General features: G+C 42.5%; 1 protein-coding gene across 5 annotated transcripts; it reads left to right on the forward strand.

The window, feature by feature from the left end:
• Positions 1-18207: 18207 nt before the first annotated feature.
• On the forward strand, positions 18208-111648 carry TRABD2A (TraB domain containing 2A). 5 transcript variants are annotated; one of them, XM_054003536.1, is made up of 7 exons: positions 18208-18406; positions 36127-36687; positions 84957-85103; positions 87276-87450; positions 100412-100502; positions 107388-107639; positions 110923-111648. In XM_054003536.1, the coding sequence occupies exons 1-7, from the start codon at positions 18278-18280 to the stop codon at positions 111101-111103; spliced, it is 1536 nt and encodes a 511-aa protein (XP_053859511.1). In that variant the 5' UTR covers positions 18208-18277; the 3' UTR covers positions 111104-111648. The 5 variants fall into 5 exon arrangements, with proteins under 5 accessions (XP_053859511.1, XP_053859512.1, XP_053859515.1 ...); XM_054003537.1 differs by having other exon boundaries at positions 100412-100460; XM_054003538.1 differs by lacking the exon at positions 18208-18406 and adding an exon at positions 19860-19929.
• The last annotated feature ends 32531 nt before the right edge of the window (positions 111649-144179 follow it).

A 144179-nucleotide genomic window follows, 5' to 3' on the forward strand; every position in this document is an offset into this window, starting at 1 on the left:
GTGCTGAAGCCCTGCCAGCATGGCTGGCAACATCACTTTTCAGCAGCAGCCTGGTTATCAGTGTGTGCTAACAAAGACCTTGTGCCCTGACTCCAGTGAGTGATTAACTCTGTGTCTCTGGTGGCCATGTGGACCATATGCCTTTGCAGGCTAGTGCTGCCTGCTCTGGGAGCACAGTATTCATTTCCCTTACCTCTCCTGACTCTGACTGAGATGTGACTTATGTGCTTTTGAGAAGGATTTTGCTAAAGGTGGCAACGTTGAAGAGTGAGGTTTGCTCCAACATGCATGGGAGTCACCAAGAGCCACTGAAGCATTCACTTTTGGTGACACAAGTGTTATCAAGTTGAGAGTTGTGAGTGCATGACCCTCTATTTCAACAATGTGCTTTGTCATGGCAAATGATGTCACAGGTTGCACACAGTCCCTCCTGCTTATGACTCTGAGTGGCACCTGTACCCCCTTGGACAGAAAAGGGTTCTCTGGAACAGCCTTACTGCTGGCAAAACTTTGGGGAACACGTGATGAAGAGATAGTACAACAACATCATCATGACTGCTATATTTGAGTCACACAGAAAAGGACATGCAGGACTTGGGGGATCAGAGGAGCAGTAATATGATACACACCTCGGAAATGTTCTGCCTTCCGTGGAAACGTATCTACTGGATATGGCAGAGCAGAGGGGAAGAGAGGCTGCTGACATATATCTGCTTTCCTTCCCCAAGTAGGCTTTCCTGTAACCACCAAACACAATTCAGCAAGCCTATGTGAAGCTGTATCAGACTAGCAACATTTCCATGCTGTACCTGAAAATTATGCTTTGACTTCTAGTACCTTTGCACAGTAAATATTTGCATAATGTAAAGGAAAGTGGGGAGATCACAGCCTGAAACCTTCCCTGCCCCTTCCTCTGCATGTGATACTTTTTGGTGTAGCTCAGAGTACCCTAGAGACCATGGAATGTGATTTTTGGTAGAACTCAATGAGTTAGCCACCTTGGAAACGGGAATGTTAGCCACCTTGAAAACTGGAAGGTCAGCAACATTATAGGACACATTTGTGAATATTGTGTTTAAGTGACAAACAAGCTGTGTTTCAAATGCAGTGGCTTATAATCTCCTTCAGATGTGAAGATGCCCAGTTATGAAACTCCCCCTTCATGTGAAGCCTCTCATCTTCCACTGGGTGCTTGGTCTTGGTAGCTCTCCCCATGCACCAATGTCTCTGCCACTTTCCCCATCTTCAGGCCAGGTCATGGTCCTCCATGCCCTCCAGTGTCACTGGGGGCTAGGGGAAGTAGACACAGCTGTAAGGATGAAGTAACTCCCTTTTGTAACTGCAAAATCGCTTCCAAGGATCTTTCCCATCCTCTTACTTTGGAAGTGAGAGTAGCCTGCCTGTCTCTGCCCACTCAGCTCTTGCCAATGTACACTGTGAAGGGCCCAGACCCTGACAAGTCCCATGCTTCCTTCCTGCAGATATTGCCACCTACCAGCAGCTCTATTTTCTGGGAAAGAGTTTCCCTGTGTGCAATGTGATTTAAACATGACAAAAGAGGTGCATGCCCTTGTTCCCTTGCTCTCCCTATGGGGTTTAGAAGCCTAGGTTGGTTGTAGGAGTCCTGAGCAACCCAGTAATGTGAGACTGCATTATCAGAGGGCCAGGTTCCCAGCTCTGCCTCAACAAAGCACTGGCACCCATGTATAGATTTTCTAGATGTCTAGATTTCTAGATTTTCAGAATGTGAAAACTCTTGTTGGCTACTCTGTATATTTAAGACTGCAGAGAATGAGGGCCAAGGCCAGGTCAAGCCAAAAGGGTTATCTGTACTTTTCAGTATGATGATAAAGAGTGTCTATTTCCCTTTCTGGGATGACAGTGCCATGCTTGCAGATGCATTCACACCATCAACTTTTTGCTACCAGGTACAAATTGGAAACAGGTCTATTTTAACACTTACTGGGGAGGTAACATTCATTAGACAGTAAAACCTACCACTTGACTTCTGTAGAGGTCTGCAGAAGTGGCATAAGATGGAAGGACCTGGAGGGGATAATCCTGCAGGGATGCACTCTCATGAGGTCTGTCAAGCTGAGAGCACCACACAGTACACACATGGCTTTGGTGTTCTTATCTCCTGCTCTGACATCTGTCCTGGTTTTCAGGCAAATCTGGGAGAAAACCTCCAGGAGAAGCCCCCAGAAAGCAAACCCCCACTGCCCCTCCCCCCACCTGGTTCAGGAAGAATTTCCTCAGAGAGTATTGGAAAAAAACTGTTTATTTAACAGGCAAAGCACTCCCCAGCACAAAAAATGAACAACACCAGATGACAAAAACTCTTTCACTGCTCTGAAGAGATGACGAATTCAGGAAGTCTCTCCTGGGAGCGGTCGCCCAGTTATCAGTCTCCAACGCTGGGAATGGCTGCTGCAGGTCACAACATGCAGGCTCTCAGTGTTTCTTGGTGTTTCCCAGGTCCCATTCCGGAGCAGGTTCGAATGGTATTCAGGAAAGGGAAAGAAAACAGTCCAGGGAAAAAGAATTGGACTGCCTAGCTAAACTAACTAATAAGCAAAAGCAAAAGCAAGGGCAAAAGCAGAAAGCAGGAGCAAAAGCAAAGCGAAGCAAGCAAGCCAGCAAGGCCTAGCCTTTCTCCTAGATGGTGGGAGGTGAGCTGGCTGATAACAAGACAAAACAAACCTTCACTTTTCGGAGCCAGTCCTGAAGGCATAAAACATAACATCAAGCATAAACAGAACACACGACTGGGGATACAAGCACCATAATGTCACCCTAGGACAGCATCTTAGGTGTGTATGGAAACCGCTGGAACTAAGAGATCTCTTATTTAAGTCCCTGTCTATTTCACTCTGGTCCCAGGTGCCTTCACTTCCTCATGTACTTTCTGTGATCTTTATCTCTGTGGGTACATTGTCACAGCCAGGACTTGGAGAGCAGGTCCAAGCGGCTTTGTAGTGAAGCTACAGCTTTGAAGGTGCAGCTATACTCAGGGCTCAGACATATCATCAGCCTGGCAGCTGGGGCAGCCCTAAACAGAAATCACTAAGCAGGAATTGCATGTAAGGGACCAAGTGTTGGAGGCCTGGCTGCACATCATGCATTGATTGTGTTTTCTAAGGAAGGAATTTAAGTACTTGAGCTTGTTGTCTGGAACACCTCTATGATGAACAGGTGATTTCTGATGATCAGAAAGTGTTCAAATTAAGTGTTCAAACTATTAAGAATTTCAGGAAAAAGACATCAGATGACTTGGTCCTTAATGGAAGTTCTCTGCAATGTTTAATTACATGGTAGCATGAATGTAGGTTGTACAGGGCCAGAGACTAGCATAACTTCTGTCAGTGGTGACCTTTAGCTATGCCTGGCTGTGTCAGGAAGGGCAGGTTTGTCTTAGATATCTGCCTAAAATCTATATACTGCATGTTTGAAGGAGAAAGCGCAAGACAAATCACTTCTCTGAGTAACTGGCCATCACAGAGAAGACCAATGCTGTCTGCTTTCAACCCATACGAGTCAGACAGGGCAAGAGTTGAATTAACATTGTTCTGCTGTGGGAGTGTTGTGGGTGAGGGGAAGGCCATCAGCCTAGCACTTGGATACTGCAAGTGCTGTGGGACACTTGCTCTTTGGAACTCCTGAGGCAGTCAGCTGTAGCTAGTACCATGGTTGCCTGCCACAGACAAATAGTTTTGATGAGGGTTTTTTCTGTCTTTAGAAGTTTTTTTTGGTGCAGGATTTGTCACCTCCCATGGAGGTAAAGAGGTAATAGGTTAAAAGCCCAGAATTCTTGGTGACAACCAGTTTTCATAGAGCAGGCTCTGATAAGAGTTGTGATCATGAAGAAAAATGTGAAAACTTGATTCATTAAGCACTCAAAAAACATAGAAAACAAATTCCACCTGTATTTATTTTCTATTTGATATTTTCAGGTCTTCTCCATGATTTCTCAGGAACCAGAACAATGGCACAGATATTTTTTGTGCTAAGCTAAAGACTTCCATGCTGCCAGGCCACAGCACACCCCAGCTACAGCCCTGACTGTAGCTCTGACTTGCCCACATAGCCCCACAGACATGCTCCTCAACAGGCTGGCTGAACTTCCCCACTGAAAGAATGAGACAGTTAAGCAGCTGTGACTTTGATTTCAAACACAGCTCTCTCCATTGGCTGATAGTCGAAAGTGCCTTTTGAACAGATAAAACAGTTTCACGTGCTTAAACTATGGCTTTAGGGATCTTCCTTTCATAGGAGCAGCACCTACAATGCTGCCAACTGCAAAATTCCACCATCCTAGCTGAGAGTCCCACTTTGGTTTTCACAAGAGACTGCAGCACTGGCTGACTGAAAGTAAAATGCATAAATTTTAGCACTTATTTACAGTGGATGAAGGAGTTTCGGACTTTTTTGCAACATCTGTGAATGATCAGGATTCTGTCTGATTTCTGGATAGCTAGCAAATCCAAGTTGAAACATCTGTGCATGAGATATGCATCATTGCTGATCCATCTGCAAAACACATCAGACATCAGTTGATTGATTTGAGCTTGATAGGGCTAGATAACCAAGCAGCAGGAAAACAGAAACTACATGGCACAGTGAGAGTTGTTCCCCCTGCCCCTCCTTCTTTTCAACTCTATATAGTTCCACTGTTTATGTTTTTGCAGTTGTTTTTCTTACTTGGTGCAGTTATTGGGTTGAATATGGATAAGGGAATGAAAGCCCACATCTCAAAAATGTGAGAACACATCTGTCCTTGGCAAAAATAACTTCATCTGTGACAGCCATCACCAAAACCATAAATGAATATAATGAAATCTTCCAGAAACTGCTTTGGGATCTCAGTGGAAATATGGAGGGTAGCATTCAGATTCTGTTACAGGGATTTTAACATTTTTGAGTGTCTTCACTTTTAGTTTTTAAATCAGGTTTATTCAAATGCAGTTGTGACACTGGAGATTGTTATTTGAAGTCTTATTTCCTGTCTTCCTAATCTCTGATTGCATTTACACTGGTCCCCACCATTCCTCATTGCTTCATACTGCCCACTTCCTATATAGCACATGCACATGCAGTTATTGCTCTTCTGTCTGCTTCTTTATTGACTTCTGGAAGTGCAGACATGCATGATGATGATTAAGAAGACTCTAATTTTTAGTTTTTTAATGTGATGTGCAAGGACATGGGGCCTGGTTTATGACTATGCATCTGTTGTAGCAAATACAGTATCCTCAGTGCCACAAAATCAGCCTAGACCTGGGGCTTGTATTCCCTTTCCAGAAATTAGTGAAGGATTCAGCAATTATCACTTGAGTAGCAGGTCTCCAAACAATGCCAACAATGCCTGAGAGGACAAAATGAAAATCTGTCTCACTTAGCCTTACATTGCATCATCATGGGAAGTGATAGCAGCATGTAGCTGTGAGGTTTTCAGGGAGATGTGACCCACCAGACATGATACAGGCAGCAGGTACAAATTTAGAAAGTGACACCTTTTTACAGACATCTTTCTGATTCTAACTGCTGTTCATGTGCCACATCTGGATAACCAGCAACCAAATCCTCTGCTCAGATCATGTCATGTTCTAGTTTTTTATGCTGGTCTGAGAGCAATGAGTGTAGAGTGTCTTGTGCAGACAGGACTGGTAAAAACCCTATTTCTGAGACAGGGAGAGATGACGGCTCGCTTTAGCAGCCTTGTGGGACTCTGTGACTATTATAGTTGACAGAGAGGATCTACCACACAGTTTAAAATCACAGCCATCAACCAGCCTGTTAAATGATCTTCCCTCTGCCATTCAAGTGTAGCTTGTTAGCACAGTAGTTCAAACTTCCCAGTACGACTGTGATGCCTGGGTAAGTGCTTTACAGACTGTATTTTATTCCTGGCAGGAGCAGAGCAGTCATTGAGCAGCTGGCTGGCCTAGCAGACAAATCCCCTCTTCTGTAGGCATCTCTATGTGAGATTACAGAGATCTACACGAGAAAAGAGATCTTCTCCTTGAAGGCTGTGGCTCAGGTATTATGCATGAGCTGTTTTATTTGTACCATGCCATCTGGAGGAAAGGTTTTTCTGCATCAAAAGAAAGCATCAAAAATCACAAAGAGGAGAAAAGCATAGATCTCATAACTGTGTATAAATACCTGAAAAAGTATGCAAATATGTTGCTACTCTCTTTTCAGTGATGCTGAGTAATGGGACCAGAGGCAATGGGCAGAAATTGAAACATAAGAGGTTTTCTCTGAACACCAGGAAACATTTTTTTTACTGTGAGGGTGACCAAGCAATGGTGCAGATTGGCCAGAGAGGTGGTAGATCTCTGTCCTTGGAGATTTTCAAAAGTCAGCTGGACTCAGTCCTGGGCAAATGGCTCTAAGTGGCTTTGCTGGACTCTGGGAGTGATTCTGTGACAGTGAGTGAGGGCATCTCTTCAGACCAGTCTAATGTGAGCATGGTCTTCACCCAGGTAATGGGAGTCCACCAGCTCAGTGGCACATGGCAGTGAAATGCCTTAGCCATGATCATCTGTTAGTAGCAGTCCTTCCTCTTGTGCAGCTTCTCTCATTAACACATTAACAAGGACCCACATTTCACAACCATGGGAAAATGAGGCCCTGGAAAGTTGATAGGGAGTCATTTAGGTGTAAGATAGTTCTGGAGGCCAATGCACTAGGCAATACCAGCTGGTATGTGAGGTGGTTATGCAATGTTATAATGTTAGGGAAAAAAAGAAGCAATGCATTCCAGCTTTTTCTCCTACAAAAACTCTGTGACATTCCCTTTTGCTTCTGTCCTTTATGCCTGGGGGCAATTTAACTGGTAACTGACAAAAGTGAGATTGCTGCAAGTTGCCCTGCTCAGATCAAATAAATCACATAAAAGTAGAAGAGAAACAGAACTGGAAGTGTCTCTGAATAATCAGCAGATGCAAAACCTTCTACGATCTACTAAACTTGAAACATAGGCAAAGATTTGGTCAGTTTTGTTTCAGAACTAAGTAATTCTGTGGTATAAATTAAATAAAAAGCCATTAAGAACATTTTTCTTCCACTGTGTGGGGGAAATATGCTCCAGATGCTTGCAGTCTGTTGGTAACAAGCAGCAGTGTGATAGACTGGATGGATTTTGAAATTCTGCCTCTAACTGATCTTAAGAAAAAATAATGATAATATGTTTATCAGCTGGCTAGGTGGAAATAACAAATGGAATGCTGTAACCCAGACCTCAGAGATGCCTCTTACTGTGCTTCAGCTGGGGCAATTTTCAGAGACAAGACCCAAAACCAGCCCTAATGTTGAGTGATCTATTCTCTCAAGGTACTGGTAGATATAGAGAAAATTTTCCAGTGACTGCCTAGTCTAAGACCTAAACCATGGCTCTGAGCATGCAGCATGGGAAATGCAGAAGAGCAACATTACTGCTGACATAGTTTGCTGTCTGTGGAAATCAGTCTTGACTCTGAGAGCCTTTGGGATGTTTGCCATAGCAATAATCTTCTCTTGAGGAAGAACACAGGCACTGGGAAAAACATTGCTAAGCATTTAAAACATGAAGTTTCTGAAGCTGATACAAAAGAGAATTTTGTCTCAGAGCACCAGCTATGTGAGGTATCAATGCCATTTTGCAGTGGGTTTTGCCCTTCTAATGTTACGGCAGAATGAGTTTGGAATTCTGGTGCCAGGATCAACCTAGCCTGTGCATAATCAGTGGCATAGTAAGAGCCTGGGACCTATGTTCTTACCAGTTCTTACTTACAGAGTAAGTATCTTTAAGATAACTGTGTCCAGAGTTAGCAGAGGTTTTATGGCTAGAAGACAAGCAAATGTGCCCATGGATCGGTGTGGTGACTTTGAAGAAAAGCCCTCTTACTGCTCAGGAGACTACTGCAGCATGGATGTCCCATTTCTCCAGCGGTTTCTGTGGCAATTGACGTCTGCTGAACTCATCTGTGCTGTTCACACTTGCAAAGGTGCAGCCACAGGTTTTTGTTAGATAAAAAACTTTTTCTTACTATATGTTATAGAGTTATAGTTATCTAATCAGCCATTTTTTTTACTGAAAATGTAACTTCTAAACTCTTGGTTTTGCTTACACCAGCAGTCAATGATTGTGACAGTGCTGGCTGCCACAGATGTATCAAGATGTTTGACTACAGTGCTTCACTTTGGGACACTTTTCATCCTCACTCAGGATGGCTCTAGGACCCTGTCCACCACAACAGGTGGTGGACACACCGCACAACTCGGCCCCTGCATATTACTGCCCTATGGACTTGCGCAACCCCATCAGCCTTTGAACTAGCTTTGTTATCTCAGCACAACACTATATGTTTATTTGACATTCATCCTGCTGTCTATCAAGGACCTTCGACCCCCGTATACTTCCAAACTTGAACACCTGGCTGTCGAACTGTATTCTTCAAAATTTATGAAAACACAAACTGTAAAAATATGAGCCTTTTTTTCACACAGTGTCTTCTATTGGTTCGAGAGAGGTGACCAATCCTAAAAGTTAGACTCTTCTGACACAGCAGGCAGTTTGCAAATATGAATTCTCGCAGCATTTCCATATATGCAACAAGATCTGCCTATGGAGGTGTGTGAGAACAGACAGGCAAGAAAAATTATTGTAAAAATGTTTCAGGAGGCCAGACCCTGTTCTGGGGTGACCAGTGCTGCCTTAAAATTAGATGACAAGGGGCAAGCTCATACTAGGTTTCCATCCCTCCACTGCAAATTTTCTTGAAGGGAATCAGAGAGAGCAATCCTGTAGAAATCCGCTAGAATCTGTCAATAAACTGACCTCTTAGTAGATGCAGGTGAGCAAAGGGTGCATTAAACTCAGAAGAATTTGAATCCCAGGCAAGGAGTGACAAGTTTTCATTGTGTCTCCAGGTGTGATGGGGAGAATCCCAGGAAGTGGGGTGTAAATTATCTGGTTTCCTCCACTGGGGTCTAGCCAAGAATTTAACACTCTTGTTTGCTTAGGAGAGGTCCTGCAGTGCTTTTAGTGCCTTTAAGGGCCCCCAAACTGCTGCTGTCTCATGAAAATGTGCTGAAAGAGCACTTCTGAGCAAGTGTCATGAATCAACACTGGCCCAGGCTCTCCAGGAAAAAAAATAGTCTGTCCTCCAGTCTTTACTGGGGGTCTCTCTGTAATTTATAGATGCCTGGAGGCATACTTTTTGAGGAAGTGCAATCTCCTCCTTTCATTTAGGGTTACAGCCTGAAGGCCATTTTTAGAACTGAGGGGGATGTGTCCTGTGCCAGCACAGGAAGAACGTGTCCTGGCACACTGCATCTCATCATGCAGTGCTATACCACTATAGGCATATTAGCTGGTTCTGATGAGCAACCGGAGGGAGTGTTCTTCCAGGATGACATTTTGCACAGCCACAGAATTGTTACCACAAAGGTCTATTCTTTAAGTGATGATGATTTTGTGAAGTGATCATCTTAGGTGGAAAGGCTGACTTAATGTAAGCTTGCTGTAAGGAAAATCCCTTTCATATGTAACTGATGCTCTGGTATACACTTCCATTTATTCAGCCTGTAGCTAAGCCCTATCAGTCCATAATCACTTCAGGGGGCCCCATGCCTGGGACTAGTGATTTTGCTGTGGGCAAGGCACTGAGCCCAAGATCACAAGCCAAGTCTGAAGTGTCATTTTGGCAGTAGTGCCAAGTGGAATGGAGGAGCAAGAGGTTGGGAAAAAGAAATCCCTACTAGCAGCGCACCATGAGGATGCTAAGTGCAAACAGGCAGAAAACTTCTCCTTTCCTAGACAGGGCCAGGAAAGCAATCTTGCAGATGATGCAAAAGATAAAAAGGCAATGCAAAGACTGGATGAGCAGCAGATGCAGCAAAGCTCCTGAGCTGGTGTGCAAAGTGTTCAGGGGGTAAAACAGGTGGTGAACAAAGCCAAGCTCTGGCACCACAGGTTTTGTGACATGCAGAAAAATTCTTGTGCCCTAGTCCCAAAATATAGAATGACTATGTTGGGCTCTTTCTTCTTTCCTCACTAGAGAAAACAAAGATTCTGCCAGAATGCATTTGCATCCAGGCAAAAGACATATACAGGCTGGAGTAGGGAACTATCCAAGCTGGTTTCCTATTCCAGTTGGTATATAGCTTTTAGAAGTAGTAGTAGCAGTACTAGCAGTAATGAAAATTTTGTTCCATTTTAACAATTAATTCACTGTCAAACATTTGGAGAAAAAAACACTACCTCTTCCTGCCTTAACTTCCACATCTATCTGTTCTTCTGGCTTGACAGTGACCAGGATATATCCTATAAGACTTGGTATTCATCTGACAAAGCTTTAATAAACTTTTAGACAGGAAATGCTGTTGTCTTTGAAACCACTTTTCCCCCAAATTTTCATATCTTTAGGACACAGTCTCTGTATTGTTGATGTTAAAACATTTTCTGTCCACTTCAGTTGTTTGACTGCCACTCCATCTCATTGCTGCATCTGTGTAGACAGACTAACACATCTAGATACTGATTACTCTTGACTTATTGTTCTATGGCTTGATAATAGAAGGAGGCACAATCATGAAGACAGCAGAGGAAAGAAACGTTCTTTAACTGGATTTAAAAATGTTAAATAGGACCAGGAAGTTAGATTCCAGAAAAAAAACAAGGCCTCTCTTATTTCTTGTAGTAGAATTAGTCGAAGTTGTTTCTTGTGCTGAACCTAGATGATTTTATTTGAGCATATGGTTCTCCTAACTTCTGTGCAGGGCTGTGAGAGCTGGCTTGTAATGGCACTGGATGCTTGGTACCAGTCTGTACTCTCTCTGTGAAGTCTAGACGTTGCCCTGCCATTGGGCTGTGATGTTGGCAGCTATTGAGCAAAGAGACCCAAAGGCAGATGGTTCAAAAAGTCTTACAGCTATTGAGGACTGAAGCCTTCCACAGTGGGGAGAATCTCATGAAGATGGGTAAGGGGAAAGAGATCATCCTAGGAAATGCACAGTGCTATGCTTTAGGATGAATTCATAGAAATCATTATGCCATCTTCTGGTCAGAATGTCTTTATGGATCAGAAGAAGAGGAGAAGCAAACAACAATACATCCCAAATCCCTTTATCTGCAGAGAAAGAAGACTAGAGTCAATGGTGAGTGCTGCTCAAAACCTCGTCTGCACAGTATCTTGTGAATGAGTGTGCACTTGGGCTGCAATCCTGTGCAGTCTGGGCTGGGAAAGTAGCCCTGGTCCTTTGGGTGCATATTCAAGAAAGCAGCTGAGATGAGCCTATGAGCTTCTGTTAGTGATAAAAGCTAATCCCACGGCCAGGGGAAAACAAAGGTATAGCAGCTGGCTTGACTGCTTCTCAGGTGTGGAGATGAAGTGACCTGAGAGATTCATAGAAGTCCTGCAGTGGATCTTGCATTTTCTAGTGATGGCTTAGGCATCCCTTTCTGTATGAAGAAAGGCTACAGGCCTCATTAAATGTCAAAGCTAATTCCAGCAAATGCCTCTGAAGCTCAAAAAATGAGGCTTTGGTTTAAAATAGTTGCAGATAGTCACAGTAATTAAGTAAGAGTGCTGTTCACTACCAGAAGGCAAATAAGCAGGGTGAAGTAGCTTGTGTGCATGTGCCTGAACCAGGGAAAAATATGTTGTCTTGCTAATGGTTTGGCACATATGGCTCAGAAGTAGGTCTTTAATCTTCACATGGTGAGGAGATATCCTTAGGAAAGAACTGTCTTCCTAGGAACCTCCATTGTAAATGTTTTTACATGTATTCAGTATTAAACACACAGACCAGCGGAGGGTTCAATTTCCTTTGATCGTTCTGGTTTGGGTTTGTTTTCAGCACAACAGAGCATTTGACCAGCTCTCAGCCTCAAGTGGAGATCTGGTTCAGCTGTGGTACTGTCCATCTGCTTCAAGTTAAGCATGCTTCCAAGAACCCTCCTGGTTTGGAGGAACATGGTCCTGCTGCTTTTATGTCCCTGGCAACTCACTCACTGGAAGCACACCACGATGATGAAAAAAAATTTGTTTTATGTCATCATAGTGGGTACAGAGGAGGTAATCTGGCCTATTTTTGTAGCAACAGGATTTAGGGAGTAATCCTGTGGTCACTGAAATCCTGGGCAGAGCTGTCCAGAGTCCAGAGCTGTCACAGAGAGAGTGCAAATCAGATCCAGACTGGCTAAGGAAGTTACATAGCATTTCCAGCAGAAATGTTCATGGTGCCTGATAAAGGTTTGGACAGTGTTTCAGCTCTTCAAGATCACCTGCTTGGCAAAGTGAGATGCAACAGCTGTGACTGAATGTAGTTATTAGTCCCCTCCCCACCCAAAAATGCTGTTTCAGCAAATAAATTCAGCATTTAGAATTGTCAAGCTAGAGTTGTGCCATTTCTTGGAATAAGTAGAAAGCACATTTAGTGGGTCTTTTCAGTTTACCTTCTTTAATCCTGATGAAGAAATGTAGGCATTTTCTTCAGTATTTAGTGAGGGGAAAGAAAATTCCCAGTTGACAGAAAGCAAAGCAAGTGTTGACTAAAAGAAAATTACTTATGAAAGTAGACCTAGAACAAAAACTTAATTTCAGCTCTGCTACACTTGATGGGCTGACAAGAAACAAGAATCTTTACACTCAAGTATAGGATAACCACTGACAGGCTCATATCCAGCTATGTCTTGTGAGAGAGCTCAAAGCTAATTCAGAATTGCATGAAACTTTCTCAGTATGCTGTTTCTTTAAGTTTCTTGGGACATTTTGCAGTCAGTGAAGCAAACTGTCCATGTAACACCTCACAAGACCTGAGCTTTAAATGCCTTGAGGCAGCGATGGCCATTAGCTGTGCAAGTCTGTATAGCAAATAACCCAGCAGGATAAGCAGTGGCTCAGTGCCAAGCAAGGACACATTCAAGTGCTTCTCAGAAGGCAGGTCTGAAAGGGTTGGAAAATACATGGCAATTCTGTGGTGCCACAAATGAGTAATTTGACCTTTATCACCCCAAGGAAAAATTCCACCCCACTGAAGTCAGTATCCTGAAAAACACCAAAAATGTTTTCCCTTTTGCTGGAGCTTCACTCCCATTATGCACTCTGTGGCTCTGTTGCTGCCTCAGTAAATGTAATCAGTGTTCACAATGTATTTATATGGTAAAAAAAAAAAAAAAAAAAAAGGCACCTTACATACTGTTAAGACAACATTTTGTAACAAGTGACTGTTGCTTACCTATTGTCCTGAACTCTGACATGCTTGCTCATATTTTTTAGAGCAAGTTACAAAGCCAGGAGAAAATAAGTCTTATCACTTGGAAAACTCCTCTCTGCTTTGTGGAATCCTTAATTACAGTTGCTAAAATAATCAGGATATATTTTCTCCCCCCAGCTCATCCTGAAAAAAAAAAAAAATTAATGGAAAAACTGAATTCAATGCATATCTAAGTTGTTTAAATTTCCTTCAGTTGTTCCAAAGCAAAGCAAAGCTTCTATTTCCTAGAAGACATCAGAAATATACCTATGTAAATGAAAGATTTTACAAATTTTGTAGCCTTCCTGAGGGGCCCAGTCTTTCCAGCTGCTTCCCAGATGGATGCTTATGTGCACAGGACTAGGATTCACTGGAGTTTTCAGGACTGATTTCTCCTGCATCTTTGCTCCAGCCCAGTGAAGGGCTTGAGAAGGGAGTGCAAAGAGAAGAGGGACTGCTGCATCCCTCCTTTCCAAGGCCTAAGCAGCTGTTTTTCTGTCAATAGCGCTGAGGGCCATATATAGGCTAGCAGTGGGGCTACAGTTCCCACAGAGAGAGAGGGACTGAATCCCTATTTACTGAATTCAATAAAATTATGCATTAATCACATTCATTTTTTCCAATCCTTTGGATTTTTTCTTCCAACATTATGAACTACTAACTGACTAACTCACTCTATTTTTTACTATTTTGTTAGCACTTTATTCTCACATTTTAAATAGTTTGGGTTTTGATTGCACTCTTATAAAAATACTTTCAGATTGGGGAAAGTGGTTTGTAAACTGTCATTTAATGCCTTCCAGCCTGGCTTCAAATGATCCTCTCCTTTATTTCAAAAGTGCTAGGGCCTAGCACAATTCAGAGCTCCCTGTTGTGGTCATGTACTTTCTCTTCACCTCCTTTCAATCTTGAGGAGATTTATTTTTGTTTAGCTTTCTATCTCCATTCAAATTGAGATTACTATTACTAAGATGCATTTGGAGAACAGAATTCTAGTCTTTCCTGTTTATTTTTGGCTTTTAGCCAACTATGCTTGCTAATTACATATAACCATGTCACTTTGTAATATATTCCCCATATTTCCCTTCCAGCTGACCTAACACTTTCATACGGTAACATGCTACAAAGTTCACTAACCCCTTTTTATCTGGAGGCATAACTGGGACTCTGTGTTCACGAATCTCTGAAGTCCATCCACATCAATCCTTCTAAGCAAACTTCCTTTCAAATGCAGATAGAATACTTTTTCATGATGAAAAAAGGTCCTTTGCTCCTTTATTATGTGCGTTATGATATGTTTCATAATTTTAAATGGTGAGAAATACTCATGCTTAAATTTCATGATCTTTAAAATCAGTTTTGAATTCATGCTCAACAGTGGGTGAATCAGAGCTGACCTACCTGTTAAAGGACTGTGAATATAATTCTGTCCTGAACTCTGTGCAAACCTCTTTTGTGGCAGCTTCTTTCACTCAAGGTTTACTGTGTCTGGCTGTATGGGGTGGCTTGCTTTCCCACTGCAGGTTAATGTTAGGTAACAAAGGCACATGCATGATCTGGTAGTCGCTCAGGCATGTGTGTCACATGTAAATATGGATGCATGCCATCCCAATTAGCACATGCAGGAGTTTTGGACTGTGATGCTCTGCAGATCTGTCACCAGTAACACCCACTTGAGGAGACTTGTGGCTCTGACAGCCCCTCAGCCATTTCCACATAAGTGCTCTTATGGCTCAGGAAACTAACTGAAGTTAAGCATCAGCTGATGAAAAAAAAAAAAAAAAAAAAGACACAGTCTGTTTTTGCACACACCCCAGGTGACCTCCTCCTGGCCCCACCTGCAGGCATAAGTAAAGCTTGGGATGTGAGTATGTGAGTGTGAGCAACTGCTTGTGCATGACAGCTGTTCCAGCTAGCTGCTCAAACTGTGCTGCTGTAGCAAACACAGCTCCTTCAATTACCTTGAATTAAGTACCAGCTAGTTACAACTCAGGGCACAGACTCTCTGTGGTCTAATGCCCTGATCCAGAAAAGCATTTAAGTGCATGCTTGTTTACCCTTTCTGTACAACGTTCATAAGCACATGCTTAGATGTAAGGACATTTTGAAGTCCTATTGAAATAATTTTGCAAGGGAGTGGGATAAACAAATCCTGGCCATGTACAGACAGAAATTTATTAAATAAAAATGTTGTGTTTATCTCTTAGATTTCCTCTAATAGAGCTAGGGTGTGGCTTTTTACTGAAATGTCACAGTGCAAATAAAAATTACTTTGGAAGTCTCTTTAAGACACTGCCTTTGTCTTTTCTCATTCCCTATTTTTCATTAGCAATTCACCACAAAGAATGCATTTCCCACAAATTCAAAAATAAGGCCAAGCAGCATGTTAATCTGCATTGCTTGTAAGCCTGTGCACTGTATTTCAGAAAGCACTGTTATGTATTTTGCTACTTTAAAACAAAAGGCAAACTAAATGGTCACACAGAAGATACCTATCAGTCTGCCAGCACATCTGTCTGCCATGAAAAATTTATTCTCTCTAGATTGATCAGGGTATTGTATGAATGCTATCTGGCTTTCATGCCCAGACATACATATGACCAAATGTGTGGCTGCTAAGAGTGATCAGCAAAGTTGCTTGACTATCTGTGACTGGTGGGAAAACTCACTATTTGAAGCTCCAGTGTTGAATCAGGGTTCTGTTTGGGGGGGCAGATGAAGAAAGAGGTACATCTGCAGTTCTTGCTTGATTGTTACAGGAATACCTGAATGACTGGCAAAATGACAGTAGTATTTTTCCCTGAAAAAAAAAGAAAAAAAGAAAAAAAAAAAGAATAATAATTAAAATATCCTTGGTCATATAATGCTCTTTGTTCTAAATGGTAGGCATGACCTAACATAGAAGATGCACTTCATGTATTACTCCAGAATAATTTGCCTTATCAAAATTGACAAGATTTAGACATATAGTAATGCACATAAAAGAAGGCAAAACAATTAAGGGTTTTGGCTCTGCCTACTTTCTTCTAGAGGCAGTTAATTTGCACCAAAAAAAAAAAAAAAACCAGAGTAAAGAATGGCACTTTGAACTGATGGGAAATTTGCCATCAACTCTATACCAGAATTTTACATTGGAACAGATATCTGGATCTCTTGGGTAAAAAAAGATGTGTTTAGAAGTAAGAATATAGGAAAACTAAAGAGACAGTGACTATCTGGCAAACAGCCAGAAATGCTTTCTTGTGTTGGTCTGTGCATTGTATTTTCACATACACAGCTTTGGAAGGAATGGTCCACATTAATAAAGAAATTATAGTGGTCTTTCAAGACCATCTTTTTTCATTCTGTGTACTAAGCCCAAAGGTAGGTCAGGACCACCAGCAATTAAAAAAAACAAAACAAAACAAAACAAAACAAATCCAAATCAGAAAAAACATCATTCAGCCTCTCAGGACAGTGAGCATAACAGTCACTACTAAGGTAGAAATTATAAAAATGCTATTACTAGATAGTATATATGACTAATATTTTAATATAAAATATATTGCTAATATAATATTATATATTACTAATATTTACTATATTATAATAATATATAATTAATATAATTATATATAATCATACTGAGAAAAGATGGAAAAATTCATCATAGAGAATGAGCTGCATAAAAGCAACACCTTATTCTTCTACTTAAACAAAAAGATACTGCTTTGTAGAGTGACATGCCTTTCACTTTTCATTTGACCTCTATTGTCTTTTTATTTAAGCCTTCAATAGATTTTGGCTTTGTTGTTGGAAAGTATTTAATTAAAACAAGTAGGAATGAGCAGGAAGGATTGTTCCAGACAATTAACACCACACACCTTAGTGAGCCACAGGTTGTTAGCATTTTAACTTTAAAGGTCTACACAGTTTAAGCCTTAAAAGTGCTAACAGTTTTGCTATATCGGAATTATTTACACAAGCCATAATAAAATTATCAGAAGGAGACTATTGAATATTTTGAGAGCTATGAAAGCTCATTCTTTTAATTTGCACTGTTTAAAAATCTGGTGCATTTCTGGCTTTTCTCAATATTTTTAAGACTGTACTTAGCAGTAAGGTGTACTTTCGTGAAGACTTAAATATTAGCCTTCTTGGCAGGGACAGCTGAATTTCACTGTTAAGAGACTGATCCATTCTTCAGTGTATTTTTGTTCATGTAAGGATCACACTTAGAGCACGGTACTAATAACGCCAAGATGGCAGATTTGATCCCCGCATAGGCCATTCACTGAAAAGTTGGGTTCAACAGTCCTTGCAGGCCCTTCCAACTCAGAATATTCTGGTGATGCTGTGAACACTGCTTATGCAAAGCACACTGGACTAACAACTTTGGAATGGCCGCCCATGAAACAAGAATGAGTCAAAATAATTCAAGCCAACGGACGATATAAAACCTTGTGAAGAATCACAATATTCCATTTTATATTCTCTTAAGGAGAGCAGTAGGAAGGGCAGAGACACAAGCGGGCTGGCCCAGGGCGGATAGAGCCGGGGTGCTGCGCTCCTGGCGGGCCCGGGCGCGGCGGGTTCGCCAAGGGCTGCGGGACGGGGGAACACAGCCGCCCCAGCCCCTTGGGGCCACGAGAGGTCCCAGCGTGGCACTGCCCGGCCGACTGCTGCGGGACCCCCCCGATGCCGTCCCACTGCCTGCCTCCGCTGCGACGGGCCCTGCGTCCTCCCCTTCCTCCCCCCGCCCCGCAGGGGACCTTTTAAGAGGAGGGGGCAGAAGCTGGAGGGCTTGGCTGGAGGACAGGGATGCTCCTGCGAGAGCTGTGGGATTGAATCGGATGGCCAAAACCAAAAACTAACAGGGAGGAGGAAGAAAAAAAAAAAAAGAGGCAAAAGACAAAAAAAAAAAAAAAAAAGAAAAGAGGAAGAAAGAAAGAAAAGAAATAAGTAAAACGGGAGGTGCGGAAGCACGGCAAGGTGAGGGGACAAAACAGAAACCGCAGGGCGACGCAGTCCGCAGGCTGCGCGCAGCGCGGGGATGGTGCGCCCCGGTGGGCTGTGCCGCCTTCTGCTGCTGCTGCTGTTGCTGCTACTGCTGCAGGGCTCCCTCCTCCTGCTGGCCACAGCCCGGCACGGCCGCGCCGCCGCCTGCCTGCTCCGCAGAAAGGTAAGCGCCGCCCGTGGTGCCCTCCTGCCTCGGGGTGTCCTCCTGCCCGGGGTGCGCTGCTGCCCGCCCCGCATCGGCAGCGCGGAGGACGCGGGTCTGGTCCCCTCGAGATGCGGTGACGGGAGGGGGTAGTGTGCGGGGCCGTCCCAGCCGCGGCTGAGTCCCCTCAGTCAGGCGGGCGCGTTGCACCGAGCTCGGGCGGCAAGCGCTCGGCTGCGTCACCGCGGCTTCCCGGGACTGCGAGGCAGGGTGCTGGGACCGTGCATGGGGGAGGAGGACCCTGGAGTGAACCCCAGCAGGATCTTTTGCCTGCGGTGAGCAGGACGAGCTGCGCTGCTCACCAGAAGACAGACTGGCCGGGAATGACTTGCTAACACCATCCCACGCAGGGTTACCTCCTAGTCCCACTTCAGAACGCCGAGTGTTCTGGAACAGGTTCGGACCAGCAAATGGCCATTTGGCGTGAAAACGCAGTTACACGTTATATTAGATTTTGCTCGTCTCCTAAACTTAGCAGCTTGACTGCAGTAGCTAGGAGCAGCATGCACTGATTTAGCCCCGGTGCATGGTTAGCACAGCAGGATCCCTGCTGCAAGTTAGGGGTGATGTTAAGGCCACTGTGAAGCTTGTGTAGACGGTGTCTGTAATTTCCATGAGAGATCAGAAAAGGTCGTTCTTGTTGAAGCTTGAAGCTTCTGAGATAAAAGTACCAAAAATCATGTAGGAAAAGCCTTCTTGAACTTTGTGTTAACAGGCCATCTGTGCTGTCTGTTGGCATCTACTTGGACGTGACATGCTTCTGGGATATGTGTACCAACACTTCACCTTCCCTCTCAGACAGGGTTAACTCCACCAGCGCAGCTCATAAGGAAACTGGAAGCCCTTAGAAGTGCAGACCTGCTGCACTGGGGAGGTGCCAAAGCCACAGCAGGCTCACTGCAGGGTAGGTGTCAGAAAGTTTTGCAAATGAAGACGGTCTGCTCTGTGACTTTACTCCGCTCTCTCACCTGCTTCTGCACCTCCATGTAGCCCTTGTTCTTGGGAGCCTTCCTGCCTCTGTGAGCATGCTGGTTCCCCAGAATATCTTCTCCTAGGATTTAGGGCATGATGGAATCAGCCATATGCCAAGCTACATGTGCTTCACTGGAGGTGTCTGCCTGAGCTTGAGTTAAAACAGAGCCTAACCCCACCTTGTGGCATGGTGTCTTTACAATTCGCTTGGAACCAGTTTGTCAACTGGATTTGTAGGTGGCCAGCTGTGACACTGCCATAAAGCCAGGTCAAGCCTTTGGAGTGGGTACCCCCTTCTCCTTGAGGGCATGAGGTGCAAAACATGTGGGCTGGTATGAAACTACTGCAAGGAGCTAGTGAGAGCAAGTACAAAGAGGACGGCTCCTGAGCAGACTTCATACTTGTGGAAGTGGATGACTTCACAGATTGGGTGGGACCTGCAGGAAGTTCTTTCTGAAAGAGTTGACTGTTCTGCCAGTTGCTAGCAAGACTGGAGGTGAAATGTGTTAATGGTAGGTAATTATCTGCTGATTACTCTGTCATTAAATGTGAGACCACCTGTAGTTCTGGAATAGGCAGGCCGTTTCCGAGGGTCATTAGGACAGTGGTAATAACCACACTGTCCTGGAATGGCAGTGTCTGCCTTATTTACAAAACCGTTGAGTTTATCCATATGAATATTTACATGAACTCCTTAGGGAATACTGTCTTGTTCCTTTATCACCACGGATGGCTTCTTAATTTACTTTAGTTCTTTATAGGATTCCTTTTCTTACCTCTCTTAGGTAACTTTCTTCTTTTCATCAGGTTGCCTCAGTCTCTGCCATGAAAGAAGTATGTGTGTTGTTGTCTGAAAAGCTGCTATTTTAAGGAATGTAACAGTACTTCAGAAGGCTTTCTCATCATGACTCCAAATTATAGCTAAAGCTACAACCAATAATGTGTCTTATCATTCTCAAAAAAAAAAAAAAAAAAAGAAAAAGAAAGACATTGAAAGCAATTAATTTAAAATAAAGTATGCTAGACTCTTTCTGGGTTGTATTCCAGATACTAAGTAGTGAGGTCTGGTACTGCTTTCTTTTTGTTTAACATTGGAGTGTATTGGAAAAAATCAAAGCCAGAAATCAGGGATTAATTGTGGAATGCTTGTAGTTGTAGTTGGTTATATTTTATGATGTGTTGTTCCTGATAGAGGGCCAATTAATTTATATGGCTGCTTCTCCCCATATATGCCCTTCAGCCAAACAAGTAATCTGTCTGTTCTTAACCTGTGGCTTTTTAGTTAAAAACTTTATTTTTCATTTCTAACGCTTTGGATATGTTCTGTTAGTAGCTGTAGCCAGTGCAGTGTTTATTCCCCAAGTGAGTTCTGCTTTCAGTCTTAAGCTGAGTTTGAGATTGTCAGTAATGCAGGTGGGCAAAAGCTCAAGATGAGTACTTTTAAAAATGTGGCTAACATTTTTGTGTGCATTACCGTAGTTGCATGGGCATGTAACGTGGTGAATAAAACCTTTGCCCCAATTAAGTATAAAGGAACACGGCAAGATAAGATGCTAGGATAGATAAGAGAGAGGGAGGAAGCCATAATAGGTAGGGTTATAGGGCTGCCTGCCTGGGTGAAATATTGCATGCCATGTGCTTTGTCTTCTGTAGCTAGCAAGAAAAATAAGGCAGGAGAATATTGTGGATTGCGAAACAGTGTAGTTCTGGGCTGAGGTTTGGAAGGTGTGGCTGTGAGGTCAGGTGTTAAGGGTCCTGAAAGACAGTGAAGCCACAGAGGGCGCCTGCCTACACAGTGCTTTGTGCTTTTAAATGCATAGTCTACATAGATGAGATAGAAGATGGAAGGAAGCAGAACTCAAATAGAAGAAAGTAGTCCATGTCTGGAGTTCTATCCAGTTCTTCAGTCTCTAGACAGCAGTTTTCCACCTCTGAGCCTTCATTCCCTACATTACCACAGCCTTCTGTCTATTATTTCTGTTTGGTTTTTTTATACTCTCATGCTGTTCTAGATGTTTGGAGTGTTGTCACTAGATGAATTCTTTGTTCCTCCTGGTGTTTTTCTGAATTGTTTTCTGGATGTTTGCCAATTTTACTCTTGTTAGTACGTCATTCAGCCCAATTTGAGCTGGCTTCTGTGAAAAAAAAAAAAAAGAAGACACTTCTCTGATTTTCTTTGGCTTTTCTCTTCCAGAAGAATCATTGCTCCTTCACTTGAAGTGATGTAAGATATTTGACAAATGCAGTATTTGTGTATTTGAAGACTACAGGTTGCATCCTATAATGGATCTCTAAATAGTGCTGGAAAAGCAAGGTATTGGTGCTAGTTAATCTGAGCAAAATCTGAGGCTTGGGGTTTTTTAATCAAAAAGAAGGAACTTCAGCTCCCAAGGAAGTACCCTTGATGTTGTTATAGGTAAAAATTGACCCAGCCGAATTAAAAAGAAAAAAAACAATAATTTTTATTATAAGGATCAATTTCTATCTGAGCTAGCCACAAAGAAAAGGACAGTGCCGAGCCCAGGATCGGCTCTGGGTGAGACGCAGGTTCAACCACTCTAGTAGAGGGTCTCTCCCATGCTTCACACCACCCGTCCTGCGTGAGCAGTTTTTATACAATTTATTTTGCTTGAGGCCGGGATTTCGGTGATCAGCCTTTTCTTTCCATTCAAAGTCCCACATATTCATAAAGAAGAACGGGGAACCTGGCATTGACATGTATCTCCCGGAGATTCCAGCAATTCCAATCTCAGCGGGTACTTGGTGGTACTTTGCTTGTGTGTTCCTAGATTATCTCAAGAAATGGCCTATCTCCGAGTGAGCCACTTGCATTAATTTGTAAATGAAGCCTTGTCTACAATGTTTTCGACATACATGAGACAGCCTCCCCCCTTTGCTCTGGCTCGCTTGCTTTGTGTCTATATTTAATCATATAAAAACTGCTATCTATATATCACTCTATAGGCACGAACTATGCCTACTACACATAACAATCCCTCCCCTTCTATATGAACACCTTAATTCATGCCTTTCTAAAAAATTCTACATTTAGTGGCTCCCCTGTTAATCCCTTTCGGTCACCTCCTAATATCTGAATTCTCTTAGTTCTCCCCATTCTTCCCTGGGAATTCCTTGGTAAAGTTTGTAAGTGTTTCCCCATCCCTTTATTTGTTCTTTAAACCTGGCCAAGGCCTCGGCTGCTCGGCTGTGTGGGTTTTCTTCTCTTAATTTCATGATTTTTGATACCTGATTGAATTTTCCTGTAGCACATTCTGGATCTGTGGGCCGGGCCACCATCTGCATCCTCTGTACCACCGAGTGGATTAGCCTGATAAAACAGGGTATTGGGCAGGGCAAGAATATGATTCCAGCCACGGAACATACAATAAAAAATATTAATCTCTTCCACCAAACTCCATCAAATAAATGATCCCACCAGGATGCTTGGAGTATTGAATTCCATTTTTGTACAGGAACATGTGCTACACGTTTGATCTCAGTTGCCAGGTCTCTAATAGTTTCCCCGTAATCATCAATTTCTATGCAACATTCCGATTCATTAAACTTCCCACAAACTCCTCCTTCCTCAGCCAGCAAATAGTCGAGCGCTATTCTATTTTGATATACAAAAGCTCTCATCTGGGAGTACTGCTTGGACAGCAGTTCAAGGGCATCCGAGGTGTGGTTGGATACAATTTCTACCATAGCCTGTAGTCTTATTAGGCGGTGTAATAAGTAGATCGGGGTCCTGTACCCCCAGGTTCCATCCTGGGCCCATGTAGCAGGACCATAGTATTCTATTATCCTTTCTGCGGGCCACTCTTCCTCACCCCAGGTCTGACCCCCACCAAAGATGACCCCCACCAAAGATAGGGAATTTATTTTTCAAACTCCTCTTTCTCCTGCTTAAGGTCTCGTATAAGGGAGCCCCTAGTGAACTGCGTTCAGAATGAGGGAGGGTAAAGAAAACAGGTCTTATTCATCCTAGCGTACATGATCCCTTCCATCGCTGAGGTAACTCACTATACGCCTTCTTTCCACAAATCCAATATAAACCATTCGGGGCTTTCCACTTAGTTTTTGTGCTTTCAGGCTCATTCCAGAATTTAGTCAATTCATTTAAGGACTGGTAGGGATTAGCTCTGGGGCTTTTGTTCCAACAGAGTCCGATCTTATAGTTCCATTCACACTGATCCCCTTTTTCTTGACTCCAGTATCCTGTTGGACTTTCTGGCTGCCAGATCCAGCTTTTATTAATAGAATTCACAGTTAAAGTGGATATCCATGGGGTGTACACACTTCAGTGTATTCTTTCCTCTCCTGGCTAAGGCAGAATATTCCAATTACTCTTTTGTCCAAGATCCATTCCTCAGGCTTCTGAATTATTCTTGGGTTTTGGTATCCTCCCATTTTAACAATTGGTCCAGTGCTAAACACTCACCTTTCCATGGCTACTTCTCTGCGGACTTGAGTCCTCCGCAGATCCAGCAATTAGTCAGGCCTAATTCCGTGGCAATTTCTTGCATCAGATCTACAAATAAATTTTGATCTGATGCGGGTAAGCCCCCGTTAGTGTATTGTTTCTCTAGCTGGTCATATTGTTCACTTAAGGTTTTTAACCTTTCCTGTTCCATTTTTCCCTTTCTCACCTCTGCCTCCTGTCTTTTTAACTCTTGTGTGCCCTGTTTTATTTTACTTTCCGGGTCCACCCCTTCCCTATTCTTTGAAAAACAAAGTATTCTGTCATACCGGAAGCAAGCTCGGTCATCCCGATCTCCTAAAAGATGAAGGATAACGGGTTCATTTCTGAGTGACTTCTTGCTCTCATAGTTCAAATTCTTCCCCACCCAGTATGTCTTACCCCCCATTACACATATTCCCAACTGGTTGTCTTCATAGCACAGGGGATTTGCCTGGAAAAAAGCTACAAACACGGATTCCATTTTTTGCCCAACCCATACAGTACAGTTGCACTTATCACAGGCTGAGAGAGATACAGGTTCGGCATTCCTCTTATATATTTTATGTATTGGCTGCCCATCCTTAGGGGTCGCTTCTTGAAAATAGAATTTGGTTCTTTTTATTTTGTTTTCCCCCTGTTGAGTGCCATCCTGGGAACAAAGTTCTTTTGCTCCATCCTTGCTGCAGTTTTTTGGGGCTGGGGATGTCGGACCCTCCAAATCCCCCTGTCCTTCTCAGACAGTCAGTACGCTTTGTCCGCACCTACTGTTGGGGCACCGCCCCTCCAGGTTGGAAGTATTACTTATTGGCATACTAATGTTGAGGCACGTTGCTAGACTCTGGTACGTCAGGATTATTTCCACCACTAACATTCCTCTGCCTATACCAACGCCCACTGGGTGGCAACCAGTGGCAGGGCAAACCATCTTCTTGGTTTCATGCCAGGACCGAGCCGCATACCTCCGTTTGAAAATGCCCCACCGGTGTAACTTAACAGCGTCTGCGCTGCAGGTTTAACCTTTGGCACTCAACAGTAATGATTCGGGCCTTTGACCGTAGTTTATCCCTCAGCCCGTCTTGAAATAAGTGAAACCAAATTGCAGAATCTTGCTCGATTATCCCCAGTCTCATAGCGAGCCCTAAGACACGGCTAGTCAAGTACTGTTCCTGTTCCTGACACTTATCATACAACCCTCCCGGCCAGTTTCCCTTTCTGCAGTGCTTCACCCAAACCTTACCACAATATTCACAAATAAAATGCGCAAATGGGTAACATACACAATCTGGTACAGAGCACCTTATCAGATCCCTATCAGTCATTTACTTGGCTGGCGCAGGGTTAATTTCAGGTCTTCCGGTGGGGAGGTGACTCTCCACTCTGGTGTCCCTTCCTGGAGTTCAATCTTCTTCACTCGCGACGCATGTGTCCACCCCTTCTCTGCTGTCCGTATTTCCGTATCTGTGGTCAGGAGGATGAGAAAGGGGCCTTCCCAGTGAAGTACTAGCGTAGCCTCCCTCCATGTTTTTATGAGTACCTTGTCCCCAGGTTGTATTTTGTGTATGGAGATGCCTAAGGGGGTGTTTTGCATTATTATTCCTTGTTTCTGTAATTCCTGAAGGCTCTTGCTTATGGCTATGAGGTAGGGCTGTAGCTGCCCATCTTCTATTTTTGGATGTCCCACTGGCTTGCCATGTTCATAAGGCATTCCATATAACATTTCAAAAGGGAAAAGGGGAGAGCCCTGTCTCAGAGTGTGGCATAGTCCAAATGTTTAACAGAGCTAAGGGGAGGCATTTTACCGAGGACATTTTGGTTTCCATAATTAATTTTGCCAATTGGGCTTTTAATGTTTGGTTCATTCTTTCAACTTGTCCAGAGCTCTGGGGGTGCCATGGGGTGTGATACTCCCAGCGGATTCCCAGAACCTCGACCAGTTGCTTAATCACTTTTGAGGCAGAGTGAGTCCCTTTATCTGAGTCTATACAATTTACTACCCCATATTGAGGTATGATTTCTTCCAGTAGGAACCTCGATACTGTTTGGGCTGTAGCCCGGGAGCATGGAATAGCTTCTACCCAATGGGTCAGCTTATACACTATAACCAATAAGAATTTATATCTCCCCGCTTTAGGTAAATCAGTAAAATCAACCTGAATCCTCTCAAAAGGCCGGTATGCTATAGGGCGGCTTCCCAATGCCACCTGCTGGGCTTTTGCCCAGTTAACTTTTTGGCAAATCAGACACCCTTGTACCTCTTGCTTTGCCAATTCATAGATTCCTTTACAACCAAAGAATCTTAAGAATTAATTGTTCTGTGAGTGCCTGGGCCCCCCAATGGGTCTGTTGGTACAACCTCCCCAGTATTTTCCTGGTATAATCCTTGGACAGCAATTCCCTCCCATCTGGTAATAGCCACTTACCTTCTCTCAGCTGAACCCCGATCTTCTGGTATCCTTCAGTCTCCTTTTGAGAAGGATGTGGGGGTATTCTTGGACTTCCCCTCCCCCGATCTCCGGAGTGCTTACTTTCAGTAAAGCTACGCTCTTTGCCTCCTTATCTGCTAGGTTGTTTCCTCGGGTTCTGAACTGCATCCCGGTCTGATGTCCTTTTACGTGGATTATGGCAATTGCCTCCAGCCCCCTGATGGCCTCCAAGATTTTTCTGATTATTTCCTCATGCACCAGCCCTCGCCCCCGGATATTAAGCAGTCCTGTTTCCTCCCAAATTTTCTCAAAGGTGTGTACTACTCCAAATGCATATTTCGAATTTGTGAAGATCGTTCCCCTTTTCCCTTTTAGTTTCTGTAAAGCCCTATATAATGCATAGAGCTCGCAAGCTTGGGCTGACCAGCTGGCACTCAGGGATCCTGATTCTACCACCTCCCCAGTTTTCCCATTTATTACAGCATACCCAGATTTCCTTTTCCCATAGACAACCCTTGCTGACCTGTCCACAAACCATTTTTCCCCATCTTCTAGTTCTTCCTCCTCTAAGTCAGGTCTGATTTTAGTTTGTAACTCCACTATCTCAGCACAATTATGAGAAGGAACTCCTGTGGCTTCCCCAAACATGAAGTGGGCAGGATTTTGTGCCGAAGTAGTCCGTAGCTCTAATTCATGAGAGTGAATTAGGATGGCTTCATATTTCAGGAGCCTAGCGTCTGTCAGCCACTTAACCACCTTCTGCTGTAAAATACTCCTTATATTTTGGGGGGTGTAGACTACTGATGAGGCCCTGAAGGTTACTTTCTTGGCCTCTTCTACTAAGATTGTCACTGCCACAGTGGCTTGCAGGCAAGTGGGTCACCCCCTGCTCACAGGGTGCAGGAGTTTTGATACAAACCCAACTGGCTTCTTGGCCCCCGTCCAGTCCTGAGTTAGGACTCCATGGGCAGTGTGATTGCTAACATCCACAAATATTTGGAAGGGCCTTTTTACATCTGGGAGGCTTAATACCGGGGCTGCCATGAGGGTTTCCTTGAAGCCCTTGAAGCCCTCCTCATCCTGTTTTGTCCACTTAAGCCTGTCTGTGGTAAGCTTCTCCTAAAGAAATCTTACCTTCTCGCTGTAACCTTCAATCCATTGCCTGCAGTAATGCAAGAGCCCCAGTAGTTGTCTGACTTCCCTCTTTGTTTTTGGTGGAGGCAAGGTGAGGATTCCTGCTACCCTGTCTGGGTCTAATTTCTTTTTACCTTTTGTCAGCCAATATCCTAGGTATTTCACCTCGGGCTCCATGAACTGTAGTTTAGATTTTGAGACCTTCAGCCCCTTCTCTCCTGGAAAATTTAGCAAAGCTATAGTGCCAGCCCTTACATCATCCTCTTTGGGACCAGCTACCAGCAGATCATCCACATATTGCAGTAATTTGGTCCCCTGTACTGGCACAAACTCACTTAATAGTTTTTCAAGGGCCTGTCCGAAGACATTTGGTGAATCAACAAATCCTTGTGGCAGAGTGGTCCAACTTAGTTGCTGCTTCCTTTTTGTCTCTGGATCCTCCCACTGGAAGGCAAAATAGTCCCGACTTTCGTTGGCTAAAGGACAAGTCCAGAAGGCATCCTTTAAATCTATGACACTATACCAAGTGTCCTCTGGAGGTATGTTATTTAACAAGGTGTAGGGGTTTGAGAACGTAGGGAACAAGGTTTTTGTTCTCTGATTTATGGCCCTCAGGTCCTGCACCAGCCGGTAACTCCCATCTGATTTTTGCACTGCCAGTATAGAGGTGTTATGCCTCGACATACAAGGCTCCAGCATACTCCTTTTTATTAAGTCCTCTATTATAGGTTTTAATCCCCGTCTGCCTTCCAGGGGGATGGGATATTGTTTGATCCGTATAGGATCCTCCGGCCTCTCGATTTCAATGTGTATGGGTTCCATATCCAACCGCCCTGCCTCCCCTTGAGTGTGCCAGACCTTGGGCTTTATTTCCTTTTCATCCTCAACAGTTAACTTATATAGACTCACTGTGAGCTGTGATTCCTGTGCAATTAGACTGATTCCTAGGACTATCATCAAGTCCTGCCCCAATAAATTATAGTCCACTTCTTCTACTAATAAGATATTCCCGAGGCAGATTTTATTTTCAGATTCTATTTTTCACATCTTTTAGTAGTGGTACCTTGAAAGGTTCCTCTTTTGCCCCAATAACCACCATTGAATCTTTACTTTTTGTACACCCGGGCGGCAGTTTTTGGACCGTGGTCCTTTCTGCCTCTGAATCAACCAAAAAAACCAGCTCCTGTTTCTGGGGTCCTACTTTTAATTTTATCAAGGGCTCTCCAGGTGTTCTGGACCCCAAATTATAGAGCCCCTGATACCTCTAATCATCCTGAAAAATGGTTTCATCCTTTATTTTTTTCTTGAACTCCCTCTTAAAGTGCCCCCTCTGTTTGCAGTAAAAGCACTTGGGGCCACTTACCTGACTGCTTGTGTCCTTCTTTGGCTTTCCTTGGGGCTGGTGGGCTTGTGCTGGCTTCCCCAGGTTTTTGACTTGCTCCTGCCTTTGGGCTTCCCTGACCGCCGCTACCAATACCCTGCCTGTGCCTTTTGCCTCTCATCTTGCCATCTCATATAAACCTTCTGGGCCTCCCTTAGCAATTCCTGCATGCTTTTCTCCTGCCAATTTTCTATTTTCTCCAATTTCTTCCGAATAACCACCCATGATTTGGCCATGAATTGAGATTTTAACAAAATTCCCCCAACGGGAGAGTCAGGGTCTATCCCCGAATACATTTGGAGGCTTCTTCTAAGCCTCTCTAGCCATTTGGTGGGCATCTCGTCCCTCCCTTGACACATCATGCTTTACTGATGTTCTGTCCTTTTGGCACAGCCCCCCAGATATGTTGTATTACCATGTTCCTCAGTCCAGTCATTTTGAGCCGGTCCTCCTCCGCCTGGGCGTTCCACTGTGGCCTCTGTTCAGGCCATTTTGTGGTGCCACTCCCGCCCTGGGGGTTCCTGAATTCCCAGTCCTTTATAGCAGCCTGTCTTATCATATCCCACTCCTCAGCATTAAACAAGTACCTTAGTATAGTGGTGATATCATCATATGAATAAATGCTGTTTCCCAAGAACTCATCCAACCTCTCCGCCCCTCCCAGAGGGTCATCCATTAATTTTCCCATTTCCCTCTTAAAAGCTCTCACATCTCCCGTGTTAATCGGTACGTTTATGTATCCGATAACTCCTGGAGCAGTGGGTACTTCCCTTAGAGGGTGGAGGTTGGGTCTATTATCCTCATCCTCATTGGTGTTATCACTCCTCGTTTTCCGCCGGGTTCTACTGGCGGGAGGAGATGTGGATCCCCCAGTGTGAAGTGTGTGGCTAAAGTCACCTGTGTGTTGTGTGGGGAGGGGGGATGGGAAAGTCCTGGTGCATCCGAAACTGCTGGCACCAAAGGCTGTGTATTAAATGGTGATGCCAATGCCCGTGTGGGTTATGATGGGGGGGCTGCTGAAGCGGGTATGGGGGCCTGTGCTTGAGGAGGAGGGACCTGATATGGTGGCGGGAGATCCTCTAGAGCTGAAATCCCATGCATTGCTAGGACTTACCTTGTTGCCAGAGGTCTTAACCGGGAATAGCCTTGTACTGGCATATTCCCATAACCTGGCATATTCCATTTCCTCACTGTCTGGCCCGTTTTCCCCGTACAGATAGTCAAATAGAGCTTGGCACATTCTTGTATCAAAAGTGCCGTGCATGGGCCAAAACATGCACTTCCCGATTTCCAGGCCCCCCATACTTCTACACAATAATAGATCATTTTCTCCTTTAATTTCCCCTGCCTTGCGGGACACTCCTCCAATGTTCCAACATCCATCCCAGGGGACTTTCCCTCGGGATTTCAGGCACCCCATCCCTCTTTCCCTTGTTCGACTCCCCTGATTTCTCTGGGGTTTTTCCCTGAATCTTACTTTTCTTTTGACCCATTTTTAGAATTTCCTTACCTTACCTCTGTGTCGATCCCCGAAAATGACTCCAAAACCAACCGGCCATCACTGCGCATGTGGCTTGGTCTTCTCCCGACCGAGTCTTATCAGCCTACTAGCCGCACAGTGAACTGATCTGTGAGTTTTTGGCTGATAAAAATGAGCTCTCTTACCTCTTTTTCTTCTGGACTCCCATGTCCTAGGTCGAAGGGGTTTTCCAGTCCTCGAGTATCCAAGAACGCTCCTTCCTCCTCTGATCCTCCCGTGACCAAACCCCTGAACCCCCTTTGAGTTGCAGGCGTTATTATGTGATGTGAGTTCACCCGATTTCAATCACTTCCCCCGCAACTGACCACTTTTCTCGCGGAAGAGTGGAACTGCGATTTTGGGGTCCGCTCTCGCCCCGTGATGATGTCACGTCTCACACACACATCCGATCACACCCCACTCAACCATGCGATGCTTACGGTCCTTTTCCCTGCATGGATTCTTGGTGCACGTAGATTTTTATGAGTGAAAAAATTAACCACAGCCTCAGAGATTCTGCTCTGAGTTCCCAAGAGCTCTGGGCCCGTTTTTATCCCTTTCTGATTGTGGCTTTCCCTTTGGCTTTTAGTTCGGGGTCTGATGGGTTCCGTGGGTTTCCCGATCCCGTCCAGCCGCTGAAATCAGTGGGGCACCGCCCAGACCAAGGACAGGAAGCCCTTGGATGGCCCAAATCAGATCACGTCAGGCTCACCAAGATTGTTCAGGCAAAAATTGATCCAGCCGAATTAAAAAGAAAAAACCCAATAATTTTTATTATAAGATCAAATTCTATCTGAGCCAGCTACAAAGAAAAGGACAGTGCCAAGCCCAGGATTGGCGCTGGATGAGACACAGGTTCAACCACTCTAGCAGAGGGTCTCTCCCATGCTTCACACCACCCGTCCTGTGTGAGCAGTTTTTATACAATTTATTTTGCTTGAGGCCGGGATTTCGGTGATCAGCCTTTTCTTTCCATTCAAAGTCCCACATATTCATAAAGTCTCTTTTCTCTGCACCAGAGATCTGGGAAGCGATGTGCATCAATGATGGAATTATGGGAACCCGGCATTGAGATGCATCTCTCAGAGATTCCAGCAATTCCAATCTCAGCGGGTACTTGGTGGTACTTCGCTTGTGTGTTCCTAGATTATCTCAAGAAATGGCCCATATCCAAGTGAGCCACTTGCATTAATTTGTAAATGAAGCCTTGTCTACAATGTTTTCGACATACATGAGACAGCCTCCCCCCTTTGCTCTGGCTCGCTTGCTTTGTGTCTATATTTAATCATATAAAAACTGCTATCTATATATCACTCTATAGGCATGAATTATGCCTATTACACATAACAGTGTGCACCATGCTTTCCCAGAATTTTTGCAGTGGACACCGTTGTTCTGTCTTGTTGGGGAAGTACTGTCTGTCCCTGTGCGTCCCCATTGCATCTCAGTGGACACTCAGTGGAGTTTGTCTCCTGTGCAGCCTTAGTTGAGAAGGAGGCTTTCCAAGTCTTGTGGTAGGGAGTGGATCCCACAAGTCCCAGTGTATTCTCTGTGACAGTGTCAGCTTTTTCACCTAGGGAGGTAAAACAGAGGAGGAGGCACCATGTTGTAGTGCTGAGCATTTAGAAATACCTTGATCTGATGGTTGCTTGGACCTTTGTGTGGCAGCAAGTTGGGAGACCTGTGTTGTCTTGTGAGACTGCCACTCTTTGCTCTTGCTTGGGATTTTTCCCGTGATGAGTAATGTTTTGGGTACTACCTGTAAATTGTAGAGTGGAGACAGAAATATATATCCATGCATCTTGATCTATTCATGAACCTTTTTGTTGTTACGCTGCTGGAACTGAAATTCCTCAAGCTGTACAGCCCAGCTGCCATAAGCCTGCAATAAAACACTTTTTGACTGTAATTTGTTAGTTTTAAAGCACCTTTTTTTTTTTTTTTTGCAACAGCTGTGTGAAAGTATCTTACTGCAAATGAAAATTGGGCTGTAGCACTTTTATCTACTGCCTGCTTTCAGGGAAGTGAGGTGCCACGGTGATGGTGTATGGTGTGATGCTGAAGAAGTCTCGGCGCTGCTCCTGTGCTATTTCATGCCTACCTAGAGCTCTGTTTAACAGCTTCCCTTTTATGGTATTGGGGTGAGATTATATCCTTGCTTTTTCCCCTCTCTGAAGCTGCATTGAGACATGCGAGAGCTCCAGGAGGTGGGCAGGGAGATGGGAGTGCCTAAAGGTACAGCAGGGGAAGACAGGCCTGCTCAGGCACACCAAGGGCAAAGCGGGGAGGCTGTCTCATGTATGTTGAAACCTTCCCCCACTTGCACAGGAGACTGTTTGCAGGGGTCTGGCACAGAGGCAGAGCAGTGCTGGGATTCCAGTCTCCACTTTGGAAGGAAAAGGAGTTGCCAAAGGAGTGTGAGGCACTAGCATGTCCGGAGCAGCTGTGGTGCTGTGGTCCCACTTTTAGAGGGAGAGTGAGGTTTGGGAGCTCCCCATATGCCATCCATCACTTGGTGATGATAACAACTGCTGATGCCTTGAAACTGATTCTGCAGGGTCCAGGGAGTTTCCCATTAGTGGTTGGACACTGAGGTTTTCTGCTCTCTCATGCTGGCTCCAAGCTTTCTGTGAAGGCCTGAGTGGTGCTTAGAGTGATTCTCAAGTTCATGACTACTCCTTTTGACATGCAAGTGTCAGCAAGAGTGCTCAGGTGCTTTGCTTTGTAATGTCAGGGTCTTGAGAACTGTGAAAATTTTTGTGATGTCTCAGCCTGCTTTCCTTCTGCCTGTGCTACAGGCTCTTTAAAGGAAGACTCCATGTACTCTGTGCCTGATGGCCTATTTTATTTCTTCAGAGGTACCACTGGTACCAGGCAGTATTACCCTGCTTTCAGTATCTGATTATGGAAGTTGTGGGGATAAGCAGAGAAAAAAAAAAAAAAAAAGAGTATAATGCCAAAAGCCTTTCTAGCTGGGCTGTGTGCAGTAGTCCAGAGCAGTGCTAATGATCATGTTAAAGTCTGGTACCAGTCATCTGGGCTTGAGCCTTCTTGCTGGATTTATTGAGGAGTGGAAAAGCTGGCAGGTGACCACTTGTTCTGCACGATTCCTTGCAGTTGTAGCTGGCTTTGTGCACTCCCACATAACATGATCAGACTTGGGCAAAGAGGAGAAGTATTGACCTCCTAACCTCATGCGTGTCCCAGGTGCCTCCTCTGTTTTTATACTTGCAGTAGATGGAAAGCAGCACTTCTGGTCCTTCCTCCTTGCCGCCTGACCACTACTTCCAGTTCATTTCTCACCACAGTGGCATGCCCCTTCCATTTTCCCCTTCTGACTAATGTTGGGGGAGAACTCTTTCTCATTTTCCCTCTTGTTTTACTTTGTATATTCATTCTTCTGTATTCTTCTCAGGTCTATGTTAGATTTTTATTCACCTGTTGCCCTGTATCTTTGGTACCCCCTGATGCTCTTCATGGTTCTTAACCCTTCTTCCTATGGTCTTTAGGAGAGTTTTTGTGCTCTGTAATTCAGATGTGCATTCCAGGACTGTCCTGTAGGATTTGGAGTTGTAGGATGGTGTTGCCAGGGTCTGAAGTATCCTTCAGACTCTTGATCTGCTGCAGAACAATCTGAAGAGCCCTTTGGAATATATTTGGTTTGTACACTGCTCTTGGGCACGTGGTGCAGTTCTTGGGGCTGTCCCATGCAGCTCCAGGAGTTGGACTTCAATGAGCTCAGGATATTCTATATTCTGTAGTCATGCAGGTGAAGTGGACTGGTGGTAGCACTTTGCTGAAGTGCTGCCTGATCTGTGGCCTGGTTTTGTTGTAAAGAGCTGCTGGAAAATGTTGTCTGGGATGAGTCATTGCAGAGCAGTCTTTAAGATTAGCCTTTCTGACCCCAAGTCTTTAGTGCCAGAAATTTATAGGCAATGTGCTTCCAGTAAATTCCTCCAAGCAGCCTGTTCTGCTTTTGGCAGGCTTCTTAGATCAGCACACATGCACAGTTAGCCCCAGTGCTGAGGTTAGAGTTATCTGCTGGCTCAAGACTGACCAGATGTTTGAGTGCATCTGGAAGCCTGTTCTCTAACTTAGGCATGTAAAGGCTACCTCTTCCTGTCTTGTGCAGACAGACACCGCTTGTATCCATTGTTCCAGTAAGTACTGTGGCACCAATGGGGTGCTGTGGGTGATGAAGGCTGTGCCTGCTGCTGGTGTAAAGTGAGTTGAAAGGATTCAAGCAGGATCCATGTTGTCCCATCCGCTCTTCTGTCCCGTGGGAACACCACAAACCTGTATTGAGGTATCTCAGGTAATGCTGTGAGGTGTATTTTCCAGCAGAACAAATTTAAATCTGATTCTGACTTTGTGATGGCTGTGGGTTTTGAGAGCTTTTAAAAGCTAATTTAAAAGGAGATGTTTTTTTTTTTTTATTCCTCTGTGTTAACAAGTAGATACCCTGAAACCACAGGCCAAGTTTGGCCTGCAGAGAAATTTTTTTTGCACTCTCTTCTCTGCTACTCAAAAAAAGAGTACTGGGCCGTGAGGGGTCTTTACTGAGTGTCTGTCTGCCATGTGCAAAACTTTATTTCTGCCTGTTCCAGCAAGTCTGCCTGCCAGCTATGTTTTGTATTACTCTTTTTTTTTTTTTTTTTTTTTTTGGTGTCTTGCTGTTGTGTTATAATCCCAGCTGTCAACTGCACTCATTAAATTCCTGTTCCATGCAAGAGAGGTTGCAAGGGAACACTGGAAGGGTGAATTGTTGGGTTCAGATAATGACAACTTAATAGATAAAGCAAAAGTCATGCACACAAGAAAAGCAAAATGAGGAATTAATGCACCACTTCCCAGGGCAGGCAGATGTTCAGCCATCCCCAGGAAAGCAGGCTCCATCACATGTAGCAGTGATTTGAGAAGACAAAACCTACTGACATCATTCTGAATGTCCTCTCTCCTCTCCCCCCACCCTCCCTGGCTTTTTGTGCAGAGCATGATGCCATATGGTATGGAATATTGCTTTAGTCAGTTAGGGTCAGCTCTCCTGTGTGTCATCCCCTCCCAATATCTTGTGCACCCTCAGCATGCGTGCTCACAGTCATACGACATGGAGAAAAGGCCTTGGCTCTGTGCAAGCACTGCTCAGCAATAACAAAAACATCTCTATAATACCAGCACCGTTTTCAGCACTAATCAAAAACTCAGCCCCATACCAGCCACTGAGAAGACAATGAACTCCACCCCAACCAAAACCAGTATAGTCAAGTGGGAAGTTCACCCATGATGCTGTACCATCTTCTGACTAAGTGGCACAGCAGTTTCTTTGATGAAAGGTGCCTTGCTGTGCTGAAGTGAGAGGTGAAAGTGATAGAAATCCTGCTGTCTTGCTTTGCTTCAGCAAGTGGTGCCAATTTTTGACTTGATGAAAGGCAGAAGTTGGGTAAGTATTGTGCCTGAATCATGGTGTGCTAGGGTAGTGCCCTGCTTCTGCTTTTGGTAGATACCCAGATGATGTATCAGGTAATACTACTGTTGAGAAGATGCAGTGTTATCTTTCAGGAGGAGAAAGCCCAAGCCAATGTTCTTATGTTTTTATTTCATGAAAATGGAATTTTTACCTCAGGGGGTAACAATGGTCAAAGAGGACTTTATGTGAGTAAAGTCACTTTAGGAAAAGTCCATGCTGGCAAGCTGCTGAACCAGGTGACCTGCTGTTTTGTTTAAGCCCTCTGCTGCAGTGGCCTAGTGTAAATGTGTGTACTTACTCAGCTGTGTCTCCCTCTCTCCCAGCAAAATGAGCTGAACTCCTTCCTCTGGACAATCAAGAGAGATCCCCCATCTTATTTCTTTGGCACCATCCATGTCCCATACACGCGTGTCTGGGATTTTATCCCAGAGAACTCCAAGAAAGCCTTCCAGCAGAGCCACATCGTGTACTTTGAGCTGGATCTCACTGACCCCTACACCATCTCAGCTCTCACCAGCTGCCAACTCCTGCCAAAGGGGAAGAATCTCCAAGATGTGCTGCCCCGAGACATCTACCGCCGGCTGAAGCGGCACCTGGAGTATGTCAAGCTCATGATGCCATCCTGGATGACCCCAGACCAACGGGGCAAAGGGCTGTATGCAGACTATCTCTTCAATGCCATTGCTGGCAACTGGGAGCAGAAGAGGCCAGTCTGGGTGATGCTGATGGTGAACTCCCTGACAGAGGTAGACATCAAGTCACGAGGCGTCCCCGTCCTGGATCTGTTCCTGGCCCAGGAAGCAGAGCGGCTGAAGAAGCAAACAGGTGCTGTGGAGAAAGTGGAAGAGCAGTGCCACCCGCTCAATGGGCTGAACGTCTCCCAGGTGAGGTGGAGTGGTGTCTAGGGTGCCAGGCTAGCTGCTGAGCTGGATATCGCAGCAGAAACAGCATGGGCTGGGGTGCGGGGTAAGTGCTTTCCACCCAGAGACTTGTGTCTGCTCCCTGCACCCTGTGCCTTTGCCTGCATCCTTAGGAGAATTTGCTAGCACAGGATCAGGCCAGAGCTGAATTCACCCAGGCCTGGCCTGGGAAGACCCCTATTTTCTTCCTTGGGCAGCCTTGGGCATGTTCTACCCTCAGAGACACCAGACCTTTGGATGTGTGCTCTCTAACTCTGACTGAGCTGCCCTGCAGGAGCTCAGGACAGGCTGGGGCTCAGTCTCCAAACTTGTTTTTGTAATAGCAAGTTAAAAAGAAAGAAGTGATTGCTTGGGGAAAGCAGGGGTGCTGTGAGTAGTGCTGAGAAGTAATTGCTGGTTGGAAGGTATCACAGTGAATATCTGATGCCCTCAGAAATAGGGTCCCATCATCCACAATGGGAAAAGTATTTTTTGTTTGTTGGGGTTTACTTTTCTTTTCCCTTCCTTTGTTACCAGGTGAGGGTCAGCACAGGACAGCTTTCTTCAGGGAGCTTCACAGACTAGTATAGTCTCTGGTGCAAATGCCTTTGTGTTTGCAAACCTGTTGGACTTCAGCACTGTTTATGCAGCAGAATGACCTCTATGTTGTGCGTGTGTTGGATGAGGTGCTTCTCTTTGAACAAAATACACCAGGCAGTAGTGTCTGTTGTTGTCTCTGCCCAGTGGGATCACAGGCATAATGTTGCTCTCTGACATGGGGTACCTTTGCAGCAGGGTGGTGCTAGTTTGGGGAGTGGAAGTGGCATTTGCTTAGGAATAATCAAGACTTGCATTTTGCAGTATGCCCTAGTAGCACAAGACAGGAGGACCTTTAGTCATAGGGCTGGGGAGTTTTGACTGATGCCTGACCTTCTCCCCTGTCCTGTCACTGATGCATGGTTTGGAAGGGAAAGAGCAGAAGGCAAATGAAGCACAGCAAGGGCAGGGACAGCAGCCCAGGACAAATGTGTGAAGTGCTGCTACCCTGGACAACATTGGTGTGGGGACTATGGTACAGGGAATAGCACTACAGCCCAGGCTGCATCACTTGAGCAGTCCTTTACTACAGGCAACTACTTCTGCACTTCTTTTTTCCATTGTTTGGATCTGGGCAACCTCATTTGCATCTCCAGTCTTTTGCTTAACACAGTGCTTTGAATCCTTATGCTGTTGTTTGCTCACAGCTTACCTGGGAATAGGCTGGGAAGTCCCTTCTTTTCCAGCTCTTACCTGGTTGAGGATTTATAAGCATTATTGCCCATGTTTTTCTTTTGCTGGCATTGCCCCTATAGTTTATCATGATGGAAGTGGAGGTGTGGGCATTTTTCTCCACTGCCTTGTAAGAAAGTGGTAGGGAGACTGAGATATGTTGACTGCAAATCATATCCCTACTAAGCTCATGTAAATGTTGACTCTTAGGCCTTCACAGCTTTCTTCAAAGAGCAACTGGTTTTGTGCTGTTTAGCAGATGGGATAAATGCCAAGTGATCCAAGAAGCTGCATGTGTAAGAGACACAGAGCTGCAACATCCAGAATTGCCCAGCCTTCTGAGAAGGCCAGAGAGACAAAAACTGCAGGAGAATCTAGCCTCTAGTTGGGAAAATCATATCCCTTGGTTGCCCCATGGTGAGTGGAGGTGTGCATTTGCATCACAAAGGCTGCAGCTCCTTCCCTGCCTGCTCACTTCCCAGGGAAGGAGCACAATGTCCCTTGAGGGAGCAGGTCTGGAGCAGCTATTGCACTGCAAATTCATACCTCCACTACTGCCCACTACTAAATTTCCAATACAGGCAGCTCAAGGAAAAGGAAAACCAGAGGCAGATGATTTTTAGAGGCAATTGCTTCTAAGCCAATTTCACAGCTGTTTCAGAAACTGACTTGTGAACGCTCATAGTTGGCAATTGTGTCAGTCTTTGATTTCAGAGCTTTCTTGTCAGTTTGTTCAGGCAGTAGAGTTAATTATGTGTTTAATAGAAACTAAACGAAGAGTTTGAAGTAGGATCTTTGGAAAATATTTTCTTTAGTGTGCTGCTGTTTGAAAACACCCAGTATTGGGCCACTTCTGTGCAAACACACAAGCATGACTTAGAAACTTCTGTTGGGGAATGTGGAACAAAACCCTTAAGGAATAGTCTAACACTGTACAAGAAATATCATAGAATCAGAATGGCCAGAGTTGGAAGGGACCTCAAAGATCACTTAGTTCATTCCCTCCGCCATGGACAGGGACACCTTTCACTAAGACCACTTGCTCAGAGCCCCATCCAACCTGGCCTCAAACACTTCCAGAGATGGGGCATCCACAGCTTCTCTGGGCAATATGTGCCAGGGCTTTACCATTCTCACAGTAAAGAATTTCTTCCTAATACCTAATCTAAACCCACTGTCTTTCACTCTGAAGCCATTCCCCCTTGTCCCTTGTAAAAAAAGTCTTTCTTGTAGGCTTCCTTCCCATACTGGAAGGTGCATCATAGGTCACCGCAAAGCCTTCTCTTTTACAGGCTGAACAATCCTGGTTGTCTCAGCCTTCTTCTATAGGAGACGTGCTCCTTTCTTTTAATCCATCTTGGTAGCCTTCTCTGGACCGACTCAAACACATCCATTGTTCTGAGACCCCAGAACTAGACACAGGGCTCCAGGTGGGCTCTCATCAAAGCAGAGCAGAGCAGAGGGGCAGAATCCCCTTCCTCCCCTGCTGCCCACGCTGCTTTGGATGCAGCCCAGGACACGTTTGGCTTTCTGGGCTGGGAGTGCCCATGGCTGGGTCATGTCCAGCCTCTCACCCACCAGCATCCCCAAGTCCTTCTCACAGGGCTACTCTCCATCTGTTCATCCCCAGCCTGTGCTGCTGCTGGGGGTTGTCCTGACCCAGTTGCAGCATCTGGCACTTAGTCTTGTTAAACTGCAAGAGATTCCCATAGACCCACTTGTTAAGCTTGTCCAGGTCCCTCTGGATGTCATCTAGGGAGATGCTTTTTTTCCTACAGCAGAATCACAGATAAATTATTTACTAAGCAGAGAAGCAAGGTCAGTGTTTTCAGTTTGTTTCTACATAGGGTTTGCTTTTTATTTCACATCCAAAATTATTCTTCCTGCTGGTAAGGCAGACTCCCAGGCCACTTCCAAACCATACATTGTTACTAGCTAGGTCCCTGTTTTGATGCATTCTATTGAAAAACTTCTTGTTGGTGTATGTTATTACAGGTGAAGGTCTGGAACAGTTTATTGTTGTCTCCCTGGGCACAGTGCTCAATAACTGCAAAGTACTGACAAACCCAAATTAGCAACTTCCTTCTCCTTGTGAAGAGAGACCAGTAAAAAATGGGAAAAAAAAAAAACAAACACCAAAAAAAACCCCCACATACAACAGCAAACAGTGCCTGCTAGGGGGCTCTTTTTCTTTGGCTTTTGTACCAAGGACTTTTGGTTTATGACTCTCTTATTTTACCTGCCAAATATCTCTGTTCGTGCTCAGCTCAGGCTGCCTGCCCACATTGCCAAATCATAAAAAGTATAATTTCTGTGCAGTACACAATGATGTGTTAAATCTGTTAATATCTTTTAAAAGTAAGGAAAGATTAGTTTGTCTCTGTGCCAGGGCCGTGGTGTTTATTTTTCTTCTTTCATGCTGTTTCCATCCTAGCTTGTCTTACAGACTTGTTCTCCCACTCCACCTTCTTTGCTGGGTAGTGCCTCTCTAGTTGCAATACCCAGCATAGGTCTCATTCCTAGCTGCATCTGGGCTTTGTAGCTATGTATAATCTGACACTGCTGACTTCCAGCATGGAGTCAGTCCCTCCCAACTCTTCCTTTCTAGTTATGCCTGTGCTTACATGTTTTCTGTATTGGGGGCATTAGTGCTCCAGCCCAAAACAGCTTTGCTGTTGGCTTCAGTAGTGTCATGAACATCAGTTTAGTACTGGCTCAGAAGATGAGCAAGTGTTGGCCCTTGTACTGTGCCAGACACTTGCTTTGGTACACTAAGGTGGTATCCAGGGTGTATTCTTCACAAACTGGTCTCCGCTTGAACACAAGAAGTTTAGACTTATGTCTACCCTTTGTGTGGACCCATGGTTAAGTGTGTAAACCCCGTCCAGGCATCACTACTTCCTAGCCACGACCATGGCCAGTTTGGCTTCTTCAATACGGGGATACTTGGTAGAAGATTCTTTTACCTGCTCTTGCTTTGAGAATTTTTTCCCCACATGACTTTCCTGTGGTCATACCTTGTCACTGCATTCTTCCTACCTGAGCATCTGAATACATTGCTGCATATTCAGACGCAGTCTTCAGAGCTGCTTGGGATGCAACTGGAAGCCACTAAGGGCTGACTGCTCATGATATCCTGGCTCCTGTCGCCACTGTTCTGTCTGCAGGTGTCCAAGACTGAGCACCAAGATGTTTCCTGTTACCATCCGAGTAGCAGTTGCATCTGGACAGTTTTCCTTATCTCCAGTTAATGGGCCCATCAATGTCTTGCCACATGACTCAGAGATAACACTCTCCAGGAGCCAGTTCTGTTTAACAGGTGATTAAGAACACACCTTGTGACTCAAAATAACATCAGCCCATTGTGAGATGCTTCTCCCAGGGAGAGAAGCTAGGTATTCCCACCTGGATAAATCCAGGGATTTCTAGACAGAAAAGCAGCCTCTCCACAGGTTTCTGAGAAGACACAGCAACCACACCTGCCACTCCAATTTGGACTGCTACCAGCACGCTGGCCAAAGGGGTGTCAGGTTGTATTCTGATTTTGTCAGTGGTCTTCCTTTTGTATCATTGCATGTATTTTTGTCTTCTTTTTTTCTTTTCCCAGTAAATTGTATTTCTGACTTGGAGTCTCTCGCTGGTTTTGCTTTCAAACCAGAACATATTTTTGGCGCCCAGTGTGGGGCAAGAAGGTACTGAGAGAAGTCAGAATTACAATTTTGTATTGTAGAGGGTACCTATTCATTATGATGCTTAACATGTTTTTTTGGGTCTTATACCTAGCTCTCTATATTTTCCCGAACGTGGGGAATTATCTGGGTTAACATGAGTTGTAATGCTCATGTGTAAACCAGGGTATGGTATGAGAATTGCTTTATTGATCTATTATGTCTATTGCATTATAACCTCTGAGGCAATGAACATGATTTGGAATATGTACTCAATTCTGTTTGCTTGTCCTAATCTAGGCTGCTACGTCTGGGGCCTCAGCAACCACACCCAGCCCCTGGGGGGAGGGGTAAAGATTGATTTTTTCCAACCTTTCAGGCTTGACACAGCAGTTTTTGAAAATGTTAAGTTCCCTCTGGATGCCAAGGACAGCATAATGTTGTTGTTAGTTCTACTTTGTCTTCTCTGCACAGTCTGCAACATGCTTAGAAACAAAACACTACATAGTGTGATGCAGCAAAACATACATAGTGTGATGCAGCATCTTCTTAAGGAAGAAGAAACAAGGAGCAAAGCAGCAGTGTCCATGTCCGTACAAAGTGCCACAACAGCATCCATGTCGACGCAGACTGTCACAGAGGAGGAAGGAAGCAAAAGCAAAACAACAGCGTCCGTCTACGCAGACTGTCATGGAGGAGGAAACCAAAAGCAAAGCAAGGGTGTCTATGTCTACACAGACCAACACAGAGGAGGAAGGGACCGAAAGCGCCATTAGCATCTCCACACAAACCATCACCAAACCAGAGCAGCCTGAACCAATAGTAGTTGCCCCCGTTCAGAAGAAGAAATCAAGGAGCAAATCAGTCCGCATAGTGACTGATGAGGACGCTGCAGGACCTTCGCACCCAGCAGAAGAAACAGAACCAGAGATCATCACTCGCTCTCTATCCCTGGGTGAGCTGCATGACCTGCGGAGGGAATTCACCCGCCAGACAAATGAGTCCATCCTGACCTGGCTGCTCTGCATCTGGGATGCTGCAGCCAATGACACCATTCTGGATGGAAGTGAGGCCAGACAACTGGGATCACTGTCCCGGGATGTGGTCATTGACCAGGGGATCGGGAGAACCCAAGAAACTCTCAGCCTCTGGCGGCGACTGGTTGCAAGTGTGAGGGACAGACAGATACCTTTGTAAAGAAGACCTCCAGGTGCACCAAGGAAAATGGAACACCATGGAACAAGGTATCCGATGCCTGAGGGAATTGGCTGTGTTGGAAATAATTTTCTCAGAAGACGAGAGATTTCCTAAGAGTCCAGACTGTGTCGAGTGCACATCGCAAATGTGGTTGAGATTTGCACGGCTCGGACCAGAGATGTACTCCCGTTACCTGGCAACACTGCAGTGGAGGGAAGGCGAAGACAGGGTAGGCGTCTTAGCTAATAAATTAAGAATTTACGAGGATACTGTCACCGCCCCATTTCGTACCCATGTCTCGTCTGTGGAAACAAGGTTGGCTGAGCAAGTCCGGGACTTGATTGAAGAGAGTCATCAGAAACTAAAAAAGGAACTTAAGGAAGAAGTCTACCATATTTCACCAGAACCAACAAGAGTCTCTGCCATTAGAAGCCGGCGTTCCCAAGCCAAGGAGAAAGGATACACTCCACGAGGAAACCTCTGGTGTTTTCTTCAGGAGCATGGAGAAGACATGAAGAAGTGGGATGGAAAACCCACCTGTTCTTTAGCAGCCCGAGTACGTGAACTAAAAAGAACACCTAACACAAAAAGCTCATCTAGAGTCAATGCTGCTCCAGTCTCTCACACACAGAATTCCAGACAATATAGGAATGATGATATAACTGATCCTCTTGAAGGAACCTCAAGAACCTATTTACAGGAAGAGAGCAACGTGTACCATGACCAGGAATAGAGGGGCCCTGCCTCTAGCCAGGTAGAGGACAGGGACAATCGGATCTATTGGACGTGTAGATTCGATGGCCTGGCACGTCTGGACCACAAAAATATACAGCTTTGGTTGACACCGGTGCCCAATGTACCCTGATGCCATCAAGATATGTAGGAGCAGAATCCATTTCTATTTCTGGGGTAACAGGAGGATCCCAGCAGCTTACTGTACTGGAGGCTGAAGTGAGTTTAACTGGGAATGGGTGGCAGAAACACCCCATCGTGACTGGCCCAGAGCCTCCATGCATCCTTGGCATAGACTATCTTAGAAATGGATATTTCAAAGACCCAAAAGGACATCGCTGGGCTTTCGGAATAGCTGCTGTAGAGGCAGAAGACATCAGAAAGCTGAATACTTTACCCGGTCTCTCAGATGACCCCTCTGCTGTGGGACTGCTGAAAGTTGAAGAACTTTGTTGAAAGTTGAAGTACCAATTGCCACAGCAACAGTACACCGTCGGCAATATCGTACCAGCAGAGACTCTGTGATCCCCATCCATGAGATGATTTGTAAACTCGAGAGCCAAGGGGTGGTCAGCAAGGCCCATTCACCTTTCAACAGCCCTATATGGCCAGTGCGCAAGTCCAGTGGGGAATGGAGACTGACGGTGGACGACCGTGGCCTGAATGAGGTCACACCACCACTGAGCGCTGCCGTGCCAGACATGTTGGAGCTTCAGTATGAGCTGGAGTCCAAGGCCGCAAAGTGGTATGCGACCATTGATATTGCGAACGCCTTCTTCTCCATTCCTTTGGCAGCAGAATGCAGACCTCAGTTTGCCTTCACCTGGAAGGGAGTGCAGTACACCTGGAACCGACTGCCCCAGGGGTGGAAGCACAGTCCCACCATCTGCCGTGGACTGATCCAGGCTGCACTGGAAAAGAATGAGGCTCCTGAACATCTACAGTATATTGATGACATCATTGTGTGGGGGAACACAGCAGGGGAAGTCTTCAAAAAAGGAGAAAAAATTATCCGGATTCTGCTGAAAGCTGGTTTTGCCATTAAGCGAAGCAAGGTTAAAGGACCAGCTTGAGAAATTCAGTTTCTAGGAGTCAAGTGGCAAGATGGATGGCGTCAGATCCCGACAGAAGTAATCGACAAGATCACCGCTATGTCTCCACCTACAAGAAGAAGGAGACACAAGCTTTCCTAGGTGCCATAGGCTTTTGGAGGATGCACATTCCCGAGTATAGCCAGATTGTGAGCCCTCTCTACCTGGTCACCCGCAAGAAGAATGATTTCCACTGGGGCCCTGAGCAGCAACAAGCTTTCACCCAGATCAAGCAGGAAATAACTGATGCGGTAGCCCTTGGCCCAGTCAGGACAGGACCAGAGGTAAAGAATGTGCTCTACTCTGCAGCCGGGAACAATGGTTTGTCCTGGAGCCTTTGGCAGAAAGTGCCTGAGGAGACTCGGGGTCGACCACTGGGATTCTGGAGCCAAAGCTAAAAAGGCTCTGAAGCAAACTACACTCCCACAGAGAAGGAAATCTTGGCTGCCTATGAAGGAGTTCAAGCTGCCTCAGAAGTAATTGGCACCGAAACGCAGCTGCTTCTGGCACCCCGGCTGCCAGTGCTGGGGTGGATGTTTAAAGGAAAGATTCCTTCCACACATCATGCCACAGACACCACATGGAGTAAATGGATTGCCCTCATCACTCAGCGTGCCCATATTGGAAATCCAAATTGCCCTGGGATTCTGGAAATTATAACAAACTGGCCTGAGGGGGAGACTTTTGGATTGTCTTCTGAAGAAGAAGAGCAAGTGGCACGTGCCGAGAAGGCCCCACCGTACAATGAGCTACCGGAAACTGAAAGACAATATGCCCTTTTTACGGATGGTTCCTGCCGAATCATAGGCACTAGTCGGAAACGGAAAGCTGCAGTGTGGAGCCCCACACGACAAGTGGCACAAGCTACTGAGGGACAAGGTGGATCGAGTCAGCTTGCAGAGCTTAAAGCTGTCCAGCTGGCTTTGGATATTGCTAAGTGAGAGAAGTGGCTGAGGCTCTATCTCTACACCGACTCATGGATGGTAGCTAATGCTCTGTGGGATGGCTGAGTCACTGGAAAAAGGCCAACTGGCAGCGCAGAGGGAAACCCATCTGGGCCGCCGAGATCTGGCAGGACATTGCCACCCGAGTAGAGAAGCTGACCGTGAAGATCCGACATGTGGATGCACACATGCCCAAGAGTCGGGCTACTGAAGAGCATCACAACAACGAACAAGTAGACCGAGCTGCCAAGGTGAAAATATCACAAGTAGACCTAGATTGGCAGCATAAGGGAGAATTATTCCTAGCTCGTTGGGCCCATGATGCTTCTGGTCATCAGGGGAGAGACGCAACATACCGATGGGCCCGTGACCAAGGGGTGGACCTTACTATGGACAACATCTCACAGGTCATGCACGACTGCGAGACCTGTGCTGCAATCAAACAGGCCAAGCGGATGAAGCCTCTGTGGTACGGTGGGCGATGGCTAAAATACAGGTATGGGGAAGCCTGGCAAATTGACTATATCATGCTTTCCCAAACCCGCCAAGGCAAGCGCTATGTACTGACCATGGTGGAAGCAACCACAGGATGGTTGGAAACCTACCCTGTGCCTCATGCCACTGCCCGGAACACCATCTTAGGCCTAGAAAAGCAGGTCTTGTGAAGATACAGCACCCCTGAGAGAATTGAGTCAGACAATGGGACCCATTTCAAGAACAGCCTTATCAACACCTGGGCCAGAGAACATGGCATTGAGTGGATATATCATATCCCCTATCATGCACCAGCTGCCGGGAAAGTTGAACGATGCAATGGACTGCTTAAGACCACCCTGAAGGCACTCGGTGGGGGAAACTTCAGGAATTGGGAATTGAACTTAGCAAAAGCTACCTGGATGGTCAACACCCGAGGGTCCATCAATCGAGCTGGTCCTGCCCAATCTGAACCCTTGCACACGGTGGATGGAGATAAAGTCCCTGTGGTACATATGAAAGGTATTTTAGGAAAGACTGTTTGGATTAATCCCACCCCAGGCAAAGAAAAACCCATCCGTGGGATTGTTTTTGCTCGAGGACCCGGTTATACTTGGTGGGTAATGCAGAAGGATGGGGAAACCCGTTGTGTACCACAACTAAACTTAGTCTTAAGTGAGGACTATGTATAAGGTTTCATCATGATGCAGATGGAAATAGGAAAAGGGATGGATAATGTCCAAGACTGAGCACCAAGATGTTTCCTATTACCATCCGAATAGCAGTTGCATCTGGACAGTTTTCCTTATCTCCTGTTAATGGGCCCATCAATGTCTTGCCACATGACTCAGAGATAACACTCTCCAGGAGCCAGTTCTGTTTAACAGGTGATTAAGAACACACCTTGTGACTCAAAATAACATCAGCCCATTGTGAGATGCTTCTCCCAGGGAGAGAAGCTAGGCATTCCCACCTGGATAAATCCAGGGATTTCTAGACAGAAAAGCAGCCTCTCCACAGGTTTCTGAGAAGACACAGCAACCACACCTGCCACTCCAATTTGGACTGCTACCAGCACGCTAGCCAAAGGGGTGTCAGGTTGTATTCTGATTTTGTCAGTGGTCTTCCTTTTGTATCATTGCATGTATTTTTGTCTTCTTTTTTCTTTTCCCAATAAATTGTATTTCTGACTTGGAGTCTCTCACTGGTTTTGCTTTCAAACCAGAACAGCAGGGCAACAATTGACCCTTGATGTCACCCGCCTGCGGGGACACCAACTATCGTCAGCGATGAAAGAGGGAGGAATGACTGAGGGTTGATTAAAGTTCATTTATTAGAGCATCAGACATAATTGCATTTAGGAAGGTCAGCCTCAGAACACAACATAATGCAGAAGACATTCCAGTATATACTCTTGGATACAGCGCTTCCATGTCCTATCCAACCAATCGACTACCTTATGGAAACATAGCTTACCAATCACTAACAAGGTAACCTTATATGATACTATGATACTACTTTATTAACATAACAATCCTACAGTCCTCTAGGCGAAACCCCTTAACAAGTTACTTAAGTAAAGCACTTTAGCTTAGCTTATTCAACTGTATATTTACTTAACATATAATATTATGTCATGCCTGAACTGGCAGGCTCTTTATCTCAACAACAGCATCCATCTTGATGGTACCCCAACAACTCTTCATAACAGGTCTAGACAATCTCTCTCTTCAGTACTTTGCATTCCATGATCTTAGGTTGATATCTTCTATATAGTCAGCCAAGGCCAACTCTCTGTCAGTCCCTGCCAGTCCAACTCCCACATCTCCCCCTTTCTGTTGGGCAATAAACATTCCTTACAAAAGTTTTTTTGCAAAATCTTCTGTAAACAACTCACTAAACATGGCAATAACATCAACATAACAACAACTATTACAAGAACTAACAATCCTGTCTTAACCAGAGATAACAACCAACCTGATAAGCCTCAACCTTTAAACAGTCTGTTTAACCAGTTCTTACCATTTTCCACTTGTAGTTTCTTGACTCCTTCCTTTAATAGTTGGATGCTCTGGTATATCAACTCACTATGGTCAGACAGATTCACGCAGCATAATCCTTCAAAGTCTTGGCCCCCATGCCCTTATGCCAGCAGCAGAAAGTCACCTGTTACAGCAGAAAGCAACCCTGTTATATAGAATGGCATGCCTAACACTACTGACATCTGTTAATAGACCACTTAGTGCAAGGGACATAGCACTGGTTTGCTTACTCAGCCAACACCCCAAACTATCCAATTGTTTGGTGCTTTTGCTGCAGAAATCCAAGGTGCCAATATGGATGCTACAACTCTTTTTTCTTTCTTCCAATAAATAACCTCATCTTTACATTCTGATTCAAATTGATGGATGAATCTTTTTTCTTGATTTTCTCTATTGTGAATTAGCATGATGTTGGGTGTTAGTAGAGTAAGTGTCCCCAGGCTACATGGTCCACCTTTAATGTGCAATGGAAGGGCAGGCCAGGCCCTATCCCCAGAAATGGAAAAAAACATTCCTTGTGGCAACTGCAGAGGTTTGTTACTGAACCATGAAAGTATGGGTGATGTATAATTGCACCAAAGACTTTCATTTTTATAGACAGGGTGGTCAGGGGAAACATTCCAGAAAGCTGACTGATCTTTTGTTAAACTCCAGCTTGAATAACTAAACTTTGCACAATAGTCCATTCTAACCAAACCAAGGAGTTCTACCTCCTGAGGTTCCAAGGTTGCTGGTAGCTCTGAGATAAGGTATTGAAGCTCTGGGCTGCCAGGCCTCCAGTGGTTGCGGGCATAGGTGCCTGGGGCATTTCTGTCATCGTACAGGGCTGTACTCCACTTGAGGTTTCACAGCAGTGGCTTGCTTGTCGACAACATATTTTGAGTGGCATTGGCTAGGGTGATGACCACTTCTCTTACATCTGGAGCATATATTAAAAGCTTTAGATTTAAAACAGTCACTTTTAATGTGCCCTTGCTTGCCACACCCATAACCAGGTGCCAGGGGCAGGGACCTTGCTGTTGTGGCCCTTTTGGAATGCCTTGCATTGACGTTAAAGCTTCAGCAAGACTTTGGCCTACAGCTTGTGCATGTAGGGCTACAGAGTGCTCTGATGTCCCGAGGCAATTACAAGCCTTGACCATTTGCATTGAGTTGGTTCAGGCTCTGGTGGAAGGGCATGTAGTATCTTTTTACACTTTGAATTTGCACCAGATATAGCCAATTTCTTTACGAAGTCATCTCTTGCCCTTTCGTGTGTAACTTGTCTCTCTAGGGCTTGCCTTAGGTGATTGATGAAGTCCATGCAGGCTCATTAGGCCCTTGCTTTATTTCTACAAAGTCTAGTGTAGGCGTATTGCTATTGGGCACTTGCATAAGTAACTTTCTTGCAGCATTTTTAACATCATCTAAGGCTTGCCTTGGGAGGTTTGTGGCCTGGTCGTCAGGTTGATTGTGCGGTCCTTCACCGGCAAGATGATCTGATGAAAATGCTGCCAAAGCTTGATTACCCACGTAGACCACCAACAATCATTTAATAGCCTTTTCCATCCTCCCTCCCATAAGGTATATTGTGTTGGTGATGGCAGCATTGTCATTAAATACTTCAAATCATAAGGGGTTAAAACATAAGCTGTGAGGGTTGCATGAAATAAATTATTTAAAAAGTGGTGATTCCCTCCCATAGTTCTTAGCTGCTTTACATAGTTCCTTTATTTCCCCATAAGTCAATGGTTCCCATTGCAGATTTGCTTACCCACTTCCGTACTGTCCCAGCGCCACAATAAACTTTGCTGCCACTTCTACATCCCTTTCTTTAATTGCAGCTTTTTGGATCTTTTCCCAATGGTCTTTAGGACCTGAGGGGCATGGTGGAAGTTCCTTGGATCCAGGAGGTCTTCTTCTGAGAAAGAATAACTTGAAATAAAAGTAGCTTTATTCTTAGAAAGGCTATGGCAGTGATGTTTAGCTGTAGCAGAGGAGGGTGGTAGGCCACAAGACAAGATGGAGCTAAGGCTTCTGGAGCTGAGGTTTGGGTTTCCAGTTTCTGATTCCACAGAGGGGATGTGGCCCATCGAGAGGGTGGAGTCCTGGGAGGATCTGTGGGAGGGGCTCTGGGGCAAGATGGCAGCTTGGGAGGATGCCAGAAGAGGAGGAGGGAGGAAGGGGAGGTTTCAAGATGGTGTGGCCACCACCATCTTGGGCTGGAGGAGGAGGAGGAGAAAACAAGATGGCAGAAGGACAGCAGCTCATCCACACTTCTTGGCGGGTTTCATCTTGTATACTTCTCACAGAGGCCAAAGAGCAAGAAGGACAGGATTGTGCTGCCTCGGGTTGAATAGGGAAAAAAGAAATACCAGAGCTATTAAACTTAACTTCTAATTTTAAGGTTTCCAAAATAACGCGAAAATCAGGCAGCATACGGGTGCTTCAGGGCCTCTCCTAGTAGCTAGATTATGTTTAACACCCGTGGAGTCCCAAAAATCAACAGTAATGATAATCAAAGTCATAGCATCAGGAAAACTACGAAGATCCACTTCATTGTCCTCTTAAGCAATTATTTGCCATGCTCAATTAAAAGTGCCTTAAAACATCCATATGCGCCCCTCTGTTCCACAGAATCCCTTGTCCTATGGTAATTCCCTACAGGCTCACCTGCACTCTTGCTGCAGATGAGTGTTGGATCCAGATGCTTTTTCTTCCAGCCGCTCCAAGTGCCTGCTTCTTGCAGCACTCCAGAATTCCTGGGGGCCTCGCTGATCGAATCACCTAACTGCTGCTGCCTGATAGCTGATTTCCCAAACAGCTGGATCTTCTATAAAACTAGAGGTCCCTTTTTAGCACCACTTGTCACGTTGCTCCATCCATGGCAGCGAGGACAGGCAGTAATTGTGATGGGTCAGCACGGGAGAAAAGTGGATGACTGGTTTTAGGTGGAAAAAGCTGAGAGTCCTTTACTGTTCCGCCAGAGTAACAGGTGCACTCCCAAACACAGCCAAACACTAAGACCTGGAACAAGGGGCTATCCCAACTTATATACAATAACATGGAACATTCTAGCAACATTCTAACCAATCAGAACTGGCAGTGTAACTCATATTAACATAGTAACTCCCGTGATCCCCTCAAACAAGCTCTCCCTAACTTGAAACAACGTCCCTGAACTTAGGGTGTTGCTTTCCATGGCCTCAGGTTGATCCCGGCTATGGCTGGCTAACTGGCCAGGCTAGGCCATAGGACTTCCATGGCCTCCAACTCTGGCACTGAGTGCTTGAAAATCCTGTCATTTCTGTCTTCCAGCCAGGGTCTCATGTATCTCATTGCAGATAGGAAAGGAAGCAAAATTTTCTACATTGACCATTTTGTATAATTAGGAAACATAATATGTTTATGTTTCTACTCAAAAGACAGCTTTTGCAAGCAACAAAGTGCTGAAAGACTCTTGCTTTTCCCAGCACTTCCAGGTTCTGGATTACTAACATGACTGTGAGAACTGTAGACTTCTGCTTAGCAAATACAGCCCTTTTGACGTAACAGCAATGTCATTTTTGCTGCTTATTCTGTGTACATGCTTGGGTGAAATGGCCATCCCTTATAACCCCTTGTATAAAGTTATTATTTAGGAAAAGCCTGTATTTATGGGGAAAGTAGGAAGCAAAGACACCATTGCTTTGTTAAGAAGTGTTACATGATTTGTTGGTTGATTTGGATATTCTCCCGTCCTCGGAGAGTTAGAAGTGATGCCTTGAAATTAGGCACAAAGGATACAATATGAAATTGGTGCGATTTGTGCTAGTCTTCTCATTTCAAGTAAAGGGGGTTCTTGCTGTACTTGATTGGCCAGTTGTAATAGCTGTCTTTAATTCCTGGGATGATGAGGCCAGATTTGGCTGTGTTTCCATTCACAAAACCTTGGTTTGGGCTCATCTTTGACAAGAACAGTAACAGAGAATCTCAAAGAAAGAAAAAGTAAGGAAGGCACACAGTACAAAATCTGCAAAAAGTAGATTAGATTCTGTGGTTTAGGTCCAGATTTGGAGCAGAGCAAGGCAAAGAGTAGTTGCTTAATGAAGGAGCGGACAGAGGAGCAGAGCATTTTATTGCTAAACAAGTTGGATGGGACACTGCTTGCAGTAACTTGGTTGTGTCTGCTGCCCCACAGGTGTAACTTCAAGACTTATTTGTTAGGATCAACCTTCTTTCCTTAGGTAATGGGAACATCAGGGTTTTGTGCACATGAAGTGGAGCTTGAACAACTGAATTGATCCTATTTGCATCTTTAGCAGCTGGAGTCTCTGGCCTAGATTTGTTTTTGTTTTCAGCTTGTGTGTAAACAAATCTGCAGACTCCATGTCTAGACATCAGGGATGGGGAATGGGCTGGCTGGTGGGAACCAAAATAACTAAGGCTTTGCCTTTCTATTGAAATAATTACAGTTTAATTAAGATCTTTTTAACTGTCTGGGGATTTCAGGGCTCTTTTCTCAGTGAAAGTGGCATTCAGTGGTGATGTGCCCCCTCTGCATTCAGAAGGGTATGAAGTTTGTTTCAAACAGCTCAAACAGGGGACTCTGTAGTAGGGCTTTGAAATCCCAAAGCATGGGACTGTAGCTGCCAGCTTTTCCCTTGGACAAAAGGGTTGCAGCTGGTCCGGACATCTTAAAGGCACATGCCTGTGGAAGTTGTGGAAGACAGCTTCCTTTCACACTTAAGAACTGGACTGCAATCCTATCATCCTCCTGTCCAGTACTGGTGAGATGGTGCTTCTGGCCCAGACTGGATTGCAAGATCCACATTGGCTCCTGCATCCCAACTGACAGGATTTCTCACCCTGGAGTTTCAGGGTATCCCCCAAAGTGCAAACATACCAAACTCCTTGGTAGCTCTTTGAGAGAAAAACTAAAATCCTGTCACTGTTGATATATTTGGCAAAATGGTCTCCAGAAGTTGTTAAGGCTGAAATGTCTTACTCAAGTACTTGCAGATATCCTGAGATGAGGTGTATCTATACTCTCCTTGAGACCAGAGTGATTAATATAGACAGGTAATGTACCTTTTAGACTTGTGTTGGCCACTGCATTTCCAGTTTCACAACAGCCTGTATATATGGCTTGATTCTGTAAAATTCAGTCATGTCAGGAGTGGTTGGAAGCTTCTAATGGAGGCATTTCTGATGAAACAAATCATACTGTGCAGCCTAAGTCTCAGCTCCTGTACAGTCTCTGCTGCTCAGCCAGTGTACAGAAACTTGTTATGCGAGGGTAATTTGATCACAAGTTTCACCCCGTGTGAATTTATAAGGCTTGTTTATAAAGATAAAAGGGCTATTGTCACAGCAGGAGTCCCATGGGATAAGCTGCATTTTTGTAATGTTCAAAAACAAAGTAGCCACAGCCGTGTTTCTAGGAGAGATGAAATAGAGAAGGAAGAGAAGGTAACACCACATATATTTTTATTTGCTTTGAAGCTGTTGGTAAGTCAAAAGAAGAAGTCATGGGAAGCTCAAGGTTTTAGTTGATCAGCAGTAATGCAGGGGATGGAAGTACTTGTTACCAGTATTTCACATTGCCTAGGTGAGCATCTCCTTGAAACTCTACCAGAGAAGAGCAAGAGAAAAATTATACTCCCATTTAGGTACTTCAGCACTCTAAGAAAGCTATTTACCTAAGACACATATGTGAATAACACCGTCTAGAAAGTATTGATGCTGTCTTAGAGTAAAGTAATTTCAGATCTCATCCAGGTTAATAAAAAATTAATTAATCACTGAACTGAAAAGGATGTTTCCTTAGGTACAAATAATAATGACTGAACTTTATATGTGAAAAGAGAATATATAGTCGCAACTAATAATGTGTATGATTGGTGGTCTAAGAGGGGTCAGTTTTTTGAAACAGGAAAGAATTATAGGCCAAATAAAGTAGAAAAAAGAACTTAAGCATAAAAATAGGAATGATAATTGGGAGTTGTTCAAGAATCCTTATTAGGTCCCTGATAAACCACAATTCTGCATTTGCAAGGACAAATTTTTTAAAGGAAGCTGGTTTGGTTATCAAAGGAGATTAAAGCATTAAAAAACCTCAAAATACAATGAATGGAAAAATAGAGCAAGCAACATAAACATAATCTGCAAGCAAAGGCAGACAATTGATGGGGAAATTGAAGGGTACCAGTGAAGAGATTTTGGGCAGCAGATTAGAACAATAAATTCTTTAAAAGTATCAGGGATTCCTGAAATCCTAGCAGTGCTCTAGGCTCCTTACTAACCAGAGTGAAAAAGCATACAAAAAAAAAGCAATGGCAGAAATAATCAGTATTTATTTTGTGATGTTTGGAAAAGAGAAGACTTTATTCATAGCTTGGTCATAACAGAATGTTTTCTGCTCTGCTGACAAATTGCTTCCAGTAACTGGCAAAAACGTTAAATGCCATTGTTTTTAAATGCTCAAAACAATGTTTAATTTACAGTCCATACTTTTTAGAGACTAAGCAAAGGAACTCTTTGAATCATTAATTGCACTTGAAAAAATTCAGGGGAGTACAAAAAAAACTACTGTAAGAGAATTATTCTGGGACAATGACGGATAGCCTGCCAGACTACCCAAAGTTCAGTTCAGAGCACAGAAAGTCTGATAAGCTCTGCAGCTGGTGAAGAATTCAGAGAAGACAGTATTGTACTAGCCAATTTTCCCTGAATGGGAAACTGGCTTTGTCAGAAAACTTCTTCATATGAGTATGATTTTTGGTAATGGTGACATAGCTTTAGAAGCTTTTGACCTTGTTCCTGATGATACTCTGATATAGGAGTACACACCAGACAAAATCAAAGTGGCTTATTGTAAATAACCCAAAATACTTGTGCATTCTTATGAAACAGCTGCAGATGGGGAGGTCATTCTCTACCAGGGAGTAGGGAAGCTAAAAAAATCCCATAAAGAAGTACTAAAGGTGTCAGTTCCTGGACCTGTGTTACCCAGTGGCTTTGCCAGGGGTACAGATACTGCATAAGTGTTGGCACAAGCATGGAGATGCTGCAATTGGAGGGGATGTAAACAACAGGTCAGCTGTTCTGTGTGAGGCTGTACATCTAGAGCAAGGCACAGATGTCAAGCTAACAAGACTGGAGGCCTTGTCTAGAATACCCTGGTGGTGCAGCAAGCTTGGAAGATATCAGTTAACATAATTGCCAAGCTCAGTAGTTAGCTGAGAGGGAACTTGCAGTCCTCAGGTGAGTGATAGAAGTAGGGGAGAAATGTTCTGAGAGCCCTAGTGCAGGAATGCTGCCAAGTCCTGGTGTCAACACTTCAGAGAGCATTGAAGAGCTGGATACTGGGACCTGAAGACCATGCTTTTATAACAAAAGTTTAAAAAGTTAAAAAAAAAAAACAAAAAAACCAAACTTGATCTGAAAAGTTGTGTCCAGAGAAACAGACAAATAATTCCTTGAGTTTGCTTGGGTATTTGAGGCAGCAGGACAATATAACAAATGCTGTATGTCTAGTGGCCTCTATGTTGAGGAAACAGATATATATGAACTATTAGATTCAATATAATTGGTCTATAGTGAAGGCAATTCGGCAGTTTAACAAATTTCCTTAAGACCTAGTGGAACTGCCATTATTTACACTTTAAATTGCCACCAGATATCTCTCTGAAACAGAAACTGTTTCTAGGTAGCTGCTGATCTGTGCAGGGTATCAATACACATTTTGATCTATCTGGCCAGTGACTGTCTTCACTCTAATGTGAAACCAGACTTTTTACTTACAATAAGGCATAGCACAATAAGGTCTTTTAAAACAGAGGTACTGTGACTTCAGCAGGCAAGAATGAGTTTGCAGCTGCAGGTCTGAGCTTTTAGGAACGTTTAAAAGAACGTTGAGAAGAAGGGATATTGAAGTACTGGAGGCCCATGCTACCTTGTTCGAAATGCCCTCAGGCATCAGCTCTGTGTGTGTGTGTCTCTGTGTGTGTGTGCCTGTGTCTGTGTGTCTATGTGTGTGTGTGTGTGTGTGTGTGTGTGTAACAGGAACCAAACGACTTGTACATCTGCATGCAGTGCTGCAATGCCTGCAGAAAAAGATCCTTAAGGACCTCCTCTTCTGGACTCTGTTTATCTGCTTAGCAAGGAATGAAGTGGGACCTTAAAGTTATAATGCTGCCTGGAAGCCACATTCCTGCTCAGGTTAGTCAGGAATGAGCCACTGCAGTTCAACAGCACCTTCATCTCACTAAGGCCCTGCAGCTTCCTCAGACAGTATGAACCTCAGCTAGGGAGGAAATCCTGAGAGTATGAACCTTAATGGTTTACTGTTGTCATGTCCACTCAGTGTCCACCTGAGCAACCCGGCTAGATAGGCCACATGACAGCGGTGAAAGGCACTCCCTTGGGATCCCTCGGGTTTTCCAGGAGTGCCTCTTGAGGAGTGACAGACAACAGATCCACAGAAGAAAAGAGGCTGACTCTTGTCGGGGGTAGAAATCCAGAGGTTTTTTTGGAACTCTTATGAGCCCAAATTACTTCCAGCAACACCAGCCAACAACCAACAACACCCCTGAAAGGGGTGCAACAGCAGTTTATAAACGGGGGAAGTGGAAAGGGGGGATGGGGAAGGCTTAACAACCAATGGGATAAGCTTGGGGTGTGGTTCTTGGGATGACCGATGGGGGTATCAGGGAAGGTCAGGGGAGGATCCCTGGACCTCATCCAATCACTCGACACCCTTGATGGAAGCTTCCAGACTGTTGGGATGGGATGCTGGGTGATGGACAAGGCACCAGGGAGGGGACACAGGAATGACTCAGCGATTATGCTGCGTCAAGGGGCAGGCTTAGGGAGGAGTGACATGGGTTGGACCATAGGGGTAAAGAGGGGGTACAGGGATAAACCATCTATCAAACATAGGTACTAATATTGGTATAAACACAACACAACTGTTTACCTCTGTTCCAAGGCACTCTTTCTTTCTGGCACAGGGTAGGGGATGGCCCCCAGAGTGTGACAGGTGCAGGGATGCATGGCAGGTGGACAGAATGCCCTGTGAGAATGTGGTGTGACACTGGACCCCTCATATCCACAAAAGCCCTTGCCATACCCAGAGCTGTCAAGTGCGGGGCTGGGATTGTGGTAAGTAATAACAACCCAAACTTGTCATTGATGTGTGGCACTGAGCACAGGGAGCACCAGACAGATGAAGAATGATTTAAGAAGCACCAGGTCCCCTTAATTCAAGGCTGTTCTGGAATACTAGACACCTTCCTCTATGGTGTTGTTAAGACACCTGAGTTGGTCCCCAGATCAGTGCTTTGTGAAGTTTACTGGGACAGCAGTAGTGTTAAGGCCCTTGTGGTGCATCGAGGTGGGAAATTGTGGCAGAAGTGGTGATGGTAGGTACCTGAATTCATTCACTATTTTTGTTCATACTCTCAGTATTTCCTCCCTAGCTGAGGTTCGTACGGTCTGAGGAAGCTGCAGCATGTATACACAGTGCCACTGTAATGAATTCTCTGGGAGTAATCTACTTTCTTTTGGCCAGAATTTGATTCTTATTTTAGGCTTGTCCAGTTTGACAATAAAAGTTAACATTTCCAGCTTACCAAAGGAATAGTTGGAGCTCATTTCCACTATTGCAAATCTGCTTCCAAAATGTCATTATGCTGTCACTGTTAGAGATAGCATTGTAGTTAGGTGGGGGTATCTCTTCTTTCCTCCCCATGCTCAGTGAGGGTTGGAAACCTGGCCAAAGACATTGTCTTGCTCAAGTAATTTTCTAACAGGTAGTGTTTCAAGGATATTATGGTGTTTTGAACACCTGTCTTGAGTGTATCTTCTCCCTGTTGTGGTGGATTAGGGGAGATGGGTTCCCTCTGTTGTTGGAGCATAATTTTTTTGTAACTTCCAGAGATCATGGGCTTGCAGGGGGACGTCCATGGCACTGCTTTTATGTTCCATTTATCTTGTATGATTGTGTACATGCAGCTAAGCAGACATTTAAAATTTAGAGGAATCATGTCCTTAGATCAGGAACCTAAATTAATTAGAGTCCAGTTTAGTTGATAAGGTGATGTTAGATCATAGGTTGGACTTGATGATCTCAAAGGTCTTTTCCAACCTAGTTTATTCAGTGATCCTGTGTGACCATGAGACAGGAGAAACGGGTGTTTCCACATACCATTATCTTTAGGAGATGTATGTTCATCCATAATTGTTGCTTCTATATATCCTCCTACCAGCAATACCTCTTTGGACGGAACCACCCTGTGGGCTCTTTGCTGAACTTAGCGCTGGTGACTGTGGTTTTTCAGGGAGTGCAGGATGCTGGCTTAAAGTAAATTCTCAGGCTATGCAGTGCAGTGATGGAGTGACTTGATTTACACATCTGCCTAGTTTACACAGTTGTGATCCCATGTGCTGCATGCTTTGCTGTTATTGCTCTTAATATAGATTCTGGGGATCTCTTGAGAGCCTGCTGGTTCAAGCAAGTCTGTAGAACTGCTACATGGTGCTAGACCTCACCAAGTCAGGGCATTAGCCATGCAATGTGGAGAAAGACTGGTCAAGAGCTTTGGACACAGTGTTAATAGAAACACTCATGTTCAGTCCTACTTTCCCTTGAGCTGGGTTTTTTCCTTCTCTCCCTATCTTAACAGCAATGTGTTTTAGGGCAGATGTCACTGCTGATTGCAGAAGTTAAATGAAATGTTACTTGGTGTTCACATGGTTGTATTCACAGCAACAACAAACCCCAAGGTGTGTGTGTCTAGCTGAAGAAGGGGAGAGGTAAAAGCATAGGAATTTGAGTTACTCCCATTTTCTGCTTCAGATAATCATCTTCCTTTTGTCCCACATCCAGGACCTAGTTCTATAAAACTCTGAAGTCAGGCCTGGTTTGCCTGGTACTGATGTTCCATATAATCCTGCTGTTGTCATTTTCTCTGCTGCCTCTGAACTCCACAGGCATCAGAAATTCAGTTCTGTTCCTCTTCAGGATGAGCAGAATTCTTTTTTCTTCCCCCTTGCCAAATTCTGGGCTCATGCTCTTTTCTGGAAGAAGCACAAAGGGGCAAATCTAGAACTGAGTTTTAACTGCATTCCTGCCTGTCTCCTTTTTACAGTTTAAAATCAACACTTGGCCAGAAGTTTGTTGGTTTGGTTTGGTTTTTTCCTTTCATGTATTTTTCCTGGAATGCACACTGTTATTCACAGTTGGTTAGGTCTGATGCAAACCAGTGGAGTGCCTGAGCTCTGAGTGTAATCAAGCAAACACTTTTTCTTCATGTTTAAAGACAAAGGCAACCATTAAGCAAACTTTCCTGTTTGGTGACAGGCATCTGTCACCAGGTGACTGTTGGGTGACAGGCATCAGCCCTGTAAAAGCATTGCTGTTTGAATTCCTTGTTGTAGTGTCAGCAAGCCTCCTGGAAGCTGGTGTCTGCTGAAGGTTTCTTCCTCCCGTATCACACGCAATATGTGTGATGTCCTCGGTGTGGGCTCAGGGCAGCAGGTCTCCCCACTGTGCTCCTGGCCTCAGTGTGCATGCAGCAGCTGGTGCCAGGGGATGACCAAGAAGGAAGCCCAGATTCCTGCCAGTCTGACTGCCAAGATTTTGCTACACACTGCTTGAAAATACCCTTCAGGCAGGACTGCATTTCTGGCTGGATTTGTACTTCTGCATGCTCTGCAGATTGCACAGCCAGAGGTGCAGAGAGGGGTGGGATAAAGCTTAGGTTTCCACTCACTGACAGCTCCTTGTGAAGTAAAAAGGAATGCTCTTCCCTCCAGCTGGGAAAGGGAGGCCAGAGCATGGGCTGATGATGTGGGCTCACCAGGACACATGCTGTATGTAGATAGTGCCATTCCACTGAAGGTTAAAGAGATTCCCAGGGTCTGGTGGTGAGAGCTGTGCAGACATTTGTCATCTTCTTCCTGACAGAGGGAACAAAAACGTGACTTGTTTCAAGGCTGGCAACAAGGCATTTGCTCTAGTGCTGCTGCATATTCACAGTTATTTTCTCCCTAGCTGAGATTCCTGGTTTTATATGCTCACCTGCCTTTCTCAAGGACTTTCAGTAAGCCAGAGGTTCTCCATGTTGCCACACTGTTCCAGGGCACAATGCAGTGCTTCTGTTCAGAGCCTTTTTCTTCCCCCTCTTTCTCCCCTCTTTTTTTTCCCCGTCACCCATGCCAGGCAGAAGTGCAGTACTGCTGAATTAGGAGGAACATCTGCTTTGAATCTGGGATCTCATACCAAATTGACCATGATCTTCTTCAGTCCCAGGATCTCTGCTTGCAAATGCCTGCCTCTACAGTGTCAGACCTCAAGTGTTTGCATTGGCACCTCTGGTTTGCTTGAACTCCTGTTTGCTCTCTGTTCACACTGTTTTAATCTGGCACTCCTAGAAACTAGTCAATTTATCACCCAGGGTCTAGCTGTATTGATAAAAATGGGCCAGGAGACCAGCTCCTTTTTTAAGGCCTTTATTAAGTGATCAGCTCTTGATGGGGGCCCAAGGGGTCACGCACACCACCGCTGCTCCTTTCAGTGACGCAGATGAGGAGGTGATCAGTTTTGCTTCACAGCAGAACTGGGACTCCCGTCCTCACGGGCGTGCCTAGGAAGACGTCTTCTGGCTTGTTGGCTAGGGTCCTCATTCTAGTCCGGTTGCTCTTAGGTGGTGGTGACCTCCAAAACCCTGTTGATGGAATAGAAGGGCTTTCCCCCAGCAAGTCCAGTCACTTCGTTTTTTCTGAATTTTAGGTTGGCTCATTGTTTCTAGGGTCTTTTGTTGGATTTTCTTCTGCTTTGTTTAATTTGCATATTACTGGGACTGTTTCCGGACGCCATTTTTGGGAGCAGCAGAGGCAATACCCGAGGGACTCAATAAGGGCACAGGTAAAGGGAGTACAACCAGGAGTATGTAAGGGGTTTAACAGTAGGGAGGGCACAAAGGGGGGTACAACCAGGGTGTGTAAGAACAAAGGGTATATGTAAGGGGATTAACAGTGAGGGGTACAACTAGAGTGTATGTGGGGGTGTTAACAAGGGTTTAACATTTATTAGCTTATCACAACTGTGTTTCAACGACTTTAACCATACTGAACTTGTTCATAACAGTATGTCATAGAATGGAAACCTGGAGATTCACCAATGTATGAGTATTCACATTAGGTACTGTAAGTATTACATAGGTTTTCAAACATCCTGTAGATAGCTTACTCAGATTCTAATAATATTTGCCCTGGACAAGATGCTTTCTTTCATCCCCTTCACTCCCTAGAGGTGAGTGATAGCAGATTAGTTAGCTGATAGCAGGAATTTTATCCAGGCCACAGACGGTTCCAGCAGAGGATTTTATTGATGCGCTTTCATAGCTAAGAGTTAATACTGTTGGGAAAGCACTTTTCTGAAAGCTGTACTGCATTTAGTTTTAGTGAAGGGAAAAACTGTACTTGCCTCAGAGTGATTTTAGTAGAAGCAGTCATCCCTTTTCTCTGCTATGATCTCTAATAAGAGTGGCAGGAAAAAATTAAGGTACTATCTTTTTGCTAAGGCTCACAGGAATGAAAATCTGGTGAAGTGTCTAGGTCTCAGAGAGTGGTGACTGAAGCCAATCAATTTCTCAGCTTCAGCTCCTACGACGAAGATGATCTTATAGTCAGTCACATGACATCTTATTTAGTAGTGGCAGAACTGCGGTAGGAAACAGCTCTGTCCCAGCATGAGTCAAACAGCAAAGGGATTGCTAGTTTAGGCTTCAAAACTGCCCAGCATGAGCAGCTGTGGGAAGATGGGTTGTGAAATGGTTGGTGCAGGACTGGAGAAGGCTGAAGTCAAATTTCTCAAGGACAGAGACTATAAGTCTGAGATACTGCAGTCATTGAGTAAGTGACAGCGCGTGATAAGTGGCACAATGGAACAGCTCCTAGTGTTGGCATCACTGCTTTCCCCTCTGCTTCTCCAACCTACATCAGTGGCAGGCACTTAGCATGTCCTTTAGAAGTCTGGTTGCTCTTAAGTGTTTACATTTAGTATATACCTGCTCCTACTCATTTTATCTGATGTTCAAGCAATGTGTAGCCTTGCAGAATTTGGCTCTAAGGTTTTTCAAGGTTATTTTTACACCTGTGGCTCTGCCACTGAGATGTAGGGGTGAGTCACTTGTTGTGGATCGATTCATGTGGCAAATGGAGTGGCAGCTACATAAAGCAATGCTTAACTGCAGAGTTAAAAGCACAGGGTACAGCTCATGAGAGAGATGCTTGATGTTCTCTATCACTTTTCATATATCACTTCAGGTTTTAGATGTCCAGCTGGTTTGAGGTCCCCTCTGGAGTTGTTTCACAACTTGTCCTGGTTAAACAGTGAGGACTCCACATGGCTTTGCCTGCCATGAACCCCTTTGCTGATTTGTGGCTAGGCAGGGCTTTGTAGACTCACAAGAAAGGCTTATGTGGGCAAGAAGCAGAGAGTTGGAATGTGGAAAGACAGGTGTGGGGCCCATTGGATCGTAGCCCATTATGGTTTCTATTTGACTGCAGTCTTATAATGCTGTATAGCAAGTTGTCTGTAGAAATGTACCAAAGATTGCCTAGTACTGCATCAGTAATTTTTAGTGGTGTCACCTGTGATAGTCCTCTTCCTGAGTTGTTGACAAAAGTATTTCTTACCTTTTCATCTTTTGATTTGTGCTGACACAACTAGTAAATCTATCCCTGATGTGCAGCCTGCTACATCATAGACTCTACTGAATTTAATTTGCAGTTCTGTGCTCCATCTAATCAGACATTACAAAGGCTCCAGTTATGCTTTGTAGATCATTACTCTCTCCTGAGCTAGCAGTTTACAACTGAAAATTGCACAAGAAGTCATCTTTTATTCACTTACATTCTTTCCAGTGAGCAGTGAAACATTAAATTCCTGGACAGAGATTGAACATAGCAATTCCCATTGTCACAGCACAGCCTGACTCATTAATGTCAATTTTGCATTCACTGTTTATCTGTAAAAAACTAGGAATTATGATTCTAGCTTGTCATTCCAAAATCTAGGGATTGGATTACTAGATTGGATTATTAGAAAACATAGAAGACATATAGTTCAATGGCTTACAAACCACAGAAGGGTCCGGTGATGACTTGACACAGCACAGCATAGTGGAAAATACATGCAGAAAATTGCATTTTGAAGCAAGAAAATTAGAAATTAACATTAACAGACTTATTTATCTATTGTCTCCACTGATTTTTCAAAGTGGAAGTAGATAACTTCCCTAGAAATGGGAGGGGAACATAGGAAAAGGAACTAGTTTGGGACTGGATCTGCAAGAGAATTTTCCATTCAACCATCTACCTTGTAATGTGATTTTTGTGTTTGCTGATCTGGACCTTCTGATAAACAGTGTTACTTGTTCCTGTGTTGTTGGTGTTTTTTTCACGAACAAGTTGGGACTGCTGGGATATATTCCTTGAGCTTTTATTGCAGCATCATCCTTATTACATGGTTGAGACAATAGAAAGATGGCAATATCTCACATCTTGCCAGCAGCAGCTGAAGATTTCCTTGTTATACAGCATTTAAAAAACTTTCTAGCCAATAGCATATTTTAAAGCTTACAGACAATTGTTCTAGCCAATCACTAAAAGCACACATACACTTGTTTCACAAAATGCTTGTCTGCTCTCTATTAGCAATACACAATGCTTCATTATTAAGCTTAAAATCTGCTATCTTGCAAGCATATTTTTCTGCAGTCTTAAGGTCTATCTTAGCCAAGCTTAAAACTCAAGCTATTGTTTCATGTCCTTGCTTGCTGTACTATTGTAACTTTTTCTACTTTCAGATTTTGCAGTTGCAGCTAGCACTAAGTTTTCTGTTCTTTCTGTTTCTAAGGCCTGCTTTTACAGCTTTCTGGAAATCTCTTTCCCTTTATTATTTCCCACAGTTCCAACAGGTCAAAGCGTGTTAATCAGGTCAGCTGAATTAGTAAGTGTTGGCCTTAAATGTTTTCCAGGTTTTTTATCCTCCGAGGTCACAGTTTCCTAGCTTTTACTTTGTCTGCTAGAGGCAAGCAGTGTAGTATTTCACTAGGGAGCTAGGATGCAGTGCAGTAGCAGATGAGCTGGTACTACAGCTGGTGCATCCCTCCAAGGCCTGGCTAGTTTCTTATCCAGCTGTAGGCAGGAGGGAGAGTTGAACAAGATGTGGCTCCATAAAGGAGTGAATCAGAATGCAACAAATGCTATTGCATAATTTTGCTCACTGTAATAGGTTCAGAGGAACAGTGTGGTGACATATGCATGTTAACTGTTCGCATGACATAAGCTAGGCTGGCCTGAACCCTGCATTACAATGTAGCATGTTTTGCAAGTGCCCTACTTATGCACAGTGGATCTCCCCTTGAAGAGATGAGTATAGAGCACTGATGATGTTGTAGGACTGGGGTATGTGAAGTGGGAGAGCAGGGTTCAGAAGCTCCAAACACATGCTCTTGGTGTCAGAACACCTGGCTGCATAGTCTCTTCTCCCTTACCTCTGCTCCATCACTGTCTCCAGTGATTAGTTCTGACACATACCAGAGACTTGGCATCCAGTGAAAAGGAAAAAAGGCTGAGCCCAAAGGATGTGTTCAAGGATGCCAGAAAAAGCTTGTAAGACAAGGTGTAGAGTAGGAACAGGCTTTGGTGTTCAGGAGAAGGAGATGGAGAGTCTTGTTTGCACATGGTGGCTGGAGGCAAGTTTCTGCAAACAGGTCCTTTGTGTTACAGGGGAAGTGGGTGCTGTTGCTGTTGTGTTCCTGCAGATGCCCTTATATCTTGTACTGTGTGATCAGGGGGTGTGGTGCCCTCCATGTCTCACCTATGCTCTGTGTCCTTGGCCAGCTCTGTGGCAGCACTGCAATTCCTGATTGCCAGTTCTGTAGTGGGCTTTGACTAGAGTTGCTCTGAGGATCTGAGGGAAACTCTTTTCTACCAAAAGTTTTGGAAAAAGGTCAGAGAGGCCTAAGTTTGAAAGAAAACCATGAACATATTAATGTAATCTTGATGATGGTTTGGAAAAGACTATAACTGTGACTGTTACTTGGGTTTGGCTTTTGTTTGGGATTGTTTTTGCAAAAGCATTCTTTTCCATTGAAGAATACTTGGGATGCTTGGGGTAATATATGATGGAAAAAGAACCTGGTGTCTCTGGGCTGAGAAATTGTACTAGGAAGACCTGGCTTTAATTCTGAGACCTGCCATTACCTTTCTGCCTGTACTGTGTCTTCTGTTCCTTGTATAATATCAGGATTAACAGTGATGTATCGATATGTTGTGCCAGTACTTGGAAATAGCAGTAGCAAAAGAGTCAACAAGAACAGAGGATGGGAGCATGCTGCTTCTGCTGTTGCCTTTCCTAAACAAATACAGCCTGGCCACATGCTGTAGTCACAGTCTAGGTTCATTTTTTTTTTGATCCTTTCCTAGTCTGAGAATATAATTCCCTTATTAGTAACAAGCTATTTCAGTAATCTTTTAGGGAGGTAGATTGGGGTTGTTACTGCAAAGCAAGCTGAGGCAACATGTGAGGTAATCAGTCTGCTTTGAATGAAGCTGGATTTAGTTCCCCAGGAAATCTAGGTTTTTCACATGCAGTGAAGTTATGTTAATAAATTAGATTTCAAATATTTTCTTTCAAGAGCTAAGACTGTAGTTTTGGTAAAAAAGTGGAAAGCATGCATCAAGATAACAACACATACACTTTCCTGGATGGGTACAAAATCTGTCCTGTAAGCAACAGCCAAATAATTACCTAGGAGAAAAGCAAATACCAAAATAGGGTTATTTTGCTTACTGTCTCCACTGATCTGTTAATATGTCTTTTAATCTCAGGTGATGATGCTGTGAATTTAGTGAATGTGGATTTTGTTAATTTATGTTGGTTTAATTTTAGCACAATTTTCATTAAGATTGACGGTGGCCCAGTATTCCAGAGACCCAGCAGTAGCTGGGTGTTTTGTGTTTTGCTTCTTAATAGACCTCAGTTTCTCCAGCAGGACTTAGATTGTCATGTTTGGGAAGATTATATTCTGAAACACAAGTGAGTCCAGAGGATAGTGTTGCACCAGTGACTTTACATACTTTTGTGGAGGGGATGATAGGTGTTGTCTCCCAAATTCCTTATTTTCAGGGCTCTAGTGACTGTAAATTGAATTATTTTGGAGAACGGAACAGTATTTCACACTTCTGTCACCAATGGGCCTGTTAAAAAAACAGCAGGAGGGTAAGTGCCTTTAGACTGGGGAAGAGGGTGTGTTGGCAGATGCTGTTATGAGGTCTGAAGATAATGTTCTTGAGAGTTTTGTCTCATGAGTGCTTTGTCTCATGGTTAAATGAGTTATGCTGAGTCATGGCAAGTTTTAATTCAAGCCTATGTGTCATGTCGATGGGTTTCTGTTTAGTGCAGGGGGTGATGTACAATTTCATGTAGGCTTCTTGCAGTGTGAAGAGCATCCCTTTGCTCCTGCATGTGATGTTTGCCAGATAAGTAAATATGCATTGGCTGAAGCAGATTTTGAAAAGGGTGAGGTGGGTTACAAGAATAAATCTTTTTAGTCTCATTATTATTTGGACTTTTATATTCCAGTCCACATTTAAAAATCTTTGCTGGAATAATCCAAAGTCTCCATAATTCTGGATTTTTGAAAGAGCTATTTAAAGGGTCCTGTTTCTTTTCAGTGAGATTGTTAGAAGATGTTAGGTCTGAATCTCCTCACTATTACTTTGCCTGTGTTGTGACAGCCCCATCATCAATGTCACTGCAAAAGGAGTGTGAACAAGTGATTTTCCAGCTGTTAGTGCAATGTAACAGCTCAGATTGCTGGACATGAGAAGATGGCTTCTTGCTGGTTTGGCCGTGCTCTCAGCTGTGTTGCTATGTAACAGAGATGCCAAGGGAAAACATGAGCACGCTTTCTGGCCTAGGGCAAAGTGGAGGTTGTAGCTTACTTTCCAAGTACTTTGCTGAGTATCTTTTCCATGGATTATGCTTACAGCAAAGATGGTGGGATAGACAAAGACAGGTGCAAACAATCATCTTCAAGTGATCTCAGGTGGTGACGTTTTTGGCTTTTTGAAAATGTGCACGGTGTAACTCAGGTCAAAGGAGATTTGAACCTTTTGCACATAGAACTCACAATTTTTGTTATGATGTAGCATTGTTATCACAGGAAATAAATTAGGAGGAAGACTGACTTGGGGAGGACAAGCCATGTCCTTGAGTTCTGTAGCCTAAAGGGTCTTTCAGCACAACTCTGGTAGCTGATCCTTATTCTCTCTCCCCACTGGATTGTTCATAGCCAGAAGGCAAGTAATCATATTTTCTCTGATCTGGCTTTCAAAGGTAAAACTAAAGGTGTGTGGGAAAGGGTTTATTTTTCCACTAGAATTTTCTTGATTTCAGTAAGATCTCCCTGTTTTGAATTGCAGTGACTTTAATTTTGTGACTACAGGAAATCTAGATGACCTTTTTGTATCTCCAAATTTTTAAATTTTAAATCTCATTATATTTGTATGCAAAAGTTAGGGGTTTTTTAGAGGTACTGACTGCCAGTGATTTTGAATTGGGCTGAAAGAGGTACAGGACTTTTGAAATGCAGTATCTTATATACAGGAACTCAATCATAGGTTGATTCTCTTTGGACAGCCCGTTTTGAAAAACACCCCTCTTATTTTCAGAAAGCTGGATGGATATGTATTGTGCTGACTTCCTGAGCTTGTTTTGGAATTCTGATAGCTTTGATTTCCTTCTGCCCAGCATTTCCAAGAGTGCCTGTTTGCTTGCTATCTTGGCAGTCATTAAAATATCCAGCTGTTCTATGCAAATTTCTCATGGGCTTTCAAGTTTCCAGCAATGTAAGGCAGTAGAGAAAGACTAGAACTTTCTACCTGTGAATTCTGTTAGGTTGGAATAAGGAGAAGTTTTCTTCTCAGAATGGCTGAACAGACATTGGAACAGGCTGCCCAGGGAGATGGTGGAGTCACCATCCCTGGAGGTGTTTAAGAAAAGACTAGACCTGGCACTTGGTGCTGTGGTCTGTTTGACAAGGTGGTGTTTGGTCATAGGCTGGATTTATGATCTCAAAGGTGTTTTCCAACCTAGATGCTTCTGTGATTTCTGTGATTCTGTGATACACATTACCATTCAAGTGTGTGTGTGTGTGTGTGTGTTCATAGGAGCATGTTAAGCTGAAGCAGTAGTGTGTGATGGGAGGTTACACATGTGAAGGGGGTCTGAGAAAGACATGGAGTTGACAGATAGGGTTTGGCAGAGATGATTTGTCAAGAAGGATTGGAGTACTGGAAAATGAAAATTCTCTTTGTGAGACTTATTATTTCAGTGTGAGTTTTGTTGGTTTTTTTTTTGCCTTCTGGTCTAAAGACTTGTAGAAGGGACTCATATGTGGCAGAGATTAGTGCAGTTCCTTGGCTGCAGTCTCACTTTCAACCTTTTCTGGTTACTAGAAATATCTTGAGAGTATGTGTGTGCTGTAGGAACAAGCTGAGTGGCCTCTGAGCTCTGTAGGTATCCATGAATAATTTCTGTTCAGTAACTAAATTAACAATTAATTCAACAATGACACTTGGTATATTAAGTAGATTTATAAGATAAACTGACTGGTTTAATTTAATAATATTGAAATTGAAGGACCTACAGTTGGCAGTTATTAAAGTTCCTGACTGAGCTGTTTTGCAGACGGCTACTGAGCTCATATGATGAGGATAATTTTATTATGACCAGATCTTATGATTCTGAGAAAATTATAACCACCGCTATGTAAATGATCTGCAAGATGAATTGCTTTGTCATGTAACAAACAGAAACATTTCATATCTTGTGGGTTTGTTTAACAAAACTGCCAGGGAGCGTATGTTTTTCTATAGTCTGTCTCCTCATAAATTAATGTTTGGGAAGATTATCTCATTATTTTGATCACTGACTTTCTCTCTGCATACATTTATTTTCACCGCTTTAGATGGCTCTTAATTATTGTGCATATCATATTTTCATTTTACCCAATTTCAGGTTTGTAGTTGTTGTGGTTTAATCCCAGCCAGCAACCCAGAAACCAAGCCCCAGGCAGCAGCTTGGTTTTTCCCACATGAATGGGTAGGGTAAGAGGTAGAAAACTCATGGGTTGTGATAAAGACAGTTTAAAAGGAAAAGCAAAAGCCACACACATTCCCTGCTTACAATGGGTAGGCAGGTGTTTCGCATCTCCAGGACAGCAGGGCCCCCTCACAGTGACTTGGGAGTACAAATGCCGTCGCTCCAAATGTTCCCCATTCCTCCTTCTTCTACCCATCTTAAAATACTAAGCAGGATGTCAAATGATCTGGAATCTCCCTTTGGTCAGTTTGGGTCACCTTTACTGGCTGTGTCCCCTTCCATCCTTCCAGCCATCCCTCAGTTTCCTCATCAGCTTGGCAGTACAAAAAGCAGGAAAGGCCTTGGCAAGCCCTGCTCAGTAATAACAAAAACATATCTATGTTATGAACCCTGTGTGCAGCAGTAACCCAGAACACAGGCCCATACTTGACGCTGTGAAGAAAGTTAACTCTACCCCATCCAAAACCAGCACAGTGTTACAGCAGCAGCTGAAACCTTTTTAATAGGGAGGAACAAATGTGCAAAAAAGACTAGAGGCTGGAACAGCCTATAATTCAATAGAAGTCTTGATTTCATTTCAGCAATCTCTTTTTCAGGGCTGGTAAGAGCTGGTAGGTATTCTGTTATCACTTGAAACAGGAAAGTTCTGGGCAAAGTAGCCGGACTCAGAAGATGGGGAAATAAGGCAACAAACCTTTTAGAAAGCAAAAATCCACAAGTATTACATCAGTTCAAAATGGAGATGGACTGGGCAATTCAATTGATACTACTATTGTAGGAAATGACAGTTTGAGACACCTTGTTTGGTTTTGTCCATGAATTCTAGTATGGCTTATAAAAACAGAACTTGTTCCCTTTTTGCCTTTTTTTTTTGTCTGAATACAGGTCATATGTAGTATTCTACTTATTTTCTGAAATGAGCCATTATTTTGAGCATCCTTTCCTTAAAAATATAGCTTGACAAGAGTGGTAAGCGCATGATGAGTTAGGCATCAAAGGCTGAAGAACTATCACATGGATGTTGCAACACAGCCTTTCCTAAAAGTTTATCTGTCTAGAGTTGCTGTTTTCATGCCTGAAGAAGCATATACTTTATAGCATGAGAGCATTTGGTTATGACTGCTAAAAAGACTTGCTGAGGAATTTAAATTAATTTTCTTGTCCCAAGGTAGATGTAAACCAAAATGTTGCATGGAAGTGAAGCTAATGTCTTCAATGCAGTGCTGGAGACTGTACAGTGATCCAGGGAAATCCATTCCTCTTCTTTCCTTCCCATATTAGCTTCACGTCATACCCAACATATTTGCTGATGCAAGCTGATGTCTTCTTCTTGTGGACCATAACTACTGATCCTTTTGTTTGTTAGCTGTCTTCTGGAGGCAGGATGAACTGTGGTGATGCCTGTCTCTTTCCTCAGGCTTCTTTTGTCCTGAATTGATTAAGCCAGTGTCCTCATCCTTTCCAGTAGCTTATGTTTCCAAACCTCTGAACAGTCTTCCTTTTCCCCCTGGACTGTGCATTTGTTTCTGTCTCAGCAGTGTACAAAACAGGATGCAAGAGTCTGGCAGAGGCCTTGACAGGACTGGATAAGACAGCTTCCCAGTTGTTATGTATTACACTACTGGAAACTGCTTTGGCAAAAATAATCATGTTGTTGATTCACAAATTTTCTAATGCCCTGCCACCCACAGATCCTGTGATGGTATGACAACCTTCCCAATAATTCCTCATGTTTATTTTTGTATTGATCCTGATTTTTGCTTCCCACATTTTGATTTGATTCACCTGAGATTATCCATTCATTTTACCATAACTGTTGTGAAATATTGCGCTGTCTCCAAAGAGGAAGTTCTGTTGACCTTTTTGACTTTGGAATTAAAACAACACTGTTTGAAAAGGAAAAAAACAAAACAAACCAAACCAAAACACCACCAAAATTTGTTGTAATAAATCTTCATCTACTGAGATAGAGACTCAGGAGTTCAGAATCAATGAGGAGAGGAGAGGAGAGGAGAGGAGAGGAGAGGAGAGGAGAGGAGAGGAGAGGAGAGGAGAGGAGAGGAGAGGAGAGGAGAGGAGAGGAGAGGAGAGGAGAGGAGAGGACTTGAAAGAACAGCCTTGGGTTACCTGAGCATGGCAGAAAGGCAGAAGTAAGCAAGTATTTTTGTTAAAAGAAAATGCTGATATGGACTATCAGGAAAATAATAGAACTGATACTGGTTTGGTCAGAAACTTACTGATGAGGGGAGGGTGAAAATCTGTAAAACTAATTATTTAAAAACCAGCAGAAGCAGGCACATGCAGCCAAGGCTTCTAAAGGAACTAGTACAGGATAATACAAACTGCTAGGCAGCCTGTTTGGACTTCCATGGAAAACAAATGAGATCCAAGGAGACTGAACTAGGCAAATGTAGTAACAGTCTTTGACAAGATAAAAGCCCTGTCCCTGGAAATTGTTAAGCAGAAAGCTGAATTAAAACAATTTTCAAATGTTACGAAGGTCAAACATGTCAACACTTACATCAAAAAGAGTTTTTGAGCTATTTTGAATTGAAATTGAATTTTCTGCTGGTAGAGGATTGCAGACCATTCTGTGCAATGCTACTGCAACAATTCCATCAGCACAGAAAAAAATTATGATAGGCTGAAAGTATGAGTTATTTTTATTTCATGATGGCTTGGGTTTGATTTTTGATGACGGTTTTCAAAATGTGCAGTAATTTCATGTATGATTGCCTGGTGTCCCTGGATGACTCCTCTGTCTTACCAAAATTTAAATCATCACTATGCTGCACCAAATACATCTTTGACACAATGTACTGAGGGTTGACCCAGTTGCTTCTGAGTTTCATGGAGCCATTCAAGATAAAGGGTTGTGCTGACAAAATGTTGAGGGCCTCTGGAGCAAAGCTATGTGATTGCTGAGTAAACTGAAAACATGGGCCTGGATTAATTGAAATGTGAGTAAAATTGTCTTTATGTTCCAACCTGGATAAAAAAATAAATGTGCTAAAATATTTTCTAAGGGCCTCTGCAGAGGGGTGATATATTCCCAGCAGAGGCTGTGTATCTCTAGCAGACAGGCTGGGAACACATTTATTATTTGGATTGACATTTATCTGACATCCTTCTTGCAAAAAGAGGACTTCAGAGAAATGCCACGTTCCATTGCTGGAATAGCTTGTTTCCCTAGCCAAGAATAGAGAATGAAGTAGTTACTTGCCAGGGTGTACAGCCTTCAAGTTTTGTTTTACTTGATTTGAACTGTTCAGGAAAGTGTATGCAGTTGGACTTGCTAACTGAGAGCCTGCTGTATGACTCAGGTTTGCACCTTTTGAACAGTGGTGCTGCTGTTTTTGTGTTTGTGAGCTTGCACTGTTCTGGTGTGAACAAAACAAGCAGGACTGTTCTCAGGTAGCAGTTCTGTCCACTTCATCTGAAAGGTCTCCTAGAAGGAATTGTACAGAGGGTTTGCAGTAGAGGCCACAGAGGATTGGGGTTCTGTGTTTGGTGCTAAGTTTTGATGCTGAGCAGAGGACATACCAAGGAAGTGAATTGTTTCGCTGTGATCTCATTCTCACCATTTATGGGTGGATGTGAAAGCACTTCCTTCCACAGTGCTTCTTGTCATCAGGCAGAGAATCAATACTGCCATGTCAGGAGAATCTGATGCATCACCCTGCACCTCGAATTTCATACTGAAATACTGACACCTTTTGCTGTTGTATCTGGGAGGTATGGAGAGCCTCATTATAAAAAGCAAATGTGACAGCACTTAACATGTGACCATCAGGAATGGACCCTACCCTTCTTCCCACCTTTGGATCAGCAGAAAACTGGGAACACTGAATTGAGTGAGCTCTTACTGGACTTGTCAGGTCTCCAGCCCACCAATGGCACTTTTCATAGACTCAGTGCCTTATTTAGATAGTCAAAGTGGATGCCAGCAGGTCACAAGTAAGCAGAAGGGGAAGACTAAGCCTGGAAGAGGGGCCTTGGAATGGAAAAGGAAAAGAATTTATATAGAGCTCTGTTTTTTGCAGCAAGAAGAAAGGCTTCAGCCCATGTATCACAACCAGCTCAATGTGCTCATATAGTGTGAAATCCTATTTTTGAAAGCAAGAAGACGAGTAGAAGCAATGAAGTGAGACACTAGCAAGTGTTACACCTAATCTTCAGCACTGTTCAGCTGGAAGCAAGTAGCTGGGTAGGGCTGAATTTTTGGAAAGTGGTGTGCATACACATGACAAAAGGCTTTAATGTCCTCTATGCTTGAAATTCACATGTGCATTCATTGTATTTTGGGCTCACAGAGATCACAGTGAGGCTGATATGCAAAGTATCCAGTGACTTCTGAAACCTCTTCAAAAACTTATATTTCCTTTTACATTAATTCTAAACCTCTCAGCAGATTCTGGAAGTGTGACCATATTTCAGAGTTTTTTTGGGATTTATATAGGAGTTTGAAATGCATTTTTGAGGGATGGTGATTTCTTTCCATGTTTAGTCTGTCACAAAGAGATGTTATTCTATATAAGATTTCCTAACAAGATCTTTGATGTGAATTTTCTTTTCTGCACCAAGTCCATTGAGCAACACAATAAATATGGCATGTTCTGAACAGGAATCTCTGTTGTCCTTTTAGGTTTCTGTTTAGTTTTATTAAATCTTGAATGGCGCAGAGCCTGAAAAACTGGCATGGCTGGGAGAAACACAAGTCTGGTTTTGGTGGAGGAGTGGTTTTGAATGAATGTTCTTAGGACAATATCTAGGAAGATTCCTAAACTAGCAGAGCTCTTGTGGACTTTTCTTCCCTGATGAAATACTGCTCTGTCTGAAAAAATTAGGCAAGAAGTAATGCTGACATTTCTCTGTCATCAGTGAGGCCCTGTCCTGCCCATGTGTAAGGAGGCAAAAAAAACTCCCAAGTATGGACTCTAGTAGAAAGCAAGGTAATGCATCTGAGAAAAAAACAGCTGTTAGAAAGGAAGGGGAGGTTTGGAGTTAGGGTTGCTTTGGAGGGCAAACCAGCACAACTTTGGAAACAGATTCCTGACAGAATGCAGTGTAAGAACTGCAGCGTTAGGGTGCACTGTGTGTTGTGACATGCTGGTGTGTGTAGTGCTGGGTAAGGGCTGCATCGGGCTACCTGTGAGCCATGGCACAACCTAGCCCATTGAGGCCCTCACTGTTAATGAGGTCAAAGATTCCCTACCTGGGAATGGCCCATTGCTGGCCCTCACTCACCACATGTCCTGTTCTTAGGAGGCAACTTTGTGTCAGAAATTGTTAGTTAGAAAGTGTACAGACAAGTCAAAAATACCAACAGGGCAGCATCTTTCCTAAGATGATCAAATAAAGAATTTGTAGGAGTTCATGTTTATGAGAGATTATTTCTTCTTTGTGATAGATTTTGACATGAGTTTTTAAATTCCAGCTTTACGTTCCTTGCATATGAGTTTGAGAGGAGTGTTTAAATCCTTTCATGTGTATGAATATTTTAAAAAAACTCTGTAAAAACTGTATGGTGTGGGATATGTAGAATATTGCAAGCGTTGAATATCTGCTTTATGTTACTTATTCTGTGTCGTGATCTAGAGTGATTGATATATCACAGATTGATACCAGACTAATCTCTGAACTTTTTTGTCCTTAATCCACTGTCACAACACTGCATAGACACAAGGCTTGTGAACCTGCATCTCAGATTTTAACTGAAGACACAGAAGCATAAGGAACTCCACTTGGTATTGCCTGACACTGAGAAGGTGCACACTACTAAAAATGTAATGATGCAGGAGGAAGGCACACTTCAGCAGGTCTTTGGGGTGGATAACAGTACTGAAATTTAACCCAGAACTTTGTACATGTTGTGTTCTCATTCAAATGTAAGTTTTAAGTGTAGACTTCTTGAAGTCTCATGCCTATGCTCAAGACCTTCTTGAGGGTTTGTTGTTTAAAGAATGGAGTTGAGTCACTTGGTAATACCTGGGAAAGATCCCATTAGTCTGTAAGTACAGCTTTACAGCTTTACCTAGCTTGGGCAGGGTGAATATTTCAGCCACTTGAATTATTTTTCCCCTGATTACCTGCTTGTTGTTTTGTTTTTGTCACAGTTTTAGCATCTACTTACTAAGCAACTGCTGTTGTACAATATTGTTTGTTATTTTCATAATTGGGTTTGGAGAAAGATGTTTTCACATCCTTTACAATCTTTTGCACCAGAGCTTTTTTATTTGGTGCTGAATATTACAGACCATAAGTCAATATATTCTTGCATTTTTCCATATAGGGAGTTGCTGGTTGAGTTGATACCAGTTACACTGTGGCCTTTTCATGTAATTTCTGAAAAGCACTGCCCTGCCTAGCCCAGAAAACTACCCAGTAACTCATTTTGAGGCCAAAGCGTAACATGCCTATAAGATAAATCCTGACATCCTTTGTTCTTGTTTCTGTTCCTTTCATCACACCCCAGAGCCTGCCTGCTTATCTTGGACCATTTTAATCTTGACAGTCAGACTTAACATAATCAAGATGACTGTGCAAAAAATCTAAGGTCTTGGCAGATAGCTCTGCTTTTCTCAGGGATCTTTGAGCAAATGTTTATCCAGAGCACTTACCCTGACAGTAAGTGTGTGTGACCATGTGCTGGAACTGCTGTGGGGAAGGTGACCTGCCCTGGCCTTTAAAAAAATTATTTGACTATCTAGGGCTCAAAGTGCTAAAGAAGACAGGGTTAGCTGTTGGAACCGTGTGCCTTGTTCACTGAGATATTTAAGAAATTTCTGTTCAGTTGGTCTAAAAGGTTTGAGTTCAGAGATATTTTCACAGTTTTTTTTGCCTTTTTTGCCCCACAAAATCTTGCGGTACCTTGTTTTTTTTTTTGTCCATTCCAAGTGGTAGTGATGGAGGAGACCTTTAATAAAGCTACTGCTATCCAATTTGAGCTAGCATCCTTCTGCCTTCATACCTTGATGGGCTGCAGTTACATTTTGATTACATAACACTGTTATTTTCAAATGTAGGCAGCAGGGAAATTTGAATAATAAAGGCATGTAGTACAGTGAACAAGTCTCAGGGCTAGCAGAGGAAAATAAGATTCTCTGGCTTTGGATGCACTGAAACTGGCTCAGTAAAATCCACAGGTTAAAATCTTCCATATTTTGCCATCAACAGTTTACCTTATAGGAGATGTCTTGCAAGTCAGTTGAATTTAGACAGACACTTAAATTTCCTGAGGAGCCCTTGTTGGCATACAACAATCCTTTTAAAGAGCAAACCAAAGAGAAAAACATAACAAAACCACCCAAATACTTTTAGCCTTTTGCTCAGAAGTGCCAAACACTCAGCAGTTTCCTGGTGGCATTGGCAGCAGATGGATTTTCCCGGGTCTGAAAATCAAAATATTTTAGATTGGTGTATTGGTTGAACTGGGACAAGTGGTCATGTCCTAATGTGGCCAGCCAGGGAAGTAAGTGGAGGTGCCATCTGGCAGTGGATCCCTGTGACTCATTCCAAGAGTATCATCTCAGGGCATTCTTACTGCACAGCTGGTGGCTTGTAAATTCTTATTCTACCTTGGGACTTGGTATTTTTTCTGTGTGGCTGAGCTCACAGGTAGTACGAAGAACACAGATTAAGGCCTGTGTCTCACTATTTGAAAATTTGTGAGCTTTCCTCTTGGAAAGCTTTTGCATTGAGAATTTCCAGGCTTTGATCTTCTTGAAACCAGCTAGGGACCATTCCAGCAGTTCTTGTTTGAAGTTTTTTTGTTGCAAGTGTAACAGTATATCACAACATAGAAATATAATGTAAATTCTTCCTTTCACCCCTGTTCCATTGGAAGGGTCATCTGGTGCTCTGCTGTACTCCTTTGGGAAGCCAGAACCTTCTCTTAAAGATGCTTCTAGTTACCTACAATACAAACACTAATTCAAAACTGTTGTTCTATTTGGAACAGCAGCCAAAGTCCTGGCCTAACTGTTCTATTGAGTGAAAAAATGTTTCATCAGTGCTGAAACATTTTAAACAGAACATGCTTTCATAGCTGGAAGAACTTCAAGAAAATCCAAAGATCTTGTTGCACAGTTACCAGAAGACATATGATAACTGTCTGGGCTTGTTCATGGCGTTGCAAGGTTAGGTTGTTTACTCTAGTAGCCTTACAGTCTTGATTTATTCACACACAGGAATCATGCAAGTAATGTACATCAGTTTTGCAGAAAGAGGGAGAAGCATTCCAAAATATGTGTTCTGAATAATTTCATTCCACTAAAAAATAAGTTGTATACATACTGGTGAAAATATGTTCACTATTCCAAATTTCTAAGGAAGCAGTCTTTGAAACTGTTGTTGAGTTTAGTCCTAAGCTATACATGGCCTGTGGTAGCGAGGACAAATAAAAAAAATACTGAAGGCAAGTAGGGACTTGTAAGAATTTTTCTTTCATCTAGCAGTATTCCAAAGAGCATCTATGAGCACTGAGTGGAAAAAACATGGTGGCTAAATCCCAGGTCACTAATACCAAGTTTATTTCATTTCTGTAATTGTGGATTAGGAAGATAAAAAGTGCTTCTAAATGTTGTCCTTGAAGCTGTGAAAGATAGGTAGTCTTCAGCAATTTTACTAGCTTACTCCTTACACTCACAAACACAGTGAAGTGTCATAATTTCTACATTTTTTTAAATGCATTCTACAGTTGGAAAGACAATTTATTTCCTGTCTAAGATAATTTTCCTGTACAGATGTTAAAGTGTAAAAAAAGAAGTTTGTTTTATTAACCTCAGTATTTTAGTTTTGTTTCAACTGCATTTAAGACTATCCAGCAAAAAGGAAGGAGAAAGGAAGTGGATCAAAGCATCTATTTTAGCAGAAGATTATTTAAAACAAATAAGCAAAATGCCAATTAAAACATCAGTTGCAGATGTTGCATTTCAAAAGCATAGCTAGTCTCAGCCCAGGAAACTCTACTTTCAGGTTTTTTGCTTTGCAACTTGCTTATTATTTTAATACAATCTTGAGATGGTTCTGTTAAGTGTCTTGTGAAGTAAGTATTGGGCAAAAGAAAGAAGCAATTGCTACTAGTGTACTGGTTAGACAGTTCTGTTAATTGGAAAGTGAGTGTATTCTAAGAGAAATCAGGATTGCTAGTATTTCCGTTTCATTTGAATCATTGTTCCCAATGATTTTGAAGCTGGACATTGCTAACTGAAGAAATGCTGAGTAGGAGACAGGTAGGAATTCTAAGTGTAGTAGTTGAAAATAGAGGGAGATTTTTTTTTTGCCTTCAACTTTGCTTCAGGACTGCAGAAACCTGACATTAGACAAAGGGCTAGTGCCTAGTTCTGTTTCTTCAAGTAAAAATCTGATGGAGATTTGATATGTGAAAGTTTTAGAAAGAAACTTAGCTAACATCTACAAAATATTTAACAAAGATGGAATTTAAAAAAAAGTTTAATCCTTCTCCAGTAATGTGCAAATATGGATCACCAATTCAAGGATTTTCTATACTATACGAAGAATGCACTTTGTGAAAGCTTGGGAGATTCCTGCAGGACAGGAAGGAATGAGTGCAGCTGCAGGTTCATAGTCACATAATTAACGCTATAGAATGATGGGAGCAAGTTCACAAGGAACAGCATTTCCTGCAGTGCTGTAAGTAGGGTTCCTTTGATTCAGCATTATCAACCATCCTTCTGCAATAAGAAAAGAATGAAAAATTGCTTTTAAAGCCTTATTTTTTACAGCTCCTAGTTGAAAAAGGAGCTATAGGTTTTGTATTCCTATTTAAATTCCAGATAACAACTTAAAACTTTCAGTGTCTTCTGTTTGGTCCTGGTAACACTGCAAAAATTTGGCATAAGATGTGTTAGTGTGAGTTTATTCTCAGCAGAGACAGATAAAATCCTTCACTGCCTTTACCTGTGTCAGCATTTTTTTGTCTGACTTGAGGCAAATTGGATGTCATCTAAGTGACTTAGATGATCCTGTTACAGAAGAAGTGCTTCCTCTACTTGCAATGCTGGCTTTGAGAAAAAAACCCAAATATAAATAAAACGAAGCCTATAGGAAATGTGTAACTCATAAGTAACCTAAAGTTGTTTCCCTTTCCTTTTATTTCATTGACTTCTACTGTTCGTCTCTTGTCTGCTGGGCAGGTCCCTCATACAACCTGTCGCTGCTAATGGCTTCAATCCAGTCTTTCTCACAGAAGTAGTTGCCAGTCCCAACTTTCTGTAGAAGACTCACCAGACTTCTAAGGAGCTGCATCACACTGGAGCAAGAAATCCTGCTTTCTTCTCATCACTTGGCCTCCTAGATCATTACCATGTCAAAGGAGGGTTTTTGACTTTGATAGTCATGATGCTTTTGATTTAAGGCCTGCTTTGATTTGGCGCAATAGTGTTCATTGGCACAGAGAAGCAATAGTCTCCTCCAGGTGAAGAGTTAGGAGAGAAACATGCTTTTGAGAAGGAGGAGAAAAAGGGAAAGAATTAGCTGAGGAGGCTGAATGGAAGCTGTAATGAATGCAGTTTGTCTCTGAGAAGGACCCAAAAGCAGCCCATGATTTCTTAAGACAATTAAAAGCAAATTGTCTGGCTGAGTGATCCCAGAGCAAGGAAGATGCTCCCCAGACTATAATTTAAGGGGCTGAATGGCCCTCAGAAACTGGGAGCAGAAAGAAAAAAACCCCCCCGAAGATGAGGCAAATGATGGAACAGATGTGAGCGCTTTTGTTGGGAAGACTTGGAGGCTAGCGGGGGTGGCGATAGGCTAATTTGAGGCGAATAATGCCAGGTTCCTTTCATATGCAGAATAGCACTTTGATCCAATGTGGATGAAAGTACTTAAAAGTGGAGAGGATGGCAGGGGGTCTTTTGTCTTTGACAAAAAAGGCATCTGCCAGGCTCTAACTCCCTTTTCCCCACCCCCTTAGCCTAGCAGGCCACTCCAACAATGTTAGCAAAGGGGACAAGTGTCTCCTGACAGCTGAACAAATCTCCAGGAGGAGAATGAGGTTTGCAGCAATATGTATACTGGAGAGCTTAATCGATTTTTCCACAGTACAGAAAGGTAGAGGGTTGGGGGAAAACAGAAATCCCAGTGAAAATGGCATGTGGGAGATAAAAAATCCCTTTCTAATAAACTTGTTACTTTTGTTCTCCAAATACATCTTTTCAGAAGATGCTTTGATGCTAGTATGAATACACTTAATGGAGTAGAGTAGGATGGAGTTGCTGGAGGGGGTGTGTGACATGAGGAAGAATAGTCTTGCAAGGAGGATGAATGTAGAGTGATTCCTGTGGATTCAGGAAAGATCTGGAAATCTGGACACAGAAAAGATCTTGGAAATAATAAAATAGTGTAATGCAAGAGATACCTGCAAGAGAGATACATACTTTCTGTACCACCTGCTGGAGGAGCTCAGATCTACCCAAATTCTTAGGTTTCATTTCTAAGAAAAATCAAAAATTTCTTTTTAACCTTTCCATATTTGCTGTTTTCTTAACTGCTCAGAATTGCTAGGAAAGGACTGCAGGATCGAATGAGGATTTTGGAAGGCAAGCAATATTTGTGCCTAGCAAATATAGCAATTTCAGACCAACTGCTGATGTGGTCTCTGCTTCTGCTCTGTTGACTTTCTTCGGTTTTTCACATGTGGTAAACAAGACTGAGATCCAGTTTGCAGAGTTTGATGTCTGTGGTCTTTTTTAAGCATCACTTTGCACCTAGTCTGATGTTTTCTTTGAGAAATAATGACAGATAATGAGTTATCAACTTCTGAGCAAGACCCATTTCAGTAAATTAAATCCTTTAAGAGCAGTAGGTTCAGGAATCTTACCTTTTTTTGAGACCCTGACAATGTTTATCCATTACTATTTACTGAAGATAACCTTTTCACCAGGGCAGAGCTTTAAGCAACTTCTGATATCGCAAATAGATCCTACCCCTTTACTCCCACATCCCCTTCTCTTTTGGCTGAGGAGTTTGAATTCCCCCAAGAAGGTAGGAGTGATAGAGAAATTGAGAGGAACTATCACATTGCTTTGAGAGGCTGTACGCTCATGCTGATGGCAAATTGTAATGTTGTGTAGTTGTTCAGTAGGTGTGCCATCATCCCCCCTCCAGCAGATGCCACTGTTCTGTTCAGACCAGCAGATGTGGAGGGTATTTTTTACAACAGAATTTCCAGAATTTCCAGTACTCCAGCTGTGCAAAGCCTGATGCATGAATTACTGTAACTCATTAGGGAGGGCTAATTGTCAAGGACATTGATGCTCTCTTGATTTCTGCCTCTTTGTTTTATCTTGACGTTTCTTGCTCCTGGTGCAGAAGGACTTGACCTGCTGCTCTGTCCTCAAAAGAGCGAGGACTACCTCTGTCCCTCACAGCACCAATGTGGAAGCCCACTCTCTATGTCGGGAACTTCAGGTAATTCTTGTGTGACTCCCCCTCATGTACTATGTATAGTGATAGGATGCAGGTCTGGGTCTGAGTGGGGACAGACGTTGTGTGTGGGGAAGTCTGAGCTGTCAGAAAACAGCTGTAGTCCTCCATGACAAAGAAAAGCAGTCGACGCATTGCTACACAAACCACCAATATGGCCATGGAGTCCAAGGCAGGCTGCTGGATGCTCTGTCCCCAGGCAGTTGTGGTTAGGATGGCATGCAGGAGTCTTGAGCTGGGACGCTTTGTTCTTTGAGATGAAACATGAACAACCTCATTGTAAAAGGTCTTTCGTGCTTTCCCATTTGGGCAGGCAAGCCCTTCAGCTGCTGCCATCCTGAAATTTCCTCATATGTCCAGTATCAACTCTCACACTTCCAACCAGAAAGATGTACTCTTAGCAAAGGCCATAGAGCTGCCAAAGCTGCCTCACTGGGGCAGTTTTTTGTCATGTCAGCAGTAAGTTTAGAGATATGGAGGAAGAGGGGGTGAGTTGCCTCTGTTCCTATGAAATGTGTGCAATGATCCTCCTTAACTGTAGGTCATAATTGAAAATTTATGCTGTGCTTTTGGGGCAGATTTATGTAGCTCTTTGCAGCTTACTGTGTGCTCATAGGAAGGAAGATGCCTATATGGCTTGGCCTGGCTGCTGCAGTGCAGGCCCAGTCTGTCTGGAGGCAAGACTGAATATATTTCACCTGAAGCACTTTGCAAGGCAGGAGGGAAGAGATCTGTATGGACCTGAGGGTAGCATGCAGAGCAAGTGACAGCAGGAGTACAGGCTGCAGGGTACAGCACAGAGAGGAAGATTCTTTTTTTTTCTCATGTCTCACCCAGCAGGCTGGTGTTTTCTCCCCAGAAGCCAGTTACCCTCTACTGGTTTGTGTTTGGATGAAAATCAAACAGTAAAGATTGCAAAGCCTCTTTGATGTGCTTGGTCTACATTGAGGCAGTGCTACCTGACCAGCTCAGGAGGCTGTTGCATTTCCTGAGTGCTGTCTGGACAGGGACTGGCTGGTCATTGTTTCGAAGTCTGGAAAAGGACATACTGCTTTAATGGTAAATAATCAACCAGGAGGTGTCCAATAGCTTAAAAATAGGCCATTCTCATGGAAGTGCTTTTGACTGGACTGATTGTACATATGACATTTTCCTGGCATGGCCAATCAGTCATAGCTGTAGAAGTCCCATATTTTCAGGATGGATTTGGCTTGTCTCTCAGTGAATGTTGTCTGGTCATAAGCATCCACTAAGAGTTCTCTGAAGCCAAACAGATGGAAAATGATGACTTTGGAGTATGATAGATCCCAGCCTGCATACAAACCTTTGTTCAGACGTAAAATGGTTTCAATTTGGTTTTGTTCAATTTACTTTAAAATCTAACAGAGGTCCTTTGCAAGATAGCCACTGCTTAGTTTGATATAACTTGCCTGAGTGTCCACATGGAGTTGTTATTTTCGTTGAGTGCAGTTTGTACCAACAAAGTGAATTCTTTCCTTTTTTACAAACATGAGATGTGAGTGAATGTTGCTATTCACCCTCCCAGAATTAATGCTACCTTATGTGCTTTCATATTGGGTTACATACACAGTGATTTGTATCCAAAGAGGTAAGTCTAGCTGTAGTAGGGACAGCATGATTTCAAGTCTGATGGAATTTGCACCTTTCTGTGCAAATTCTGACAGATGGTTGGGGGGGGGGGGGGGGAAGTTGCACCTGTTTGTTTCCATATCTGCTCTGTAATCCCAAAATTTGGTTCACATAGTCTCAGTACATTGAGTATGCTTACTGATGTGTGAGTTTCATAGTGTTGGCAAATACTTTCAGTTCTAGACTGCCTTTGATGATGTTTGAGGCAAATGTCCAGGAGGAGTTAATTACACAGAGAGTAATCAGAGCTTACAAAATAACACTCTCATGTGTAACTTTTGAAAAAATTCAAAGCAGTATATCTGAGCTTCCTTTAAAAATAAAAATAATAAACCAATAGGTACTCAGAAAGCTTATTACAGTTGTCCAATTTTGGTGTGAAAACCAGTGGGAGCATGAGTGTAAGCATGACAAGATGGGCTCAGAAGAGATGGTAGTGTTTTACTTGCCAGGTGGTGACAGAGGATTGGTCCTGGCACATGGTAGTATGCAGCTCCATGCCTCACTAAAGGTGCCCACAGGCATTCCATGTTCAGCCTGGGGAGTTTCCACCCCAAGTCCTTCCTTGGCTTCCTGCCTTTATGGAGCTTGGTGGCTGCTGTCTGCCGTGGCTAGGGGTACAGAGATTCTGCATCTGTTTGGCTTCAAAGACACCGGTCAGTCCAAAGTGCTCTCTTGTCCCTTTTAAGTGGCTGCCATGCTCATGGGCTGTGGAGCGTCCAAGGCAGGGGGCAGCTGGATCAGCAGCCAGTGTCTGGGTCAGGCCCTGAGGCCACCACCTTGAGAGAGCCCTGCTGTGCTGGAGGTGGGGAGGCAGCCACATCTGGAGGGCAATCTTCTCTGGTCTTCTCTCTTTATGGGCAGCAGAGAGGTCCCTGGGGGTAGGAGCTGTGGCAGCCAGATAGTTTTCCTTAAGGCAAAGGGGATGGGAATGTTTGCATTCCCAGGAGAAGGCTGAGGAGGAAGGAATGCTGTCAGCACCCTGCCTGTGGAGGCAGTCAGCTGGGAGAGACTGAGTGCTGAGCAGCTGCAGTGAGAGCAGTTACCTGTGCCCCCCACCAGCCACCACTCTTCCCTGGCCTCCTTGAGAGAGCCATTCCTGCCTGAAATAGATGTGTCTGAGAGGAGACACACAACAGCCTGTGACTATTCTTGCAGATGAAGAAGGAAGGGAAGGAGAAGGAAGGGAAGGAGAAGCCATGCTTAATTTAGGTAGGTGGCTGAGGAGCTATGGGGTTAGGAGCCTGTAAGGCCCTGGGGCTCTGTGGTGGTCAGGCAAACTGTCATCTAAGGGAACAAGACTGCCCCTGCTTCAACCTGCCCCTTTGTATCATCTATATTAATCAAGTCACAGGCAAAACCCCATTGAGTTAAATGTGGTGAGTCAGTCCATGCTCTCTGAGTAGCGTAGATCCAAGGTGTGAGTACCTGTGGAGCTGTAGGAGGCATGGGGTAGTGATGTCTAGACTGGCAGACTCAGAGCAGGAGCAGCTTCAGAGAGCCTTCAGTCAGTGGCATTGCATCTGGGACCTTCTCATGGGATCAAAAGAGAACTTACCAGGAACTCTGTGTTTTCCTCCCTTCTCCCCCTCCCTCAGGTGGTCTTTGCTTTGAATCAGACTCTCTTGCAGCAGGAGAGCCTCCGAGCAGGGAGTTTCCAGATCCCCTATACGACAGAAGACCTTATCAAGCATTACAACTGTGGGGACCTCAGCTCCATCATCTTCAACCATGACACTTCTCAAGTGAGTCTTGCCACTGCAGCCCTTGTACTACACACATCTCCCTGTAGTGCTAACCCCTGTAACACGTGTGCTCATCTCTGCCCAGAAAGGCAGGCCCTTTCTGGGTGAGGGCCAGAGGCATGTGGCTGGCTCCCTGGTATGTCTGTTTTCCTGAGCCTTCTGTTCCAGGAATCAGCACCACCCCAACCCCTTTCTTGCACCCAAGCAGTGAAGGTGCACCTGGGTTTCCCTTTTGGATGAGTGCCTTGTTTGCTTTAACATCAAAGCTCTATGAGTTAATAATTTACTTTCTTAAGGATCCTGTGGAATTACGCTAGCTTAGGTATGAGCAAACCTAACGCCAGCAGAAAGCAACATCAGGCTCTCTTGCATGAATAGGAACAGAGAAATGCACTTGTGATTTGGATGCTTTTGTAAGGCTGGGCGAGTTACAAGCTTTTTAATGTCCCCTATTAGTTTGATTGTGTGCTGTGGATATGGCCCAAAGAAGAGAAATGGAGTGAAACAAAGAAAAGATGGATTTAGACTGAATGTGAAGGAAAAGAGACTGTCTGAGACCTCACAGACTTGGGTTTATGGAAATGGTTTCCTAAGCAGCACAATGGAATGTAACAGTGATCTTTAAACCATGAGAAAATGCCCAGCAGGGACCAATTTGGCCTGTTTGGGCTGTTAGATTAACTAACCTCAGGCTGGGACATCAGGCTTCTCTGATCTTACTTGTGAGGTATTGCCTGGCAATTTGTGCACATCAGTGAAAACACAGGCTCCATCCTTAGAGTGCTGAATAAGTGTTGATACCTGATCTTTCTGTGCTGAATAACCATTTTGCTATGACCTTTTGAAACATACGGTACAGAGCTGCAGAGCTACGGTCATACTAACTCCTGTTTCTCTGGTGCCAAGCTTTGTGTGTGTGCTGCTGTCTTTCTGTCCCACACACCCACCCTCCTGCAGGTGAAGGCATCTGGTCATCAATACTGCCTAGCTTTTACACTGTGCACTCCATGCATAGGTTTCAAAGGATTTCTCAGGGGATACCAGCATTTTAAGAGGATGCAGACGCTGCATCACTGTCCGGTGGAGATGTTACAGACTGCAGACATTGCCCCTAGGTCCTTGGAGAGAGCAGCTCTATGAGACAGGCATGTTGCCAAGGGAAAAACTGTCCTTTATTTAATGTGAGGGCTCCACCTCCGGGCACTCTTCTTGGGAGCAGAGCTGAATACTGATAGTTTGCCGCACTGTCAGTTTATGCTTTAAGTAGAACTTCTCAGTAGGTTGTATTCAACTCTATGCTTGCCCAGTAGATGAATACCTGTGGGCTAGCTACCCTTTGAAAAGATTCTGTAATAGTCTCTCTGGGGGGCTCCAAAGTCTCTGCATCTGCTGCAGCCTTGCAAGGGAAAGCACCTGGCTTATTAGTGGCTCTGCTCTCCAGAAATCACTGCTTGCAGGCCCTTTAGTTAACCATCCCCATGACTGAATGTGTAAAGCTACTTGTCAAGAAGCTAGGATTGCTGCAACAGTTGCAGACCCACATTTTCTCTCCACTGGCAAGAGGTCAGGGTAGCATGCAGCCACAGCTGTCCTTGGGGGCCCCAGGAGGGGAAGCCAGCATTTTAAAAGATACCATCAGGACAGAGCAACTGGAGGTGGTAGCACGTTCTTTATTGAGAAAATCTGACCCTCTTAAAGTTTAGAGATTTTTTTTAAACTACTTCAAATTGCACAGTTATTCTTTGGCAGCCTGAGGCTCTGATACCAGTCAAATTCTCTTAGAAGAGCATAATTATCATTACAGTTATGTCATACCTATGGCAGTTTAAGAAAGAGGTATGTAGCTAAAAGCAGTTAGGGGCAAAGCTTTCTTCAACTGAGTAATCAGGATTTAGGATCTTCAATGTGGCAAAATGATAGTATTTGTTGACTTTGAATAAAAAAAAATCTATCTGGCTAGCTTATGAAATGATGTATTGAGAGAAATGAAGCACCATGCATCATTAGAAGTTTGCTAAGTATTTTTTTAGCTTGCTTTGGGTTTTGTCCTACTGGCTGTGCCTTAAGGGATGAGGCAGTTGCTACACTCTGTGTGGAACAAAAATGCCTGCTCATAATGGCTGCCTGTGAAACAAATTCCCCTTTCATGAAGACTTTTTTTTTCTACCTTAGGTCCCAAATTTCATTAATGCTACACTTCCAGCCCATGAACGCATTACTGCCCAAGAAATAGACAGCTACTTCCGGCAGGAGCTCATCTACAAACGAAATGAGCGAATGGGCAGGAGGGTGAAAGACCTGCTGGAAGAACACCCAGAGAAGAGTTTCTTCTTTGCATTTGGAGCTGGTATGTGATGCCATTCAACTTGAACTCATCCTTCCCATGTCGTTTAGAAGCATTTTGCAAATGTTTGCCTCAGTTTAAAGAGGGGTCAGTATTTTTACTGTAGTGTACACAGAACTCAACTTTTCCCCGATAGTTGCGCCCTAGTAGGAAAACCTTTTCAGTGTAGGAGACTGTTTTTTCTTCAGTGTGCAAAGAGCTCACAGTGCATGTGCTTACTGCAATGTCTGTTAATTACAGACATATTTGTAGTATGCAGAGGCAAAGACACTGAGTCAACTGCAGTGCATGCACAGGAGGACCAGATCAGACATACACACATGTTTATTGTCTGGGCAACCAATGCAAGAGGATAGGAGCAAAAGGGAGGTGAAATGAAAGGCAGCACATCTGAGGCTGTACCAGTGCTTGAATAACCTTTCAAGGACATGTTCAAAAGAAGAATATGCCAAATTGTGTGAATCTAAGGGACTCAATTAATGCAAGGAGAAAGGCACAATTTCTCTTTTCTCTTTTTCCTGCACCTCTTTCACTGTGCTTCCACAAATAAGTTGTATCTGCTACTATTTTGGAGAAGCACAGTGGGCTCAGTTGGGGAAAACCTACTTAATTTTCTGCCTCTTAGCAGTCAGCAGGACTCTACAGGCACATCCAGCAGTACATCCAACTCAATGAGGTTATCATCTACACTTCAGACTAGGGCTAGGTGAAGGGTATGAATACGATTATTTTGCCATGGCTCCCATTCTTTATTCTATCTCCAGGGAATGGAAGAAGTTAGGATCAGCATTAAAAAAGATAGGTGCTAATTCCCAGAGAAATATCACATCCCTTCCACCATGAGCCATATGACCTTTGGGAAAGGGGGAAAACTGAGACTAGTGTCAGCATCCATGTGTAGTTTTCCAGTCTCAGTCCATACTGCTTTAGTGAGGATGAAAGATCCAGACAACGCAAGGAAAATACTTACTTAAGCACTAAAAGCATTTGTATTCAGAGTGTGTGAGAATTTCTGTACTTGCAACAGGGAATTGTGGTTACAAATTTAGCATAACAAGGGCCAAATGTGTGAGAACCGGGATGTCAGGAAGGGTGGCTGACTATGTTTGTTCAAATGTGTGTGAAGATTGTAACATGCAGTCTTCCTGCAGTATCTCTGCTCATGCAACTTGCTGTCACAAAGAACAATGAAGCAGGCCCTGGTTGTGTACATTCTGGTCATGTCTTTCTGTAGGCTAAGACCAGGGCGTTGCTGCACTCCACTGCTGAAGTTCTGATCACATTTGGACCTGCTGCACTCATGTTTCTGACAAAAACATGCACCAGGCCCAAGTCCATGTTGCTTCTGTTGCAGGTAGCTACTGTTCTGCCAGGAGGCCAGATATTTGGGCTTTGGTTACTGCATCACAGCTTCAGTAACGAGCAGCCTACATAAGCAGACATATGTGTTGTTCTGACATGTCCCAAGAGCAAAATCCTTTCAGAGGAGAGAGCTTCTTCCCCTCCTTGCACACACGCTGAATCCTAGCAGCTGCAAATCACATGTCTTTAGATGGTTTTGTGTCATTTGTTTCCCCTCCCATCAATTTATTTCTGTTCCTGTCCTTCTGCCCCAGACTGTCTTAATTGTCATGGGTGTGCACAGCACTGCCCCAGAGCCCAGAAGCACTGCAGAACCAGGACAGATCCCTGTCCTTCTTAATTTCTCAGCTTTCTTGTTCTCAGCTTTCATGACAGTAGTAAAATCCTTTCCCAGGTTTACTGGAATCTTGCTTTTCTCTTTCCTTTTATTTTCCCGTTCCCTCTTTTCTGTGTCTTGATTGCTAACATTTCTAAACTGCAGCACTCCCGGGAGCCTTGTGCCTAAATGAACACCCTTGATCTTTGGCTTATGTGTACATGGCTTGATCTCCAAGCACCCAGTGTGCTCTTCTCATGCTTTTCCATCATACTTTTGAAGCCAGACAGTTTTCCTGTCTTCTCTGGGGACTTTGGACTGATTTTGAAATTGTCTCTAATTACTCTCTGGCTTTGATATCAGTCTGTACTCTGTTCTCATCTGCTCTTCTAAATAGTTCTGTTCAAAGGATAGTGCCAGCCTCCCACATTTAGCAGCACAATTCTTGATTATACCCTTATTTGACTGCATGAGGTTTTTTGGTGGGTTTTTGTTCTTTTATTTGTTTTGTTTGTTTCATTTGTTTCTTATTAAGCATCTAAACAAGAAGTAGCATCACAGGATATATTGCAGAAAACAGATCAATTTTTCAGATTTCTGAGGTTTCCTGAGTGCATATTGCAATTATGAATGCAGTCTTCCATTGTTTTCCAGCAAGCTAATTCAGCTGTTTGTTTATGCAGATTGTTGTATGTGATAGATAATTATGTAGAAGAGTTATTTTCATGCCAGCAAGCAGTGAAGATGAACAAATACCTTGTGATCAGTTTTAAGCATTGCTTGGAATTGTACTGCTGTTAATTACTGAGAAAAGGTTTCAGGAGAGTGCTCATACAAGGCAGGTTAGAATGAGCAGTAGGAAAAGAGAAGCAAAAAAAAGGCTATAGGAATGGAAATAAATCATGACTGTGTGGTGGTTTGCCCTCTTCTACCACCTGTGAAGAAAGGATATCCTAGCAGTAGCTTATAAACTGCAGAACAAGGTTGTATTAAAATGGTAGTAGGATATTTAAGGGTCTCCCAATTAGAAGGGGAGAGAAGACTTTCAGTTATTTTCTTTACAGATTTTTTAAAATTTATTTTTAAAACAGCTAGGCTTTTTTGTAAGGAAAATTCAATCTTTCAATTAATGAAACACCATTGAAAAAACAACTTTTGTCATCAATTTATCAAGCAAGATCATGGTTGACATGGGTGACTGTGGGATTGATTACATATACCTTCTCTTGTTATTTAAACTACTCTTGGTATTTTTATTTTAAATGGAGGAAAATCAGAAAATACTGATTTATTTTATATTCTAACTGGATTGATGAGATTTAGAGATGTGTAATACATTTTGCAAAAGAAGACTTTTCCCTTTTCAGGTCTCGATATAGCTGCATGGCTATAGATGTTGACTTCTTACATCGAATTTTGTGTGTTAATTTGGGCCATAATCAATTTGATAATTTGATAATTAGATTCAGCACATTTTATGCCTTTTTAAAAATCAATCAGGCAAACTCTCTCTATATGTGGTCAAAAATGCTTCAAAGTCAGAGCTCATTTCTAGAACTGTTTTTGTTTGGAAGTAATTTGCACCAAAGTGGAGAACTAAATACCAGCAGATTTTGCTGAAGAGATCCAAAACACTTTGCTTCTGGCCAGAGTGCAAATAAGGAAAGTTTCAAGCCAAAGTAAGTCTCTTTGAGGGAATTAGAGGGAAGCATGGAAGAGAGAGTTGGCAATGCCAACAGCATTCCACTACGTTCAGTAAAGATTTATCTTAATTGTGGACAGGCCTTTACATATGGCAGCACCAGGGTTACGAGTCAGGCCTACTCCCTTTTGCCAGTGGTGGAACTTGTGAAGCAAAGCCAGCTATAATCTTTCACCAGAAGTCTTCCTTCCGTACGCATTTTTAATTTCACTGCATTCTGGAGTGGCACATTCAGGATCTGGATGCTAAGTCAATATAAGTGATGGTACATGTAATTCCGTAGCCAGCCAGCCAGGTAATGCTGGTAATTCTCACACTGATACAGCAGAACTGTATTGTCCTGCTGTACTGTGGAGAGTTTTACCACTTCTCCAAGTTTTACAAGGGTGCTGCATGCTGGCTAAACTTTCCCAGAGGATACTGACAGAGAGTTCTGGAAATTGTCTGATTCTTCCCTCTGCTCAGAGCAGGATCATAGAGAGCGAGCAGTTTTCCTAGGACTGGAATATGGGCAAGGATGAAGACTCCAGAATCTCTCTGGGTAAACTCTTTAGTGTTTAATCACTAAAGAGTTTAAATGGGACTTCCTGAATATCAGTTTTTGTTCATTGCCTCTGTCCCTTCATGGCACATTACTACTGGGAAAAATTCTGCTCTAATTTGCAACCTCCTATGAGGTATTTATGTATAAATTGTGGCCACCAAGCCTTCTCTTGTCCAGGCAAATTATGTCCCCCAAGCCTTCTCTCGTCCAGGCAGAATAGTCTCAGCCTCACGTGTAATTCTCCTAGAATTACACGTGGTCTAATTGTTTCATCATCTTTGCAGCTCTTTCTCCAGTATGTCTTCATCTCTTTTGAACTGGGAAGCTCAGAGCTAGACACTGGATGGACCCAGATATGTGTTACCAGGGCTGAGGAAGAGGAATCACCTCAATCTGTGGCAGCACTTCTCACACAGCCCAGGGGGCCATTGGCTGCCTTTGCCACAAGCCATTGGTTTGCCTTTGCCTTGCTGGCTTAAGGCTACTTGATGCCACATCTTTTTCTGCCAGCTGGTGCTCAGCCTGTCATGGTGCCTGGAGCTTTTCCTGCCCAGATGCAGAACTTGATTTGCTGAACTTTTGCTGAGGTTCCCCTCATCATAAATCCATACTGACCTCTCCCATAGATTTGCTTATCCCTGACACATTTGGAAATAATTTGCAGGCTGATTTGCCCTACCACCTCCCCCAGGAATAGAGGTGTGGCTGAGTAGTTTACAATTCCCCAGATCCTTCTTCCTGCACTTCTTGAGGACAAGAGTTATACTTGCTTTCTTTCAGTCCTCAGGGACCTTCCCTACTTACCATGACCTTCTGAAGGTAATTGAGAGTGGCCTCTAGTGGCATTAAACAAGCTCATACAGTTTCTCTGGATGTATCCTATAGGGACGTGAACATGGTTGGTCTATTTGAATGTTCCTTAACCTATTCCTTCTCCACCCATAGTGAACCTTCTTTGCCCTAGATTTTCCCCCTAGTCGTAGGAACCTGAGATTCCTGAAGGTTGGTTTGACCACTAAATAAAGTAACAAAGACATTTAGTACTTGGCCTTTTCCACATTCTTTGTCATCAGGTCTTCTGCCCCCTTCAGTGCTTAGATTATTTATCTAGTCTACAGTTTACTGCTGACATGCCAGTAGAGGCATTACATGTTTCCCTTGATGTTTCTAACCAGATTCAATTCTAGATGGATTTTTCTTCAGCATGGTCATTTTATTCGATTTTATTCCTTTAGGTTACTTATGGTTTCTCTTGGAGGAGCTGAAGAATGAGAGAGAGAAAAAAAAAAGTGTTGAGGTTTTTATTATGTAGGAGGAAGCATACTTAGTGGCTTGAGATCTTGACTTTATTTTGACAGACAAGACCTCTGCTGAAGCCAGGTTTCTAGGAGCCAAGTTTAATTCCCTCAAATCTCTCCTGCCTCTTTGAACAGTTGAGAAACTCCAAAGTGTCAGTTCATGAATAAGAAGTACAGAGGGATCCAAGATACCTTATATCCCTGTGGAAGAAATTACTGACTTCAGTGAGAGAGGCTGGCTGATTTGACAACCTCAGAAGCTGGTTCTCTTAATCTTGAGAACACTGGAAAATTCCTTTTTCTCTTCGAGCTATTTTTCCTTGCTCTGGAAAGAAACATCATTCTGAGGCTTTAAAGTATATTGGATGTTGGTAAGCTACTATTAAGACAAAGAAAAAAAGGATGTTGGTGAGAACTTCTTCAGCTACCATTTCTTCTAATTACTAAAGCAAATAACAAATGTGTTTATTTGGCATTAGTCAGACTGTATGGAGTCAAACCTCCAGGGACTGACTGTTTTTTTCCCAGACAGAATGTGTTACCACCAATGGTTATCCCAGTCTGCTGTAGCCCACCAAATGGCTTCCTTCATCTTCTCTAGGTTTTGAGGTAATCCTTATGATGTGAGAGGTCAGTTTTGTGTCAGCCTTAGGTGCCACATAGGCATGTCTAAACCATTTTCCATCAATCCTTATGTCATAAAAAGAAAAAAAAACCCACAAACAAACAAAACAAACACACAAACAAAAAAACTCCAAACCAAACCAAACCCCCCCCCAAAACCCCACAACAACAACAACAAAAGAAACAAAACAAACAAAAAAAAAAAAAAAACAAACACTAAACTTTTAAAAATTTCAGGGCCAAGTGTAATTGTGCTGAATCTGAGTGATGTGTTAGGTGGTGCTATTTCTATGTAGAGCTGTTCAATCTTACTTCTTGACATTTTCTGTTCCATCTGGAATCTTTAGATGCAAAATTATACAAGAAGAGCAAGATGAGATACCACCTTGAAATTTGGTGGGAATACAGAATCCATCATGGAAAATTTGAAGCTGCCATCAGTACATCTGGAATTTGGGATATGGGCTGCACAGGGAATATTGACTTATCTATGCCTTATGTAAAAAATTTGAAATGTTTAATGAGTAAGTTCATGAAAAGTCTGTGAGAAAGAGAATATTTGTGGAACCTGGAAGAGGTCAAAAAAATTTTGGTGGGAGGGGCGGGAAGACAACGTAGTGATAAAATAGATTTAAAAAACAGACTAAATGAGTCTTGTGGGATCACCTCACTTCTCCCTGGGCTCAAAGGGCTTGCTGATTGCCTGCATGCTTCTGTCTCTGGAATGCAGCAGCATTTTAACTTCCTTGGGTGGGAGGAAAGGCTGAGTGGCTGAAGGTGTGCCTGGACTTCTGTAATCTGAGAATGTCAGATACAACCCAGCAGCTTTGAGACTGTTTTCCTTTGTAGGCTCTTTGAGTCTTCAGAATGCTAATGACAGGGTTTATTAGAACAACAACCCAATCCGTGAAGGGGAAAGATAATGTTGTGTGGAGGCAGGACCCATATCCAGCGCCCCAGGATTCACATGAAGGGCACTACTGCTGACATCTCTGACACTGAAATGAAGAAAGCTTTGCATTTCTCCATTAGAGGCAGTAACCTCTGTTCTAATATATTAGTGCAGCTGTCAAAATCAGCCAGGCCAAAACTACTGTGCTGTTTCTGCTCAGGTACTGACAGTCTTCTTATCAATGCTGGGTTTGCCCATTACTACCTTTACTGGGCAGCTAAAGTAGGAAAACTTTCATCATGTAATGTGTGTTTTGAGCTAGGGGAATTTCAAGTTCTTAGTAACTTTTTTGTAGGAAAGGAAGGAGTGGTGTGTAATGGGAGCAGGTCCAGTGGCAGAGGTGTCTGTGAGTAGTGTAGCTCAGATATTACACTGGTAATTCCTTCCCTTACTGGTAACATAGTGCTGGCTGCTAGCATAGCACTTCTGTAAGGGTCTTCTTGTCTCATAACCTAAGGAAAACTCTCAGTAAGTGAATACCCAGAAGCTAAGCTATGCCTGCATACAAACTGTTTCTCTTAACTAATTTTTTTTTTTTTTTACAAAACAAGCAATATGGGCATGTAAACTTTTCTTCTGTGTTAATTTAGTCATAAATTCCATTTTATAATCAGTGAAAAAGCTTTTTCTAGCTTCAATTTTTGGGGGTTGTCAGGATGTTTCACTTTACCCAAGGGGAAAAATGGGAATCCCTGCAATAAAAAATACATCTTACATTTAAGAGGCCTAATTTTTGACAGAAACAGGTAGATGAATATCTTCTTATGTTTCACAAGAAAAATGCCATCATTTTGGCTCATGCAAATTGTAACTCCACATGCTTCTTTTCAATGGTATTAAGACCATTTTTGCCATGTTGTACAAGGTTACTTGCACAACATCTACTACTCTGAGAAGTTACATGGGTGAGTTGATTAGCAAACCACATCACTTTTGAAGAAATGGATTATATTTTTCCTCCTGAGTGGATTTTAGTTTCAGGCACTTTCTTTAACCCTTTTCATGTCTAGGGAAAGTACTTTCTTGAGCATAGAGAAAACCACTGTTCCATAATTGTACCCACCAGATTTTCCTGCTTGGTTCAAGAGTACTGAAGTATGGTCCACTAAGGTTTTGTACTAATAATAGATTTCCAGGAAATCATGTTTTTGTGGACAAACACTTATCATTGTCTCAGTAGGATAAAACCTTGTTTTGAAGTTTACGGAGTAGTATTTCATTAATATTTCATCTTGTAGGTAATCAAAGGAAGGATTTTGTTTGGAGGTCTGCTGTCTGAAAAATATAGGAGGGCATATGAGGGCTGTTTGTATGGGATTTGACCTGCAAGTTTGCAGAAGTGTTTGAATGCAACATCCCTATACTCCTACACCTAATGTGAATTCAAGGATTCTTTAAGTTGACTTACAGCATCACTGGTGCCACCTCATCCCTTTCAATCTTTGTCATTTCCTTCTCCCTGTAGTATTAAATTTGTGAGACTACCATGTTCTTTGTCCTTTGGTTTCTCTTCTGATATCTGGACATTTCTGGACTTGGAAATACTGTGAAAAGCAAGAATTTACTGGATTTAGTATTACATGTTTTGCATTTGATACACTTAAATGGCAGATTTGGAATTCCAGCCACTTATGACTGATCATGGTTTTCCATATGTTGCTTGGATTGTCTAATGTAACTGTGCAAAATTTCCTCTTCCTGATTCTGGGAGAAGTGAAGTGTGTACACCTGGTGCATCGTACTCATGCTTGAAAACAGTGTCTTCCTCTTGGAAATTGCAGAAAGCATATGTATGAAGGAAACTGATTTGTAATTTAATTGATCACATCACCTGCTTTCCTTCTTTTGCTTTGGATCATAACAAATATTTTGTCTAGCTTTTTTCCTCCATGGTTGTACTAGCTGGGTTAAAATTACTCCAAGTTCTGCATCCCGGTGTGTATTTAAAAAGTATAACTATGTTTATGTTAAAGGCAAATTATGAAGAATGAATGCAGATGATAATTGCCATAGGCATTTCCAGGAAGTTTCTAAATAATTGTGAGATTTATACCCATGAAACTTTCTTGGAAGTATTTGTTTCAGTGAAGCATAGAGTCTCTGGCACCAGAAGTCCATTTGAGTGCTTGTAGTCCAAATAAACATCCAGCTTTATGATGTCCCCAGCGGCTGGACTAATTTGTGCTGTTTTGTGATTACAGTGCTATAATTCTGTGCTTTAGTTGTTCCCACAACATCTTGGAAATCAGCAGTCAAGATCAGGTTTCCTAACAAACAGTTTGGTATCTTTACATGTATGTCAAGTGATTCATTGTCTTGGAATGTTTGTAAATGGTAAGGTCTTGACATGCTTTTAGGGTGGATGGGAAGTGCTATCTTTCTACTAAAGAAAATACAGAATTATATATACTTGGGGGTTTCCATTAACATGATTCTAAGAGGTCAAAGAACTTTATCTGCTTGGAATAGTCAATTTTATTGAAATTCAGAGAGGAGTATAGTTTTCATGAGTCTTACAGACTTGGTTTTGGTGAAAAATTAAAATTTATTAACAGGAACAGAACAGTTGTCTTGAAATACTTCCTAGTTCCTTTTGCTAGATGCAGAAATATTTCAGACTCACAATGGCTCAAATTTGGGTTCAACAATCTTTGCTGAAACCCACAGTCATCTAAACTTCTATAAGGGTTAGGGTTAGGGTTAAGTTATAGAAGCAGCTCTGCAAGCGCTGACAGTAAAAGCTGCAAGCAGGAGACACAGGTTTCAAGGCAGTAGTAGGAGCCCGTGTTCTGCAGGATTGGGTATGGCTGTTGAGGAAGGTCAGAAGCACACAATGAGTGGTCAAGTCTGCAAGTGCACATTGGTCAAACTGCATTGTTCTTTGAGCATATTGCCTATTGTGATCCCTGCGTCTCCTTTCAGTGCAGATTAAAGGCATGGGTCTTACTTACTCTCCAGTAGAGTGCATGGCTGAACTGGTCCACACAACAGCTTCTTAGTTTCTCTTTGAGTTTGAACACAGAAGAATAAAGATTCATGACTCCCCACCCCCTGCCAGAGTAAATTGACCTCTTGGAGGCATCTCTTCACCTAGTGGTGTGAGAATAATGCAGGGCTATGTACAGAAAGAGAAGAGCAGGCTGATAGGACAGGGCCCAGGGCTTTTTGGGGAACATTCAACTGTGTTAGGCTAAAACAGAGAACAGGTGAAAGAGGCCTGCACCCCATCACATGACTTATCATCTAAGTCTCCCTTCCAGCAATAGTTGTTTAATCTTAAACCTTGGGAAGTGATTCTTTCTCGTGTTTTTTACTGTTGTTTTTGGCAATCTGATCTCTCATATACCACTGAGTGCTTTTTCTGGTGGTCCCCAGTAATAAGTCAGAAGTTATGACTATAGAGAGGCTCCTGATGGGGTCCTGTACCTCAAACCCTCACCCTTCTGCCACTTTTTAAATTTTGGAACTCACTCAGTTGAACCTGTAGATCCTCTGGGACACAAACAAGCTCTGTCTCATGAAGACCTAATGGCCCACCTTTTGGATAGTGAATACTGCATCACCTAACCCTTTATGTTCCTAACCTGAGTGACCCTTGACTGATCATGTCTTGTGAACAATCTAATATCCCATGCCTATTTGTATTTCTATGCATCTGTTTTACACATATTTATTCATTTGGTCTATTCTTTTTTGCACAATATTAGCACATCATTTTTCTCTCACATGCAGACATAACTCATTGCCTTGGCAACAATGAGAAAAGGCACTCTGTGAAAGTATATACAGATAACTGTGATAAAAAATATATTCTTATCACTGGATTAAATTAAATTAAAAATAAAGAGCCCAGCTACAGAAAATCACTTAAGCAGGTTGACTGATTGAAATGGGATTCATCCATATGCTACAGTGATTTCCTGTAGTGATTTCCTACATTCCACTCTAAATCACTGCTCTAAGCAAGGATGACTGAAAATTGATGGAGGAGTAGTATGTTTAATGGTCTGGTGTGAGCAGCTATTCAGTAGCTCACTCACACATGAAATTCATGTAACTGTAAGCTCTTAATCTGGCTTGAGGAAAATTATTTTAAGACCATATATTGCCCTCTAGATTGCTTATTTTTGTCTTGTCCTTTTCCTCCTGAAAGACTTGGATTAGGAAAATGTGAGTTCAGAAACTTGGCACTGCTTTTCACTTCTGAAGATGAGATTTGGCTCATGTATCATTGCCTGCATGAGGTGAATGCCTCATCTGAACTTGGAATATACACTGCCCCTATGCTTGTCAGTTGAGAGGCACTTCTCTACAAGTGCCAATTGTCCTATCTCCCTGGCATTTGCAAGGAATGTATCACCCTTTGGAAGCACCCCTTCCTCTGCTGTGTGGAGGTAGAGAAGGAGGAATGAATCCCTCTCCCCTTCTCTTTGCACATACCTCTCCCCTGTGTTAAAGGTCAGAGATGGAAACTAGGTCTGGCATCTTATATAACTAGTGTTTGTTTTGCAGTAGCTAATTTTACTCAATTACAGTATTTCATTATAGTCATTCCAGTTCCCTGCTGCAGTTGGTCTTTTTTTGCTGACATGACGGAATTCTTGGTTAATTGTACCTGGAATTGAGCCATAGGGAAGCAACAGATACAATCAGTATTAGGTTAGGTCAACATAATGGTACATAAGCTTTGCTCCTTTTAAAGACAAAATTTAATCTGAGGAGGTAGGGCAAGAAAATGTGTGAGAAAATGTGGTACCCAATGAGTGTGCATTGCAGTGTTCAGTTTAAAGGTTTCATTTGAGCTAGATTGGTTTATGCTCTTAGGCTCTGGGGGAAAGCTCATCTTGTGCTCAAATGGTACCATCCGACTCATGCCTTAAGCTGGTACATCATAAGCAGTTTGCTCTTGTGGTGTGAGAAACTGGAATTTTTGTACTCCAATTCATTCAACCCCTTTGGAATGAAAAGTCATGAATCCCTTATGTTTAGTCTCCTGATATTCTCAGCACTGCTGGGTGCTGATATTCTCAGCATTTTTTATAACTTCTTGCTTTCCCTGGCTACTAGAATCATTCTGTTGATTCTATTGCCATGTATTTATGAACAGTATTATCAGAAAACAGTTCTTCTGGAGTTACTTATCAGTTTTAGCACAGTGTACATCTACAGAAGTAAGGAATCACTCTAATGAATAATTTGCTAAAGGACAATTTTAATTTATGTAGGCTGTTAAAAGAAGAAATGTTTTATGAAAGCTGGATCTATGAGGGAGTGTGCAAGGCCTTTGCTCTCTCTTTGCTCTCTCTTTCTTCTGCTTCTCAGCAGCCTGGTCTGATGGTGGAAGATATTCTGTGAGCAGAGCATACAGTCAGGAAAGCTCCTGCAGTCTGAGTAGTCATTTATTCACTGTGATGCCAAAATACAATCTTACCAGCCACCACAGCTGTCTGAGAATAGAGTAGAGATGTAAAACAGAGAATTCGGGCAGAACCGTATAAGTCCTTCTAAAACTAAGTCCTTTCATCAGCATGGCTGAGGTCAAGTTTCTGGCCCCAGTGGCATATAATGAAGAAGTTGATCAGTTTGATGATCTAATTCATTGGCTTTCAGAGTGGAGAGTGTTAAAATGTGACCTGATTCAGACCTTCTTTGCATCACCACCAGTGGTAGACTCACTGCTGCTCTTGAACAGGGGTGTCCAAACTTCATCTCTTATTCCCTCAAGTAATCCACAATGGCCTGATAATCACAGAGTCAGGTTGAAAAAGACATCTGAGATTATAAAGTCCAACCTTTGACCAATCACCACCATGTCAACTAGACAATGGCTCTAAGTGACACACTCAGTCTTTCCTTAAACACTTCCAGGGATGGTGACTCCACCACCTCCCTGGGCAGCCCATTATGCACAATCTGTGGGACCAGAGTAATTGCAATCACATCTGCATTTTAGAAAGGCAGAATGTAGTAATTGGAGTGACCTTGGGAAAGTTCAGCAATCACTCATTAGAGAACCTGGTGTTTCTGGTGCATGTTGATGGCGAGCGATAAAGCCCTACCTGCCTTGAGTGTGGCACACCTCCTGTGATGAGGAAGGACTTTGTTGTTCTTCTCCGTCTTTCCATGTGGTTGGTGAATTCTGATGTCATATTTCTTTTTACTGCAGGTCACTTCATGGGCAACAACACAGTGATTGATGTTTTGAGGAGAGAAGGGTATGTGGTAGAACACACTCCAGCTGGACAAGTCATCAACAAGTAATGTATACTTTCACCTAGCTAAGCAACCATTAGGGGGCTGGGTTTGTAAACAATTATGAAATAGGAATGGTAGCTAGAATTATAATTAAGAGGGAGCTAGGCTTTTTCTCTCCTTCCCAGCAATTTGCTTTTCTCTTCCATGAGCTAGTTTGGAAAGGGGATATTATTTGGTTTTAGGTTGTTTGTTTGTTTGTTGCTTGTTTGTTTTTTGGTTTTGTTTTTTTTTGTTTGTTTGTTTTGTTTTGATTGTTTTCTGGGTTTTGTTGTTGGGGTTGGGGCTCTTTGGTTTGTTGATTTATTGTTGTTGGGTTTGTGATGGGTTTTTTGTGGGTTTTTTTTTTTGTTTATTGGGGTTTTTGTAGTGTTTTTTGTTTTGTTGTTCTTGTTGTTGTTAATAAAATTTCCATCCTTGTAAGTTTTTAACTCTTAAATTAACAGCTGCAGAGTATGAATACTTAGTTCATTAGATCTGGATGCTGTCTTGTACCACACAGGCTCCCAGGTTTCTCTTTCCTCTCTTTTATGTGTTTGACTGCCCTGCCTTTTAATAATCCCCTTCTTTTATACTGCTATTTTTCATTCTTTCTCTTTACTCTCTCCCAGCCTGGAATCTGATTGCCCAGAGTCTTTGCAAGCAGTCTTTATGACTGATTGCTCTCATGTCCCCTGTTTTCTTCAGCATTTTTAAGATAAGGTTATTCTGGTTCATCCTGCAGCTGTTCTTTGGGATATACCCTTCCTGCTTCTTTTTATCTCCCACTGGATGCTTTTATCGACCTCCATGGTTTAAGTAACTACAGAATGCCAGATCATCTCCTCCTCCACTCTCTACCAAGAATTACTTGTGCTTTGACTCACCTCTTCCTGGAATTCTTGCCACCAGCTTAGAGTCTGTAATCTTTGCTTTCCCCTTCTCCAGACTCTTACCAAACATGTAGCTGCCAGATATACTTACTCTTCACTCCTAAAAAAACACAAAGGAGAAAATTGGAAACTGGTCCCAATTATGGCACTGTTTCCCTTTTGTCTTCTGTGCTGGGTATAGTGTCCCTGTTTACATCTCCGTCCCTCCTCCCCCACATTTATGATATGGGACTCTCGGGCAGGACTACTGCCTTTTGATAGGATTTGTGCAGAGGGCACAGTGTTGAGTCTTGGTCTGTGTCAAGGGCTCTACAGGTGTGGTGCAAATTAATAACAGCTGTTTTTCTCATACTCTGATTGCTTCATCTTTCTCTTTATACCACCTTTGCTGTTTTCTGAAAACATGATATTGAAATTCTGGCAGGTCATATTTCTGCAATGATTCTTGACATGGACATACATCATTAACTCTACATGCACTGAAAAAAACTGATTCAAGACTTAGCCCACGATTATATGAATGGCAGCCCCTAACCCTGTTTCTACCAGTGGGCACGTGTTCTGACAAAGAGAAGCACCTGTGCTTAAGCACAAGACTTAATGATTCTGTGATACTGGAGTTGTGCTAGAAAATCCAGTGTATCAGTGTTTACAAGGATGATAAAAAAAACCAACCAAAAAAAAACCCCAAACCCAAAATAGCCTGCACTGATATTTTCATGTTGTTTTTTAATTCATAGCTTAGGTATTCCTAAAAACAGCTGCAGCAGCTTCTTAAAGCTTAAAGAAAGATAGCTTAATAGGTACTTGAGAAGAAACAAAATCTGATACTGCTCTGTAAAGATGTAACTGTAAGGGCAGAAAACTGAATAAAGGAGGGATAGATTTTCACCTATCAAGAAGATTGGTATCAAGGTTACTTGGAGTAGTTGGGCACCCAGTTACATAACCACATCATGGGAGTTCATTATGCAGCCTCTTGTGCCTTTGAAAGCCAGAGTTTGGCATCAGTTGCATCTTAAACCTCTTCTAAGGACTGTTGGACAGAACATCTTCCCTGGAGTCTTGATATTAAACATGGTAACAAGATGGCACTTCACTGTCAGCATTTCTGGATGACTTGGAAACAGATTTAAAAATATTAAATACATTTTAAGAAAAATGTGGGTTCAAAGGAAAAGAGCATTTAAGACGTGGGAAAGGACCTGTGGCAAGAGTGTGTCAGAGTCCTTGGGCTTGGAAGGAAGATTTCACTTGATTGCTATCCTGGGCTTGTTCTAGGAGCAAATAGCAGAGCAGCCTGTGACAATAAACCCAGCACTGATCACATAAATGTGGAACTGTATCCAGCTATTGTCCTATGTAGTGCTCTACCTGTGACCTATGCAGTAAGTACCCGTGGACTGTTCATGATTGAGACAGGATAAAAAAGCAAGTGGTTGTACTGAGACAGAGAGTTTAAATAACTGCTCTGGTGTCAGACACATTAGTTGAGAGGTCCTAAAATACAAGAAGGAGGAAGTCTGCAGTCATCTCCTTTCCCTCCAACATGACATTTCTCTGTAGAAGTACAGTCTGCTGCTTCCTGTGCTCTGGCTAAACAAAAAGTTCCTTGTGAGATATGTTGTAGATATCTGTGTGTAGGAACCAATAAGGATGGAGGATAGTCATTCTCATTTTCCTATAGCAGGCAGGGCTGCCTAAGGTGTACTTTCCATCTGCAGAGCAAATGGGGTGGATGCCCCTAGTTGGAGACAGAAAGGTTCTTCTCCCTGGTGTCTCCCAGGCAGGGAAGGCAAAAGAGGTGCCCCAAGCAGGCAGTATTGCAAAGGACAGTTTATAAATAGTACCACAAGTTCAGTCAAGCTTATTCTAGCTCACTTTGGTCTTTAACTGTTGTTCCTGCTTTTAGAATGTAGTTATATATTGTAAAATACTCAACACAATCACAGCCATAATTAAGGTGCTTGCTGACTCTCCCTTAGCTGCTGTGATGGGAAATTGGCTTTGGGGGGAAGAAGGATGGGCTTTTGAATTTGTGTGCCTTTTCCAATGGTCTCTAGAAGAATTGCCTGCAGGAAGTGTTGCAAAGGAGGTTTGGTACATGGATGTGTCTGAGGCCACATCTATCAGAATAGATGTCTTGTCATGCAGGATGTAGGTCATCTTCTACCTGTAGCAGTGCTGAGCTCCAGCATGGTGCGGCTATGGGTTCAGAAGGGAAGGCTGCAGGCAGCATGGCACTCTAATCTACAGGTGCGGGGTGCTGCCCAGTCTGTGATTTGGTTAAGGAACAAAAACAGTGAAGAGAAATGGTGGAAAAGGGAATCATGGGCAGAAGACCTTAAAACAGATTAAATCAGGTTGCTGGAGAGAGCTAATGAGAGATCATCACTCTGCAATTTGGAGTTAAAGAGTGGATGATGTGAAGCAACTGAGGAGGAGAGCTGAAGGGTGATGACAGTTCAGAGGTGATAAAGTGTGACAATGTGTGACACCACAATGATTTTGAGCAAGATTGATAACCAGGGTCTATTCTGCAGCAGACTCTCTCATATAAACTTCAACATGTGATCACTCTGATTTTCCTTGAAGTGAATAAGACAAATTATCTTTGTTTTCCATCTACTCTCTCGATGTTCTAGTCCACAACTTAATTTCCCCTTCTCCAGGAACGACTCTCTATTTGCTATCGAATAAGTGTACCTACAGTGATGGGCTAGCTTGAAAACTGCACCCATGCTGAAATATGCCTCCTTCCAGACCACCTCCTGTGAAAAAGGAACACAGCTCTGGGGAAGTTTCATTGATTAAAGGCAGGTTTCTGCTTGGTGGTCTGTGGTTTTCTGTTACTTTCCTGAATTTCAGCCCAATCCAGTCTGCATTTTCGTTACAGAAGACTGTTGCATTTCTTCTCTTTATGAAGTAGCATAAAGATCAATCAAATATTCCTGCTAGGTTCTGTGTATACATGGAGTGGTTTGAGTTTGTGGTTTATGACCATCCAAGAGGGTCATAAACAAGTAATGAGGGAAAATTGTTCCAAACAATGAGACATGTGGGCCAGCAAAGCCATGAGTGATTAGGACACTGCAGACTGACTGCCTTAGAGTATAGATGAGGTGTTGCTTGCTCTAAAAATAAAGAAACAAGAGCTTCAGTAATCAGGGTAAAGCTTATTGTTGTGTTTTTTTCAATTTATCGTCTTTACAGGAAGCTGAGTAGTCATAGCTCTGAAAGCTTTTTCTGGGAGCTCAACTTGGGGTTTCCGAGATTTGTTTTGTAAGACAGTTTATACATGCACCTAGTCTCAGTGACTTATCTCATTGGAGCTCCTTTGGAATTCCCAATAATGCTACCAGCCTAATACAGGATCTGGGCAACTGGAAGGCTAAGGCCTGACTCCCACTCCCTCATTACTTGTGTGCAAAGCTCAACTCTGCTTATGAGAGAGATGCAATTTCTCAGTTTCCTTCCCTTCATGTAGACGACCTCCATACTTGTCTGTAAAACCCACTAAGACCACCATTTCATGCTCCTTGGTGTGCTTTATCTGAGTGGCAGAACAGCATTACACCCTTTTGCAGATCAACCCAGAAGCCCATGCCGGAATGGTGTGCTGAGCTCTGGTCTCTTATGTGTCAGACATGTCCTCTGACGTGATGTTTTGTAAAGGCTGTGAATCCACTGCTTTGTACTATCTGTCTTCATCAAGAAGAGAAGAGAGTGAACTTGATGGTGCCTAAACTATTCTTCATTCAGTTGATGCAGACTAGAAAGCCCAAAGGATTCCTTAATCATAGAATCATAGCATGTTAAGGGATTTGAAAGGACTTCAAAGATCTAGTCCTGATCTCCCTGTCATGGGCAGGGACACCTTCCACTAGACCAGCTTGCTCAAGGTCTTATGCAACCTGGCTTTGAAAAGTGCAAGGGTTGGGGCATCACGACCTCCTTGGGCAACCTGTTCCAGTATTTTGCCACCCTTACTGTAAAGAATTTCTTCCCAATACCTGGCCTAAATGCGTCCCTTCTTCAGTTTGTGTTTGTTACTCCTGTCACTACAATTTCTGACAAAGAGTCCCTCTCCAGCTTCCCTTCAGATACTGGGAAGTTGCCATGAGGTCTCTACACAGCCTTCTCTTCTCCAGGATGAACAGATCTAGTCTGTCTTTCTTAGTCTGTCATCACAGGGGAGGTGCTCCAGTCCTCTTATCAGTGTTTTAGCCTTTTCTGGACTTGCTCTGATAGTTCATGTCCTTCTTACACTGAGGACCCCAGAGCTGGATGCAGGGTTCTGAGTGGGGTCTCACCAGAGCATAGCAGAGGGGAAGAATCCCCTCCCTCACCCTGCTGCCCACACAGCTCTGGATTCACCCCAGGATCCTATTGCCTTTCTGGGATGGGAGTGCTCATGACTGGGTCATGTTAAGTTTTTCATCAATCATGACCCCCGAGTTCTCAGGGCTGCTGTCAACCTCCACTCAACCCATAGCTGTGTCTGGGATTGCCACAAGCCAGGTACAGGACCCTGCACTTTGCCTTGTTGAACTCCATGGGGTTTGCACAGAACCAACCTCTCCAGCCTATCCAGGCCCCTCTGGATGGCATTGCTGCCTGGCAGCATGTTAGCTGCTCTGCAGAGCTTGGTGTTGGTGCCACACTTGCTGAGGGTGCCTTGATCCCACTGTACATGTCGCTGACAAAGATCTTGAACAGCAATGGTGCCAGCACTGACACCGGAAGGAGACCACTCAGCATTGGTTTTCATGTGGACCAGGAGCTGCTGACCACAATTGTTTGTGTGTGGCCTTCCAGCCAGTTCTTTATCCACCAAGCAATCTACCCATCAAATCTATGTCTATCTAGTTTGGAGATAAGGTTATCATGTGAGACAGTGTCAAATGCTTTGCAGACAATGGCAGTTGCTCTGCCACATCCATCAATGCTGCAGCCCCATCAGAGAAGATAATCTAACAGGCAATGTTTGCCCTTGATAAAGCCATGTTGGCTGTTACCAATCACCTCTTTGTTTTCCATGTTTGTTTTAGTTTTCAGGACAATCTTTCAGGTGAGAGTTTTACTTTCTCCTTTTTAAAAATTAGGGTTATATTTTCCTTTTTCCAGGTGTTGGGAATTTTATCTGAGGTTTCAAAGTTTTCAAAAATGATTAATAGTGGCTTAGCAACTTATCTGCCAGCTTCCTTAGAACCCACAGATGAATCTCATGAGGCCCCATGCATTTATGCACATTCAAGCTCTTTAGATGGTCTCAAACCTGATTCTTTCCTACATTGTGCTTAGGGCCTTCATACTACCATTTGCCTTTCCTGACTTGGGCAGCTTGGCTGGAACACTTGCCATTGAACATTGAGATATAGAGGTCATTGAGAACGTCAGCCTTCTCTGGGTCCAGCACACAACCAGGTTACTATTAATGGCATGCTAAGCCTTTCCCTTCAAAGGTGGTAATTTTCAAGATGTGTTTCTGTAGCCATGACCATAGTCTGTCAGCTAGCCTGTTTCTTATCTTCTCCACCAGTGAAAGGTGCACATCCAGACCTGGTTTCATCAGCTGGTGTGCTTTAGTTGTTTTCCCCTTGTCCCCCAAGTTAGTTTGCTCTGGGCAGGAATGTTGAAAGGAATAATCTGGTCTGTGTTCTGCAGCACATCAGGCTAGAGGAGTGTGATTTGACTCTGACTTAGAAGTGATTCTGTTTTTGTCTCTTTCTAGATATGTAAGCTTATTACCAAGAGTTACTCCACCCGTATCCAGACTGTATTCTTTCCTCTGACACAGACTGCCTCTTTTCCAAAGGTTTTTTTTTTTTTTTTTTCTTGCTAAAGAGCACTATTTTGATGATAAAATCAATATTGACTTACGGAAGAGGGTGCCGGAATACACAGCAGAGAAATGAGCATCTGGGGAGAAACATCTATTTTATATGTATGTGCCTGGATACAGGATTTTGCCTCAAAGTCCTTTTAAATGTTATCTGTGTTCTCTCTTTCTTCCAGCCAAAAATCTCCCAAAACCTTGTTAACCTTTTCATCATCACACAGTCCCTATGTCATGTCCCGTGAGCTCCCACTGCACCCCCAGAAAGAGGAGGAAAAGGAGGAGGAAGAGTTCCTGCCTCACCTGCTATTCCCTGACAGCATTGATGTGCTCATGAAAGTAGACAGGAAGTACAAAAAGAAGAAGAAAAAGCAGCAGAAGAAGCAAATTAAGCGACAATTTAATGACCTCTGGGTTCGCCTTGAAGAAAGGTAGCTAATGGCTGGGGAGCGGGAGGATGGCTTGTCATGCAAACTGGACATGCATAGATGGTTTAATACAGACCCTCAAATTTCTGCAGGGGTAGATTTATCCTGTGGACAGGATCTGACCTTTTCCACTGCTGTGATTCTTTCTGAAGCATTTGCACGAGGTTTCTTGTGTTTTTAGTGGCAAAAGAAAGCTTTCATTTTTTTTCTTTGCATAGTTAGATTTGTGGAAAACCAGGCATAAAACAAGTGGAAGTCTTGTTTAGATCATTCTGCATTTGGGTTTGAGGGATTGTGAGCATATGGCAGTCTTGTCTTTCACAGAAGGCCGGGTCCAGTGGTAGATGGTACAGATCAAAGCCTTGGACCATTAACCAAAAGCTGCTGCATATGAGGAAACTATCATTCCTGGCATACGTTCTCCTTGAACTTGGGCAATATTCATGCAGTATTTTCAGTCTCTGTATTATTTCAGTTTGAAAAAGCATGACAGCCTAATGGATGGCAGAGTTTATATAAAAAATTAGTGTGTTGAGGGGCAGACGTTCACACATATCCCTTACTTTTCATCCAGAAAAGCTTACTTACCTACCAGAACTACAGCAACCCACAGGGAAAAAAAAATGCCATTTTCTCTCATTTCCTGTACTTGGGCCTGTGACTGAATGTATACATTAATGTTTTCCTCCTGTCAGATAACACACATGCCCAAATCTGCTTTCTTTTGTACTTTGTGTGTCTATATCTCTGCCATACTCAGCTTGAAGACATTAAATTTTTGTGGTACCATAAACAACCAGACAGTTGGGGTAAGAGAGAAAAGTCTGACAGTTCTTGAAATGAAGCCTGTACATTATTTGGGTTTTTTCCCCATCTGGAGAATACTTCTTTCTGCTCCCCAGGTTACTGAGTACAGCAGGGTTCTCTTATGCCTTTTCTATCATGTCCCTGGATCCTAATTGTACCACTACTATGAGTGATACATGGCTCAGGCTGGCCACAAGTTACTGCAGCACCTGTTCTCTTTGAGTCATTCAGCCATTGTAAGATCTTTTAGACCACATTCCCTTCTTTGCTCCTTCCTTCAACCTTAGTATTAAGTATTTAGGAGACAAATGCTAATGTAACATGTCCTCTGACAGACCTACACACAGTTCAAGATTCACCAATATAACAAATCCTATACTGATTACACTTCATTTTGTCTCTTAGTGTACCATTAACTTTCTGTTAATGTGGTTGATACTAGGTGATTGTGAATGGATTTTTGGAGTTTCTGTTGATAGTCTGTTTAGTTGAAATGCTAAGGAATGTCTGTCTTAATCTCCCACCATGCCTCCACAGTGCCATGTTCAGTGTTTCACATGCAGTTGCTTCCACAAAGCAAAGCTTCAGGGAAGTCAGTGGGCAGGGACACCTCTGCACTTGCAGTATCAAGCCTTCAGAAGAAGAGGGAAGAGAATGGGAAGATGTGCTACTGTGACCAAATTGAAGGCACATTAGGGCTGCATACAAGATTTTAAGTACTGCCAGGCAGTTGTGAGGCAAAACGAAAGCAAATGATGGCAGCCTAGGAAACTACTGCATAAATATGGGAGTAGGAAATGCTGCTTTTCTTTTCTTATTTTTATGTTTCCTTTCTTCCCCTCCTATTTAAGTCATTCTATGTGCTAGAAACTTACTCCGGTGCTAGGTAACAAACACTTTGTAGGGGCGACTCCTTAGCAACAGAGAAGAGCTTTAATGTCTGGAGATGGAGACGTGTCATGGCAGTGCTGGGAAAGACAAAGGATGCCTGGGAGATTGCTGTCCCTGTAATGCCGAGGGAAGGCTGCTGCCCCTCAGGCAGGAGCCCCACCTGTGTGCTGGGCTTCTGTAAAGCTCAGGCTGTCTGCCGGGCTCTGCCAAAGTGCCTGTGCCATTGCTGGGCTGGGCTGGGCTGGGCTGGGCTGACAGCCCCACCTCGCGGCGCGTCCCTTCCTGGGGAAATCCAGCGCCTCTGGGCTCCAGCTTACCTGTGCAGGGCACGTCTGACTGTGAGTCTCAGTCCTCGCTGTAAACATTCCTCAGGGTGTACAGACACAGGTAAAGCTGTTGGGTTTCTTATGAATGGGCCACTCACAGCTTTCCGGTTTACAAATGGGCTTGATGACCTTAAAGGTCTTTTCCAACCTCCATAATTCTGTGATTCCTCCTGTGAGAATGGAAATGTGAAAGGTGTAGCTCAAGTGATTTAATAGTGTTGTAGTGGGTTTGTCAGAATGGCCTTGGTTCGTGCCCCTGTATGCATCAGCTGCTGGATGTAGTTCCTTGATCTGCTGCCAGCTGGCTTCTCTCTGGCTATTGTTCAGATGTTCTGGGGAGCCCTTTGGGTAAGGAAGAGTAAAGTGTTTTTAAAAAGGATAGTAATTGCCTTTAATTTCCCAAAGCATTTTTGCTTAGAGGAATGAAATAAGACAAGAATGGTGTGCAGCAGCTGGGGATTGGGTGCAGAAGAAGTTACTTGGTTTTTGTATTTGCCAGGTGAACTTGCTTTTAGTTTTGTCCAGATTTGTCTTTAGGTTCTACACAGCACCATGCGGTGTTGCGGGGTATATCAGTTACACAGCTGTGGTGTCAAGCATTGCTTTCAATTCATTGCCAAAGAGAACAACAACCTGTGTAGTATCTGACCCTTTTGACTCTTGGCCTGCTGTGGTGTATGATCTCTCCCAGTTCAGGTCAGTTGGCGTTAGCAGCCTGGAGCATACAAATTTCTCTCCTCCATCATGTACTGCCATCATGGGAGTGTACTCAGAAAACAGGTGCCTCACTCCAGCTGTGCTCAGCAAGAGCCCCTGCAGTGACACTCTTCTGCAACAACACTTGTTTTGTTCTTATCTATTTTAGCTGACAGGGCTAGGAATATGGTCATCTTACCCACCTGACTGACCGTGTGGGAGCAATGAGCAGGCTGGGTAGACGAGACAGGGCCGGCAGTTTGGTGCTGTCATCACCCTCCTCAGTCTCTTCATTGTTACCCCTCAAGTCTGCTTCACAGTTTGGCTGGGTAGCACCTCATCCTTGTGGGCTGGTGTGGGAGCTGTCCACATGTGTGAGGAAGGGACAAGACAGCACACTGCCATTTAGGAGGCACAGACTTTTGGTCAGTGTGTAACTTGTATGAGAGACCATTCGCATGGACTCAACACTGACAGTGGGTCACAGAGGCTGACCACCTCCTGCTCTGCGGCTGTTGGGCAGTTGTGGGCTGGGCCAGGACTGATGTTCTTCTCTTGCCTTGCAGTGCTACTAATCCTCCTTCGCGGATCCGGATCATTAATGGCTACATCACGGTTGAGCCCCAGCCCCAGGGCCACGGATGGTCCAGTCACACTTGCACAGACACCAGCAGTGCTCACCAGCTTTCCCATTCTCTCCTCCTTCCACTACTGACATTGACTTTGCATAAGATAATGCTTCACTGAAACACAGGAGGACCCAAGCTGCAAGATTCTTGCCTTAAAAATAAAAAAAAAAGAAACTTACGCAAAAAATAAATAGAAGACTATGAGTTGGGACACCTATTCTTTGGGATGTTCTTAAACTGCCTCCTTTTCCTGAGTCCAGATCATTAACTCTATTAATTGGTTTGACCTTCCCAATTCAGGAGAAGATATTTTAATGAAAGTGTTATTTATCCTTCTCTTGCAGAAGAATTATTTCATGTTATCCCATAATGCTTTGGGGAGATTATAATGCCGCTATAACATAGCTGTTGTTTAGCTGTTTGGGCCCAATTAAAGTACATATTTTTCACCTTCAGTGCCTTGTAGAAAGATTTACACACCACTGACTTGTTTATTAGAACAGAATATTTTTTATCATCTGAGCACAGCTGGGAAAAAGAGTTGGTATTTTATGTCTCTACTGGTAATGCTTTTAATTCTTGCTTGTTAGGGCTCCAGATTACATATAAAGGTTCATAGCAACACCTACAGTAGAATAAAACAGTGAACACTTGTGAACAGAATGTGTCTGTTGTCTGTTTGGTGCTCTTTAAGGTGGGTCCCCCTGAACCTTCAGTGGCCAGAGGTCTCATAAGTGCAAACTAATGTACATTTACGAAAAAAAACAATTCTGTGGGAACTTCACAAATCATAATGTTGGAGTCTTCCAAAATAAGTTCTCAAGAGGTGATTTGCACAATTAAGACTTAATTATAGAAAATGCATTCAAGTTTTCTACTGAGTTCATTGCTCACACTTTCCAAATTGTTTTAAGACCTTTGCTGTCTGTGTGAAGTAGATATGTTGTTGACTGTTGAATATAAAGAAGCTTGGAAGTGGTAATGAATTTTCTGTATTTGTACAGGACGTTCTCTTGTGATCACACTTAACTCAATTTGTGAGCAATATTTCACCCCCATCTCTTATTAGGGTTTCATTGCCTGGGAAAATCTAAGTTTCACCCATGGGTGAACTTAGAGCCACTATGTGGAGTAACTTGTAACTTAGTAACTTAGTAACTTGGAAAGATAGTAATCATCTGCCCCAGTGAGACAACCAAACTTTCAGGTTTCCTTTCCTATGCATTTATACATACTTCACTGCTTTTTCCATTGCCTGTAAAAAGTAGTTCTTTTTCACAGCCTTCTATAGAATGTCAGAGGAGGAACAAAAAAGATTCCAGCTTTCCTAAGAGGCTTTTCATCTCTTGATCTCAAATTTCAATCCATTTCCAGAAGGGCTGAGCCTGAACACAGGCTACGTTTCTTCCATTTACTGAGGAAAACAGAGAGAGGCTAAGTGTCACAGTTAGCAGCAGCATTGTGGGGAATAAAATGTATCTGGGCTAGAGTAGAAGACAGCACCATGTCATTGTGTATTTCTTCTTACACATAATACTGCAAGACTTTGAGTACCTGAATGCATTCTTGGCTTCCTTGGCCTTCACAGCGGCAAGGCTCCCCTGTCTCTCTCTCTCTGGTTGGTCTTTCACTGGTCATAGACCTGTTGGGGCTGGAGCTTATTTTCCTTGACCTGAATGTAACCTGAAGGGAGCAGATTGTATGAAGTGTAGGTTACTTACAAAATGCACTGCAGGCCTGAAAAACTGGGCACAACGGTTTGGGTTGGTTTGGTTTGGAAGGGACCTTAGGAGTTCATCACATTCCTGCGGCACAGGTCCAAAGAGAAGTGCAAGCACTGGGAGAAAGTGGTTGAAGCATAGTTTTCATTTCTTTTCTCCATTACAGGGCTGCTGTAAAACTGCCCCGGGCTGCCTTTTCTCTTTGTTTTCTCCTCCATGGTGGCTGCTGAACTTCATCTCTGTGGGGGAAACTGGCTTGAGTGAAACAGCCATCAATGTTTTTCTTAGGTTGGCGTGAGGAAAGAGTGGTTATAAAATGCTCTGAAATAACAGAGACCTGAAGTAACATTGTGGATAATTCAGTTCTGGTGGTGTAACTAATTTTGTAGTCTGTTTCTAAGTGTCTGACTGTCAGAGAAGCAGAAATGTACTTAAATTTTGATGGATAGTGTACCTACAGAGGCTGCATCCTGGGAGTCTTTCAGCAAAGTAATCAAATAAAGATGTTTTTGAGGGTCTCATGGACTTGGGTTGATATCTGGGAACTAAACTAGTGGTTCCTTCCAGACCAGGGCAGTCATTGCTGATTGTCCTCTCTGCTTCCCTGAACCAGTAGCAGCTGAGTAGTACCAACAGGAGATCAGATGTCCAGCTTTCTACACGTGGACACACCAGAGGAGGAACTGCTTCTGGAGTCCCAAGAAAAAATGGAGCCGAGCTTTTTTGCTCTAAGGGCTATTTTTGCCAGCCCTGAGATTAAAATATTGACTAAGACATGTTTTCACTTCTCTGCTAGAGGGGATTTGGAACCAGAGCTCCTCCTGGTGCCTCTTACCTGCTGCTGAAAAGTTGGTTATGGAGACATTGTCTGTATGGAGGTGGTCTTTTCTAAAGAAATGGTAGTAATCAGATATTTGGATTATGTTCAGATTAGCAGTAGAATAAAATAAGACACTGCCTTTTCAAGTTGCATTGCAGCAGATATGCAGCTGCATACAGTCAAACATTATATTATTGTGATTTTCCACCTGGCTTTTTGGGTCATCCTAGGAAATGCATTTCATGTGATGATTTTAACGTAGTGGAATGTTATAAGTATAAACTCACTTGGCCCATCCCAGAGCTTGGTAGCAGGCAAGGCTGTTCTTCAAATGGTGGGTTTGGACCTCAGTTGCTTGTGGAAGGCACATGAAGTTTTGTGCTGGACTTTTGCAGCAAACTGGATAATTATTTGCCAGTACAGCTTCAAGGATATAAACTCACACCTAAGTGGATGAAATGGACAAAGGCCCTTAAAAGTACTGGAGTTGAAATGCTATAAGCAACAAGAATCTTGAATATCAGTCTCCTGCCCTGGAATGGAAGGCAAAAAGATGTGCAACACAAGAACAGCAGCCCTCTCTCTGTCTTGGGGACTGAATGTTTCCCAGCACTTTGCTGCTGTGCAAACACACCAGCCATGCTGGGGAACTTCATAGCTACTTAGACATCCCATACCGGGGCTCTTGTGCATGTACACAGGCTGCTTTTCCCATACCACAAGTGCCAGCTTCTTAAATGCCACATGATGTTACTTGGTTTTTTGCAGTGTTGTTAGCTTGCACTGCTACCTATGGAACTAGAATGTATTAAAAAAAATACTACTTGGCAAAGGAACATATTCTCTAGAAGGTGGGGGGACCAGTGTTACTCTGGTGAAGTTTGTTCATATTAACAGTGGTACAAGAAAATACAGAGTCTTTGCAATATAAATCACTAAACATTGCCTAGTATGCATTCATATTTTGCCAAAGGATCATGGGCTGGCAGAAGAGCCTCTTCAAATTTGTTCAAGCTTTTTCAAGCTTGATGCCTAAATTGTCTGGATGTGTGGAAGCTTACACACACTAAAAGTACTATGCTCAGCAGAATTCACTACATTGTTTATTTATTTATTGTTGTGGGTATAATTGTCCATTGTCTGCTTGGGAGGTAAAGCTGTAATATTGGAGTTGTTTTCCATGGTAAGACTCATATTTGAGGAAAATCAGTTGTGTTTCAGAGTTCTGAAAAGACCTTTTTTTTTTTTTTTTTTGAGCTCAAGAACTGAATAGCTATAAAAGAAAGGAGGCAAGTAGAGAAGTTTGCAGAAGAGCTGGCAAATACTGTCTCACCTAGTCAGCAGGAATGGAAACTGATAATCCATAAAGTGTTTAGATGTACTACTGTGAATAAATATACAATAAATTGCTCAGGAATTAGGATGTCAATGATGAAGTACAGTACAGAGATTGGTTTACTGAAAATTGACAAAAAAAAAAAAAAACCCTTTCTAAAAATTCAGTGGGAGCTGCTAAAAAGAAACTGAATAGTCTTCAAATGCCCTGTGCTTTACTGGATTTCTCTGTTTAGTCTAGTCTGTTTTCTCTACTAATGTGTTCATGTTTTACATGGAATTTCTTGCACCTGAATTTCGTTAAAACTCAAATTTGTTTTAAAAGTTCATGTTTGCAATTTTGCAACTGCATTTCTTAATGCATTAGTTCTGACTTTTTTTTTTTAATACAGAGTTAAGTGTGTTGTTCAGCTGGACGTGATTATGTCTATTCTGTATGTGGTAAAACAAAACGCATTAGAGGTCCCTGTAGCACCTCTGTCTTGCTGCACACAATCAGCTTGTGCTGGCATGGCCCACCCTTCTGTCTATCTACCACTCCCACCTGGATCCTGAATCCTTTTGCATGCTTCATAAGTCTCCTACTTACCATTTCATACAGTTAACAGATCCAGAACTCACATACTCATCTCATACAATCACACGTGCCCTCAAGGTACCAGCACTAGTGTTCTGCCTACTTTCTACCTCTGCTCCGACCCAGCACCTTCTGCTTGCTGACGGGTACAACTTGAGGTTTGCCAGTGAACTGCACCCCACATCTGCACACAATGGGTTGGCAGAAGATACAGAGCCTCTTCTGCCTCATGGCAAATGGTGCCATTCACATGTGCCTGTGATTTGAGGTCTCAGTCCAGCTGCTAGAGCTGAGTCCCTCACCTGCTTTGTTCTCCCTCACAGTTTCTGTTTTACAGGATGCTCACTGCTCTTGTCATGATGGCTGGTGGCAAAGACCACCACCCACTGTATTTAAGGAAAGATTTAATAAAGAAGACAGGAACAACTTCATTGATCAAGCATAGTGTGTGTTCAGACAAGTGTAGTGACCAGCAAACCAGTCTGTTTTATACCACTTCCTGTCTATTCCCTTTCCTTTTTTCTCCCCAGTCACCTTTTGTAGCAGCCACAGGGCCTGCAAGGCCTCTCTGGCGGTCACTTGCCTAAAATAAAGAAATGCCTAGTCATGATGACTGGACCAAAGAAGCCCCTCTTCCGCCTTCGGACCTCATTATCTCTGTGTAAGACTATAGGTCATATTCACCTCGACCCTTACTATTGGACTGTTTCCTAAAACCCCTGTATCCTATATAAACCCCCATTTCTGCCAAGTTCAGCAGAAGAGCTGTCACTGAAACCCTTCACAGGAGCTGCCAATAAAGACACTGCTGTGGAACCGCACACAGCCTTCTCTGTTTCCCTGCATCTGCCGAGGTTCTTAGCAAGCAAAGAGCTGAAATCACTAAAGAACTGAATTCACCAACGAGCTGATCTCACTTAAGATCTGAGCTGCTTGCTAAGATTGCCTGCGGCTGAGAGCTTTCCTGAGGGACCTGGACAGGTTGTGCTTATCAGCCCAGTGCTATCCGGGACACCTACAGCAGCTGGGGTCAGATAGAGCCCGAGAACTCCAGGCCGCAATACCCTTTCACTAAACATTCTCGTGTAAATTTTTCTTAGTCACTACACTTCTCCCCTAGAACACCACAAATCCCCACAATCCTCTTTTTTCCCCTTATCAGTTATGAAGGTGGCCATCTCCAAAGCTGGGCCTGGGAGTTTCTTTCAATCATTCATAAATTAGTAACTAGAATCTTTTAATCCTTGGCATCATCTCTCTTATCTGTTGTCTATAAGGTTTGTCTTTTTGCGTTCTTCCTTATCACTTCCCCTCTCATTTATTTTCTCTTTTGCACTGAATAAGTCCTTGATTAAGCTTAATTGGACAGATGCTCTTTCCTTCACATACCCACAGCACAAGACATTTTTCCAGTAGAATGACAAAAAGACAAGTGGTTTTTATTGTTGGATTTGAGTCAGGAAGAGTACAGGCCAGGGCAAAAAGAGTTTCAAACTCACCTTAAAGCTTCCTTTGCTGAAACTAGCTCTGTGTTGCTAAACCCAAGACACATAACTGTATTCCTGTCTCTGAAAGTCCAGCGCGGAAAGTAAAACTGCAGGTGATGCAGTTAAGAGGGCTAGCATAACACCTGGATATAATAGCTTGTCTGACCTCATGATGCAGCAGTAGCCACCAACACCTTGCATTGAGCCCAGTGGAAGCAAATGACAGCATCTTTTTTTTTCAGCTTACTTGTGGCTTGTGAATGATCTATAGCTTGCAGGAAGCATGGCTGCTGGATGACTCTCAGAGCAGACACAGGGATACCCTGTGGATTAGAAATTTGTTTGTCTAAAACACATCACTTCTGAATTGACACCGTACCTTTAACCTGCTTTCTCAAGGTCCAAACCCTTTATTAGTGAGTTTAAAATGGACATCAACAGAATACCTACAGCACTGAGAGTCAGGCATTGAGAAAAGGGAAGTAAATACATGATGTATGCCATTTGTGGAAATACCTCTCTGATCTCTGGGTTACATCCTCTTGACCTGACCAAAAGTTTTCAAGGAAACTCTTGCATAGTCATTGATTGTCCGTAATCCAGATGTTCAACCATTCATGGAGGTGCCCAACTATGCAGTATGCCTCAGCTATCACTAGATGTTGCCCATTACTTCAGAAGCTGATATTCATAATGCAAAAGGAAACAGGCTTGAAGCTTTAGGAAAACTACCCTAGGTACATAGCTATGGGCTTCCTATTTCAGAATTATTTCAGTCAACAATACAAATATATTTCTGCCTCACTTTAAGTGGTGGTTATGTATGCTTATTCTTCTCACCATTGTTCATATATGGCTAGTCCTCACTGAATGGTGATTTGAAAGGAAACTCTTACTTTTACTTCTGTGTGAAGCAGTGCTACCCAAGGTGGAAATATGCACACTGTAAGTGGATGTGGCATTGTTACTAAGCCTCCAGTACATCCTCACTGTTTTCTACCTTTGTACTCTGAGTCTTGTTCTGTTTGTCATCTTGTTCTCTCTTGAACAAATGAACATATGTGGTTAAAACCCTGAAGTGGGAAATTGGAGTGCTTTGATCACATCCCTGCCCATCCAACCATCATTTACCTGTTTTAGAGTAGTAGTTTTGCTCTATTTGGGCCTTGCTGTCTCTTTTCTTAAGAAGGGGCATAGGGGTGCCACGTAGAGGTGTTACATTCTTACATATATATCTAAGTGCTTGAATGGGACAGTTAAAACTATGTGGGAGAAGAAGTACACTTAGAGATAAAACCATTAGAACCATTACCTGTATTAAAGATGAGAAGTCTAATCACGATATTCAGCTCTCTAGACTGTCATATATTTGGAGGAATTAATGGCCAGTGTATGTAGAGTCCTGGCAGCCAATTCCTCTGAACTCTGGCCAGACCACTGCTCTTGTTCTTTTGAGGCATACCTTGAAGTCTTTGCCATATGCAAATCCTCCAAAGTGCTTTAATCATGACTCTTTCACAGAAAATAAAACCACAGGAGCCCTGAATTCCATCCAATGACCATAAGTAAACATCAGGCTAGCTGTACATATATCACCCTGCTGTAGGAGACCCTCTGCTATTTCTGTCTCATTACCTGTGAGAGAAAGCCACTTCTACACCCAGTCCTACTGCCTTTCTTGAAGAAAATTCCTTCCTTCCTGATATGCTGACAAAAAGTATCATCTGTGTTTTCTTGGTTTTACTGCTCTTCTTCTTGGGATTTATATCACTCTTGGTTTTTATATTAGTTATTCTCCCAATGAAATCAATGTGCTGCATCTTGATTCTTAATGTTATACAGCATTTCAAACACAGACTGTCTGGATGATAAATCCATGTACTCTGTCAGACATGCTCAAGGCCTGAATGTCTGGCAATTAACAAGCAAAATATATCTACTTAGTGCATGTCCTCCTGCTTACTATTTTGATTCACCTTGCACACAGAAAGAGGTCCTTAGCAAGAACAATGTCAATGACCCATTTGTCAAGGATCTCTGACTATAGAGAAATCTCACCAGGTCATTTTCTTTCTCTGGACTGGTCTGTGAGTTGCTTCTCTGTAGACGGACTAAATTAGAAAAATCTACAGCACAGACTTCATCTGTTTGAAGAGAGAAAGCAGAAGATATGACATTTAATTGCTGCAAAGTTAGACAGCAGGAGTGTTTGAACTATTGTTGTGGATTTGCCCTGGCAGGCAGCTGAACCAGACAGCCACTTCTCAGTCCCCCACAGTGGCGCGGGGAAAAAGTTGGAAAGGTAGAAGTGACAAAACTTGTGGGTTGAGACAAAGACAGTTTGACAGCTAAAGCAAAAACTGTGTGTGCAAACAAAGCTTCAGCAGGCTTTTTGTCAATTGTCTCTGGGAAAGCACAGTTTCATCACATGGAATGGTTGCTTGGGAAGACAAATACCGTAACTCCAAATGCCCATACCCCTTCTCCTTATTTTTCCCCTCAGCTTTATATGCTGAGCATGATGCCATACAAATATGGAATATTGTTTTGGTCAATTGGGATCAGCTGTCCAGCTGTATCTCTTCCCAACTTTTTGTGCACTCCCCTCCTGCTCACCAGCCAAGCACCATGAGAAACAGAAGACGACTTACGTTGTACAAGCACTGTTCAGCAGTATCTAAAACACATGGATGTCATCACTCTATTTTCAGCACCAATCTAAAACATAGAACCATACAAGCTACTTTGTAGAAAATTAACATTATTGAGCAAAACCCAGTACTGCTATGGAGGAAGATATTACACATGCATTTAAAGTCTTATATTTGAAGTTGTCAAAACTTTGTTCTTTTTCTCTAACAGATAATATATGTTTCATTTGTGAGTAATGATGTCTAAGAAGCTCTCTCTCTCTTTCTGATGTCTAATCCTTCTGTTAGGGCGAGCAGCACATTTGACAGATATTCAAATGAGGGGCTATTTAGTGTTGTCAGTAATACCAGCAGTCCAGGAGAAAATCTGTGTTTCCCAAACATACAGACCCAAGTGCCTTGAGATTTGTATATAACACAGAACTACAAGACAGAGCAAGGAAGGGACTGCAAGTTGTAAATGTGGAACACTTGAATGTTGAAAAATTTAATAATGCTTTAAATATCTGCATTTGAATCTGATTTATTTGTAGACTTAAAAATTTAGGGCAAATGTTGTCTGAATGGTTCTTTCAAAACTGTGATAGTGACTCACTTGAGGAATAGTCTCTATCATGGTCTGAGTGAGGATGACCTAGTGCCACCTACTGGGAATTTATCTCTACTTGCTAACATAAATTAGTTGATTAAAGGGGCTGAACATCTCTCTAATAAGGAAAGGCTCAGAAAGCTGGATTTGTTCAGCCTTGAGAAGAAATGACTGTGAAGGGACCTCACCAATGTCTATAAATATCTCAGGGGAGGGTGTCAGGAGCACAGATGAGACCAGCAATAGGACAAGAGGCAACAGGCAGAAACTGATGCACAGGAAGTTCTACTTGAATTGAGGAAGAATTGGTTACTGTGCAGGTGACTGTGCATGGAACAGATTGCCCAGAGAAGGTGCAGAGTGTCCCTCACTGCAGATATTCAAAAACCACCTGACTGCAATCCTTTGCCAAGTGCTCTGGGATGACTGTACTTGAGCAAGGAGGTCAGACCTGGTGATCCACAGTGGTCCCTTCTAACCTGAACCACTCTGTGATTCTCTTCACAGTTACAGTGTTCAGAACTGGAAATCTCAGTTCCTGAAACAGTACTCTCTGGAGTACAGGCCTGTACAGTAACTGAGCATGTTATTTTTCTTGGGAAATTTATCATGACTGATTAAATGTATCTCAAGTCTGTAATATTATAGACCCCTTCAGGATCTGTTTCTTTCTACTGACAAGTTAAGCTTTTTGTTCTGTATTCAGGAGTTGAGGAGTGGGTAGAGAAGCCTACTCAGAAATTTGTAGCACCTGCCTGTGTATAGGGTACTGAAGTGAAAACATCATCAAAGTGCTGTGTAAGAAGAAGAAAGGATAGAGAACAGACTGTTCTGCTCTTGGCAGCTCTGTGTGGTGCAGGAACTGGAAAACTTCGGCATCTAGTCCCAAAACTGCTTTTATGGTAAGGACAATGAATACACAGAGGCATAGGACAGGCCTGGGTTTGTAAACTTTCTCAGTTGTCAATAGTTCTTGGCTTTGGCACTTTTCTAAGCTAGATGTAGTTTTTGTGTACTTAGTAACATCCTACAGATTTCTCTTCCATAAACTTGTTCCATCTCCCTTTAGACCCTTCTGAAAGCATTTGCAGTATGTTTCGTCAAGTGTTTCCACAGATGTACTTGTTCCTATATGAAGAACTATGTCATTTTTAACCTGACTCTTGGTAACTTTATATGTCCTTGAAATAGCTGAACTGTTTTCAAATGAAAATGTCCACAAGTAGTATCACCTTGGGCAAAGACATAATGTAGGGTATGCTCTGACAGGAATATACTATTAGCTCTGGAAACATTTGAACACAAGCTGCTTCATCGTAGTCTAAAAATTACATATTTCTAAAAATTTAGCTTTATATTGGTAAATTGTATTTATTGGCTGGCAGCCCTTGTAGCTAACACTGCTTGGCATTCAAAATATGTAGCACAAACTCAGTGACACGTGTCTTTGTCATATTGGAAAAGGTTACTGGAACCTGGAGGTTCCCAGCTCAGACAGCTGGAGAAGGTAATGGGATGTCACTGGCACAAAGCTCTAGCATTTTCTGTTAGCTATGTTAGAGTTTTGGTATCATAGCTACCTTGTTGTACTATTGCTTTCACATCACAATCTGTCTGTTGGAATCCAGAGACCTTGCAAAAAAGAGTTGTTGGAAGAGATCCACCTACACCTTGTGGAGAACCTACACAGGGCAGTGGATGCTTGGAAGAGTCTGTGGAAGCCCACACTGAAGCAGGCTCCTGGCAGGACCTGTGGCCCCATGGAGAGAAGAACCCATGCTGAAGCAGGTTTGTTGGTGGACTTGTGACCCCGTGAGGGACTCACCCTGGAGCAGACTTTTTCCAGGGAACAGACCAACGCTGGAAAAGTTTGTAAAGAACTACAGCCTTTGGGAAGGACCTTCATTGGAGAAGTCCATGGAAAACGATCTCCCATGGGAGACACTCCATGCTGAAGCAGGTGAAGAATGTGAGGAGTTCTTCCCCGAGGAGAAAGGAGCAGCAGAAACAATATGTGATGAACAGATCAGATCAGAACTCTATTCCCTCTTCCTCTGCACCACTGGGGAGGTGTGGAGGAGCTGGAGAATTTGTGAGTAAAGCTGGACCTGGGAAAAAGGGGAAGGTGAAGTGAATGTGTTTTAAGATATAGGTTTTATTTCTCATTATCCTACTCTGATTTGATTGGTAGTATATTAAGTTTATTTTCCTAAGTCAAGTCTGTTCCTTCTGTGATAGTAATTACTGAGAGATCTCTCCCTGTCCTTATGTCAACCCATGAGCTTTTGGCTATATTTTTTTTCCCTTGTCCCATAGAAGAGTGGAAGTGATAGAGCAGCTTTGATGGGCATCTGGCATCCCACCAGAGTCAACCCACCACAAGCTGACAGTAGGGTTTTAGAAAGGTAGGTCTACAGCAACTCTTCAAATATTTGACCTTCTGTTTCAGGAAAATCAGAACTACCTAATGTTCTGGGTTGCATTAAACACTATGATATAAATGCTTTAAAAATAAGCTTTTCCTCTAGTTGCATTTACTCCACTGAAACTCACAGATTTTTCCTCCCTTAGCTGGACTTCCAAGAAGAGCTAGATAATAATAAACCTGAGATTGTGGTTAATGCCACTAATGCCCAACATTGCTCAAAAACATAATCGCAAGTTTCAGGTAGGCCACACCTATGGAGATGTAATTACATACAAGCTGTTCTAGGGAAGGACTAGTAAAATTATGTGTGTGAAAAAAAGTTAAAAAGTGCTCAGATGTTCAAGGTTATTTGTTCTTGTATAGCTCTGCATAATATTTAATTCCTAATAAGGAAGGTATTATAGAATTATCCTCTGAGTAGTATTAGCCTCTTTGGTTTTCTCCTATTTCTTATAGTGGTTATAGATTTCCTAAGACTGTATTTAAATGTGTAGGTTTTACTTTTCTGTGCTTTGAAACAATCAAATAAATGAAAATTAAAAAGCAGCTTAGTTTTACTATTCTTGGAAATTTCACTAATATCATCTGAAATGTGTAAGTTTTATTTTCTAGTCATAAACTAAACAAATGTTTCTTGCTCCCTGCATCTGTTGAAACTTGGATAATCCTAAGAAGGTTGTATTATACACACTGTAAGAAAATGACCTTATAATGTATTTCTTAATTTCAACAGGTGTACTGGATGCATTAATTCCTAGTAATCTTCCTAAATTACACAGAGATATTCCTAAATTAAACAGACCTGATAAATACTGGCAGGCATGTCAGAGGGATTGTTACTGGGGTGTTGGCCAAAGAGGTACAGAGTTTCTTCATGTACAAACCTGCCCAACACAACAGTGTGTTTCATTTCTGTAGGTGCCAACTCTGCCAACAATTTTGAATGGGAAAAATAGGGACATTACTAGTGGGACTTGGGTCTGAATAACCAGGCCATGGGAATGGGTTTATCCCAGTGTACATTTGTTTATGACTAGCTGGGTGCATGTCCAAGTTCGGTTATAACCTTAAAAATTATATGGATTTAGTTATATTTTTTGTTGTTCAGTTAATGCACTCTTGGATTTTTATTGGATGCAGCTGTAGAAAGCTTCTATTTATAGTTTTTAACCACTTGTATCCATTTAGGTTGATAGTTCATACCCATGAGTATGATTTGCAGCATGAACAAAAAGAGGATTTGTGCAGAGTAATCAATGATTGTCAGCTTGCAACTACTAACTTTTGTAAATACCTATAAATAGATAATTTAAAACATTCTAATTTTACACAGAGATATGTCTTTATCCAGACTTCAATACCAGCATCGTCATCACTTAGATGAACAGTTTGAAGTACCTTTAGTTTATGACTTCATTCAGACTGAACTTGCCAAACTGTAAAACATAGTCTCACATATTAGTAAGAAACATTACACTTGTACATATGAGCATTAACACTCAGGCTTAGGATGTTTTTGGGTATAGAACTCTTCTTAGATCTATCTTTACTCTGTGCCTCTCTGAATACCTGTGCAATCTGTTCCCATGGCTTTCCATGCTCAACACTTTAGTTCCCTTTCATGGAAATAATTCTCATTGATGATCAGATGCAATGTAATTTTTAACCTCTTCAACCACACAAAAGGACAGAAATAGGGATTGTACTCAACTTTTTTGGCATCACTTAATTGACAGATTGGGACCTATTTAAGTGTAATGCATTTTTGGTTTTTGTTTGTCTGTTTAATATTTTCCCAGAAAATGGCAGTAGACTGTGTAGACTGCAAATACACACACCTGTCCATAGGTTTCACAAATTTGCCACTCTCTCATAAAGTTAGTCTATTCTTTAAAATAATTTTGTAACAATGGAAATAGTGGCATTCATTCAGTGCAGTAACTTTGTTCTGCATATAATCCATCTGATATATTACTGTGATGATAAAGTATCTATCCATAAAATTTTCCTCCCTGCTACTCCATGTATGGTAGTTATTCTCAGGAGCAATCTCTGTGGCTAGACCTCAAGTTTTTATTATCAGCCTTTAAGTGCATGACAGTATGTTACCTTACCAGGATATGCATCCTGGCTGTGAATGGCTGCTGGATTCTTGAAAGTCTATAAAAACCATTTTGTTTTGGCCATCCTGGTTACTTCTGTTTTTTCTGAAACTGAATGAGCTCCTACTGTAAAACAATTAAAACACCTAACACTAAAGTTCCTAAAAAGCCATGAATGTGTCTCTTCTCATATGAAGTGATGTTTGTTCAATGGTTTGGCTCAATCTGGGACATAGTACTGCTTTGATGAATTTATTCATATTGATATTGAAATTATATCTCTAGTTTTGCAGTAGGTGATTACTTTCAGGGAAGCTAAAGTTACAAATATGGATTCTTTTGCACTTAAGTACATGATAAATTTATGTCATATTTAGAATACTATCATAGAATATCCTGAGGTGGAAGGGAAGCACAAGGATTATTGAGTTCAACTCAAATCCTGTGCAGGACACCCCAAGAGTCACATCATGTGTCCCAGAGCGTTGTCCAAATGCTTCTTGAACTAGACAGGCTGGGTGCTGTGACTACTTTTTTGGGGAGCCTGTTCCAGTGCCCAATCACCCTGTGGGTGAAGAACCTTTTCTTAATCTCCAAGCTAAACCTCCCCTGATACAATTTCAGGCCATTTCCTCAGATTCTATCACTGGTCAGCAGAGAGAAGAGATCAGTGCCTGCCCATCCTCTTCCCCTCACAAGGAAGTAGCTTCCCCTCACAAGTAACTGCAATGAGGTCTTCCCTCAGCCTCCTCCAAGCTGAGCAGACCAAGGGACTTCAGCCACTCCTTGTACAGCTTCCCCTCAAGGCCCTTCACCATTTCCGTAGCCCCTCTTTGAACACTCTCTAATGGCTCAATGTCTTTCTTATATTGTGGTACCCAGAACTGCCCCCAGTACTTGAGATGAGGTAGCCCCAGTGCAGAGCAGAGCAGGACAATCCCCTCCCTTGCCCAGCTGGTGATGCTGTGCCTGATGCCCCCAGGACACAGTTGCTCCTTCTGGCAGCCAGGGCACTGCTGACTCACGTCCAACTTGACCTCAACCCTCCCTCAAAACCCTTTCTGCAGTATTGCTCTCCAGTATCTCATTCCCCAGGCTGGCTGCACATCCAGGACTGTTCCATTTTAGGTACAGAATCTGGCTCTTTCTCCAGTTAAACTTCATATTGTTGATGACTGCACAGCCCTGTAAATTTGTCCAGGCCTCCCTTTGGGCTCTCTCTGCTTTTGAGGGAGTCAACAGCTCCTCCCAATTTAGTAGCATCAGCAGACTTAGTATAATTTCAAGATCTTTTTCAAATGGTACTCTGCAGAAAAATACTGTACAAAACACTTTTTGACCAGTATTTGTTCTTCACTCAAAACCACATACCATTATCTGCCTGCTTTTGCTTTCTGTTTTTCATGGTCAGTGGGTGGAAACTAAACTGATTACAACTAATATGATTTTGTTGTATTTGTAAGACAACTGTTCAAAGAAAGCTCTGATGCCAAAATGACGAAACACAGTAACTCTATGAAGTGAAATTTGGGAAGGTCAAATTTTAATAATTTTAAATACAGAAATAAAAAGAAGAAATATCATGTCTCAGATACCTATAATCTTTTGAAGTCTTCTGTTATTTTTTTTAAGCATCACAACCTTATGCTTTATTTGCTGTATGTTGTATATTCACTTTCACCTCCTCTCCAAGCTAAACAATCCCAGATCCTTCAGCTGCTCCTCATAAAACTTGTGCTCTAGACCCTTCACCAGCTCTGCTGTGCTTCTGGACACACTCTAGCACCTCAGTGTCTTTCTTGTCACGAGGGGCCCAGAACTGGACACAGAACTTGAGGGGTGGCCTCACCAGTACTGAATACAGGGGGAGGATTGCTGCTCTGGTCGTGCTGGTCAGGAGGTAGGCCAGGAATGGATTCACCTGCCACCCCAAGAAGCAATCTGATTACATTCTCCCCCCATCTATTAGGTCCTCTCCTTCTGCAGGGCGTTGAGCAGGTGAAGGATCCTTCCCTTCCTGTGATGCAGCCAGCTGGGGCACTTATCTCAGGCTGGCTGAGCATGGCTCCACCAGTCAATCTCCTCTTCAGAAGGGCATCTGAGTTCCTGATGCCTCTTAGCCATTCTGCCTCCTCTCTTAGCTCTGACATGAGGCTGAGCAGCTTGTCTACTGGCTGAGCTAGGGGCATCTCAGTTGTAGAAGTGTTGTCCCTTGTGCCAGCTAATACCGGTGACAGGCTCTGGCCCTCCCCACAGCCTGACATCCAGATGGATGCATGAGTCTGTGGGAGCTCTGTCTAGGTTCCCCATATCCTTTCTGGTGCATGCAGAGGGATCCATGCAGGGATCTGGCTGCTGTCACTCCCAGTTGTGCCTGCATGGTGTTGGAGACACCTCGCATCAAAGTCCCAGAAGTCCTTATTTAAGGACTTCTCTCTGCACTGAGATTGAATTTTTGCCAGTTTAGGAAAACTCCCTATGGTGCTTGATGCAATCCACTGCTCCAGAGCTTGACTGCCAGTGCAGTTCACCTCAGAGTTGGCAGATTTCCTCTGCAATACCTAATTTTTGTAGAAAAAAGTTTCTGGGATAATATGGTAATTCATTGTTCCAAAGCAGCAGACATTGCAGGTCTAATGTGAAATATCCTGGGTACATTGGTTTGTGCTACTGTGTGTCCCTGGAAGTGGAGGGGAGTAGTGTAGCAGCCTCTTGCAAGGTGAACTGGAAAAGTGAGTGAAGGATTTGTATCTGTTTCACATCTTCCATTACTTTGAATTATATAACAGAATTGTGTGCAGTATTTCATAATTAAGCGTAAAATGGAGGCATCCAACTATACTCATGGATATACTGTGCCTGTAACTGGAAATGTGCTATAATTGTTACTAAAATTTCTTTTCCTTTCTGTAGATGTCTGTAGCTACAACTAATACAAGATAAACAGGCTATGTCTTAGAGAACATTAACAATGTCTGAGAGATCAGGGTTTGTTGATTTGCCTAAAGAAGACCCTAAGGAGGAGTCTTCTAAGTTTTTTGGGTTTGGGGTTTTTTTGTTTTTTTTTTTTTTTTGCTTTGACCCTTTTTTTTACCATGTGGGTGAGAAAATACTGGAATAGTTTGCTCACAGAGATTTTAAAATTTCCATCCTTGGAGATATTTAACACTCTACTGGACAAGTAGAGACAAGTGCTCTACTGGACAAGAGACCTAAGTTGATTAGTCCTGCTTTGAGCAGGAGATCAAAAAAGATCCTGGAGGTTTCTTTTGGCCTAAAATATTTCATAATATTATTGTTTGTGATTCTAATTATATATTAAGGGCCATGGTGACTTTGCTTTTAACAAATGTGGTCCTTAAATTTTCATAGCTGGGCACAAAATTGAGGTATCTCATAGTTCTTTTTTTTTTTACCTTGTAGCCTGTTATATGGCAAAGTTTTAAAAATTATTGCCAGTATCTTTTCAAATGTGATGTTCAACCACACCCATATAGTCTGGCATTACAATTTATTTTACGTTATATTTGTAGTATATTACCACTCAGGCAACTTACTAGCAGTGATAGAAAGAAAACCTATCCACATTTAATTCACATCTAGGCTTGGCCCTGACAGTTCAACTGAACAACTCTGGGCTCTTCTGCTGAGCTGTAAATTGGCTCTTATTATCAATAGTTTTGTCTGCAATGCAACCATCCTTTTTCTCACAAAGTATATTCACTCCATAATCCAAACAGCAGTTACCTACCCATAAAAATATGTTGATATAAAATAAATAAAAAATTATATTTTGAGGAACCTAAAGAACACAGCTAAAAAGAAAAGGCAGCATGTAACAACTGCCTTTATGGAACTAATAAAAATTGTTCATTGGGGAGCTTCTCAAAATTTGGCATTTCTTCTTGCTCCATGCAATTTTTCTCTTTTGTCAACCCCAATGTCAAAATACTAAATTGTAGCAGTGAAGAAACACTACATGTTTATTTGAATGGTTTTTGGTTTTCCTTTCAAAATTTTACCACTCTGGACTTTCCTGAGAGTTGAGTGTCTTTTTGAAGTGTGATTTGTTTGTCATTGGTAGATCATAGAAGACAGTTAAGATGTCTGGGATAGTAAAATCTTTTGCCTTGATTCACTAAGACCTTGAACTGAGGAATTTTAGTCATCCTGAGACCATCTGAGTGGTCACATTTAGAGTGGTGGTTAAAAATTACTTGCCTGATTTAAGTACTTATCTACTCTTTTGAGATTCCATACAAAATGCCATGAGAACATCTTTTTTCCTTCCTATCTGTCCTTAATTTACTCTTTCTTTAATACCCACCGTGTTTTCAAACTTAGTGGATTTTGTGGGGTGGGGTTTTTTGGTGGGTTTTTCTTTGGTTGGTTGGTGGAGGCTCTTTGGTTGGTGGAGGCTTTTTGTTTGGTTGGTTTTGGTTTTGATTTTGGGGATTGTTGGTTTGTTTGTTTGACTTCTTTTTTGAAGGGGATTGATTGGTTGGTTTTTTTACTGACTCAACAGGTTTTTCTCTTAAGTTTCACTGCATAAGGATGCAAATAAAAATATTATCTAGATGTCTGCAGTGTGACTAGATCTGTAGGATGGTGTTCCTTTCACCTAACACTATATCCTATTGCATAGTGAAAACTTCAGAGGTTACACAAAATTAAACAAAACCACAATGAAGCTTGTGTTCCTTGTTTCAAGTGAACAGTTTTGAGACAAAAAAATTGAGAATTTGCCAGGTAAAGAGAAGTGAGCCCGTGGAAATCTCATGAGGGTTTAATAAGACCAAATTCAGGGTGCTGCATCACTGTTAGGGCATCAGCATAGGCTGGAAGATGAACAGAGGCAGAGCAGTCCTTGAGAAGGCCTTGGGGGTGCTTGTGGGTCAGAGGCTGGACATGACCCAGCCATGGGCACTCCCAGCCCAGAAAGCCAAATGTGTCCTGGGCTGCATCCAAAGCAGTGTGGGCAGTGGGGGAGGGAGGAGATTCTGTGCCCCTGCTCTGCTCTGGTGAAGGATGGAGCATCTCTTCTGAGAGGAAAGGCTAAGAAAATTGGGATTGTTCAGCCTCAAGAAGAGAATGCATCAAGGTGACATAGTTGCAGTATCCAGATCCCTCTGGATGGCATCCTGTCCTCCAGAAGTGTCAAGTGCACCATTCAGCTTGGTGCAGTTCATTGAGGGAGCACTCAATCCCTTCATCTGTGTCACTAATAAAGACATTAAGTAACACTGGTTCAAATATGGACCCCTGAGGGACGCCACTTATTACTTTGATTGAGACTCCAAGCCATTAACCAGCTACCCTCTGGTTACAATTGTCCAACTGTTTCCTCAGTCCGCTCATCAAATCCATCTCTTTGCAGTTTAGAGAGAGGAAAGTTGTGGGGGACTGTGTCAAAGGCTTTGCAGAAGTTCAGATAAATGACAGCTATAACCCTAACGTGGTCCACTGGTGGAATAATTTCATCAGAGAAGGCCATTGTAGGCTGATCAGGAAGGACTTGTCCTTGTTGAAGCCGTGCTGGCTGTCACAAATCACATCCCGGTTCTCCATGTGCCTTTACATTTAGCAGGAAAATTAATTTTCAGAACTTACCATGAAATTACTATAAATGACTGTATTAATAAAAGAGTGTTTTGTCCAGCTGTGGTCTCAGACTGTCAAAAAGCAACTTTCCCCTTGTGAATAGCCTGAATTACATATAACACTGTAATAACTGCAGCTCATGAGGTCTAAGCACTCAAGAGGACCTGCTAAAAATTCTGAAAATGAAACGATAAGTAGAAGTTTGATCTGTTTGTCACAGAAGTAGCTGATCTGTTTTTCAGCAGAGCAAGCTGCTAATGCTTGGGAGCTGTTAATAGTAATGTATTTGTAGCTGCAGTGGCAAGGATTTGACAGTGCAACTTCTTCAGCAGCAATGTTGTCTGAAAACGTCCTGGCTTCCTGTCAGCTCTTTCTTATTCTAATATATGCCATTTCTTCCTTGGTACCTGTTTGTGGAGCTGCACAGTTAGTTCATTCAGCCCTTTCTAACAAAAGCAGTAAAAAAACAACATTAAAATATACTTTTTTTTTTTTTTTTAAGCCTACTTTCAAAGGCACAGTTTACATCTTAATTGTAATGGCTGAAATAAATTTATTCCCCCTTCAGTGAGATTTCTTGGATAGACAAATGAGGTCCCATGGTAGTTCAAGATAGCAGATATACATGTACAATATCAATAACTGGGAGCACTAATTATTCTCCCTGCCTCTTTGCAGGTCCCAGGGGAGGGTAAATTACATACAACATTTTGATCATTCAGCTCCAAGGGAACAAAGGGGAAAGGAATCTGTCACTGACACCATTTGTTTTACACTAAACTCCAGACCTGAATGAATTTTTTTAAAACAATTAATTTCAGTAAAACAGATATGCTTAAAAGGAATTTAAGGAATTTAAGCTAGATCACTTTAATTAAAAAGATTGGATCAATTAACTCTTCATCAGAAGAAGTTTCAGAGGCAACCACCTTTCTCAAAGATATTTTTACTCTTCTCTGATAAGCAAAGGTTTTATTGTGCTTTGTTTGACTTCTGTAAGTGGAAACTTAGGACTTTTTAGGAATTCCTTTCTACCTAGTCCCAGAAGATATCTCATTTTAGAGGTAGGAAGAATTCATTTGGCATGCAAGTAAGCAAGGATATATGTATGAGATAAGAGGTGACAATAACTGAAATATTCCACCTGCATTGTGAGAGTGATTTGACAGAAAATGAGGCATGAAACATAATTTAATTGTAATTAGAATAAGTTGATTGCCTGTTGTAACCTATATTGAAAGATGAGATGGTGGAGCTTTTAATGAGCTGAAAATTGAGATAAGGGTGTGATCACACATAAAAATAAATATATTCATAAGTGTGTTGCTGTAATAAATATAAATATTAATATAATATAAATATAATCTAATAAATATATTCATATGTGTGTTGCTGTAATTTTGAAAATGTGAACCAGTAGACTTTAGGATGTTTTAGAACTGTGCTACTTTATATAGCTTTTCCACAGTTTTATCTTCTTCGGATAATTTACACTCAGTTTGGAACAGAAAAGACTGATAGTCTGCATGAAGATCTGGCTGATATGGCAAATTCTGTTAGTCCTGACACTGAAGATAATCTGTGGTAACCTAGAAGTGAAGGAGACAGTTGTAATTTATTGGAAATGTCTCCCATACTGAGTGCTGGGACCAAGAGCTCAAGCAGCTGCACAGTCACGGGTTGGCTTGACTTGAGATTGCAGTCTAACCAGGGATGCTGCATAGCTTTGTATCCACGGCTTCAATGTACAATGCAGGGCACGCATCCTTCTCAGGAGCTCTGCTTTGTCTAAAAGAAAAATCAGCTTAGGAGGCTACCTGTCCATAATTACTATTTTTATGAGAAGTGGTTATCTGTGGTGATTATTTGCATCAAAAGCAGTTGGTTTTTTCAGCTTCTCAGATCTTCTATACGATCAGAATGGTTTCAACGATCATCCTTTTATTCAAGTATTTCCAAATCACTTCTCATTTGCAGTCTAAATTCCCTTTTATGGGCATTTGAAAGCTCTCATGCCTTTGTGTCTTTGGCTTCTATCAGGATCTTTTCATGCTGAAGGTGATCCATGAACCATACCCACATAAATATGAAAGATGTTATGGGTCTTTCTTGACTTGTCGTTGGCTCCATGACTTAAGGACATAAAATGGAAACTGAAGAATGTGTTTGGGATTTTTGTGGATTTGAAGGAGTGGTCATGTATGGTTTTGGTCCTTTTTAACTGTTTGAAATGCTTTTCAAAATTTTTTTAATCTATCTTTCATAGGTTTTACAGTGTGAGTATTTATGCCATTAAAACAAATTTTTGTGGTCACTTTGTCAATTTTCATTGCTGCAAATGATAATCAAATGTATGTACAATCTTACTTGTAGCTTGTAATACAAACATTTTTGAAAGATATAAATATTCTTCATTCTGTGGAATCCTGTAATATATTGTAAAGGAGGGATTGGATAGACAACTATCAGACCTAAAGTAAGAGAAGTAGAAATACCAGATTTGATTATAGCAGTCAGCATTTTGCATGGATATCAAGATACTTATTTTGAAAGAAAGAAAAGAGAAATTTTAGTCAGTGTCTTTTATTAATCTTTTATTTATCTCATTTGAACAGAGAAGTATATTACATTTGCTCTGTAACTGAAAAGACCACTGTGTAGGATTTCTGATGAATACTGTGATATGTCAGGTCTGGATATAATATTGGTAGCCTGCTTTTAGTGAGAATCAGTAGGTAAATAAGTACTTCAGAAAGGTGACCTAAGTTTATAGTCAAAACTGAATTATTTTCTGGCATCATCAGAGGAATGATTACTAATCAGCTGGAAAGGCTGAAGCTTAATGTTGCAGCCAATTTAACAATAGTGTTCTTAGTTGAAAAAGGAATAGGAAGGCCTAAATATGCATCTTTTCACAAGACAATACAAAAAGAGAAAAATTAAATAGGAAAAAAAAGACAAAGGTGTGTCCTTAAAATCAAATACATTTTTGTATATCTCTGAGCGCGTATGTATATAAATGTAGGCAAATACTTTGTAATAAGGTGCAGACAAAACAAGCTACCCTTTAAGTGATAACATCATGATCTTTGTCCTTAATGTTGTACTATAGTCAATGTTTTACTTTTCTAATGATTCTTTTTCAAAGCCTAGTATTTCAAGAGTACTGAGCAGGCCTCATACCTAAAATAGTCCAAATTCTTCAAAAATATTGGCTACTGTCAATAGCTTACCCAAATGAAAAGTTCAGGGACTTTTGAGCTCTTCTTAACAGCTCTCTGGGAACAAACTAACAAAGTAATCACTCATTGTGTAACAAACAAGACCAGAAATGCTGTCTAAAAAAAGTTGGAGGGAAACCCCCCAAAGATTGCTTCTTGTAGAGAACAATTCTCAGTTTGTGAGGTAATGTGAAACAAGGAAGTCAAGATAATTATTCCTGCCTAATAACTCTAAAGGGTCAATCTGTTAATCCAAAAGTTATTTATTGGCTTTCTGAACAAAAAAAAAATGCTTTATTATTTAAAAAAAATACATACAATGGGGAAATAATGAGAAAATGGCAAAGCTTAAGACTGTAATTTTGGAAACTGTCTTGATGGAAGGACATTAATTTTAAGACAATATAGTGTAAAGTGCCCGCAGATCCGGTCCAGCAGGGTGGCCCACAGCTGGCTGATCCGCAGGTGCCCAGACAGTAATGGATAGCTCCACCAGAGAAACAGGAGGACGCTCAGGCTGCTGTATTCCACACCGGTTTATTGTAGGAGTGGCAGAGGTCGAGGTACGTAGGTGAAGAGCAGGGAGACAACCTCTACCAGGGGGAGACAGCTCCAAGAGTGTCGAGGGAAGGCGGGGCCGGGGCACACAACAGTGGGGGGGTAGGAGTGGTCGGGGTACAAACAAACCAACAGGGGAAAGGCCAACGGGAGGAACGAGGATGGAGTAACATACACAGAACCAATGGAGAGAGGGGAAAGGAGTGGCTTTACAGAAGGAACCAATAGGGGTTACGAGAACAGTGAACTTTCTGGAACAGGGGAGTAAACCAACTGTTGACTGACATAGATCAGGGAGGGCATAAGATCTGCTGGATAAATTCACTTGTACTTGTGTAGCTTCCCAGGGCAGCCCAGGGGCCCCTCCCACAACGTAGCCCTGCTGTTTGATTTTATTTACTGATGGCAACACCCAGAGACAAGACTACAGTGAGAGAAAAAGGTGACAAAGATTCTTGATATTTTCTGAGAAGAATAAAGATGCAGAGAAAGAGAAACTACAGAAACCAGATCTATGAAAGTCAAAGAAAGAAAAGCTTTAGAAGAAGTAAGTGTACTGACATATCTGGAGAGAAACACTACGCAGTGGCACCCTTTTTCTGGTGTTACCTATTGAACAGACTACAGAGAATTCACACTTTCCCTGACTACCCAGCAGGTGGCATCCAGAAGACACAAACCACGTCAAATTTCTAGTTTCTTCCTGTAAACCATAACTAAGAAACTTTTTCTTTGATTTTTTGTTTTCAGCTACTTCTATGGTGAGAGATTACAACAGTTTTTTGTGACCAGAACTTTTGACTGCCTAATGCATGACCTCTCCCTGTATCACACCACTCAGCAAAAAGAAAAATAAAATGCTCTTTGCACTAAGACTGACATTGTATAAATGAGCATCCTAATCTAATAACTTGAACAGGTAGCAGCATAGCAGAAAAGTGCTTCCTCCCAAAGTGTTGTTGGGATCCAAAATGTAGAGTATCAAAACCATAAATGTGCTTCAAAACCATAAATGTGCTTCAAAACCATAAATGTGTAGGATACAAGAATACTTTGTTATGGTTACCCAGGATAGTTTGCCTTTACTATCCAAGTAGTCTTCAGAAGAATAGTTTCTGCTCTTTTGGAAACACAAAAAAGAGTTCTAAGTCAACCATGCTAAAATACTTGATTAGGTAATTACAATACCTGTGTGCCATAATCCCGTATTTATTCCATTTTACTCAGAAAATTAAAGTCTACTGGGTAGCAGTTTCTATCATGAGGTTTGCTCTCTGAAATCCATTCTGTGTGAAGATTTTACAGCCCATTTATGCCAAACTCTAGTTTATAAGTCGCTTTTCAATTTTTAACTCTGAAAAATGTTGCTTGTTGCTCAATGCTGTGTATTTCTATTTTTTAAAAATAGAATTGTGACTGCTTTTTAATTTTATTGTTAATTCTGTGTTATTTTTAGCACAATGGGCATAAACTTTGTATACGTGTGAAGGATGCTGATTGCCAGGCTGTTCTGTAGTTGAGGTCCTTTGGTAAGAGGGGCCAGCTAACAGAGGTCATGCTCAGAGGCAGCCAAGAAATGCAGCAGTTTGCAGAGTAGGCTGCACAGAACGGGGCTCAGCAGTTTGGCTTAGAAAGACATGTGTGTCCTCAGCAGTGGTGTCACTATACCCCAGAGCAGCCCTCAACACTTGCTGGGGTACCAGTCCCTGTGGCCCTTGAGCTGTTACCCTGTCAGAGCTCTGGTGGGTGGATGCTGCCTTTCAGGAGAGCCTAAGGCCTCTTGCTGGTAATGGAGCAGTGGGAGCAGTGGGGAAAGGCTTCCTATGCTGCAGGAAGTGTGCCTGTCCTGAGAAATGGTGATGCCAAATGAAGAAGCTGTGGGAAAAGGTCCACAGACTGTGCAGCAGCAGAGATGATGGAGAAAAGATTAAGCATGTCTTTTCCAAGATTCTGGCTTCAAGAACTTGAACTTAAAGATTTACTAAAGGCAGAACAGGTAGAGTCTGGTATGAGAGATAGACACTCCCACTATGGCAAGTGTTGGAATTTTGTGCGTTCAGGCACTAGGAGAACGGCTTCTATTCTGTCTGTAAAATTGCTAATGAGGAGTAGGTGCAGTGCTTTTGTAGCTGTCAAGGGTTGACAGCTCTGTCAAGGGAAGCCTCTGTCTGGGCTGAGCTTTAGCCCTGCAACAGCACCAGGATAAAGCAGCAAGTTACAGAAGTGTGAGACTCTATGGTGGTCCCTTTATGACACTTAAGAGGTGAATAAACAGAAAAGGATCTGTTTTAGTTTTGTGGAGGTAAAATGAGACTTTCTAAAGCCCTGAACTGAAGAAAAGGAAAACAAGGATCACAAGTGTCAGGGTAACCAACAGAAATACAAATCTTCCATAGAGATAACGTGCATCTGTGGAAATCAGAGCTTGAAGATCAAAGGATTCAAACCATTGTGGGCATAAATGCTGACAAAAAAAGTACAAAAATCTGGGCAATTGAAGACAAAACTCTCAGAAAGATTCTTATGGAAACACTCTGGAGAATGAAGAACTCATTGATCTACTGCAGCAACCAAATGCAGGAGACATGCTTGCAGTTCATGGGCAGAAATCAGAATAAATTATTGATGTACTGATTTTCGGTGTCGTGTTTCTCCAGAATGAGATTATTTCTACAGAGGAAGTGTTGCTCTCTGTTCCATGTCAAGGACTTGCTGGAGTGGTTAGCATTCTGCCCTGGGATGGATGAGGAGCCAACTGAGAGCCTATGAATCTGGATTAAAGGCAGGGCAGGGACAGGTGACATTATAGCAGAAGCCCACGACAGGCTGCCTGACCAGGAACATTGATATAGATGAGTCCCTCTATATACAGATAGGAACGGCCTCACATTCACAAGCCAGGTCCACAGGGGCGACTTGAACCACCCTGACAGCATTCACAGGAAAATACAGCAGGACATAAGCAATCTGGAATTCATTGATGACAGCTTCCTTCTCCAAGTGACAGAGAAGCCAACAGGGAAAGGTGCTATCCTGGACCTTGTTCTCACCAGCAAGTAGAGGCTGGTGGTGAATGGGAAGCCCAAGGGCAGCCTGGGCTACAGTGACCATAAAATGGTGGAATTTGAGATCTTTGGGGCAGTGAGGAAAGCATGCAGCAAGCTCACTACCCTGGATTTCAGAGTACACTTTGGCCTCAGAGATTTGCTTAGTTGAGTACCATGGGGTAACTCCCTGAAGGGATGAGAGGCCATAGAAAGCTGGTTGGTATTCGAGGATCACCTTCTCCAAGCTCAGGACTGATGCATCCCAGTAAGGAGGAAGTCAGGCAAAAATATCAAGAGGCATATGTGAATGAATGAAGAGCTCCTGGACAAACCCAAACACAAAAAGGAAGCACACAGAGCATGGACAACAGCCTGGGAAAAATACAAAGATACTGTCTGAGCAGCCAGGGATAAGATTAGGAAAGCCAAAGTCCTGATAGAATTAAAGCTCGCCAAGGACATCGAGGGCAACAAGAAAATTTAGTGTAGGTACACTGGTGATTAAAGGAAGACTAGGGACAATATGGGCCCTCACTGGAATGGAGCAGGAGACCCAGTTACCAGAAACGTGGGGAAGACTGAGGTACTCCATGAATTTTTTGACTCAGTCTCCCCTGGTGAGTGCTTCAGCCACACTGCCCAAATTGCAGAAGTCATAGAAAGTAAAGGGACTGGAGAACCACCCATTACAGGAGAAGATCAGTTTGAGACCGTCTAAGAAGCCTGAAGGTACACAAGTCCATGGGACTCGATGAAATTCATCCATGGATGCTAAAGGAACTGGCAAAGGAAGTCACTAAGACACTGTCCAGCATGTTTGAGAAGTTGTGACAGTCTGGTTATGTCCTCTTTACCTGGAAAAGGGAAAACATAACCCACATTTTAAAAAGGGTATGTAAGGATGGAATGGGGAACTACAGGCCAGTAACTCTCACCTATGTTTCTGGACCCATCATAGGTCAGACGCTCCTGGAAAATACGGAAGTGCACAAAAAAAATAATTAGGTAACTGTTGATGACCAATCAACAATGTGTCTTCACTAAGTAGATAATGCCTAACAAAACTAGTGGCCTTCTCCAGTCAGGTTACAGCAGTGATGGGATGAAGGGAAATGGCTTTAAACCGAGAGAGAGTAGGTTTAGATTAGATAGTAGAGAGAAATTCTTTAATGTGAGGGGGGTGAGTCACTGGCAGAAGTTGCTCAAAGAAGCTGTGGATACCTGGAAGCCCTCCCAAGGCCAGGTTGGATGTAAATTTGATGAGCCTGATGTAGCAGAAGGTATTTCTGGCTGTGGCAGGGGGGTTAGATCTAGGTGATCTTTAAGGTCCATTCTAACCCAGGCCATTCTATGATTCTTTAAATAAGGGAGCCTTAAGGAGTTGGGTACTTTTCCCTTTCTCAGAAAACAACTTCTTTTTGCACATATTACATGTAGATTTCTTCTTAAAAGACATTCCTCAGCTTCTATGATGTGGCATAATTTAATTGACATTTTGAGTAGGCTGTCCCTCTGTAGCTGAAAATAACTTTGATATCTCCACCCTGCCCAGAAAACAGAGCTGAGAAATTATTATGTTGAAATAAAGGTCATCAACAGATTACTTTTGAAACCTTCAGAACATGTTACATATTTTTTTCTTCTTCAGAAAATAATTCTTCATAATTTTGGATCAGGAAGTCAGTTGACATGATCTGCTGGCACGGTGCCTGTAGAATAAATATTAGCTACTACCTTTCCTTGGTATTAACTTCTGCAGCTCTAAAGCCACAAAATGCTGCAGAGTCCTCTGGGTTTTAAGTTTACTTCATTATTTTAGAAGTGCACAGTACCCAGGATAGAAATAATCCTTTGTCCTGAGTTTCTGCCTTTGGTGAACAGAAGAGAGAGAGAAATTTAAGTGGCGTCAGGTCTCCTTCAGCATGACTTAACATTTACATACCAAATGTGCTCTGACAAGCTGTCCATGTAACCATTTCAGCCTTGGGAGAAGAAAGTTTCCTCCAGTGTTCAGTTCCCAGTTACAAAGAACATGGAAAAATAGTGTGGGAAAACGTATTTCTTTTACATTACTACAAGGCTGAAGGAGGCAAAAGAAATGTTACAGAAAATGAACGCCACTCTTGAGAAATGCTCAGTTGTCACCAGTCTCTCATGCATTTTGCAGTGGCAAGTCTACCAGAGACAGATCCTGTGTATCAGTTTTTCTTTGAAGTTTTTTTACCAGGTTTGTTTAGAATATCTTTTTTTGCATTTTGCATTACCCATGTTTTAAATGCCCCAAGATAGTACCTTATTAAATTGCACTAAAATTTCCACACTTACAAACTAGAATATTTGTAGGAAAAAAAAGTTAAAAATATTTCCTAGAAGTTGGGATTAGCATGAATTTTATGAATTTATCCTACAATGTAGGCCAGACTTCTTCATTCCATTCCTCATGTAAGCATTCATTCTATTTGTATGTACATTATGAGAAAATAATGAGGTCATTGAGGTTGTAAAAATGTTCATGCTTTACTTTCAGTGCATATTCTGCATTATGTCTTAGTTTATGTGACAAATAAAATTTCTTTCTTTTTCAAAGCATATATATACATATGCATATATACATATATGTAAATTTCTTTTTAAGGTCAAGATGCTTAGATAAATCTTACAAAATGCTCTTGGACCTAGAGTGCTCATCCCCTTCTGTTCCAAAGTTGGGTTTGAGATGCCTAGATCTCTCTCTACAAGCATTTGCTTAAACTGTTATTAGCAAACTTCACTGAGAAGTTCTGCAAGTTCCTCTTATCACCTTTTGCCATGACTGATTACTGTTCATCATCTTTTGAAATCAGGTCATTTTTACTGCGAGGTGGATGAGTTTAAGCTAAGTATCAAGCAACATTTGACTAAACCAACTTTCTTCAACGTCATATAAGACCTCTTTAAAAGGACCAGGTTCTTCTACTCTTATTTTCCCTAATATTTAATTTTTTCCCTCCCTGGTTTATCACCATCAAAACAAAAATAAGAATATGCTGCTTTGCAGGTGTCCCCATTTTAAAAAACCCTAATTTTCTTGTCATCTTGCCTCCCTAGTGCTTTTGCATTTGTTTGGCATCTAATACACTGCTACTTCTAGAGAAAAAATAAGGGTGTCACTAGTGAGAACTGAGGGTCTATGACATCTTTAGTTTAAACTGTGATCTAGCACATGAAATCAAAAGTAATGGTTTCAGATAGTCTAGTGAATTACTCCAGGATTTGGTTGTAATTAAGTTACTGAGCTCATCCAAAATGAATCTGTTCTTCTTTCAACTATTTAGTAAAACTACTAAGACTTTTGAAGGGAATAATAATCTGGAGAAGCTCTTCCTAATACAACATAGTCAGCCTCTCTACACAACATGCACAAATGTTTGTTGAGGTCTTTCTGAGTTTCTGACAAAGTCCTGTCTAGCTTTGAGCCTTGAAACCCTACAGCAAAGAGGAGGATTTAGAGCTAAGGAAAGGAATTCTGCTTCCAGGGGCCTCCTGACTTGGGTTTAGGTACCTTGCAACAGGCTTAGGTTAAAGACACCTGTCAAAGACTAGACATCTGAAGTTTATGGTGGTATTTATAGACAAGGGAGAAAGATAGTTTTCTAGAGTTTAGACTTAAAAATATTCATATGTAGTGTCACAATTAATATTTTTTCCAAGATAAAGTATCTTCTAAACCATGCATGATTTTAAGTTACTTGGCATTTGCATGCCTGAGTCCAGGAAAGTATACTCAGTACTTCAACATATGAGTGGAACTTAAGAACATATTTCTAGGCATGCTTAAATGCAACTTCTCCTTCAGTTGAAAAGTAAGAAATGTGTTCAAATCACTTTTAATGAATGTTATTCATCAATGCTGTTTGTTTTCTAGGCTTGTATTTTGCCTACTGAAAGTCATACACTTCCTGAACTTTTATTTGTAATTCTCTTTATTAGATTTTCACTAAGTATTCTCTCTACTCAAGAGCAATGCCTTGTTAAATTGGATGTGCCATGTCTTGAAGACACTGTGTGATTTATGTGGCATGACTGAGATGAAGTGTACAGAAAGAAATTCAAAAGGATGGGATTGGTAGTCCTATCTTCATTAAATTAGGTAAGAAAAGAAACTGGATATATTTCAAAGATACTTCTGTGATTTTCAACCCATTGTTTTAAAAGTAGATTTTTCATAGTAACAGTGTCTCATTTCTTTGGATGTATTTTTGAACAATTTCAAAGATGTCAGCTCAACTCTGCCTGTAAGTACTTTCCTAAAACCCACTTCTCCATTGCCTCAGTCTGCATAAAAGGATCTTGTCACACACCTCGATGGGGGAGTTTAAAACTCCTCTTCCACCTCCATAGAAGCAATGCAAAAGAGTATATGGAGTACTTCTCCCTTCTTCCCACACTTACCTGTTCCTTGTCCCAAACCCAGACCCATGTCAGTGTTTGTGCCCTTGTTTGATGAGACATGCTTTAGTAACCTCTACATACAAAAAACTTTCTCTAGCAGTAAGATGTGCATGGCTGTCAGTCTGAAAATTATCTATTTGTTACCACATATTTACTGAAGTTAGAGCAGATACAGGACATTACCTAGATCAATCCTCCCTCTCAGAGAAGACTCAAAGACTTATTTACTGATTTTTATGCAGTATGTGTCTTCTGATTCTGTTTTAATCCTTGTAGTGTGTTCCCAGTGAATGTAATAAAATGTGTGTTCACTTTGAAGTTCCACGGGCTTCAGAAGCATAAAAAATCTCTTTCTTTTATCTGTGTCATATTTATGATCTAGATCTGAGATTATTGATATGACATGGACTAGACAATCATGACATACAAAACGGTAGTTCCATATGTAAAGTTCTTTGGAATTCGTGTTCACCCAGAATGGGGACATGATGATTAGGAACCCTTTCCTATGGAGAAACACAAGGAAGAAAGAAATAAAAAAGTGACAAAAGCTTCCTGAGACTCAAGACTGATCAAGTTTCAGAAATTAATTGTGGTAAAGTTCTTTATTGCAGAAAAGTTATGGTTCCTTTTGAATTCTACCTGTTCCAAACTCCAGTACTTCTCTGTGAAAGGAATCATGAAATATGAGTCCTGAAAGAGTGAGCGCATGGCTCTCTACAAGACAGTTCAAATGGATTTAGCTCGTAGAGTCAGAGTTGTTATGGAGGAACACAGGTCTGAAATGTAGTTTCTGTCTGTACTTCCTGCTTTTTAGAGGCTTTCTACAGCTGTACAGTGCCATTTACAGTCTATATTTGTGAATGCAGTGGGAACAGTGGCTTCGGTGAAACTACTTGGAGAGACTGCTCTTTTGTAGTGCTCCCCTGTGATATGGAGCAGGTCCAGCCTCCAGAACCTGACCTCAATTTCTTGAAGCATTGACAGTTGCAGATAATATTATTTGAATTAGTAGATTGAAGAGAGATCTTTCTTTTTCTTGTGGATATACTGAGGCAGTTGTTTCTAGACATGATAGATTTTTAAGTTGATATCCTAGATGATTGGTTTTTATAATTGTAATTATTTTTCTCTTTGTATAATGATGAAAAAATAGGATACATCTGATTTTGTTGGGTATTGTTCAAGAAGCAATGGTAAGGTACAATTAGTTTTGCAAATCTTTTCTGCATTTATGTAGAGTTGTATCATTATTTCCTCTGATCACCTCTGCATTTGCAGAGTTTGGAATAGCAAATCTTGGAAAAAAATTCATAGAGGATCTCCAGGCTGGATTTTGACCTCTGCATAAAGATAAACCTTCCTCAGCCATATTGGTGCTTGTCTTGAATACATGTCCTGACCCAATTGAAGCTTCTGAGCAATTTCACAAAAAGCAGGGATGTTCAGAAAGGTATCCATTACACTAATTGCATATGCTATCAGGCAGATTTTTACAGATGTCAAAATCAAAATATTTTAGTGATATTTAGGAAATTATATCTTTAGGCTTATTTTGAAAAGAATTCTACTTGGTCCCTTTAAAATGCCAGTCTCTTTTAAATGTATCCATATTGTGTCAAAATACTTGATGCTATATTGCCATGCATGAAATCTTAACTCTGTAACAACTGACAAGATTTTACTGCTGCCTTAGTAGAAGCTGAGATTTCATCGGCATAGTGTGTGTAGATATATATTTCTACACATTTTATGTATATTATGTAATTCTTCACCTTTATAAGACCAATAGCATGTTTTTTGTGTCTAAAGTTAAGCCTCTACTGCCAAAATGATGTGCTCACATATTTGGTGGTGTTTAGTTCTTCAGAAAATTAATTCATTTTAGGTCTAAATATTAGACTGAAAATCCTGATTTCAAGTCTTAAGCCCTAGAGTTTTCAAAATGGCAAATCCAAAGCTTCAATTATTTCAAAAGTGACCAGATACAGAATTGTACTTACTATGAATTCTCATAAAACTTTTGCTTTATTGCAGACTGGAGTAAATTTCACTGGGATAAAGCCAAGGCTCTATAGCAGAAAAACATGATATAGGATGCAATAAAACAGGGAAATAGAATAATTCTGGTAAACTGCCAAGTCATTTTTTCATAGGAGTTTGCTCTATAAGAGCTTGTAAAATGTTTAACCCAGCCAAGTATATAATTTTCATTAGAGCACATTTTCACAAAGTTAATGTCAGATCAGAATTGCACTCTTGTAATTCTTACTTACAGTTTAGGATAAGTGGAAAGATGCTCTAAGATTTAAAAGTTGCTATTTGCTCTATTGTTATGCAAAACGTAGCCTACACTATAGTGGCCTTCAGGCAGAATACAATCCCATTTTTTATAGCTTTTTGAGGTGTACCACAGTACTTATATGTGGTTCTTTTATGAAAGAATGAATGACAATCCACTGGAAAACTATACATTTACCCATTTAAAGCCTGAGAACTGAATCATAGAAATGTCTACATAACATAGGGCAATCCATCATCATTATTTGCCGAATCTACTCTTCTACCAGCATCAGATGCTCATTTTTATAGGTCTCAGGATTTCACTTTGCTTAGACATCCATAA

This window comes from Vidua macroura, chromosome Z, assembly GCF_024509145.1.
Source record: "Vidua macroura isolate BioBank_ID:100142 chromosome Z, ASM2450914v1, whole genome shotgun sequence".
NCBI lineage: Eukaryota > Metazoa > Chordata > Aves > Passeriformes > Viduidae > Vidua > Vidua macroura.

Excerpts from the sequence above, each read along its gene's own strand:
- TRABD2A (XM_054003536.1), top strand. The coding sequence starts at position 18,278 with ATGGTGCGCCCCGGTGGGCTGTGCCGCCTTCTGCTGCTGCTGCTGTTG. Across the intron at positions 18,407-36,126 it reads CCTGCCTGCTCCGCAGAAAG|CAAAATGAGCTGAACTCCTT; the intron begins GTAAGCGCCGCC and ends CCTCTCTCCCAG. Across the intron at positions 87,451-100,411 it reads CTTCTTTGCATTTGGAGCTG|GTCACTTCATGGGCAACAAC; the intron begins GTATGTGATGCC and ends TTTTTACTGCAG.